Genomic DNA, 139214 nt, shown 5'->3' on the forward strand with positions numbered 1-139214 from the left:
AATTTTGTTTGCAACTCTTTTGCCCTTGTTTTATGATAAGGCCATCCAACCACACATCCAACACAAAATACTAGAGTGGACTGAATGGCCTCCCTCAGAAGGGAAACATCCCTTAATGGTTTGAAAAAGTAGAAGAATTCTACCTTCTTGAGTGGAACTTAACTTCTTGGCTGGATTTTGAAGATGGAAAGGAGTGGAAAAATCCAGGAATTAAGACTGAATGTAACTCCTAACTTCCTGCATTTTCTTCTTGATAAATTTATGATGGCTTTGATTTTTGGCAAGATTTAGAAAGTGATTTTTGTTACTAAAAAGAGTTTTTCACCGGAGAATGAGAGAGTAAGGGTGCAATCTTTCATGGTGCCCAAAATGTAGCATGAGACTGCTATTTATAGGGCAAGGGAAAACATTTTTGAATTTTGAAATTTAAAATGAAAATAAAATAAAATAAATATTTTGAGAGGGAAAAACAACATGATTTGGTCTTCTGAAATCTCTGATGGAGGTTACTGTATCAAGACCGAATATTTGAATAAACATGGCCATGTGCTACTGAAAAAGCTAGAAATTCAAAGTAAAATAGTTGACCCGAGCGCTCTGGTCAAAGCTCAATTAACACTAGAGACTTTAAAGGTATGAAAGATTTCATTGACTCATCATAACATGCTAATGCGAAAACAAATTTAACACCATGCGGTTAAAGGGAGACAGCGAACTAGTGACTGTAGCGTTATATATAACGAGAACTCAAGAAAACACTTAAAATACCGAGCGATTAAAGATAGACAGTGAAGCAGTGACTCTAGCATAAATATATCCTTCGAATTCAGTTGACTTAAAAGTGGCTTATAAATAACAAATCCCCAAGTGACTAAGCAGTAATTTTCTCATTAGGTATCAAATAGATTGCAGATGAACCTGAAAGACAAGCTAGAACGAACACCAAAGATATACACACAACCACAAAAAGAGCAAGGAGAACGGTTGACTCATACAGAAAAAGAAGTTGCAATTCAAGAACCCAAGGTCTATTATTCTTGACAGATACAACCACATTAACCAAGTGTACAGGCAACTTAACTGCAATTTAAATTAAAACTTTATAACAGTTTATAACCGACTAATGCATATCCAATTCACTAAAGAAACAATATTTCGAACAGGCCAACCTTAACAATACTCTATGTAGAACATGAACGTGCTGACAAAATAATAGCCTTCACTGGACCCTAAAACTCAGGTAAGCCCAATTACGGAAATTTTCATCAAAGCCATCAAGTACCAAATTAGCCACCGTCGTCGAATGCTAAGTTACTTTATGAGTGTGGACCCTTATGTTTGAATCATAGATGAGAACAGAAAGACTTGGTATAGAAACTTCAATGAAAAGGCATAAGCAACTATTCATTAAGCATCAAAACTTTTAATGGTGAAAAGCATTAGGCGAAGCAGCAAGGCATTTTACTCTCTGGATGTAATATGTATGCAATACAAAGAAAAGATAAGCCCCGGAATCTTTAAATTTCAGACAGATAGATAAACAAGAATGATTTCTTCGAAGAAGTACGGCTCTGATAGCCACCCTAATGTCATCTTACCAGAATGACAACAAGTACATCTTGTTTTTTAAAATTCATGAGAGGCGGCGTTTTAAGTATTAAGTATTAAGTATTAACATCATGATACATTTTGTCACTAAAATGTGATTAAGACTTAGGAGTTTAACCTTTAAAAAATTATTACAGTAATAACTAGCCTGAAGTTTGCAAAATGTTGCTCCAAACTCATGTTCAGACAATGTGACCATCAGGTTTTCATGTGAAGTTCGGCAATGCAAGAGACACAAACAATTGGTGGATTTAGGAAAATAAACATACGCACATGCATATCTTGAAACGGTGAAGGTGAATCTTAAGTGTGGAGCTGTCGTAACTAAAAAATTAAGATAAAGACCAAAGATGAAATAAATAACACCAGAAAGGAGGAAAAGTCAAAAGCATTTACAGGTTGAGCTTCCTCTTGTGGTGTCAAATGCCGAGTTGGACGGTATGTTTTGTTCAAACGCTTTGTCCATAGCCAGAAACGTTGAAATTGTACGGGTATGCCAAACTCTTTGGCAACTTCCTCCTGCATACAATCTAAATATTCGAATGCTATAACAAGAAAAGCAATACGTGGTAAACATACAAACAAAAACTAGCATTATTCATCCGTTAAGTTTGAAGCACTCTCTATTATAGGTACATCTATGACTTGAATCAAGAGTGTTGGCTTGGACAAACGTAAAAGCAGTCTCAAAGGCAGAACAACTAATACCGGTCTCTTTTCTCATGGAATATGTCATAAAACCTTGGCATACAGTTAAATCAATAAGGTAAACATATGGCCTCACAAGAGCTTCAATTGCCAAATCTCTCAATTAACAGTTTCAACTGTCATCAAATAACCGAAGGCCGATTCAGAAACTGAAAGTTCACTGCATTCCCTTCGCATAAAGAACTAAAACAATAAAGGCCACCGATAGGCAATATTTTCCTATCTACTTTTCCAGATACAAAGCTCCTCTAAATGTTAACGAGTGAACCTCAGCAAGTCCGGGTTTCTAACTAGCCTTGTAGACTGAGCTGACCTTTTTACATACTCTGGTGGGGACGCTTGCTCCTTCTATGCCTGTTTCCCTCTCGAATCAAGATGCAAATTTATAATAAGTTACACTTACATCTAAATCCACCAAAAATGGTACTCCAATAAATCAAACCTAATCAAACTAAAGTCATTCTGGTACGCACTTAAACGGTACAAGATTTAAGCAAACTCAAATCCCAGTAGAATGATAAAGAATACCTTAAAAAGGTTAAAATGCATCTGTCTCTCAATACGAAAGCTACGAACTTTGTTATGATCCACAAGGTCAAAAGACATATCCCTTCCAATCTGTTCCATAAGGTCCTCATCGCGAGCAACCTGACTCATTAAATAACTGATCAGCAAAGAATGATCCACAATTAATTTGCTAATGGAATCTCATCATCCATCCCGAAGTGATATGGGCGGTATATTCCCGTCATAACATGAAACTTCAGGGGGAAGTTAAGAAAGTTGTAGCCTTTACAGTAGTATATTGATGTGCTTTTGCCATTTCCGTTCTCTTTTGATACTTTCTTCTTGTGCTTTTGTCAACCTTATCTGCGATTTGAAGTCCGAAGTCCACAGAGTCGGTTAACAATTTGATTGACCAAAAAATCATGAATCCAAGGCGACACTCGATTTGAATTACTTTAGACAAAGTGGTCTGCTATGTTTTCTCCTTGTCAATTAAGCATACATATTACATAAACAAGTGCACGCATGCATTAGAGTATTTTGTAAACTTCAGTGGAGTTTCTGAACCCAATATTTGGTAGGCTAGCTGTGGTATATAAGCAAAGAACAGAAAAGAAAGTAGTTAAGTGAAGATTAAACAAACTGACAAACATTGGAAGTACAATTGTGAAGCTTTGACCTGGAAATTTTAGAAGGGTGATAGAATTATTTCTCTGACTAACAAATCCACATAGAAAACAGTCTGCAAATAAGAAACTGAAGAATAAATTAAATTCATTTATCATGAATAACTGATCACCATACCTATATTCATGAGCGCAGATATTGAATTAGATCTCTAGAGGCCTACCACTCTGATCCCTTCAAGCTTTGATTTTGGGGCATAGTTCCACAACATAATGTCCCTTGAATTCCTTGACTTTCGGGGGGGGGGGGGTGGGGGGCGGCGCATTAATTTAGTGGTAAAACTTTCTAAGAGCAGTTACTAACTATGTGCACATATTACCAAAGGTCTATTTCAAGTCCTCCTCCGATCATTGGGGATTATATAGGTACTGTTATTGCTGTTAACTTTCCACAATACCGTAAGGTCTAGGAATTGAAATAGCTCACAACTCGTGACAAAACTCATCCACCATAGGTTTCTCCAAAGAACTGTAGCAAACGACCTATGAATTGTGACCATGTGAAAAACTAATATTAAGGACTCTAGCTCGAATTAGAATGTCGGCACATCTAAATTGAAAACTTTTGGTCAAGGTTCAATATCCATTGAATGGATTGTCCTTCACTAAGCCAAGGATGGTTTCATTTCCAGCATAAATTAAGGAGTTATGACAGTGCAAGCCCAACCGCATGGTTGATCTTTTGGCTAAACTGAAACTTATAATTTGCACGTATTCGGGTGCCTAAGGAAGTTCCTCATAAATAAACAAATAAAAAAAGAAAAAGAAGAAAAAGAAAAAGACAATCCACACAAATTCCTGACGAAAACAAGAAATTAACATACCCACCATAAACATTTGTGCGCATTTGTTTGCCACGTAAAGTAGGTGGATTGAATAGTGAGTAACTTGTGGTCCGTTTGTGATATGCAACAGTTAGTTGCACACTTCGACAATGGGATAGTGTTGCGGACTTGCAGTATAGGACACCATAGCCACGAAGGTATAGGACACCATATACATCAAGATGGGATAACTTACCTCTACTGAAGAGGTTAGAGTGAGAGAAAAGACAAAAAAACAAAAAAAGGGCAAACTTCACTTATTAGACCCCATTTGGTATAGTTGATGTGCGGATGCACACCACCTCTCCTCTGTTTATGAGCAGGCAATTCCTTGTGCTTTGTGAACTGCGTGCACGTATAATTTTTCCACCCAATTTGAATAACATTACCAAGTCTACAATGCTAGCGGTCCAATCCAGTGCCGAGATGGGATAGGCTCATGTAAATTATACTTCATGATGTTTCTAATCGCATGGGATACACAAACAAACTTACACCAGCAATTGTTGTTGTGTTTCTTATGGCTTAGGTTCTACATTTTTAAACCCTTTTTTGTTTGTTGCCTCAGAAGCTATGTCAAAAACAACTTTAAAAATTTGAAAATATCAGTTATAAAATCTCCATAGTCTCTAGCCCCCATATCAAACAAGACATCGTAATATATACTAGGGTGTGTGCATCTAGAGGAAAAGGTTTTTAACACTGATAGAGCTTCCCAAAAAAAATCTAAAGAAAAAAACACTGCCGGAGGAAAAAACTTCTTGGAGGCCTTTCCTAGGATTAACCCTTCTCTGTAAACCCCAAAGGAGTTGGCCTGGTGATCAAGGCCGGAGACTTAGGGGTTTGCTTCTTCTTGAGGCCTCAAGTTTGAGCACTCTAAGGTGATATCAACTCCTTTAGAGCCTGTCCATACGGACTGTCCATGTGGAGCATTAAGTGGGCCCGCTAGTGGACGGTGAGTTTATGATCTCTAGAATTAAGTTTGAGCACTCTCAGGTGATATCAACTCCTTTAGAGCCTGTCCATACGGACTATCCATGTGGAGCATTAAGTGGGCTCGCTAGTGGACGGTGAGTTTATGATCTCTAGAATTAGTCGAGGTGCGTTTTAGCTAGCCCAGACACCTGCTTATAAAAAAAAGACTCTTCTTTGTAAGTTTTCCCGTTGTAGAAAACGATCACTACACTCACAACTGATGAAACGATATCCATGCGGACAAAAATAGATATATTAGAGCATCTCCGACCCATCTCCAAAACTCCAAAATGGAGAATGGATGTGCAATATCAAAGAGTTCCGATCATGATTTTTTACTTTTCTAATTTTCTCGTCGAGACAGACCAATAATCCACAACAATTTAACGCGAAACTAACAAATGCAAAAAAATAAACTGAATACCCTTGCCACCATTACGATTGGCATTAGGCCTTTGATTACTCACGAGATCAAGATCTATTTGCATTACTCCCACCCACACTAATCAAAGGATTAGAGGTCAGCGCAGAAGATTGCTTTTTGAAACCCATGAACACGTAGATAAAATAAATCGTATGAGAAACTATGAAAAAATCTTCTCATGAATTTCCAATCTTAAACAGAAATTATAAAAAAACCTATTCATCAATCTGTTAAGATATATTAACAGTGAAAAATAGCATCTTGAGACTGTTTCCATCTTACCAACCACCATCCAACGAGCAGTCGTTCGCAAGACGTTTAAAACGATAACCAATGCATGGCATCTCCCTTCAGAAGCTGGTACCATCTATTTGGACCCAGTGAGGTGGGGCACCGCGTAAAGAAACTCGGCCTTACTAACCTGATGCAGAATCCAGTTAATTACACGAAAGATGTAACAAGAGATTGCCAACCTATCTTGGACGCGCAAAGATTTGTGCGGTAAACAGAGTTGTAAATTTAGGACACTAAAGACCTAAACGATACCGTCACGAAAACGTTTCCATTTTTACACAACGTCCAGAAGTAGATAATCATTTACTGCTAGTGAGTTTGGTAAGTCCGTTGAACAATCCTCCAGTTCCGCCTTGGCCCTGACTAACCCTTCTTCGAGTTCACGAACCTTAGCTCTACCCACCTTCAGAGCAGTTTCGCACAAGTCCACATAGACAAGAGATTCCGCTTGTTTATTAGCCTTTTTTGCTTCCTCCAACCTCTTCTTCAACCACGACAACTCCAGCCCAACTTGCTCAAAGTCCTCGATTGAAAGGGTGGCCTGCTTCAGTACATCCTCTTGCACTTCATTGACCTTAGTCGTAGACATTGATTCAACGAACGAGGCGAACGACTCAAGTAGTACAGTCGGCAGTTTTTGACCTTTCATTGAGAATTTAGTGAAAGTGTCCTTGTAAGTGCTGTGGATCCTTTCAAGTAAAAGAGACGCCTCGGAAGAAACCCAATATGCCAAAAATCTGACTTTGCCATCTGAAATGTTGGCAGAGCGAGTCTGCAGGGTTGAACCACCAGAATCGGTGCCTTGGCCCCTTTCTATCGGTTTTGGCTCAGAACAAATTCGACACCTGGAAAAAAAAAAAAAAAAGTCAATATGTTGACAGCGTTAGCTTGGAATAAATATTTTCTCCAATATAAGCATGAACATACCAATATTTGCTGTGATGCTCAGGTTTGATCTGCTTGGATCATTCAAGGGAAAGGCAAATGCGAGAATTAGAGATCTCAACCAGGACTTGGAGAATACCCCAAACCAAATAAGGAAACTAAATTCCACAACTAAAAAATGGGCTAGAGTAGATAAGTAGCACATTTCAGGACAGAGGGATCGATTGGGAAAACACAAATAGCACAACTAGTATAAAGCATGAATACTCCGAAAGTAGTGGGCATGTGGTATCTGATTCCAGGACAGCCCAATACGCATCGGATACCAAAAACAAGTATCTGGTGTTAATTTAAATGTTTTCCATTTCAGATACGTTTTTGGATACGCGCGGGATACGACTGGAACTAAAACAAGATGTTCTGAAGTATTAAGTAACTTAGTAAGGGCCAAACTGTAAATGAAATATAAATATAGATGATTAGTCAACAGACAAGTAAGACTTAAAAAAACCCTAGCCTCTAGAGCAATTGATCAATACATCATTGTCTCTGTTCTGTTCTCTCTTCGCAGGTTTGTTCTCAGGCTCTTAGTTGCAGGAACCTTCAATGTGGGTGGCGAATCCACCTCGGAACCTCACTCCCACGCTCCGAAGTCAGGAACCTTGCTCCCATTGAGAAGGAACCCGCTCCCAACTAGGATAGAACCTCTTAGGCATATAAATCCCAAAAGAAACAAAAATAAAAAGATACCAAGCAAGATAAAAGACAAAGTAATGATAAGATATTAGAAAATTATTAACTTAAATTTGCTCAATTACATAATATAACCATAATATTACTTAGTTACTAAGATAATCTTTGCAATTGACATGAATGACGCATAATAATATTTACTTGCATTACATATTTTCATGTTCATGTATTATTCCTAAACGCTCCCCGTCCCGAAAGAGGAGCTCCTATAATTCTCCACCACTGATCCCACTCCCGCCCCCGCTTTGTGCAACTAAGATATGGAGAACAGCTGGAATCACATATTAAATCTATATATATTTTTATGTTTTGCATTTTAAGTGGTAGAATAATATTTTCTTTTTGACATCTACCTACATTAAAATGCATAAAAATAAATAATTTTTCCTAAACGCTCCCTACGGCGCTCCCACGCTTAGCTCAGGCTTCGAACATAGGGTACAAAGACTGAGCCACCGCAACACTTACCACCTTCTCCAAGGACACAACACATACACCCTACGGAGAAGGCATGTGTCATGTCAGACAATGACGCTCTTAGGACGCTTCTAAAATCGTGTCCGACTAAAAGCATGCCCGACATTTCTTCAGTTCATACACTTCACGGACACTTTCACAAAACTTCTTCAACCCTCCAAACGTGCCCTCCCGGAATGAAACTCATTAAGTAAATGTGGTGCATTCTGAAGACTGCCACTTATGCACTCTAAATACGTATTGAAACATGCGTAAGATGAATACCTCATCTGCTTTACAATGATGTGCAAATTTTCAAAACTATCCAGAATGCAAGCATTATGCGAACAATAAATGCCAACCTTACAAACGTGTTGAATGGCTACTGTTTTTCTACTTTGTATAAAAATCTTGGTGACCACAATTTCAAACACAAGTTAAAACTGAGAGACTCATGGAATATTCAAAGTGACTTCTGTGAAATATACCAGGGTCACACTGGGCTCATATATTACTACAAATCCAAAGTAAAGAAGAATAAAACAGAGATTACACCTGATGTCCCACAAAAGTCTCAAAAGAAGTCGAAATCACATTGCAAAGTCTCATTGAGTACCTGATGATGATGCACATATTTCAGAAATGAAGGAACATCAGGATGCCCACATTGTCCGCTACTTTCAACTTGAGGTGATTTCTGAAAGCAAACGATGTCACCATCTTGAAGCTGCAGAAGGAGAACAACATTTAACTTATCATATACAATCAGAGAACAACTTTTGCAATTGACATGCTTGTACCTGACTACCACGGAAAGTGACCATCTTGTCCACGGGTTCACACATGACACTTGGTTCAAATTTTATTTCCTGAACATGAAAATGATTTAAGATGAATGTGGACTAAATCCCGAGCTGCCAGACTACACAGGAACTACGAAGTTAATTTGCCCTATCGTTCACCATGCGCACTCCTTTCTTTGTCTTTACTTGTCTGAATTTACAATACTGCCCTTTTATGTGTGAAGAGGCGAATATTTATGCTGTAAATTCAGAGGAATAAAGGCAAGGAAAGGAGTGTCGATATTAAAGACATGAGTGCAAAAATCACTACCCAATGACAGGATATCTAACAATAGCCTTAGAAACAACCGATTTACTTCAAAGAGTTGAATATCTTCATCAGGAGCAAATCCAGCCAACCCATTAATCTTTGCCAAGATTTCCACTGGCATTCCACTGGCCTTGACATACAATCGCCCAACATAGCTGACAACATATAAAACAGCCTCAGAAACCAACCGAGGTGGAGAGGACAACCCAACTACATGCAACACCAACCCAAGGAAAGCAATGTTGAAGTACCTGAGCTCCTCTTTCAAAGGGTCATAAAGTTTGAAAAAAAGAAGAATATCGTCACTACAAACAGTTGGAGGAATCTTTGGCAGACCCTGCATGGTTGTGATCAAGGAGTTCAGGACCTAGAGCTCCATATGTATATGAGGAATATGACGATTTGACCCAAATAAATGTTATTTAAAAATTTTGAGCAATCGGAAAGATGAAATCAGATTAAATAGCCACTACCTGTCTACTACGTTCCACTTCCAAAAACAAATTCAACTCTGCATCATTTGCCTCGGGTGCTCTCAAACGTCCAACCTACAATGTGTTGAAGGAATACCAAAAGCCAGATCAATTTGATCAAAGCTCATTGAAAGATTTCATTGACTCATCATAAGTTCATAACATGCTAAAGAGAAGACACAAACACCAAGAAATTAGAGAGAGAGAGAGAGAGAGAGAGAGAGAGAGAGAGAGAGAGAGAGAGAGAGAGAACTAGTGACTATAGCATAAATATGTCCTCTGAATTCAATTGACTTAAAATTGAAATTGGGTTATACATGGAGACTTGGAATACTCAGTGCACCACAAACCCCCTAGTGACTCAGCAGAAATTTTCTCATTAGGTATCAAATAGACTGAATGCAGATGAACCTGAAAGACAAGCTAGAATGAACACCATAGATAAACACACAACCATAAACAGAGCATGGAGAACAATTAAATCATACAGACAAAGAAGATGTGCATTAAGAACCCAAATTATATAGTTCTTAAAAGAAACAGCCACATTAACCAAGTCCAGTAGTCCACAGGAAAGGCAACTTAACTGCATTATAAATTTGAAACTTCCAAGGTGGACTTAAAATTGCAAGTTATAACCGACTAATACATATCCAAGTTGTGGCTAAAGACACATTATATTGAACAGGCCAACCAAAAGAGTCCACTGGACCCTAACACTCAGGTAAGCTCATTACGAAAATTTGTATTAAAGCTGTCAAGTACCTAGTTAGCCAACGTCATCGAACGCTAAGTTACTTTATGAGTGCAGGAGCATATGTTTGAATCACAAATGAAAAAAGAAAGACTTGGTATAGAAACTACCACGAAACGGCACAAGCAACTATCCATTAAATATAAATATAGAAACTTCTAAAGGTGAAAAGCGTTAAGCAAAGCAGCGAGGCACTTTACTCTCCAGATAAAATGCGTAAGTATTAATAAAAAAGATAAGCCCATGGAATATCTAATTTTCATACAGATAGGTAAACTATAGTAATTTCTTTTAAGAAGCATGGCTTACAGCCACACTGAAGTCATCTTACCAGAATTATTACAAGTAGCTTGTTTCTTAAAATTCAAGGGAGGTGGAGTTTTAAGTATAACATCATGATAAATTTGTCAGGAAAAAATGAGTAGGGCTTTAAGTTTACTAAAGATAAATAATTTGCCTGAAATTTGCCAAAATTGAGCTCAAGCTTGTGTCCATACAATGTGACCATCAGGTTCTCATGTGAAGTTCAGCAATGCAAGACACAAATAGTTGGTGGATTAAATATATACACATAAGCTCACATATTCTCAAGTTGTGAAGGTAGATCTTAAGGCTGATTAAGGTAAAATGCTACACTAGGAGACTATATGATATGGAGCTGTCGTAACTTTAAAAAAAATTAATGAAAAACCGAAAAGAAAAATGTAACACCAGAAAAGATGAAAAGTCGAAGGCACTTACAGGTCGAGCTTCCAGTTGTGGTGTCACATGCCAATGTGGACGGTATGTATTGTTTTTGCGCTTTGCCCATAACCAGAAACGTTGAAATTGTACAGGTATGCCAAACTCTTTGGCAACTTCCTCCTGCATATAATTTCATTATTTGAATGCTATAACAGGACAAGCAATATGTGGTGTCATGAAAACAAAAACTACCATCATTCATCCATTAAGCTTGAAGTACTAAAAAATGATAGGCATATCTACAACTCGCATCAAAGCGTTGGTTTGCACAAAAGTAAAAAAACAGTCTCAAAAGCAGATCAACTATTACCGGTCTCTTTTCCCATGAAAATATGTTATAAAACCTCAGCAAATGGTCAAATTAATGCACTAAACATGAACCTCTCAAGACCTTCAATTGCCAAATTACACAATTAACAGACTAATTGAAACTGTCATCCCAGAACAGAAGGCAAGTTCAGAAAATAAAGTCCACTGCATTCCTTTTGCACAAAGATATGAAAAAGGTCACTGATAGACAACATTTTCCTGTTCAATTTTTCAGATACAAACCTCCCCGAAGTTAACGTGTGAACCTCAGCAAGTCTGGGTTTCAAACTAGCCTCCTACAATGAACCGACCTTTTTGTATACTCAGGTGGAAATGCTTACTCCTTCTATCCCAACTTCCCCCTTAAATCAAGATGCAAATTTTATGGTTCCCCCAAAACATGGTTCTCCAACAAATCAACACCTATTAAAAACTAAAGTCATTCTGTTATGTTATTAGCCACGCAAAATTTAAGCAAACTCAAATCCCAAAAGAATGATAAAGAGCACCTTAAAAAGGTTGAAAGGCGTCCATCTCTTAATACGGAAACTACGAACTTTGTTATGATCCACAAGGTCAAAATATCTATCCCTTCCAATCTGCTCCGTCAGGTCCTCATTGCGAGCAACCTGACGCATCAAATAACCGATTTAGCAAAGAATGATCCACAGTACATATATTTGCTAAAGGAATCTCATCATCCATCCTTAATGATTTGGAGTGGTATATTCATATCATAAAATGTAACTTCAGGGAGTGCAATTTTGTTCACCCTCCTTAAAAGAGGGTGAACATTACCCTCTCTCTTATTGGTTGAGATGGTGAGGACCCCATCAGAAAGTGATGACATGCTTACCATGCAATACATTTTTTGGTAAGCATGACATCACTTTCTGGTGAAGTCCACATCATTTCAACTAATAAGGAGGAGGGTAATGTTCACCCTCCACTTAGGAGGGTGAACAAAACTCAACTCAACTTCAGGGGGGGGGGGGGGGGAGGGGGGTTAAAAAGTTGTTACCTTTACAATGGTATAGAGATCTGCTTCTGCCATTTCCTTTATCTTTAGGTCCTATCTCCTTGTGCTTTCATCAACTTTGTCTGGAATTTGAAATCCACAGAGCCAAGAACAATTTGTTTGGCAAAAAATACGAGGAATCCAAGTGGACATTAAATTTGATTAACTTTACCTAAAGTGTTCTGCATGTCTTTTTTCCATTAATGTTGCCTATTAGGTTCTCCGAGTCAATTGAATGTACATGAACAAGTGCACACATGCATTAGAGTATTTTTGTAAGCTCCAATGGAGTTTCTAAACCCAAGGTTTGTTTGTGGTAGTTATGGCATATAACGAAACTACCAAAGTACAGAAAAGGAAGTAGTTAACGAAGGTGGGGGTGGGGTTGATTAAGTTATTTGCGGGAACCTAGTTAGTTGCACAGTTTGACAATGGGATAGTGTTGCAGTTGTAGGAAACCATATCCATGAAAGTGGGCTAACTTATCTCCATGGAAGAGGTTAGAGTGAGAAATGATCATGCTATGAATAAAATTACCAAATCTGCAAAAGTAGTGGTCCAAGCCATTAACAACATGGAATAGGATCCTGTAAATTATACTTCATGATATTCCTAATCCCATGGTATACACAACTTACACAGCGATCAGTCTGTTTATTATTGGTTAAGTAGTGACCAGGTGTTTCCTGCGGCTTTAACTCAGTTCAAAACTTCTCAGGTGCTATAAACACTTATGGGCCCAGCTTCTAAGGGACTTTTTCCCGGCTTTAATTGGACTACCGCTAATGGACAGTGGAATTGGTCCCCGTAAAAATAGTTGAGGTGCACGTATGCTTGTTCGGACAAATCTAAATTATCGAAAAAAGTACTGGAGCTGTAAACCTTTTTATTTCTTCCCTCAAAAGTTGTGTCAACCAATTTAGCGCTACTTCTATTTTTGGCAAATGGGCCAAAAACAACTTTAAACAGTTGAACGGGGTTGGTTTTAGAAACTCCATAGTATTTAACCCCACGCCCAAATGAGCAATGCCATAAACACACCTTTAAAACACAACTCTCGACGCAATCGTGTTCGGAATGGTTAGATGCACACAGATTCACATACACTTCCGGACTTAAAGGTGTGGTGTGTTCCTGGACCTTTTGTACCCCAAAATAAACGTAGTCTTTCATTTTATGGCGCCTTCATCACTGCATTCAGTGGAATAGGGTTTTAAAATACTGATAGAGGAAAAACCTACTTTCACAGCATTAAGCCCCGTTCCTCTTAGGTTTTTGGGCTTCCTTCTCGTTCCATCCTCATTTGAATTTGTTTCAACTTTTGTTGAGCTATTTTTGGATATTTCCAAAAATCTTTGTAAAAATTAAAAAAAAAATTACTTTTTCGACCGCTCTCACTCTCGTCAGAGAGGAATCACCTGACCCAAAAAAGGAAAAAACCCAAAAAAGCCAAGGAGAACAACACCTGACCCTTTTCTGGAAGTTTTTCTCGGTGTAGAAATGGGCTTCTTATGAATTACTGTTAACAACCAGAGGAAAGACGATGATGAAAGAAAAGGCACTCACAACTGAAGATGATACAACATACATGCATATCAAATACTATATTGCAAAATTCGGTGATGGAGGTTTTGTAATTACCAGGTACAACGTCAGCGGATGAATCCAAAGTTGTTTAAGCAATGTAGTTGTCCTCTCTCAATACTTCTGGTGCGGTAATGGTAAAGCTAGTAAAGCGACAGCTCTGTTTTTGGCTGTTTTCACGTTGGGAAAAGAGAAAAGAATCCAATTATTCTTTTCTTCGACCACAAGCAAGGGCGGAAGTAGCACAAGGTTAGGTTGGGAAACGATTCCAACAATGGCTCCGTTTGTTTCGGCGTAAAATGTTTTTCAGTAAAATATTTTACCTATTTTTTGGTGTTTAGTTGTGTAAAAAATGAGAAAAATATTTTATATGTAAAACTTTTTCTATTAATTGGATGAAAATGACTTACCATTAAATCTTTCGTAAGTTATTTTCTAAAATAAACCTACTGCTTTCTACTGCAATTCTCACTACTCAGTTTCATCTATTATTAATCCTAACTCACGTTCAATTCCAATATTCTCATATTTCTCCACCGTTTAATCCTCTCCTCTCTCTCTCTACATTTTTTTATCGATTTCTGAAAATATTTTTCAAGTGACAACCAAACACCGAAAAATAAAAGTTTGAAATTTGTTTTTTGAAAAAATATTTTACATAGAAAACATTTTACATTGTAAAACATTTTACATCGAAACAAACAGAGCCAAACTAAAAAAAAAAAAAATTATATGTAAATTTTTAGTCCAAATGAATTTAGTCCAACCTATCATCCGTTTGAATCGGTACAAAAATTTTAATTTTTTTTATCCTTTTATCCTAAAAGTCATAATTAATTTTTCTAGCTAGAGCTTTTATAATCAAGCATCTAGCATCTGCTCTTTATTTGGTATCCTATATTAATTATGATTCTTTAGAATAATATGATCAGAAAAATAAAATCTTCATACCAATTCAAACGGATTGAAAATTGAAGCACTTGAGATACTTGCCAAAATATTGTAGCGAAATGTATTTTACCTAACTGCTGTGGGTTTTCCCAATTTTTGATAGCTATAATAGCTAATATTCCATTTTTGCTACTCTACTATGCATGCTCTAATCGAATAACAAAATAAAAGTTGAGAAAACACTCTTTTGGCCTTGTTTGTTTGCTAGTTTTGGGTATTTTAGTGATAATGACTAGAGAGATAAATAAAGTAATGATTAGAGAGGGGGTAATAAGTAGAGAGAAAAATAAAAGTAATAATTGAAAAAATAAAGTAATAATTAGAAAGAGAAATAGAGTAATGATTAGAAAAAACAAAACTAAAACAAATTTAAAATTACAAAACGGACAAAGCCTTTGTCGTTGTTCAAACTCTTTTGTGCTTTTCTTTTGTTTATTTTTTAAAACTTAGATGTTCTTGTACGAGTTTGCCTCTTTTTGGTTCATATATATAGATTTTGGTTAGCCAGGGCGAAATAAATTCATGGTTCTGCCACACAAAACCTGCACTAACACGCTCACATTTACATGAGGACCCCAACACTTCCGGGCTCTAGTACGTGTGGGACTCACGAATAAATATGAATGTGTGTACAAAGTGTTTGTGGTTATAGAATTTTCCAAAAGATTTACCGGATTAGTTCGGTTGGTTGGTGGGTTTATAATAAAGTTTTGGCGTGAATGCAGAAAAAGAATTAATTGAGATATGCATAAACTGATCCGGATACTTACGGTAAACCCAAAAGGAAAAAAGAGACCCATACCATAGAGAAATTTTTCAATGCCGAGTGGGCATGGGCCACGTGGTGCCGAGCACGCATCTCGGCCGTCTAAACGTATTTTGGATGGCCTAGATCTATTTGGGTTTGAGGGGGTGTTTTGTTAATTTTATATTAAAAAATTACCTAAACAGATCTGAGCTGTCCAAAACACGTTTGAACGGCCGAGATTGTGCTCTGCACCACATGGCCCGTGCCCACCCAACACTGAAAAACTTCTCCATCCTACTAACCAACCACTATCGGAACACGACTGGAGTCACTGGGGATATCTATCACCAAGCGCATTACCCGTTCTTCGCGGCACTTAAAAAAATTGTGTTATGTTTGGCTCCGACTATGGTTTTTGTTTTTTTGTTTTTTTTTTTAACAAAATGTCTATAGTTATTACCATATTATTTCCAACCATATGCAACTAATAGATTCTATAATTATCAACATGATCAACTATCGAAGAGAGAGAGGGAGAAAAAAAAAAAACTATGTTAATAATGATTAATTATGAGATCTCTATATAGTAAGAAAATGAAAGTTGAAATTATCAACTTATTAATTATTAGAAGAACATTCACGAAATGAAAGATGGGAAGATGGAAATCAATCAATCAATCAATATTATATGCAAATGTAGTGAAGTGTTGATAACGCTTCAAAATGCAATTCCTAATTTCTTAGGATTTTGAATTTTTTTTAATCAACAAAAATTGGGAAAGAGGGAAACGGGAGAGAGAGGGAAACGTGGGGGCTGGGTGGAGAGAGAAAGGCGTCCCACATTCAAAAGAATCAAAACCACACCACCCATAAAACCCATGTTTGTCCCAGACTCGAACCCAAACACCATGCAATCCGGCCCGCCCATTGATGATTTCAACAATTCCACAATTTTACCCCATTGATGATTTCATGATCTACCTCCTCATGGCAATCATCTATGATTCCTTACAAATTTCTTAGTACTAAGTTTGGCTCCGTTTGTCAAGAGAATTTGCCCGAAACCTTGAGCACCAAAATTCGGCTTTGTCAGTTTTTTTTTACCAAGAATTCGTTCACTGATTTTTACTACCAAGCTCGGCTTTGCTACATTTGTTATGAGAATTTTTTCTTTGAGGTTTTTTTTCCTACGGAGTTCTATTACAAGAATTTGTTCACGGATTTTAACGGAAAGGTTAGTCCGTCTGTTACGATATATATATTTTTTTTGGGTATATCAAGATGACATTGATGGTGCAAAGATCCTATATTTTTGTTAGTACATTCAACTCCAGGAGAAAATTACTAGAACACATTAGAATCCCATTTCTGACCACTGATGTTCACATGCATCCACATGTGCTTCAAGCAAAGTGCAACGTTGAAGAATGGGCTTTTTTCGTTTGGCTATATATATTTTGCGTGTAGAATTATAGTCCACACGCTACCTATTATGCCATGTATTATATTGGGCGTGCATGTTAATCTTGCCCGTGCATATTAGTCTCGGTGCATGGGGATTAGAGGAGGGTAATCAATTTCAATAAAACATGGGTATACCATTTGGTGTACACCAAATATACACTGTGTTTGTGAGACCCATTTTGGAGTCCCACACAAATGATCAGAGCCGTCTACTTGTTTAAAACACTTTTTTAAGCATACCTTTAAAAAATCAGCTATATCAGATATTGGTAAATGCTTGATTGATTCTATGCCCAATGTTTGATTGATTATGCGCCCAATTTGTTGACAAAAAATTAGGTGTAAAATTGATCAAGCCTCTACCGATATCCGACGGAGCTGGCTTTTTACAACGATACTTATAACATTACATTTAAAAAATTAAACGACTCTGATCATTTTTGTGAGACGTCGAAGTAGGTTCCATGAAACGCGGTGTACATTTGGTGCACACCAAATGTGTACCCAGTAACCCATAGCAGGGCTCGGTAATTTTTGGTTTTCTTCCTAAAACAGGAAACATAATGCTGGGGGAGCTGATATTTACATACTATTGTCCCTTCAAAAACCCTGGTAACAGAATTGAGTATCATCTACATACGGTGAGACTTTACCTTCGGTCACACAGGTGTGATGGAGTCCCCTATAAATAGTGTGGTGTGGGGTGGTGTGACGGAGCTATACTTCCTAACAGAGGTTACGGATACTATACATGGATTTCCATTTTAAGCACCAAGAAAAGTACTAGGCCCAATTATTTGGGCTCCATTCTGGCTAGAGTGCATACATGCTTTATCTCCCGTTCGTCCCTCCAAGTAGGGCTATTAACAAGTTGAGCCGAGCCGAGCTAGTCATTTATTAAACGAGCCTCTTTAATTGAGCCGAGCCATCCTTAAAGAGCCGAGCTTTTGTTGAACGAGCTGCGGCTTGGCTTGTTTATTAAACGAGCCAAAAACTCTAGCTCGACCCTTATCGAGCCGAGTAGAGTCATTTACTAAACAAGCCTCTTTAATCGAGTTGAGCCACCCTTAACGAGCCGAACTTTTGTCGAACGAGCCGCAGCTCGAGCAGAAAACTCGAGCTCGAGCTCAGCTCGTTTACTAAACGAGTCAAGCCTTAACGAGCCGAGCCAGGCACACGAGCTACTCGGTTCGTTTAGAGCCCTACCTCCAAGCACATGGCTCCCTAAATTCAACAACAAAATCAGCAAAAAAAAATCCTCAAGAAACAAAGGTTTGGGGCTTATTAGGTTTGAGATTTTTGCATATTCCTGGAGAGAGATTAAAAAAAAAAGTGTAAGTAACTACCGTAGAGAAGTTCTTTCAATCCATCAAGTATCAACTCCTTTATTCTCATTTGAACATATGAGATCTGCGTAAGAAGGCATAAAACAATGCAATTGGAACCAGCCTTTTACATTTCCTGCGATCACTCATTAGTGGTTACCAAAGTACAATGAATAAAAAACCTGCAATTCGACGGGAACAAAACTAACCTGCAGTTCAGCCGTTTGGCTCGGGCTGTTGGAATCTTAAGTTGTCATATCTACGACTACTGAAAACCATGCTTACGTCGATTCAGAATGAAGATAATGCCACACCATGTTAAGCGAGTTTCGAGATCAGATGGCAGGGTGGTCTGAAGATTGCTGACATCGGGTGGTCTGCACAATCCAGAGGCAAGAGATGAAGAACGTGTGGACTGTGGATCACCGGACTACCTTGCACGGGAAATGGCGGAGAACAAACCACACACTTATATTCAGTTGATAATTGGACTTTGGGTGTCCTTTTGTATGAGTTCTTGTATGGTGTCCCTCCACTTGAGTCTGAGAGCCAAGCTGATACAATCGAAAGGTGAGGAACAGATTCGTTTTGTTCTCTTGTGTTTTGGGGATTCATGTGGTGTTTAGATATATCCTATCGCCAACGGGTTGAAAGGTGGATAATATAGTAACTTCGAATTGAATACAGGATTGTGAAGCTAAAAATCTCATTAGCTGTGTAAGCTTCTTTGTTCGCGTCCCATCATTTTAATTTTATGTTCATAAGTACGACTGCTATGAAAGGATTCGCCTTCAAACTTTGCAGCTGCTCTTGAAAGACTCGTCCAAGAGGCTCTTTCTTCAGAAGATCAGGAGAACGTACCCTTGGATAATTATGAATGCTGATAACATGGAAGATACTAATACAATTCTCTGTCCTGAACTATTCTCAATTTCTGCACATGCCACAGAAATTCATTTATCGACATGGAATCATGATGGTGTACATGTACGCAATCATAAAGCACTGTATTTATCAATTGAAAATTTGGAACTGATAAGCTCAGATAGATCGAACTTGTCAGGATGCGGCCATTGCTTGTCACTCCCCCGTATATGGCCATTGCTTCATTCCCTCAATGTTGGTTCTTTCATTAGTCGCGTAAGTCTACTTATTTGTGTCTCATCATTTTGAGTGTTAGCCTTATAAGTATGATTGCAATGAATGGATTCGCTGCTTTAACTTTGCAGCTACTCGTGAAGGACTCGTCTCAGCGGCTCTCTTTAGAAGATCATGGAGCACCCTTGGATAATTATGACCGATACCATGGACGATAATACCCATCTTAGCTCCCGGGTCCCAGGTCTCAAGCCTCAACACTACAGGTAAATACTGTTTGTCTATAAACTACTCCCAATTTCCGCAAAACTATTCTCAATTTCTGCCATGCCACTAATATTCGTTTATCAATATGGAATCATGATGGTATGTACGTACACAAGCAAAAACTGCTATATTTATTTCACCAATTGAAAATTTGGAACTGATTAGCCGATAGATCAAACTTGTCAAGATGTGACCATATGGATTTCTCTAATGAATCTCAACAATCAAGACACGCCCATATAAGAAAGTCACAACGAAGTACCTAAAAATTAGCGACACAAGAAACCCAACCGTAAGTAGCTGATAGACACAAACCCTCCACTACAATGACAGGAAAAAAAAATATGCTTTGCTTCTTCCTGACTACCAAAGACAAACCGTGGGGTCCCAGTGGATGAGGCACCTCCATACCAGCTGTGGTGCTTGGCTTCAATTTGGATAGCCTAATTCCTTCCTGAGGAAGGTTAAGAAAAAACACTCTCCTAACTACATCCCTAAACCCCTCTTCAAAAAAAGAAAGGAGAAAACTACACAAATGGCATTTGCTCCTTTGCTTGAAACTAGGCGTATGCCAATCAGATGCATGTACTCTTCTTCAATTGTAAGAAATAGCGTATCCTAAATGAAACTTCTGACCCCAAGGCCACTTTTGACTTCCTTGTATATGGCCACAGCTTGTTCCATCACCTTAGGTTCCTTCAGCTTCTTTGCTCTCTTACGCCAAGATGGATGACTTAAGAATAGACTAGCAAATAAACCACCTAAGGGTGGATATTGGTCATGCAAAGTACTCACAAAGTGGTGGTGCCAACTGTGGGTTATACCCAGCTGAGGCCATTAACATCAACCCGATGTAGTCTGCTTCCATTTCATGCCTAACCAATAACAAAATCAAAACAGAAATTACCTACCAAACATATTAAACAACGAAAACAAAATTTTAGGCATTGGATAGGGGATTAAATCAAAGATATACCGCCGGGAGATAAAGCTAAACACAAGGGCGAGCGGTACTTCAGAGTAGGGTATGAACATGAGCAGTGGCAGGGTACCGACAATATGTAGACACCTCGATAAATGTTCTAAGATATGCCGAGCTACCACATGCCCAACCTGAGCGAGGAAACAATGTTCAATCCTAACTTGTAATTATGTGGAACTGTTGTACCAAAACATAATGTGGAAAGTAGGAATTGTTTTCGTTTTCTTGTTTTTTCGAAGAAAAGAACCAAAGCGAATTTCATAGTATACATCAATATAGCTTGTGAAAATCCAGAAACGTATGTCTAGTGTTTCTTGAAGTATTTTGGTTATTTTCAGAAAAAATTACACAATAACAAATAGGGGTTCCAATGAATCAATCAAATGACACTGCTAGAAAATGTACCTCATGCCCAAGGCTGGCTGCTACCACTGCATCGGATTGGAGTTTTTCAAGAAGACTATTAGTCACCACAAGGGTACCATTAGTGAAACACCAGACATCATCAACTCCATCATCTTTTGTATCCACCACCATCACTTCCCATTTCATTCCATCCAAGTGCTCTGTATCGAATCTTGTACACCGTTTTCCGCTGTCAGGCAGCCTTAATCCGCTGTGCATTGCTTGAACTATCTCCTCCAATATCGACTTCACACAAACGGTTTGAGGGCTGTTTGGAGGGAGAATGAAACCTTTGTAGGACTCCTCCAAATCCTCTAACGTGGCACGTCCGAACGAACCAAACCGTGTAGGAAGCAAATGGTATCGGTTGGAATAAGGAATCCTCTTCAACTGAGTGTCAAAGAGGGTGGTACATAAACCACCGTAAAATAGTACAATTTTAGGTGCCCGGAGCAACTTCTTCCACATTAATAAATAGCATCCACACATATCAGAGTAATCATATTGGCCAAATAAGTGAAGCTTGACTTTGTGTAATGCTAATAACAAGGAATTTTTCAGTTTGGATTCCCGAATAGTAGTCTTTTGAATCCCCAATGCCCCTCCCTTCTCTCGCGACTCGCCGCCCAAACTCGACGTGAAGTTTTTCGAGCTCGTCATCAGCGCCACTTGCTCGGGACAATGCCGGTACCGCCGAGCAGGCGACATCGTCCGAGTCACCGAGTTCCGCCACTCGGCACGCCAGTAGTTCAAAATCGTACCGCCGTACTGTTGTTTGGCTATGGCGGAATCGTTTAACTCGGTGTGTATACGAGGCCGCCGAGCCGCGGATGAAGAGGCCTTCAATTGGGGATTAGGGTAGTGAAAAAGGGAACACTTTCGAGGGAGCTTTGATGATCTTCTTATCATGAAGTCGGAAAAAGCCATTGCTTGTGCCTGTGAAGTATGTTTTAAGCTTCGTCAATGGAGGCTTTCGTTTTAAGGTGGAATCATATTCATTAAATATACTATATCCCGAGTGACAGAAACGGTGGTGTTTGGGTGAGACAGGTCGGGGAAAAAGGTTAGACCATTGTTGTTCGAGACGCGAAAAAATTGGCTGATGAGAGGGATGAAGAGAGTATTTATTCGGTCAGTCAGCCGTGCTACCCTTGCCGCAGGATTTTTACTGATATCCGTTGTAGTTGATTTTTTTCAAAATCTCGTAAGAAAATATTTTAGAATTTATGGGTTTTACTGCATGGTTTGATTGCATCCAAGATTTCAAAAAAAAATACTCATAAATTTTAAAATATTAATTGTTCAATTTCGCTCCTACGAATTTAGAAAATATATGTACCGATATTGGTTGAAATTGAGGTGGGCCCCACGCGGGATGCGGTCAAACGTGCGGTAAGGTTAGACTTAATGTTATTCACCGGTCTTGGGTATTGCCACGTGGTGTATAACACCCTTATCCATCATAGTACATTTTTGTGGGGTTTATTTAGTATCTAGGGTTGCTCACGGTCCAGATCCAAATCCGCGCGTCATGATTTTTAAAAAATACAATCCGTGTTCGGAGCAAAAGTCCTGCGGTTCGGTTCCAATTCAATTCGTGAGTCATGGATCGACTACGATTTTATCCACATATTTATATATCATAAGAAAATAAGCAACCATCAAGAGGAAAAAAAAATTTAGCAATTTCTGAATTCTGCATTTCTGATTGACAGATTTAGTCTATATTTCCATCATTAGAAATCCATCATTGAAGGTTCAAGTGCAATAGTAATGCAGGTTAGGAATTAAGGTTTAAATTTTAGCCTTAGGACTATACGTATAACCTTTACGCCTAGGTTTTATATGAATATCCAGTCTATCACATTAATAAATAGTAGTACTAAAATAGTTTAAAATACTAGGACTGCTATAACTCGAATAATATAGACCAAGAAAAAATATGAAGGTAAACCACAATGAAATATAATAATGATCCAATTATTTATACATGCACACACATAATTATTTGAATATAATAAATATCTCACGGTCCAGTTCGGTTAATCCATGATTTTAAAATGAAAATCCATATCTGAACCGCGAGTCACGATTTTTTAAATTTTAAATCTATGTCCGGACCATTAATCCCCATTCCAATCAATAACGTATGGATCGGATCGGATTGTACCGATTTCACGGAAAGTTAGAAAGTTCCAAGAAATGGTGAAAGTGCCCCTTAATCTTACCGTGATCGGGAAGGAAACCACGCTTGTAATCTTGGCGTGGCGTTCCCAAAAGTGCGTAGCAGAGAGAGAGAGAGAATATCATCATCTCATCTACTGAAATACTAGCTTTGGATAGACCAGTTTGTTTTCCTCGAATTAGGCTGCAGTAGAAGATTCACTAGGACTTCACAATTCGATTCTATAAGAGCATCAACAATGTAATAATCAAAACTAAAAAGTTGCTAAAATTAGCAATATTTGCTTAAAAAAGTGCTCACATTGTAATAACCAAACTTAGCAACCTCTTAGCAACTCATTAAATTTTGACCTTTGAATAACCAAACTTAACAACTTTTACCAATAACCAAAACTCAATAACCAAACCCAATAACCAAATTCAAAACTAAAAAATTAAAAAACACCTCATATTAGAATTAATTTGATGTGGTCGGGTGCGTGATTGGAACTCGTTTGCAATTGGACATAGATGCATTGCGTATTGTGGGGGTTTTTTTTATAGAGATACAAAAATAACCAATATGGAGATCAAGTTTGTTAGGTTTGATTATGAACTAAATGGATAATCAAATGCTGACGTGACACATTTTGGTTATCGATTTTGATTATTCCCATTGCAGATGCTCTAATAGCCTCCGTCTTTCCCCATGCCTCAGCCGCCAAGGCCGATTATGCGACCTTCATTACTCGTAAAATCTGAAAAATGTTCTAGGTGCTACGACTTTTCTCTGTTTTGAATGTAGGTCACCTCAAATACTTGTTAAACAAATTCTCCAATTCTATCAATATTTAGTATTTTCAATCTTTCGTTCGTATTCCATTGTTCATGTCCTCCTGGTAATGAAGCTGATGCACAAAGAAAGAGACTGGAAACAGTCGTGGTTGAGCAATTTTCTACATTCTATTTGAGACGACTCGGAAACAGATCATTTGCCGATCGCCAGACCGATAGTCTGCATGGGTTGAAGCGTGAATAACGATAGAGGTGCGAAAGAAACTTGTGTTGCTTTCCCCAGAGGCAGTACTGGCTGTCCATCAACCCGGCCCGCCCGACAACCCGACCCGATCCAAAATACAGCTATCGGACGGTTCTGATCGGGTGGTCGGTTCGGGTTCGGGTCGAAATCTGAGAAAAAATGTGTGTGTCGGTCGGGTGTCGGATGTAGGGGATTATTTTCCATCCGACCCGAACCCGACCGATATTTCTATTATAAAAGCAAAAAAAAACCCTAATACCCACCTCAGTACCTCCCCTTTCCACTTTTCCGGTTCCTGAGTTCCGCCTCTCTCTCTCTCTACATAAACAGCAGTACAGTACACCCAGCCCCCACCCTAATCTCCCCTCCCCCTTCTCTCTCCCAAGTCCCAATCCAATCGACCCTCACCCTCTCGATCTCCACCTTGACTGAATCCAAGGGTTTTCAAATTCCCTCACCAAGATTCCTCCGTTCGCTTAAAAAATCGCAAGATCTGCGCATGGATTCCTGGGATTCGTTGGTCGCCATTCTCGTCTTCTTTGATCGACGGCGGCGGCACTCTGTTGACGACGATGGCGTTCTCAGTGCACTTGTTCGACCAGTTGTTTTTGAAGGTTGATGTTCTTGATTATTAGTGTATTTATGTTTTGAAATAGCAAGTGATGTTACTGATATTGATGGGTTCCTCGATCTGTATGCATATGGGTTCCTCGATCTCTTACTCCTGATTTCTGTATGAACTATGAAGTTTGTTTTTTTTTTTGGGTCCGACAACCCGACCGAACCCGACAGCTACAACCCGATCTCATTTCGGTCGGAGCCCGACCAGTGGTTCGGTCGGTTTCGGGTGCATATTTCATAATCCGACAAATAGTCAGGTCGGGCTCGACTCGACCCGAACCCGACCGATGGACAGCCCTAGGCAGTAGGTGTGTTTCTCCTGCGCTAGGTCAGGGGTGTCTAACTGACTTGTGAATTTCTCGCAAAAGATAAGACTGTTTCCCAACTCTACAGAAAACTCAAAACAAGTAGAAAACATGTTACCTACAGAAGAGGAAACAAACTCAAAGCATGTTGATAACCCCATGCATATAGCAGAAGCTGCCCAGAGTTGCTATCAAAACATTTGTCATCAAATCTCTTCATATAATGAAGCATTCCCATTACCCCATGTATTTAGGCACATTGAAAAGATGCATACCATGTATAGCTTATGCAAAAACGCAGAGGGAAAAAAGGAAACTGCAAATAAAACCTGGGGATCGAATATACCAAAAAATAAGCCATGCTTTATTTTCTAATGGCCATAATAAAACCATAGTAGTGCATTTAATTTAGGACAAATTTTTATCTTCAATAACTTGCTAGCAAGTTAAGAAACACAACTCATAGTCTAAAGCGAACAAATCCCGAAAGAAAAGTAAAATACCAAACTGACCTCAGACTAATACCGACCCACCAAAATAAAGTCATCGTCATCAAGAACCTGGACATCTCTTTTACCTACAAAATTCTCCCGCCCAATTTCCTTCACAAGCTTCACAAATTCCACCCTCTTTGCCAAGGGAAGCGGCACATAAGGTAGCCGGAAAACTGACCTCACAACCCCAAGCTGAGCCAATGCTGTGTTTAGGCCAATGGGATTAGGCTCTTGGAAAAGCCACTTCATTAAAGGCAAAACCATTGCATTTAGAGAAGGGTTCTTTCCCCCAAAGATAAGCTCATGCATCAAACCTGGAACCAAATTGCTGGTGACTGAAACAACTCCAACAGCACCATGGCTCCATCTAGAGTCATGGCATTCATCATCATTCCCACTCCACACCACAATTCCATTTTTCGTATAATTCTCCACCCGGTCGTTTCCAACACACTCTTTTACACCTGCCAAATTGGCACTCTTTGCCACACTGTGAATTACAAGCGGAGGGATATCTTGCCCAGTTCGTGAAGGCACGTTGTATATAATTGTGGGGCCCATAGGGAGTACGCTATTAAAATGAGAAACCAAACCCTCCAAGGAGGTTTTGCCATAGTAAGGGTTGATGTGGAGAGCGGCGTGCATTCCGACCGCAAAACCTTGCTCAGTTGCGTGGATTGCTTCCCTTGTAGAGTTGCTTCCCGTGTTTCCGATAACCTTGATTGATCCCCCAAAACAGTTCACTGTGTGACCAATAAGCATTATGTGCTCATCCCAGCTCATCAATTGACCTTCACCAGTTGTGCCGCCCACAATCACAGCTTCTGCCCCGTGTTCTATCTGCATGTTCACCAATGCATCGTAGGCTTCAAGATCGAATCTGCCATCTGGTAAATATGGAGTTTTGATTGCAGTAATTAATCTCAGAGCCTTGATGTCCTCTACAGATGTCCTGTGTACGTAAAAAAAAGAGCATATAACCATCTCTCGGACAAATCTTGTAACTTAATGCCAATTTTTCCTAGAATACAAATGTATGATAAGGAATGTGACATAAAATAAAGAATTTTCGAACACCCTGGTAAGATGATATAAAATTGTTGGTGTCACTACAGGTCATTTGGTGAATATCCAAGAAGAAATTTACCATAACATTTCAATTTACTTTCTTATGTACTTAGTCCTTTATGGAATGCAGATTTTACGAGAAAGGGCTGTAGATGTAACATCTTCGTGTAAAAATTGAAACAAAAGGAGTGGTTCAAAATGCTAATATCTCAATAGTTGAATAGGTTACCAGTTGGTGGATGCACAAGAGGAATGGAAATCGAAAGCCATTGTCCAGTCCTCATACGACATAAATGTAAAAAAGAAACAATCCCACCCTTCCATATCTTGCGGTAAGGAATAGGAGAAACCAGTCAGCTCACAGCCAGTATAGTCCTATTCCTACACCACACATGAACAAGCATATCATAGGAGGTTACCGGTTTTTCACTTCAAAGCTACGCATAGGAAGGTGAAAATTAGGGATTGCGGCAGCTCGTGGGGACCTCCATTTTGCATTCCTCCTGCGGAGAACCAAACGAAACTGCATTAGCATAGCACATTTTCTTGAAATAATTGCAGCAAGAGAATAACCAATTTTAGCTTCAGATTGCCAGTAGCTAATCTTTGAAGATAAATAGGCCTAAAACTTTTCTTCTGTCCAAAACAATGCACAACGAAAAAATGTTTCAAACTCAAAAATTAATTACCAGTTGAGAAAAGGTTCGTATTTTGTTTAAAGTCAAACCAACTAGGGTAAGTCCATTTATTTTTTCACAACTGAGGTCTAGGACTAAATGCAAGGGGTTTTGGCTAGTAAGGAGTTGTTTGTCGTATTGTACAGAGGAGTACCAAATAATTCAAACAGATATTTAAAAATGATAGATAATGGTTCGGATTTAACCTCGTGGGAGGTGGAAACTGGAGAGCAGAGTCCCTCAAGCACACACTGCTAGTAAAGCAGCTCTTGAACGCAGCCGCCACGGCAACCAACATATTCGATCCGATATATCAGATAATACAAACGCAGAGATCTAATCAGAGCGGATTATTCGATCGTTATTGTTTCAGCAAATTGTGATGGTAGCATACGTTGAAATAATAATGATAGTGAGAATCGACGAGGTCAGAGCGATGGTGGCGGAGGTGATGGTGGTGGTACGGCGGCCGGAACGGAGGAGGTCGAAGGAGGAGCTCAGGCGGCGCATGTCGGTTGTCGGCGGCGGCGGCGTGTTGATAAAGCTGGATTTTGTTGAAGTGTTTGTTCGTGTAGAATGGGGGTTGGCTGCGGTTTCCTCTGATTTTCCTAGGGTTTATGTGATACTCCGTCTGTTCCAAAATGTTTGTCCGGTCCGCAAAACAAAATCTTAAAAATAATACAATTTTTGCAAAGAAAAATTCAAAAATTTTTTAACTACGTACGAGATATCAATGAGTTCTTCTAATTTGTGAAAAAAATTTAAATTTTTTCTTTACAAAATTATATTATTTTTAAGTTATCGTTTTGCAGATTTGACAAATAATTTGGGACGGAGGGAGTAAATAAAAGGGTAAATTGCACTGATCTCTCCTGAGGTTTCTCATAGTGACAGTGACCTACTTTCAGGTTTTAAAAATTGACAAAAACTCTCCCTCTCCTTGACTTTTTGGTCTTTTTTTTTGTCGTTTTTTTTTTGAATTTTTTTTCCAACTTTTGTCTATATTATACTATACCAAATCCTCTAGTCGAGACGGAAAATGTGATGTAAAAATTTGACCCGAGTCTTGCAAATATTAACAAAAAGCAACCAAAAAGATCTTGCCAAAAATCTCCCGGAAAATTAGGCCGAACTCGTCTGCTTAACGAAATTGATCTCTCAAAGTGACAGAGACCTACCTTTAAGTTCCAAAATTTGACAAAAACCTCTCATCTGATTAACTATTCAGTTTCGATTCTCCCTTTACTCAATTAAGAATTATGAAAGAAAAAGAATTTGATGAACTTGCATCAAAATGAGTATACAATGCCCCATTTTTACTTTTCTCTGAGCCTTTGATGCCATCTATGTCAAGGATGAAAATACAAAACTACCCCCTTAGTCCTACCAAACACACTACCTATGCTAAGAAATTATGTTCATCGAATATATGGTGATATGATATTTTTTTGGAACGCGTTTATGTTAAAAAATAGTTTCAATCCGGTGTTTTAGTTTTATTTTCCACATTAATGAATTCCGAAAATATATCAATTATTGAATCATGATATATTCATCATACATCTTGGCCAACAAAAACATAATAAATTGTTCAGAAACATGATAATTTACTCAATCGACTAAACCATGGTCAATTTATTAAGAAAATGATCAATCTCAAAAACATGATAAATTTCGGTAATTCAATTTCAAACATGCAAAAAGAAACTTACGCACTTAAACTCCACCAAACAGGAGTTCGCTTCTTTTCTGATTAGCGTTTAACACAATGAAAGAAGAAGGGATGAGTTGTTGAGGTATAGGTTTACTGTCAAATGGAACCCGTGTATCTTGGGAAAGGGATTTGCATATTGGACTTTGGAAGAGGAGATGAAGAATTCGAGTTATTTAGAGAGTTTATCGGAGGTGCGAAATTGGAAATTTGTTCACATTCTGGACGTGGTAAATTAGGAATGTAGAACCATGGAAATTTGTGTTGAGGGTAGTTTTGGGTTTCACAAAATTCAAGACTGAAACCTAACACCTAACTTTTTATATCATCTAGGATGATTACCTAACAGAAAGTCCAAGGAACCCGACCAAAGGGATCCTGACGGCACGCCGAGTCCACTTTGGTTACCAAACGGCTGATCCGAATTGTCCAAAAATTCTAAAAAAAATACATACAAAAAAATGGTGTGTTTGGGTCGGCCACCTACATACATCGAATGCCGTTGATTCTCGCGCAGGCCCACTCGGTTTTTTTTTTTTAGAATTTTTGGACAGCTCGAATCAACCGTCCGGTGGCCGGAATGGGCCCGGCGCGGCGTCGGGATTCGGTCGGGAACTGTAGCACGGCTGATTACCTAAACCACACTAGAAAGATAGATTGACTAGTATAGTCTTACATAGAGTCAAGCTCATAAAAACCCACCCAACTACTCAACCACCAATCATAAAAAGCTCATCGTTTAGGCGACTCCTATAACTAAAAATCAAAAGTCTACCTGGAAAATAATTTTATTATTATTATTAGTATAAGTTAATCTAATGTTATACTAAGTACGTGAATAAATTTGAGTAAATATTTTTCTATTCTCTATCGACATGAAGCAATTATTTCTCTGATATCGCACCATTATTTCGTATCTTCTCTTTGCCATGTTGCTCTTATTTCTTTAGAAAATCATACATACAGGGATCAGTTTAGTTGGGAACACTTTTATTTTTATTTTTATATATAGTATTTTTCAATAGGACCGAAGTTCGTAGGAGGTTAATTCTCACTTGGCGCGAGAGTGAGACCCTGGGGTGAATTCGTCTGCGAGACTGCAACTAAGCAGTAACCTTTTCGATTACGTTGAGCATCCTTTTCAGTTTCTGATTATAGTCTAGCTCCCTGTGTGTGCATCTGGGCAAATTTAATTAAGAACACTCATCCTTCAAACATTCCTGTACCAGCAAAAATTATACAAACTTCAGCTACACCCTCGAAAGACGACTTACAAGCATTATATTACAAAAAGAGTGTTTCTTTTTACACAACATCCTTGCAGGGGAAAAAAAAAAAACAGAAACACATAAGTGAGTAAAGTAGAAGAGAGAGTTTGAGCAGTTACAAAACTATGCACTGGGGCTTCCTATCCTTGCAAATCGGCATACGAAACACCAGTTGAACACAAAGGAGCTCAGGAACATTTTCGACAAAAGTTTCCATTTAATAAAACACCCTCGAGTACAGGATCATTTACACCAAGTGATTTGGGTGATTCCCTCAACATAACCTCCACCAGTGATTCTGCCAGAAACTGAGGTGAATGAGGAAAGAGTTGCACCGATTAAGGTTAGAGTGCCTCAAATATCAAGAGCAAGTGGGTGTACACAAAGTCAGTACGATCTCAGAGAGAGATTAGCAACAAACATGCAAGAATCCCGATCACAACCAGTAGATAGAAAAAAGAAAAGAAAAGAGGCTGAAGAACAAACAGAGGTAGATAAAGAACACACACAAGCAGAACAAACACAACCAACAGGCTCTAACCGGTGCAATTTGCAGTCTATATGTAGAGTACTCAAGGATACCAAATTGAATGACCGACATATAGCATCCCTCAAGAAAACGCCATTTTGGTTATTGATTGAAGCTATTATGAATAAGAAGCTATTAAGTGATAATTGTAGAAAGTACGACGAAGTGGTTCTGAAAGTTATACAGTCATAAGAAGAATATAGCAGAAGTTTTATAGTGGGTGACAGGAAGTTGAAGCTAACAAAGAGCACGTGAAGGTTATTTTTGGTATTTCTTGTGGTTCTGTTGGGATGGTGGAAACAAATACAAAGAAAGAAAGCGTTGCATTAGCCAAGAGGCTTGAAATCAAAGAGGCAAGGTTATCAGCACCAGCCATGAAGCAAAAGATCAAGAAACTGAAAAGTAGTGAGAAGGAACAAGATGTGGATGATGTTGTGAGATTACTCTGTCTATACCTTTGTGTAACATTGTTTTTCTCCAACCAAGGAACTACAGTCAACTGGTCGTATGTACAACACATGAAATATCTCGAAAAAGTGAAGCAATATGACTGGACAGAAGCTATCGCAAAGTACCTGCTTATGTTAATTCACAACAATCACAAAGAACTACTAGTAATGAAAACATAACTCTACTCAAATTCTTTGATTTAAAATCAAGTTACTTGTGTTATTGATTTTTAATTTTTTTTTCTAGCAGTATTAGCTTTGCGAGCACACAAAACTCGTAGAAGTAAAAAATCCAAATGCAATTCCAAGAGTAGTCAAATGGAAAATTTCAGAAGCCTCAAGTTTTTCGAACAACTGAGTCAACTTCCCGCTGATAAAATAATAATGTCTCTTCTTCTCTTTATCACCAGAAAGTTGACTCAGTTGTTCGAAATCCTTGAGGCTTTTCTGAATGTCTGAAATTTTCCATTTGACCAATCTTGGAACTGCATTCGGATTTTTTACTTCTACGAGTTTTGTGTGCTCGCAAAGCCAATACGGTTAGAAAAAAATTTCAAAATCAATAACACAAGTAACGTGATTTTAAATCAAAGAATTTGAGTAGAGTTGTGTTTTCATTACCAGTAGTAGCATGGTAGATCCGTTAAGCTCTTTGTGATTGTTGTGAACTGACATAAACAGGTACTTTGTGATAGCTTCTGCCAAGTCATATTGGTTCACTTTTTCGAGATCTTTCATGTGTTGTACTTGTACATAGGACCAGTTGACTGTAGTTCCTTGGTTGGAGAAAAACAGCGTTACACAAAGGTATAGACAGAGTAATCTCACAACATCATCCACATCTTGTTCCTTCTCACTACTTTTCAGTTCCTTGATCTTTTGCTTCATGGCTGGTGCTGATAGCATTGCCTCTTTGATTTCAAGCCTCTTGGTTAATGCAACGCTTTCTTTCTTTATATTTGTTTCCACCACCTCAACAGAACCACAAGAAATACCAAAAATAAACTTCACGTGCTCCTTTGTTAGCTTCAACTTTCTATTACCCACTATAAAACTTCTGCTATCTTCTTCATATTTTCTTCATATTCTTCATATGACTGTAAAACTCTCAGAACCAATTCATCGTACTTTCTACAATTATCACTTAACAGTTTCTTATTCATAATAGCTTCAATCAATAACCAAAATGGCGTTTTCTCGAGGGATGCTATATGTCGGTCATTCAATTTGGCATCCTTGAGTACTCTACATATAGACTGCAAATTGCACCGGTTAGAGCCCGTTGGTTGTGTTTGTTCTGCTTGTGTGTGTTCTTTATCTACCTCTGCTTGTTCTTCAGGCTCTTTTCTACCCATTTTTCTTTTCTTTTTTTTATTTACTAGTTGTGATCGGGATTATTGCATGTTTGTTGCTAATCTCTCTCTAAGATCGTACTCTTGCTCTTGACATTTGAGGCACTCTAACCTTAATCGGTGCAACTCTTTCCTCATTCACCTCAGTTTCTGGCAGAATCACTGGTGTTGGGGTTTAACTCTCATTATTTGAGCTTTCCTAAAATCCGTGTTCGTGTCTTTTTGCCAGCGCTGCATAGTTTTAAAAGGACACACAAAAATTAGAAAAAACAAAATAGACATTCACACAATTGTAAAACCAATAAAGCAAAGTATTGAAACAAAGCAGACCCGGCTTCTTGGCACAAACAACTTCACAGATTGTGATGCATTGAAAAAAAATATTGACCTTTTTCATGCTAAATCACATATTAGGATCCTTAATCTTATTCTTCTTGATTTCATTGACATTGACTAGTGTCGTGTCGCTCCAGGGTCATACTAAGTTAGTTGTCTTTCATGTGCTCAACAAAGGAAACCATTGAAGCCGTAAACAAAGTTTGCAATTAGGATCCTGAAAACTGGCCCGGAGGTATGGTAAATTAAGGTTGTAGTTGGAAATATTGTTATACAATTAATAATGTGTCTCACTAGTTCTGACAAACACGGCTTGGATTCTGCATATAAAAAGTGACTGGAGCATGAAAAGTTCAGACTCTAGTCTTAGATTATTAAAACTTCTTCAAACATCTGGAGCTGAAGAATTATAAATTTAGTTCTATAATAAGGCAGCAAATGCAAAGAGTTTTTTTTGGGACAGCTGATGGAATCTGCAGTCTAGACACAAACTTTGCACTCTACACACAAACTTTGCAATCTAGACACAAACTTTGCACTCTCCACACAAACTTTGCAGTCTAGATATCAACTTTGCACTCTACACAAAAACTTTGCAGTCCAGACACAAACTTTGCAGTCTACACACATACTTTGCTGTTGCATAGTGTACATAATGATGAATGAAAACTGAATTTAAAACTGTTAATACGTACTTTTCTTCATCATTGTAACTGTCAGTGCAGCAGGGCTTGCAAAAGTTCGCACAATGTGGAATTTAGAGATGCTGCGATGAATTTTTCAGCTTCGAATCCACCAAAAGGTAAACTACATTGTTGACAATAGCAGTTGCTGAGTAAAACCCTAAGGAAGGGACTCAAAACCGTACAAGGCACTAAAAAACCCTAAAATGTGACCCCAAAAACCTAAAATGTACAAAGGCACTCAAAAACCTTAATCGTACGAGTTGCTGATGAGTTCACGGAGAAAGATCACGATTTTCAAAAACTAATTGTTATATGATACGTCTTGTCTCTATTTCTGAAGAAACTCGATTTCTGAAAAACAGTAGAGACAGAATGGCAGATACGGAGAAGTCAGAGTAGTCGGAGTAGTCGTGTCTTCTCCATTGAGCTTCTCCAATGTCAGTAGTCGGAGGAGTCGCGTCTTCTCTAATATCTGGTGAAGTGTCACTAATTTTTTTGAAAAGTGTTTTTTGCTCAAATCTAGAAAATGTTCACTAGTTTTCATAACAAAGTGCCACTTTTTGTAAAGTGTTTAGCGTCCAGATCCAGTGGATGTTCATAATAATTACTCTTACTCACAGAGGTTATATCTAGTGAAGTGTCACTAATTTTTTGAAACTTATTTCACTCAATCAGATCAACTAGTCCTCTTTTGCTATATTGGTTCTTCTGTAAGGAATTTCGACGAAAACATGGTGTGCAAAGTTTTCTATTAGGAATTTCGACAAACACATGGTGTGCAAAGTTGGAGACCCACTCTAAACTTTATGAAAGTTAGATAGATCAATGAACAAAGCTACAAAGCTATTTCGAACTACAGAACAAATCTAGTGAGCTGTCATTAAATATTTAAGAATGTTATACGTACTTTTCTTCCTCCCTGTGACGTGACTGTCGTACAGCACCGCGACGGATTTTTCCTCTTCAAGTCACCCAAAAGGTAATCTATATTGTTGACAATAGCAGTTGCTGAGTAAAACCCTAAACAAGGGAGTCAAAACCGTACGAATGCACTAAAAAACCTAAAATGTGATAGAACTTACCCCCAAAAACCTACGCCATACGAAGGCACACAAAAACCTTAACTGTACGAGTTGCCGATGAGTTGACGGAGAAAGAACTCGATTTTCAAAAACTGATTGTGACCTGATACGTCTTGTCTCTAGGTTTTGAAAAACTCGATTTCTAAAGAACAGTAGAGAGAGAATGGCCCATACAGAGACGTTTCCGTTCCAGGCGGAGATCAACCAGCTGTTGAGTTTCTCCGATGTGAGTAGTCATCTCTTCTCTAGCGTAGTCGTTTCTTCTCCGATGCGAACGGTCGATCGATTTTGGGAAAGTTACGGAGTGTATTCCTGTAAAAAAAAAAAAATTTCAGCCCCTTTTTTTTTACGAACACTTACATTCTTTCCTGATAATTATCAAGCCACCACACCAGCAACCTAATGTTGTCATTATCAAAGAAACTACTGGATTTGATTTTCCCAATTCCAACACAAACAAAATCAGCCAAGGAGTATCTCATTTTCTCAGCCAAGAAAAGCCAGAAGAAATCAGTGAACACCTACGGAGTATATGATTTCTTTCTTCCCTGTTACTCCACGTTATTAGCTACTAATTAACCAAAAACCACAAAAAGGAATGCTTTCTATTATGTGTGCATGTGTGGACTTATATCTCAGCTTCAGGCTTCCCTGTTACTCCATGTTATCAGCTACTAATTAACCAAAAACCACAACTAGTAAACTGGATTCATTTTCGATCACAGGCTCCAAACAATTAACTGAAATTAGTTACCAAATTTTTTTTTTAAACAGAAATCATGGATTGTCTACTCTAATCAATGTTATTGACCAAACAAAAAGCCCTAATTTCGCATTCAATCAAAAAAGCCCTAATTTTTTTTTCAAGATTCCTGGAATTCACAAACGGAGATATACCTTATTTGTCAAGAGTCTTTGTTGTCCTTCATTGTCATGGGTAATCGTCATCGTCGGTCGTGTGTGTTATCTTCTCTGGTTTCCAAACAAATCCCTAGGATTTTCAAAGAGAGAGTGAGAGTCAGCTCTGGAAATCAATCGAGAGAGTAATCGAGAGAGAGAGAAATAGAGCCAGAAATTGTTCAGATGATCAGCTCAGAGATACCTGATATGATCAGGACTATATATATCCCGGTAATTTTTTTTTTTTTTGGCCGATTTCTAGCTACTACCTTTAAAAAATCACGTTTTGAACATATTGAGTAGCGCGAATCATCGAAATTTGATCCGAAAAAAGGAGGTGCGGACGGTCCTGATTGTAAGAGGTGTGAATTTGATCGGGACTGTATATATGGTATTCTCTTCTCTCTTTTTTTCTTCACTTTTATTTGACTGTTAAATTCAGTTCACTAACAAGTTTATCCCTAAAATCTATGAATTAGTAGTACTTAGCAAATATAGCCCTCAATAACCTTATATTTGTCTCATACTTTATTTTTCTTTCATCTGTCTTGACATCACTTTTATTGCAGTCATTAAGGCTCTGCTTGGAAAAGCTTTTATTTTCAGTTTTTTGTTTTTGTTTTCAATATTTTTTGAAACAAGCACCATAAACATGTTTGTGTTAGTACTATTTTTGTTTACAAAATAGATAATCAATTCTACTAGTTTACGGAAATTCTAGAAACACAAAAATTGCGTTTTCATTTGTTTTGAAAACACTTTCGGTAGCCCAAAAATAAATAAACAAAGCTATTATGGTCACCAAACATGTTTTTTATTTTTATTTTTAATAACTAAACAAAAACTGGCAATTTTATCAAACAAAGCCTAACTAACTTTAATTTCTTAATGACCTTAGGAATCAAATTATCTCATAAAATCTATAGTTTTTTTCATGTACATCCCGAATTCATTTGTAGCGTGTTCATTTGTGCCTTAGATGAAAGAAAGTTTTGTGTAATCATGAAATCTTAACAAAAAAAAAATTAATCGATTAAATTTTGTAATTGAATGCCAAAAGAAATTGGGACTGCAAGAGTAATAATTTTGTAATTGAAAAAGAAATTGGGGTTAAAGAGATTCTTTTTTGAGTTCAAATAGTATACTCTTGATATAAAGATAAATAAAATAATTCACTCATAATAGAGCCCAAGCTAAGAAAAAATCATCCAATTAATCAATTATACCAATCCTAGAAGCTCCTCGTTTAGGCAATTCCGGCAATTAAGAATCAGAGTCAACTGCAAATGCTTTTTTATTCTCTTTTATTAATTATCAAATATAAGTCAATATTATGTTCATACTAAGTAAATGAATGACTTTGAGTAAATATTTTTCAATATTCTAGAAGTCGCTAGGCGCTTGTCAGGCTGAAAAGAGCCGCCTAGCGCCTAGGCACCAACTAGTCGGCCGCATAAGTGCCCAGGCAGGAACTAGGCACCGACTAATTTGCTGCCTTATCTAGGCGGAGAGTAATCGGCTTAGGCGGCTGACTGGTAGAACACCGATACTTTTCTAGTATCTTGTTGATATGAAGTAAATGTTTTTCTAGTATCACATTGTTACTTCGTTTTTTCTCTTAGCTCTTTGTTGCTCCTCTTATTTCTTTTGAAATTCATATGCTTCAAAGGTTCTGCCTTTAGTTGGAAACGTGCTCTTTTTTTCAATAGAAACGAAGTTCCTACAGGGTTAATTCTGACTCTAACGTGCGGGACGGAGATTCTGGGGTGAATTCGTCTGCTAGACTGCAAGTAAGCCTTAACTTTCCGACTACATTGAGGGGCATTCTTTCTAATTATAGTCTAGCTCGCTGTGTGCGCATCTAAGCAAATTTAATCAAGAACAATCATCCTTAAAACTTCAGCTACGTTCTCAAAAGACTTGAAAAATATTTTTGATGTAATGAGTAGAGAGAGAGAGAGGAAATTATTAAAAAATGTGCAACGAGAAAAATGGGTTTCTCAAAGATGGGAACCAAACAAAGGTAACTAATAATGTTTCTTTTTACACAGCATCCTAGCAGATAAAAGCAGCAACATATACAAGTCACTCAAGCAGCATAGAGGAATTGAGCCGTTACAAAACTATGCACTGGAGCTCCTATCCTCGCAAATCAGCATGCGAAGGCATCAATCAAACACAAAGGAGTTCGAAAACGTTTTTGACAAAAAGTTTGCATTTTACAAAACACCCTCGAGTACAGGATCATTTACACCAAGCGATTCGGGTGATTCCCTCGACATAAGTTCCACTTCTTCCTTAGCCCTGGCAAGCACTTCTTTGAGTTCATGAACCTTGGCTCGAGCCCATTTCAAACTAGTTTCGCACGATTCAACAAAGATACGCGAGTCTGAGAGCTTATTCACCAATTCCGCTTCCTCTAGCCTCCGCTTTAGCCATGATAAGTCCAGCCCCACTTGCTCAAACTCCTTGACCGAAATGAATGCCTGGCAGATCGCTTCTTCATTCACCTCATTCACCTTGGTTGTTAACATCGACTCAACGAACAAAGCAAACGACTCGAGTACCCCTGTTTGCATAAAGCGGCTAGTCACGGAGAATTTGACGAAAGTGTCCTTGTGAAGGCCGTGGATCTTTTCGAGTAACAGGGATGCCTCAGAAGAAACCCAGTATGATAAGAATCTGACTTTGCCTGCCGGAGGAGGAGTTGCGCTGTTTGAGTCCCGGTTTGAAGCATTGACGAATTGAGTGGGTTCAGAAGGGACATGCTTTGCTGCCTTAACAACATAAAGATTTTCTTTACATCACAAGTCACAACCATGTCAACATAATAGTAATCATTCACCAAATTACGTCACAGTCTGATAAACGCTAAGGCCCCGTTTGTTTGTATTGAATAAAGCATCAGATTGAACTATAAAATCAATGAGACCACATATCATGTATTAAATATCTTGTTGGATAGCAAATTCCACAAGACATGCAACATATACCATGGGGGATCTGGTATTATTGGTGCCCTCGGTATCACTCTCCTACTATCATGGAATTATTATCAATCCACTGTTAGTCCAGCCAAACAAACAGGGCCTAAGAGGCATGAGACGAAAAATTATGTACCTGATTTGCTGCATATGACTTCTTAGGAACATTCTGATAGAGCTGATTTCCTTCCTTCAACCTCTTAGGAACAGTGTCAGAGTGCTCCAACCCAAGGTACTGTTTCCACACCCCTACAACGTCCCTTTTCTGGAAAGAAAAAAAATGTCAAAAGTAGAAAAAGAGGGAAAATGCTAACCACCTCATCCAAGTATTGTATGCATGGGAATGAGCTAAGACGACACACTTAGATATGTGTCCAAAGTCCAAACTTTTATACTCCTAGTCAGACACCTTGGGGACACCCTAGGACATGTCGGGGACAGGCTGGGACATGATTTGAACACGTTAATGACATATAAGGATATCGTAATGCAATTATTATAAACTGCAAGAAAGCAATTTTTATAAGCTGCGAGAAGGCCAAAATTGCCGCAGATGATTAGTTGATGAATACTTATCTAGTTATTGCAGGTTTATATTTTTCCTAATGTTACCATTCTTCATGTTCCTTTATCAGATGTTACAAATTGAATTTATAGGATAAAACTACAACATATATATGTTCAACATGTCCCCAAAGTGTCAGTGTCTTTGGAAGAATGATGTGTCCACTTGTCCAAGTCAGTGTCTGTATCCGTATCAGCGCGTGCATGTGTCCATGTGTAAAAGAGAGAAGGATTTACAAGCACCTGAACACGATTACAAATGATGTCCGAGTCCAGAAGGTATTCACGACGCACCAAAGATAGTACTGCAAACTTCCACTGAGAAAAAGAGAATACATTAATTGCAGAAAGAACATTAAATGATGACAAAGCATAGATGGCATCTCCAAGTAAAGAGTTTGATGCGCCATAGAAAAATGTTAACTACTAAGAAGTAGTTGTACCTTTGAAAACTCCTCATCCGGCACCTGCAGTCTCTTTTGTATGCGTACCTTGACTTCAGCCAAGGTCTCACCGTCACGGACGACAAGGAAAAAAGGTTCCCCAAAATTCTGGACAGAGGTGCTACTTCTTGGTTCCCCTTGGTTCTGAGCTGCATCGACTTTAAAGTGATGAGCATGAATGAGACGGTCATGAGGACCAAGTTTCTTCTCCTCCTCTGGAATCTGTTATGAGGATTAATAAAGTCAAGAATGTTCTGACAAAAAGAGTAGATCAACTACAACATCACGAGAAAACTTGGCTTGCTGTATTAGTCAGGTGGACACATCCAAAGCAGCTTGCTGAGCCGCTGATAATGAACAGTCAATAGTTATTTCGGTCAAGGAAAAAGCCTCTCCAAACATGGGGGTAAGGTGGCACTAATCTTCCCTACAGAAACCCTGGTTTAGTGAGAACCTCACTCACACGGACACTGTCACCCTTTATCCATTTTGTAACTTTTGTTGAGTAAGGAAAATGAATATATATTTGTGTCATAGAGTCATTTCTGTATCAGTTACACATTGTTAAATGAAACAAAAATGTTTTACCCATATGAGACTGAAATTTTGCCTTGGGAAGAAACTTGGTTGAAAACTGGAAACTGGAGAGGAAGCTAATTAGTGAAGGCTTAGGTAATTTCCCATTCATCAATAACCGACACAAAAGCGCAAGCTAATTAGTGAAGGCTTGGGTAATTTCCCATTCATCAATTAGCCACACAAACGCACAAGCTAACTAGTGAAGGCTTGGGTAATTTCCCATTCATCAATAACCGACAGAGCTGTTTGTGAAAGAACGATTGTGTAAAGTTCAATAAAGATCAAAACATCCAGTCTGAAGTCTTGATCACACAAATCAAGAAAAATGAAGCACCTTTTAGAAGAATTAAAGTATCATTTTAAGCAGAAAACACACAAGAAAATATGGAGAAACTCAATGCCAAGTTGCCAACATGCATATTAGACCAGCAAATGAAGATTATATATTACCTCCTCTGCACGTAATGTCCAGAACTGATCATTGATATTCTCAATCTTTTCATCAATTGGGAAAATCTGCAAAATATACGGTGGCAGAACAACATATATTACAGGAAAGTTCTCAGTACAAATTAATGATTTTACTTTGGAGGCCGCCCTATCAATCACTATCTCCCAAGAACCTTTGTAATGTGATAATTTCTCAAAGTATATTAAGACTGCAAGATCTTGTCCCACATTGGTTAATTATTATCACCTCCAAAACTAGTACATAAGCCGGATGAGCCTCTCCAATTAAAGCCAATTGGTTTTGAGTTATATGCTTTAACACGGTACTAGAACTAAGCTTGCGGAGGCTTTCAGACAAGATTCCTTTAATTGTTTGCCCCCATGTTTGTGCCATAATACCTTACTTTGTTGTGAACCCTATAGCGCGGATCATTTTTTAACATGCGATTGGGGGATGCACGCGGGGGAAGTGTTCTAGCTTTCATCATATAGGTTAATTATCACCTCCAAAACCCATGTGGCACCGACACCGACACTCTAAATATGCAACACCTTATATACTTTAAATCTTATTTATCGCCACATCATCACAAAAGTATTCCAACACAAAGTGTTTCATCATCTACGTCATTAAAATCAATGAACTATTATATTTCACACAAGAAAGACTTTTCTAAGCTTCAACAAGAGTCTTAATTGCTTCGTTTAACACCCCGGACATGTCCTGTGAGTATCCCAAGAGTGTACAGAGCACTTTTTAGCTATGAAGCACCGACACCTTTAGAGGTCGAAGTATCGTAGTATTGGGACACGGGGACACATATGGGACACGCCACGTGGCATTTCCCATAATTTAATTTAAATTTTTTTTTAGGGACATGATTGGGGACACGGGGGGACACGGCAGGGGCCCAATTATATATTTTTTTTAAAAAAATTAGGGACCAAATTGTAATTTTAAAAAAATGGGGATCAAATTGTAATTTTTTAAAATTTTGAGACCAAATTGCAATTTTTTTGTGTCAAACTAAAATTATTTATTTATATAAATGAATAAATAAATAAATATATATATACACACACACACGCACGCACATGTGGCGTGTCCCCCACCATGTCCGTGCCCCTATTTTTTTAGAATTCTCGTGTCCCTGTGTCAGTGTTCGTATCCGTATCCGTGTCCGTGCATCATAGCTTTTTAGAGTGTCCCCGAAGTGAACAAACAAAGGATGATGAGAAATAATAGGACACTTCGGATTTTGACTGCTAGACACGTGTCTGGAGAGTGTCGGTGTCCGAAAATCCAAGAAATGTCTAACACCGCACATGGACTCCGACGATGTGCCCTTGCTACATTGTCCAAAATTAATATTGTGAGCCTTAGCAACCACTCACATACAACTCATTGCTTTTTAGTTGGATGCTTTAACAATGATACAATAACAATCCATCAAGATGCATTTACTTCGAGCTCTTCTCAAGTTTAGTCCACAAACTCATAGTAATAGCTTGAAACATCTTTACCTTGTTGATCTTGTGATAGAAAATTTCAAGCAACCTAAGTTCGACTTTTGGATGTGACAACTCAACCTGTGCCAACAAAATGCAACAGGTGAATTACATTCTTGTTAAAATCGCATGAGAAGATGAACTCAGACGAAAATGGAATATTCTCAAATAAATTCGCCAAATCAGAAATAGTAAGAAGTTTGGCACAGAAGTGAGTGAAAGAGAATGGCATTTCAAGCAAGACAGGCACACATTATCGGGAATAAAGTATGCGTCCTGACAGAAGACTTACCATTGTCTTAAGTTCATTAAGAACATCTCCGACAGTGCTCTGTTTTGGCAACCTGATAGTGTGATTTACTACCTGAAAATGGTTAAAACACGATTGAATAGGAGACTAGATCTAACACAAAAAAGAAAAATAAAACGACAGCTACAACTTGACACTCACTTCATCCTTGGAAGAAAGATGGAAAGCAACTTTTAGAGTTTTCAGGCCTTGAAGTTCTGGTAGAGGGATATCCAATATCTCATAGTAAAGAATGTCCGAAATCTGCCAACCAGAAAGAGAAGATATTCGAAGCTAAGAATATAAGAGAAGCCTAAATCAGGGTGACAATAATATGTTGGAAGAACCTGATTGTAGTGAACCAGCATGTCTGATAGATGTTCCACTCCTCGATAGTTGATTGGCTGGGGTTTAGGTTGCTGGGAGTAGCAGTTATGAGATGTAAGCCTTATTTTAGATGGATCATCCAAGCCAAGATGGTTGGCTACTCTTTCGACGACGTCATCATAATTGCGAACCTTTGATCTGAAAATTTAGACGAAGTAAACTTCTTTCTCAGACAAGTAAATCCATAAAGCACACTAAGCAAAGAAGAATAGAAACAAGTAAACAACTGATTAAATGCATTTTACCAGGAATAATTGTGGACAATAGCATAATTTGAAGAATTCGAAGAACTTACAACTTAAGAGAGAACTCATCCTCCTTAGGTTTCTCCAAAGAACGGAAGCGAACAACCTATGAAACATTATGTCACGCGAAACCATTACTTAGGAAGCTCCTCTAAACAAAACGTCAGCACATCAAAAGATAAAAGTTTTCAATCAACTTTTAACACCCACTGAATTGATTGTCCCTCTCCTTGAGTGAGGAAGTGTTTCCAATAGCATGCTACATTTACGACATCCGAAATCCAACCCGTATGGGTAGTCCAATGGCCAAGTGGTTAGACTCTGGGATGAACCATAAGATTGAACATCCCGGATTAGACTATCGAGGCTTGACTGGTACTTGTGATTTGCAGGTTATTGAAGTTATTCCCGGTTGTTTGTAAAATGCTTCCAAGTTTGTAAACCAATGAATGTGGGACTGACTAAAACTGCCTAAGAGTTGTTTTTCTTCCAAGGCGAAATACTTTACACATTAGGCACAAATAAGAAAAGGTGTATGGTATTACTATACACATACATCAAAAGCTTAGTACATAATCCATTGCAAGTATAATTTCCAATACTCTTCAAACAGTAAGAACAAGGCTGACTTTTCAATCCACCAAATAACAAATGTCCCTTTAAATTTTTATTGACGCTATTGCAAATACACAGAGGTCCATTTGCCAATCATTTGCCATATTTATGACTGGTCATGGAAAGGGTAAAACTTAAATGAACTACATAAAGATAAAACTTTTTAGGTAATTTTTCTTTTAGAAATGTACAGCTATACTTCTTTGTTTATGTATAAGTTTAAGTACATTTCTCGGTACTTTTTGACGTCATGGTTCAGATCCAGTGTGTTCACCCTTTTGACTATCTAATGGAGGAATTGAGTCGTGAATCTCGTTCTTGTTCCTGTTGATTCACCCAGTGGACCCGTGGTTGAACCAATGCCCCATCTGTTGGTCCCTTCTCACGTTCACTTCAGTGTCTAATTTCGAACCATTGCTTCAAGCCGAGCAGAAGTCGAAGTTCGTCTCACCCATCTCTGTGAGTGCATGTGCGCTCAGCAACTTGTTAGCTTGAAGCCATCTCTAGACTTGGACAGTATCTTCACCAACTCAACCATAGCGGACTTAGGCCCTAAGCCAAACCGCAGTACCAGACAAAGTATATGCTTTGGGCCCTAAATATTTCTCTTCAAAATACGGACCCAACATTTTGTGTAGTCTTATAATGCACCCAAAAATCTGTTCTACGAATCCATGAAAAACGGGAGCCTCGTTCAATCTTGCAGTGGTGTATACACACCCACACTCACAAAAGGGTGGAGCCCGCACACACTACACACCCAGTGTGTGTGGGCCCCACCTCAATTGTGAATATGGGTGTTGATTTGGGTGTGTGATTGGATGTGGTTTTAGAAAAATTGTTTCTTTTTTAGGAGGTGCTCAGAAACCTGACCCTGTTCGTTTTGGGATATTGGATTTTGATTTGTATGTAATGAGTGTAGAGAGAAATAGAGTAATTATTGAAAATAGGGGTAATGATTGGAGAGAAATAGAGAAAAAAAAATGAGAATAATGATCGAAAAGAAATAAGATAATGATTATAATCCAAAATCCAAAACCCTGAAACGAACATGGTTTAACTTTTATTTACTCTAGGCACTTAACTTTCACATTGCACATAGTATTACTAATTGGACCTTACAGAAATTTTTTTAATCTATTTTTTTCAGATTGATTCCACCTATTTGAATTTGAGTTCGAATATGTACGGAGCACCCAATATTGTGTGTTCTCTTTGTACCCAAAAATCCTCAGGCCTTCCCTGCATCCATATCCCAGTGAGAGTCTATATACCTTTATCATATCCAAGGACGGAACCAGAATTTTATCCTAGCAGTGGTGAAATGTATACTAAAAAATCTGGTGACGAGACTATATAAGTTGGGCATAATTTTATTTTTTTACATATAATAATTGTATTTTCTAAAATTCTTGTTGTGACGGTCGCTGTCACTAGACCCCCCTGGTCTTATCATTGATCATATCCCTTAATAGCATCTTACGTCTTAGCTTCTTCTTTTTCACTCATACCCAAATTTAAAGTAAAACCCCCATGAAATTCACTCTACTTTGCCTCAAAACACCCCATGAAATTCACTCTACTTTGCCTCAAACTATACCCAATTGAGTTTGTCAAGTTTTTAATTCAATCAAAAGCAGACTCACATCTTATTCAAATTTGAGAATGCCATCAAATATATAACTATGCAATTAATAAAGTTTTTACTCAAGTTTATGCTTAGATTTGAGTTTGACTGCTTCATATCACGTGAAGCTTTACTGAAATTTAAACTTGAATTTGAGTAAAAGCTTGAGTAGGTGCTACAGAAGGTCTTGTTGAGAAAATGGGCCAAGCCAACACGTACACAGGAGAACAATTAAAAACAGAAAACAAGAATGCAAGACACACAGATTTTTGTGTGGTTCTTCAATTGTGTATAGTTGAGTACATACACGGCTCACACCAATTCTACAATTTAATTCGAATGAAGATATACATCCACCTAGAGTTTGCATCACCGATTACCGTAATACCCCTAACTAGTTTTGGGGTCCCTGAATAGTGTGAGCGAGACGCGACCCAAATCGAATCAGACCCCAACAGGTCTAACCAAACGTACCACTATGTATGTATCAGTGTTTGTGCAACTAGTGAAATAGGATTTTATTTTATTTTTATTATTATTATTATTTTGAACTGCGAAAAGTTTATTTTAGTGAAATAGGAGTTTGCAAAATGGTACTACAAGCTTACTTGGAGGCGGTTCATGGCATCAACACTTTCCCCGTACCGTATATCCTTTCGGCCGAAGTTGTTTGCTGCTGGGCAGGCTTCTTAGGAATTTTAGTTCCAGTGGAAGACGATCATATCCTGAAAGAAATATCACACCCACAAAACTAAAAGAACAAAAAATTGTGATGGAAGATCTGCAGATGAGATTAGTATTATACTATCAAATAGTGCTGAGGTAGTATCAAATAATAGCAGTACTAGTTTAAGCAAATACTATATACTAGCATTTCTTGGGAAATGTTTTGATGGGATGATGACATAGTGGTGATGTCATAACCTTAACCTTGAAGTAGGCCAAAATCCTTAACCATGAAGCAGCATAAAGTCTATTGACACATACTTTTTATACATAGATCATGTACATACCATTATGTGGGGTTCATTATGGGTTTCACACGAATGATTCGAGCCGTTCATTAAATGTAAAATATTTTTTCAAGGGTCCCCGTAAAAAATCAGCTCAATCCAATATCTATAGGCTCTTGAAGTCTGCTGGCGGTGGAAAAATGGCCGAATCTTTTCGGTGCATTAATTGCACTATGCAACTTTTGTTGTTTTTGCTAAATAGGTCAAATGGCTTATTTTTTGTCTTTATTCAAATTTTTTTTGTATTTGTTAGTTTTTCGTTAATTTTTTGGAGATTATTGCTTCGTCATGACGAAAGAAATCTAAAAAATAAAAAATTACGATCGAAATTTAATTTTTTTTTTGAATAAAGATAAAAAAAAATTGGCTTATTGGCTTATTTTTGTCTGTATTCAAAAAAATTAGGTTTCGATCGTAATTTTTTACTTTTTAGATTTCTCTTGTCATGACAAAGCAATAATCCCCAAAAATTTGACGATAAACTAATAAATGCGAAAAAAATTGAATAAGGACAAAAAAAATGAGCCAAGTGGCTTTTTTAGAAGAACAGGCCCGAAAGGAAAATAAATACTTATTTTTTAAAAAGATAATTTTAAGCTCAAAAATTATATGCTTATGCAAATAATTTTTCTATCAATATAAATTTTGTTGAGATCTTTTATATGGTGTAAAAAAAATTGAAAAATTATTTTTTATTTACATTATTTTTAAGTTTGAAAATGTGAAATAAATACTATGGAGTATTTTTTAAGAAGGTGTTCTGGAACGGAGCCTTAGTCCCTCATGTTTTCTGTATTTCAAGTTTAGCCGCTAAGGTTTCATCTATAAATATACACCGGGAATTTTTTGTTATAATCTGAATCGTTCATCTTATAGGGCCTGCAGAATAGTATATTCATGCAAAAAATGAGATTGATTGGACATTAATAGATATATTAAAAATCGAATTTTGATTTAGGAAATGGACAGTCGTGGATGGTTTTAACTTCAAAATCTATGACCGTTCATTTTTTAGACCAAAATTCAAGTTTTGATATATCTATTAATATCCAATCAAGCTGATTTTTTTCATGGAAATACTATTCTACTTATCCTACAAAATGAACGGTTCAGATTATAACAAAACAGTTTTGTGGGACCCATAAGCGATGGACAAAACCATGGGATTTTCACCTTGGTGGATAGAATTTACTCTCTACTAGTTTTATTGATTCAGAAAAATCAGAGAGATACTATTGCAAAGGAGTGAAAGTAGGTTTTTGGGAAATCTATATTATAAAACAGAGCGATTTTTATGCACACATACAAACACGAGTACCTCTCCAGCCGTCAGATCAAATTTCCAATAGGTTATAGCCATCCAATCAACTTCTTTAATAAATTTATCCTATCCCTCCCTCCCTCTTTCCTTACTTCTTTGGCAATGTTGTCATATCTAGGGACAAACATATATTTTTTATTTATTTAACAAGGGTAGTGATTTTGCCACACCATTTTTTGATAATGTCACACCCTGCAAGTGTATTTTTTGGTGCAAAAATGCACTTGCAGGGTGTGGTATTATCAAAAAATGGTGTGACAAAATCATTTCCCTTTAACAATGAGCCTTTTATTATCAAAACGTTTTCTTTTCCCTATCATCAATCTTTAACTCTATTATTGGGATGTTGTGCATTGTCCACTCATCTATTAGAAAACTCTATTTAATTTCTTTCTTCCATCAACTGAGGTAACAATAGAAAAATATTATAAAAACTTTACTCATACAAAAGAATAAACTTAATTTTTTTTTTTTGGTAACAAGTTGTTTCACCTATTTCTTGGACGCATGATTGAAAGTAGTAGGGCTTGATAATTTGTCTCAGTTATAGGCCTGTAGCATTCCTTTGATTTTAAGGGGGAAAAAACTCAAGTCGTGGCATTCCGTTGCAAGAATTATTTTCAATGTAAAAAAAAAAACAACATTCATTAACTTACGGGAAGTGGAGTTTTAAAACTATTCATTTTTTTTTTTGGATTAGTTGTTGGTTGAACTATATTAGATACGGGTGTGATATAAGTATTGGTTGATCGTGATAGCTGTTAACAAATGGTTGTGCATAAGTTAATTACAAATTTCATTTGGGTATGTGCTCCTACTTTTCAACGAGTGTGGTATTATTTGTTGTGAAACTATTCTTAGAAGAAATTAGTTCAATTTATACCATTTGTCTATTTGAAGAGAATTTTAAAAAATAAATTATAACATTTTTCATTTGGGTTTTTTAAGATTACTAGAAGGGAAGGATAATTTTTTTTAATTTGTAATAAAAAAGTGTTGTGTCGTGTCTTTTTTTTTTTTATCGACGTATTGTGCCTAATCACTAGTACTTCAATAATATTCACCTCTCTCCCTTGATAGTTCCTGAAACAACTATCTTCTCATATATATTGTGTTCTCTAGTTTTTATTTATTTACTTTTTTAATAGCCCTCAATAACCTTATATTTGTCTCATCCTTATTTTTCTTCCATCTGTCTTGACATCACTTTTGCTGCAGTCATTTACTAACTTTGATTTCTTCTCCAAATGGCTTATTTTTTTGTTCGGCCTAATAAGTCAAATGACCTTTTTTTTTTGTCTTTATTCAAAAAAAAATCGCATTTGTTAGTTTTTCCTCAAATTTTTTAGAATTATTGCTTCATCACAACGAGAGAAATCTTAAAATAAAAAAATAACGATTGAAACTCAATTTTTTAATAAAGACAAAAATAAGCCAATTTTTTCATCTTTATTAAAAAAAATTGTGTTTCGAATGTAATCTTTTTACTTTTTAGATTCCTCTCGTCATGATAAATCAATAATCCACATAAAAATTTATGAAAAACCAAAAAATACAATTTTTTTTTGGGATAAGAAAAAAAAGAAGCCATTTAGCTTATAACGGCGAACAAACACATATCTCATAAAGTCTATAAATTAGCATAAATAAATCTCTATAGTTTTGTTCGTGTACATCCAGAATTTATCTGTAGCGTGTTTATTTTTGCCTTAGATGAAAGAAATTTTTGTTTAATCATGTAATCTTAACTAAAAAATTAATCGATTAAATTTTGTAATTGAATGCCTAAAGAAATTGGGACTGGGAGAGTAATAAATTTTGTAATTGAAAAAGAAATTGAGGTTAAAGAGATTCTTTTTGAGTTCAAATAGTACACTCTTGATATAAAGATAAATCGAATAATTTACTCATAATAGAGCCCAAGCTCAGAAAAATTCACCCAATTAATCAATCAATTTCCAATCTTAGAAGTTCCTCGTTTTGGCGATTCCTGCAATTAAGAATTAGAGTCAGCTGCAAATGCTTTTTTATTTACTTTTTTTAATTATCTACGATAAGTCAATCTTATGTTCATACTAAGTAGATGAATAACTTTGAGTAAATATTTTTCAATATTCTAGAAGTTGTTAGGCGCTAGTCGGGCCGAAAAGGGCCGCCTAACGCCTAGGCACCAACTAGTCGGCCGCTTAAGCGTCCAGGCAGGAACTAGGCACCAACTAATTGACTGCCTTATCTAGGCAGGGAGTAATCAGCCTAGGTGGCTGACTGTTAGAACACAGATATTTTTCTAGTATATTGTTGATATGTAGCAAATGTTTTTCCAGTATCACATTGTTACTTCGTTTTTTCTCTTAGCTTTGTTGCTCCTCTTATTTCTTTTGAAATTCATATGCTTCAAAGGTTCTGCCTTTAGTTGGAAACGCACTCTTTTTCTCGATAGGAGCGAAGTTCCTACAAGGTTAATTCTGACTCTAAAGCGCGGGACCGAGATTCTGGGGTGAATTCGTCTGCTAGACTGCAAGTAAGCCGTAACCTTTCCGAATACGTTGAGGGGCATTCTTTCTGATTATAGTCTAGCTCGCTGCTCACTTTGTGCGCATCTAAGCAAAATTTAATCAAGAACAGTCATCCTCAAAACATCAGCTACGTTCTCGAAATACTTGAAAAATATTTTTGATGTAATAAGTGGTAATGAGTGGAGAAAGATCGATAGAGAAAGTTATTGAAAAACGTGCAGACATAAAAATGGGTTTCTCGAAGATGGGAACCAAACAAAGGTAACTAAAATTGTTTCTTTTTACACAGCATCCTTGCAGATAAAAGCAGCAACATATACAAATCACTCAAGCAGCATAGAGGATTTAAGCAGTTACAAAACTATGCACTGGAGCTCCTATCCTCGCAAATCGGCGTGCAAAAGCATCAATCAAACACAAAGGAGTTCGAAAACGTTTTTGACAAAAAGTTTGCATTTTACAAAACACCCTCGAATACAGGATCATTTACACCAAGCGATTCGGGTGATTCCCTCGACATAAGTTCCACTTCTTCCTTAGCCCTGGCAAGCACTTCTTTGAGTTCACGAACCTTGGCTCGAGCCCATTTCAAACTAGTTTCGCACGATTCAACAAAGATACGCGAGTCTGAGAGCTTATTCACTAATTCCGCTTCCTCTAGCCTCCGCTTCAGCCACAATAAGTCCAGCCCCACTTGCTCAAACTCCTTGACTGAAATGAAAGCCTGGCTGAGCGCTTCTTCATTCACCTCGTTCACCTTGGTTGTTAACATCGACTCAACGAACAAAGCAAACGACTCGAGTACCCCTGTTTGCATAAAGCGACTAGTCACGGAGAATTTAACGAAAGTGTCCTTGTGAAGGCCGTGGATCTTTTCGAGTAACAGGGATGCCTCAGAAGAAACCCAGTATGATAAGAATCTGACTTTGCCAGCCGGAGGAGGAGTTGCGTCGTTTGAGTCCCGATTTGAAGCATTGCCGAAGTGAGTGGGTTCAGAAGGGACATGCTCTGCTGCCTTAACAACATAAAGATTTTCTTTACATCACAAGTCACAACCATGTCAACATAATAGTAATCATTCACCAAATGAAGTCACAGTCTGATAAACGCTAAGGCCCCGTTTGTTTGTATTGAATAAAGCATCAGATTGAACTATAAAATCAATGAGACCACATATCATGTATTAAATATCTCGTTGGATAGCAAATTCCACAAGACATGCAACATATACCATGGGGGATGTGGTATTATTTATGCCCTCGGTATCATCCTCCTACTATCACGGAATTATTATCAATCCACTGTTAGTCCAGCCAAACAAACAGGGCCTAAGAGGCATGAGACAAAAAATTACGTACCTGATTTGCTGCATATGACTTCTTAGGAACACTCTGATATAGCTGATTTCCTTCCTTCAACCTCTTAGGAACAGTGTCAGAGTGCTCCAACCCAAGGTACTGTTCCCACGCCCCTACAACGTCCCTTTTCTGGAAAGAAAAAAATGTCAAAAGTAGAAAAAGAGGGAAAATGCTAACCACCTCATCCAAGTATTGTATGCATGGGAATGAGCTAAGACGACACACTTAGATATGTGTCCAAAGTCCAAACTTTTATACTCCCAGTCAGACACCTTGGGGACACCCTAGGACATGTCGGGGACAGGCTGGGACATGATTTGAACACGTTAATGACATATAAGGATATCGTAATGCAATTATTATAAGCTGCAAGAAAGCAATTTTTATAAGCTGCGAGAAAGCCAAAATTGCCGCAGATGCTTAGTTGATGAATACTTATCTAGTTATTGCTGGTTTATATTTTTCCTAATGTTACCATTCTTCATGTTCCTTTATCGGATGTTACAAATTGAATTTATAGGATAAAACTACAACAACATAGATATGTTCAACATGTCCCCAAAGTGTCAGTGTCTTTGGAAGAATGATGTGTCTACTTGTCCAAGTCCGTGTCCGTATCCGTATCAGCGCGTGCACTTGTCCATGTGTAAAAGAGAGAAGGATTTACAAGCACCTGAACACGATTACAAACGATGTCCGAGTCCAAAAGGTATTCAGGACGCCCCAAAGATAGTATTGCAAACTTCCACTGAGAAAAAGAGAATACATTAATTGCAGGAAGAACATTAAATGATGACAAAGCATAGATGGCATCTCAAAGTAAAGAGTTTGATGCGCCATAGAATAATGTTAACTACTAAGAAGTAGTTGTACCTTTGAAAACTCCTCATCCGGCGCCTGCAGTCTCTTTTGTATGCGTACCTTGACTTCAGCCAAGGTCTCACCCTCATGGACAACAAGGAAAAAAGGTTCCCCAAAATTCTGGACGGAGGTGCTACTTCTTGGTTCCCCTTGGTTCTGAGCTGCATCGACTTTAAAGTGATGAACATGAATGAGACGGTCATGAGGACCAAGTTTCTTCTCCTCCTCTGGAATCTGTTAATGAGGATTAATAAAGTCAAGAATGTTCTGACAAAAAGAGTGGATCCACTACAACATCACGAGAAAACTCGGCTTGCTGTATTAGTCAGGTGAACACATCCAAAGCAGCTTGCTGAGCCGCTGATAATGAACAGTCAATAGTTATTTGGGTCAAGGAAAAAGCCTCTCCAAACATGGGGTAAGGCGGCACAAATCTTCCGTATGGAAACCCCGGTTTAGCGAGAACCTCACTCACACTGTCACCCTTTATCCGTTTTGTTGAGTTAGGAAAATGAATATATAGTTGTGTCATAGAGTCATCTATGTATCAGTTACACCTTGTTAAATGAAACAAAAATGTTTAACCATATGAGACTGAAATTTTGCCTAAGGAAGAAACTTGGTTGAAAACTGGAAACTGGAGAGGAATATGGGGAAAGAAAAAATGAAGAAAGAAAACCCAGGTCATTACCAAACCCCGAAGATGCAATATTTATGTAGCTTATATTAAATCGAAAGGGTTGTGACCGAATTTGACAAGAGTTAGTATGTTAATTCCTAGCACAGTTATCCTAGGGGTTCCCTTCAATCAAAAACCAAAGGCATGCACATAGTTGTTTTTTTGCACGAACCCAAACGTGGAAGCTAATCAGTGAAGGCTTGGGTAATTTCCCATTCATCGATAACCGACATAGCTGTTTGTGAAAGCATGATTGTGTAAAGTTCAATAAAGATCAAAACATCTAGTCTGAAGTCTTGATCACACAAATCAAGAAAAATAAAGTACCTTTTAGAAGAATTAAAGTATCATTTTAAGCAGAAAACACACAAGAAAATATGGAGAAACTCAATGCCAAGTTGCCAACATGCATATATATTAGACCAGCAAATAAAAATTATATATTACCTCCTCTGCACGTATTGTCCAGTACTGATCATTGATATTCTCAATCTCCTCATCAACAGGGAAAATCTGCAAAATGGCAGAACAACATATATTACAGGAAAGTTTTCGGTACAAATTATTGATTTTACTTTGGAGGCCGACCTATCAATCACTATCTCCCAAGAACCTTTGTAATGTGATCATTTCTCAAAGTATATTAAGACTGCAAGAGCTTGTCCCACATTGGTTAATTATTATCACCTCCAGAACTAGTACATAAGCCGGATGAGCCTCTCCAATTAAAGCCTTGAGTTATATGCTTTAACATGGTACCAGAACTAAGCTTGTGGAGGCTTTCAGACAAGACTCCTTCAATTGAATGCCCCCATGTTTGTGCCCTAATACCTTACTTTGTTGTGACCCCTATAGTGCGGATCATTTTTTTAACATGCGATTGGGGGTTGCACGTGGGTGAAGTGTTCTAGCTTCTATCATATAGGTTAATTATCACCCTTCAAAACCTATGTAGCACCGACACAAATACGAAATCAACACTCTGGAATGCAAATTTCAGAAAATTGATGGACAAGACACATTGGGTACCAATTTTTTAAATAATATGTACGTAATCAATTAGATGAATAAAGAAGGCTCTAATTCTAAATATGCAACACCTTAAATACTTTAATTCTTATTTATCGTCACATCATCACAAAAGTATTCCAACACAAAGTGTTTCATCATCTATGTCGTTATGATCGATAAACTATTATATTTCACATAGGAAAGACTTTTCTAAGCTTCAACATGAGTCTTAATTGTTTCATTTAACACCCCCGACGTGTCTTGCAAGTGTCCAGAGCACTTTTTAGAGTGTCCCGGAGTGAACAAACAAACGATGATGAAAAAAATAGGGCACTTAGGATTTGACAGTCAGGACACGTGTCAGGAGAGTGTTGGTGTCCAAGAAGTGTCTGACACCGCACATGGACTCCAACGTTGTGTCCTTGCTACATAGTCCAAAACTAATATTGTGAGCTTTAGCGACCACTCACATACAACTCATTGCTTTTTGGTTGGATGCTTTAACAAAGATACACTAACCAGCCATCAAGATGCATTTATTTCGAGCTCTTCTCAAGTTTAGTCCACAAACTAATAGTAATAGCTTGAAACATCTTTACCTTGTAGATCTTGTGATGGAAAATTTCAAGCAACCTAAGTTCCGCTTTTGGATGTGACAACTCGACCTGTTCCGACAAAATGCAACAGGTGAATTAGATTCTGAGAAGATGAACTCAGACGAAAATGAAAGATTCTCCAATAAATTCACCAAATCAGAAATATTAAGAAATTTGGCACAGAAGTGAGTGAAAGAGAATGGCATTTCAAGCAAGACAGCCACACATTATTGGGAATAAAGTAGGTGTCCTGATAGAAAGCACATGAAGTTAAGACTTACCTTTGTCTTAAGGTCATTAAGAATATCTCCAACAGTGCTCTGTTCTGGCAACCTAATAGTATGATTTACTACCTGAAAATGGTTAAAACACGATTGAATAGGAGACTAGATCTGACACACAAAAAAGAAACAACAGCTACAACTTGACACTCACTTCATCCTTGGAATAAAGATGGAAAGTAACTTTTAGTGTTTTCAGGCCTTGAAGTTCTGGTAGAGGGATATCCAATACCTCATAGTAAAGAATGTCCGCAGTCTGCCAAAAAGGTGGCAAAATGAGCCTATCGGAACAGAAGATCAAGGTAAGAATATTAGAGAAGCCTAAATCAGGGTGACATTAATATGTTGGAGAACCTGATCGTATTGAACCAGCATGTCTGATAGATGTTCCACTCCTCGATACTTGATTGGCTGGGGTTTAGGTTGCTGGAAGTAGCAGTTATGAGATGTAAGCCTTATTTTAGATGGATCATCCAAGCCAAGATGGCTGGCTACTCTTTCAACGACGTCATCATAATTGTGAACCTTTGATCTGAAAATTGAGAAAAGTAAAATTTCTTTCTCAGACGAGTAAATCCAAAAAGAAAACGACACAAAGAAGTATAGAAACAGTTGAGTGGACAGTAGCTAAGATTGAGGAATTCGAAGAACTTACAACTCAAGAGAGAACTCATCCTCCTTAGGTTTCTCCAAAGAACGGAAGCGAACAACCTAAGAAACATTAGATCATGCAAAAAACCATCACTGAGGAAGCTGCTCTAAGCAAAACGTCAGCACATCAAAAGATAAAAGTTTTCAATCAACTTTTAACACCCATTGGATTGATTGTCCCTCCTTGAGAGCGAGGGAGTAGTTTCATTTGCATGCTACCATAAGCTTGAACTCATTGATATCGAGTAAGTTTTCAATCTGCAAGGTTAGTCCCATGGTCAAGGGGTTAGACTCTGGGATGAACCATAAGCTTGAACATCCTGGATTACACTATCGTGGCTTGACTGGTACTTGTGATTTGCTTGAACATCCTGGATTACACTATCGTGGCTTGACTGGTACTTGTGATTTGCTTGAACATCCTGGATTACACTATCGTGACTTGACTGGTACTTGTGATTTGCAGGTTATTGGAGGTATTCGCGGCCAATGAATGTGGGACTGATTAAAACTGCCCAAGAGTTGTTTTTCTTTCAAGGTGAATACTTTACGCATTAGGCACAGATAAGAAATGGTTATGCTCTTACTGAACAGTGTACACGTATACTAAAAGCTAAAATATACACTCCATTGCAAGTATGAATTTCCAATATCGTTCAATCAGGAGGATACGGCTGACTTGTAAATCCCTCCAAATTTCAGTCTCATGAGTGGAACCTGAGCCAAAGCACACAAATTGTACGCTTTGGGCTCTAAAAATTTCTTTTCAAATACATCCCCAACTTTTTGTGTAGTCTTATAATGGACCCGAAAAAACTGTTCCATAAAAAACAGGAGCCTCCTCCAAGACAATCATGATGTCCCTAAGATAATTCTTTGTTTTTTCTCTTACAGTGGTGTTTTCTTTCTTTAGGAGGTGCTCAGAAACCTAATGATTTTTGTACTTTTTTAACCAGGACCAATTCACGTAACTTTCTATTTTTACTCTTGGCAAAAATATTTTTCACATTGTACCTACTATTTCTAATTGGATCTTCTCAAATGTTTTCAATTTACATTACAGATCAATACCGTCTATTTGAATTTGTGTTTGAAGATGTACGGAGCACCCCACATCGTATGTTCACTTTGTGCACCAAAAATCTTAGGCCTTCCCTGCATCCACTTATCCCGCTGAGAGTCTATTTCTCTTAATCATATCTGTAAGAGCATCTTTCGTCCTCAGCTTCTTCTTTTTTTCCACTCAAACCCAAAATCTTAACAAACCCCCTTGAAATTCACCCTACTCTTTGACTCAAATTTATACCCAATCAAGTTTTAGACATTTTTGAAACTCGGGTTCACGTTATTCGTCAGCACGGGCTTAGCTTACGATGTGTTTGGAAGCGTAGGAACAACAAGACTTCGGCAATACGAAACCATGTAAAATAAACCAAATTTGACAAATTCAGACCAATCTGGAGAATTTTTAGTTTACCCGCATTTCGCTCTAAGGGTGGAAAGGGAGATAACAAAGGTATATAAATTCGGTACTCAATTAACATTAAGAACTTTTCATACTCAAATTCAACAATTCCATTCAATCTATAACTATCCGATTAATGAAGCTTTTACTCAAGTTCATGTGTAGATTTGAGTTTGACCACATCATATCAAATGAAGCTTTACTTAAATTTGAACTTGAATTTGATCAAAAACTTGAGTAAACGTACCAATATGTGTACACTAGTGTGGGCATCTAGTGAAATAGTAGGAGTTTGAACTTTGAACAATGATAAGAGCTTACTTGGAGGCGCTTCATTGAATCAACACTATCCTTTTTTTTGCTCGGCATGGCATCAACTCTTTCCCCGTTCGTTTTCAGCAGCGGAATTTACCTTAAGTCAGTTCTAACTATCGGAATTAATCGGCGACAGGGCCTATCCGACTAGATCGGACTAATTGCTATGTGCCGAATAATCGCCGATTATTCAGCCTCAAAGCTCGAAGGTGGCTGACCGCCCGGCTAACGCCAGCGACTTTTAGAACATTGCCCGGAGAACTGAAGTTCTCAGGAATTAGTTCCAGTGGAAGAAGATCATGTGCTGAAAGAAATACCAAACCCCACAAAACTAAGAGAACAAAAATGCACTAAATATGAGCAATGTGCAAATTGGCCGGAAAACTTGTGATGGGGAATTAAGGTTTGTTTTACCAGGTAACCCACGTCTGATGAACACCCATTATTAGTCCAAATTAGTACAGGTTGGTGGAGCATCTCTCTCTCTCTCTCTCTCTCTCTCTCTCTCTCTGAATACAATAATGGTCATTTCAGTACTTGTCACGGGGTTTCGATACTGGGGAAGTAAATAACTTTAGATCATCAAAGGTTTGTTTTTTCGTATGTAACTCAACTGGACTAGTCCACTTCTTATTATATAAAATAAAAATAAGTACTACTCTATTAAAAGGTGTGGGTCTCTCCCGTAGGTGTCTCCTGAAGACTGAAGTCATCGGTGGATCCCATAAAAACATTATACCGATAAGATATCACCCTGTTGAAAGCATGTAAATTACGTAAGACTTACATAATGAAGCGTGCGTAAATATTTTGGAATTGATGAGGGGAGGCCTGCCTATAAGCACAAACTGCCAATACGAACAAGAACACTAACACCAGTCTTGGGACAAACTGCCAACCTCCCCATTTGCATTATGAGAACTATTGGACTCTTTGGGACAATTACCGAACATGATCTCAAATGTACACAATTAAAGAGTTACCCGACCCGACTTGTTTTCCTTCCAATTCTCCCTTTTTCAAATATAATTTCCCAATTTAGAACAATTTATATCGTTTCGTCATGGGTTGACTTATCGAGATAGAAATGGAGCCCCATGTCTTGGGCTTTTTCTCGTTGTTTAAAGATTGAGAAAAACTCATTTACGAAGGGTTTCTTAAATAAATTTAAAGGAGTAAACTCTTCTCCGGGAAAATTTGTTTAAAAGTTGCATCGTCTAAAACACTCTTAGACGGTCCAGATTCACCCCGCTGTAAATAGCTTATTATATCTCTTAAGGATTAGTTCTTACATAGGACATAGATAGCAAAATTTTGTATTCGCCATCCATGGTTTAATATCTCTCGTCCCTCTACATTTTCTCCTTTTGTGTAAGCCTATATTGTAGCAATAGTGTAGGTTTTTAATATCTCCCGTCCCTCTACATTTTCGACATTTTACGGATCAGCTCTAAATTCTCGCTCTCGACGATTTTATTAGTTTGAGACATTTTCATGCTCGCCCTTGAGCACAAGGCACCCACATTTTTATATTATATATATGACTTGGATCCAGCCTAAAAGCGAATCATTAGATGCTCAACTTGTGAAAATGTTGGTGATCTGTATAAGAAAGTCAGCTTCAACTTCACAAGTAGCCTTTTCGTTTTTTTTTGTTTGTTTTTTTTCATAGGAACTTCACAAGCAGCTTCCTGGGTGTAATTTTGGTCTCCGGACTTCCTTTTTAATTGGCTTGTTTTTGTCTTGCCTCAACCATTTAAATATCGTTTTGTCCAAAAACTACTCCCTCCATTTCTAATTCATCCTTGAAAGGGAATCTATTACAAAAAGATGTATACTCCCTCCGTCCCTTTTTTAGAATCCGGTATTTCATTTTGAACTGTCCCTTAATAAATATCCATTTTGTAAAGTTTGTGAGTAAAAATTGGTAAATTTTTCATTTTGCTCCTAAAAGTAAATTCTATTTTGAAAAGTTAGTGAGTAAAAATATAATGATAATATTTTCATAGAGGATAAAGAGAGAAATTGGAGGTAAAAGTTAATATGAAAAGTGTAATGATAATGTCTTCTTAATAAATTAAAATTATGAAACAGGACACTTAAAAATAAATGAAAGGAGTAGTATAATTTTCAAATAAAAAATACTTTAATGCATAATCTTTAAATTTCTTGACACCAAATTAAAGATTTCAAATAGGTCTTTAACTTGGTGTAAAAAAAAAATTTAAAAACTATGCACAAAAGTGCTTTATTTTTTATCCGAAAATTGTACGTCTTATCATAGTTGACTCCCTTTTACGAAAGAAGGTAGTGGTTTCCTAGTTCATCTCGATTCCGTGACAGCAACAAAATATATTTCATCTCAACGATAAATTTAAAAAAGTATAGAATTTAAATAAAAAACTTTAAAAAAAAAAAAAAAAACACTAAAGACAAGTAAGGTCAATCAATTTTTTTTACATTTTTGTTTTCAATATTCTCTTTAAAACTTGGTCAAGATTTTTTACTATCAAGAGAAAAATTGAATATAGGTATTAAAAAAGCACTGAAAGCAAACAAAAACTATAACTAAATTAAAACAACCCAAACTGTTGGGTCGTATCTTTTACACACAAGTGTATAGAAACGAGAAATGAGGAGAGAAGAAAGAAATATAGAGTCGCAATGTTGGGTACTACCGTACTTATTCGTAAATGCTTACTTTAAGGAGAAGTCTATTTTTTATTATCGACAAAAGAAATATTTTATTAAGAAAACTTGACAAATGATACATCAAGTTTAAGGAGTACACAACAATTTTCACGAAATGATGCATTGTTACCACTTTATTTTATTAGAAAATACCATCACACCAATAGCAAATGAAACAATGACAAATAAACATGTTGTGAACATTGTTGTACAAAACATTGTGTTAGTTGAAACCCTAGGTAACAGTTTAGCCAAAAAAAAAACCATATACTACTAACATTATGATCCACTAGCACAAAATCAATACTACTACTATTATAAAGTATCAATGATAACATTAAAATGAGAATAACGTTTCTTAGAGAGAGAGAGAGAGAGAGACCACTTGCTACAAAATCAATACTACAATTATAAAGTATCAATGATAACTTTAAAATGAGAATAATGTTTCTTAGAGAGAGAGAGAGAGAGAGAGAGAGAGAGAGAGAGAGAGAGACTAATGTTAGATAGTATTTCACAAATGTTTGATAATTTATATTCTGGAAAAAATAATGAAAGATGGTTGATATCTCAAGTGAAATGGGCGAGTTATTTAAAATATAAAGACACAGAATTGTTGTTCAAAATCTCCAAAATCCCAATATATTTATTGGGTTGGAAAGACTCAAAGACAGTACTTGCAGGCACACAAGTACTTGTATAGCCTAGAGTTGTAGTACTAATATAAAATCAGAATCTCAAATTGCAAAACCAAATTGGGGGTAAATTCATAATCACACAAATTTTGAACATCGCGCATCCGATCTAACAGGCTTCTTTGCATACAAAGGTAAAGTAGATAAAATCCCTATAATTGTGCTGCTGGTTCACCTTATATAATGCCATTCTAGGCACGAAATGATAACAGAAACTATTCTAGTGGTTTTCCCTATTTGTACCTACTTACATTGATCTTAAACAAAAGAAATTACAGCTCAAGTGATCGATAGCTTGAGTGCTTCGAAGTACACAAACTTTCAGCCTGGAAAAGTCACTAAATAATCTCCGATAAATAGATAATTCAGTAAACGAAAACAGAGGACCCATCATCAGAACCTAGCTTTAAGTCACCAAAAATGGTGGGGAATTCACTGATTGTTGAGGTTCATATCAAAAACACCATTAACCAAAATATCTAACCAGATATAAGGAAATCAGATGTAGTCCTTTGAACGTGATAATATTACGAAGAGAGATGAAGCATTACCTGTTTCCTCGCGTGCTCAGAGTTTAAGAAGCTATCACCGAGAATGGCCATCAGCTTTGCAGTCACCTTCCAGCATTCTGCATGAGCACCTAAATACACACTTTCGGGCAAATTGGAAAATGCAGGCATAACAAACCATCATTCAAACGCTAATTTAGTGTGAGGAGACAAACCAAGTAAAACCACGCACGACAGTAGAGAACATAATTATAATAACGTGCCCAGAACTTAGGCAACATTTGACCTCTCACAGTAGTCCCTGACCTGTTCGCACCTGAATCTTTTTGCTGCTGAAGGCAGTGAATAAGCCCATTCAAGCTCCAAGTCCACAACCTAGGTTAGTAATTTCTCTCGGAATCAAAGTTAAAAAGGGAAAGATGCAATACTTTTATATCTAAACTTTCAAAGTAGGAAATAAGTGGCTATAATCAATGTACAAATACAAATACTTTAAATAAAGTTAAACCTCTGCAACACACATCCAATGACATGAACATTACAAAACTGTAACAGCCTGGGCTGGAAATATTGTCCTTAGTTCTTGAAACAAGATTTACCAAAATCATATGCCAACATTTCAATGCTTCTCCAGCTGCAAACCTAAAGATCCAAAAAAGGAAAGTTTGGATCACATCCAACGATAGCAATACTAGAAAGCTGAACTCTCTGCACAGGAAATAGTGTCCTTAGTTCTTGGAAGAAGATTTACCAAACACATAGGCAAAGATAATTTCACTGTTGATGTTTATTCCTTTTGCGGGCCTAAAAACAAGGGAGAGAACAAGTTTAGATCACATTCAACAACAATAAAAGAGAGAGAGAGAGAGAGAGAGAGAGAGAGAGAGAGAGAGAACAAGGAAATTGTAGAATCAAAGGTAAGAATAACGACTGAATTATTAAAACGAAGAGAAAATACTACTGTCAACATCTTTTATATCAAAGGAAGCAAGTAGAGACAACATTGAAGGCTTAGAGAATGGTTGCCTTGCGCCAAACGAAAAGGACATTTTTTTGGGACTGAAAGGTCAAGGACTTTTTTTGGTGCAGATTACTCATTGAAAATCAGCAGGATAAAGGTATTAAGATAATGGTTATGCTATTGATAGCCCACTAGGTTGTCAATAAAGCAATAAGAATATAAAAAATAAAAAATAAAAACACAGTTTCCATCGTAGTTTTAACACGTTAAGGCTCTTTGACACATAGATAACTCTGAGTTTTTTGTGTCTCCTTTTCCTGCCTTACTGACAGCTCATCGGGCTGTTATCAGCATTTTCCTTGGGACCATCCCAAAATAGCTTCCCTTTTCCATAATCTCACAAGTCACAAGTACTAATCTAACTCATGCTAAGAGGGCTGACACTTGAATTCGGAAAAGTTCAATAAAGAGCTCTTATCTTAGGTTTGGTTTACAAATTCTGTGAGAACTGTATCTTTCAATGTCATGTTTGCCACTCCCAGTGTTCGGCCATATTTGGCAAGAAAAAAAACTAAGGGTTATAAACATTCAGAATACCAATATATTGGCATTAAAAAGCAAGTATCTCTTCCGTATCCCTACCTTACATGATATTCTTTCATAGAAGTCTACATATGATGGTAAGACAACATAATTGTTTCTTTTCTTTTCTCAGTCACATCTCAACCAGTTTGCCAAATAGGCAGTTCAACTTCTAAATAGAAATACAAGCCCAAAATATATACTGAAACCAAAGCCGACAAATATAGAAAGCAAATGATTAGCCACTAGTCATGAAACAACTAACCTGAGTATAACATGGCATGATAACATAATCCAGCATCCAGAGAATCCAAGCCCGGTTTCACAATACCGAATACCTGCCTGGCTGTGCTGAACCTGGAAGTGAAACTGCTTGGGTGGTGATGTCCTCCAACACACGTTTCAGTTCCGATTTTGCCCTTTTGACAGATTGTTCGGTAGGGCCCTCTATGAACAAATAGAGCTTGCGATCCCCAGGTCCTGGAACCTTGCCAGGAGGGAAAAACTGTCCCCTAGTTGTAATTGCTGCTCCAGTCCATTCAGAAATTGGACCCAAAGTTTCTTTGTGGGTCACCTTCCAGCGGGCATTTTGGGGAAATTCATTTATCTCCAATTCCGCTTCATAATGTTCAGGCAAAGCATCCGCTTGAATCTTTGCCAAGTTATGCTGCAGGTTCATGGCAGCCGCCAATGCTGCTGCCCTAGCTGCACCATCACCAGGGTTGATTGGCCCAACTGCTGGACCAAGGACACTTGGCAGAGAAAGAGGTAATCCACCATTTTGAAGCAACTGAGGAGCTGAGAGAGGTGCAGACATGCTAGCCATGCCTACTTTAGATGCAGCAGCAGCAGCTAGGGCCTGAGCAAGTACAGCTTGTTGAGATAAATCGCCACCTGCCTTGCGGACCCCGCCATCTTCATCATCCGAATCTGACTTGTCTTCTTCAAATCCATACTCTTTCGCTTGTGCTTTCTTTGCCGCTCTCCTCACTTCATCCTCCTCTTCATTAAATTTAAACCCACTCCCACCATAACCAGTCCCATGGGCTTGCTCAAGCCCTTGATTCACCTTCGCCATGAAACCATCCGCAAGAGCTTTCAAGTCATCAGGAACAACTTGCTCAGATAATTCCAACGCTTTTACAAGATCTGGGGCATATCGCTCGTCTTCCTCAGAAATAAACGTGATAGCACAGCCTTTTCTGCCTGCTCGACCTGTCCGACCAACGCGGTGAACATAATCTTCGTAATGGTTTGGAGCATCAAAGTTGATTACCAATTCAAGCTCTTTTACATCTAAACCCCTGGCGGCAATACTTGTCGCAACCAACAAATTGCAAACGTTAGTTTTGAAATCTGAAATGGTGGATTCACGATCAGTCTGATCTTTGGCACCATGAAGGGAGAGGCAAGGGTAACCATGCTTAAGCAAATCCCTGAATAGGGAGTCACATTTGTCTTGCGTGTGTACAAATATCAGAATCTTTCCTTTCTCACACCATTCACCAAGTAGTTCCAGCAGTCTAAAGAACCGGTCGCTTTCTGGTCTCACCTCAACTAACTGGGTAATATCCTTGTTCACCACACTCCTACCACCAACTTGCATTTCCACGGGTTTGTTCAGAACTTTTCGCGCCAACATTTCAACCTGACGGGGGAAAGTAGCAGAGAAGAGTACAGTTTGACGATCTGGTCGAGTGTTTTGTACAATTCTAGTAATCTGAGGTTCAAAACCCATATCAAACATCCGATCAGCTTCGTCCATAACCAAATAAGTTACTCTACGCAGGTTTGTAATTTTACCACCACTAGTACATAGTATATCAATCATCCTACCAGGAGTACAAACCACAATCTCAGCTCCTCTTTTCAATTCGCTAATTTGTTGAGCAACCCCAGAACCTCCATACACTGGTACACAGGTGAGGCCCATTACCTTGGAAAACTTCTTGATATCACTATGGATCTGCTGCACAAGCTCCCTTGTGGGTGCCATTATCAAACCAATGGGCCCGTCTCCGGACACCACAGGTGGCTGGTCCTTTATATGCCTCAACATTGGTAGCACAAATGCTAGTGTTTTACCAGAACCAGTCTTTGCAATACCAATGCAGTCGCGACCACTCATAATTACAGGAAGTGCTTGTGACTGGATTGGCATGGGCTTTTCATAATTAAGCTTCTTTATGGTGTCGAGGATTTTGGTTGATAATCCAATCTGGTACCAGGTTTTAATTGGCTTGGGCACGTCTTTTCCGTGTAGTTTCAATTCCAGTTGTTTCCTGTATGCAGCAACCTCTTCAGAAGTCATCCTTGAGATTTCCTTCACTTCGATGTAAAAATTCTTCCTGAAGGGAGGATACTCGATCTTTGAATGATCAACTATTGCTAGTTTCTCTACTTTTGTCTTTTTCACCCTTTTCATGAATTCATCGTCATCCTCATCTTCACTAGGATTGTCGTCATCAGCACTGTCCCCATAATCTGAATCGGAATCTTCACCCGGGATAATTCTACCCATTGGTTTATTTCCATTTCTTCGCTGTTCTCCTTTACTTTTATCTTTCTTCAAGTCAGTATTCGTATTCTCAGGGGCAGAAGGAACAGTAGCATTATCCAACTTCTCAACTTCCGGCAACACCATAGAATTCATGAAAGCATCCAACGGATCAATTTCCTCATCCTCCATGTCACCATCACCCCGATTTTGCGTTTCAGGTTCGGCGGCTCCATTTCCATTTTCAGAATCAATTACCATGCCATCTGCAACTTCATCTGCAGGCTTGGCATCTCCATCCAAGTTCATATCCATTTCAGAATCCTCCTCAACAGCTGCTGCTTCTTCGTCATCGGATTCTCCTTCTAAAGTCCACGTCTTCCCAAACTTGGGTTCATCGACATTCTCCGTCACCCCAAGCTTCTCTCTCTCGGATTCCTCTTTCTTTCTTTTCAGTTCTTGCCATTCCTGAACTCTCCTCCTCCGCTTTTCCATCTCCTCATCTAACTTCCGCTGTTCCTCTTCCAGATCCTCCTCTCGGGTTCTCACCTCTTTCTTGTCGGACAAGTCTTCTTCACTCCTTTTCCTGGTACCACTATCGTCGCTGCCATCCCTATGCCTCCTTGACCGGCTGCTCCGTTCACGCTCCCTGTCCCTGCTATCATCCTCTCTCCTCCGCCTCTTTCTATCACGCTCTTTTACATCCTCATCATCATCACTGCTAACATGTCGACGCTTCTCCCTTTCCCGAATCCTCTCCTTCTCCTCCCTCTCACGCTCCCTCTTATCTCTTTCTCTCTCCTCCCTTTCCCTCTCGCGGTCTCTCTTCTCCCTTTCCCTTTCCCTCTCCTTCTGCCTCTCTCTTTCCTTCTCCCTCTCCCTTTCTTTCTCCCTTTCCCTCTCTTTCTCTCTCTCCCTCTCTCTAGCCCTCTCCCGTTCCCTATCCCTATCCCTCTTCTCCTTCTCCTTCTCCCTCTCCCTCTCCCTCTCCCTCTCCCTCTCCCTCTCCCTCTCCTTCTCCCTCTCTCTATCCTCCCTTTCTTTATCTTTCTCTCTCTCTCTCTCAGCCTCTATTCGGTCTTCCCTATCCTGGTCTTTCTCTTTCAATCTATCTTTATCCCTGGATCTTTCATCATCCCGGCTCTTCGTTTTACCCTTGTCCCTCTCCCTCTCCTTGTCCTTGTCTCTCTCTCTATGCCTATCCTTGTGTTTCTCCCTTTCATCATCCGCACTCTTCTCCCGCTCAGACCGCCTACTCTCCCTGTCTTTCTTCTTATCGGATGAGTCCCGATGGCGGTCCCTGTCCCTATCCTTATCCCTGTCCCTGTGCCTCTCACCATTCCTCTCCCTACTGTCACGATCTTCCCTCTCCTTTCTATGACTCTTCCTTGACTCCTCCTTTGTTTCCGACTCTTCCTTCCGAGATGATTTGTGCTTCGACTCTTCCATCAATTCTACAACAAGCTGACCTCAACAACAGCAATTGAACCCTTAATAACTGTACACTGTATTCGATGCGGCCAGCCTGAGCAGAAAACTAGAAGAAACCCACTTCAAATCACTAAGGAAGAACGAGAAAACAAATAAATTAACTCGGGTTCAATGCTTCTTTCGAGTACACCCTGCACAAAGACAACACAAATGTCGGATTAGGGTTTGACAAAACGTAACCTTCAGAAATTCGTAATCTAAAAAGTAAGAACATGATTCAGTGTGCAAAACTAGAGTAGTAGCCTAGACAAAACCCACTTCAAATCGCTCAGGAAGAACAGAAAAAATAAATTGGTTAAGGTAAGGAACTCGGGTTATAGATGCTTCTTCCGAGTATGTCCCTGCATAAATAAACACAAATATCACTTACAATTTTCTCTCACACACACAGAGTACATTAGGGTTTCAACAAAACGTAGCTATGAGAAACTCGTAATTCTAAGAAGTAGAGTATGTATAAGCATCTAATCTGATTACGCATCAAAATACCACACACACACCTACAGAGAGAGAGAGAGAGAGAGAGAGAGAGAGAGGTACGTGTTGTTGTCGTCGTCGCCGGAGCTATGTTCGATTCAAAGTTACAACACCCTCCATCGATTTGTAATTTAGGGCTGGCAAAATATATTATGGGGACACTTGCATACGAAGACCTAGAATTTGATCCGTGTCAGAAGTTAAACCTTGTACTTTTAAGATTTTCATTTGACACCCTAATCTTTTAATTTATCAACAATGGAACCCTCCCTATATTCTACTACTTCCTTTTGCCCCTAAACTTTTCTGCGTTTTCTTTTTACCTATTCTTTTGGTTGGTTTCTCTTAAATCTTTATTAGATTTGGGTTAAAAAAATTTGGGTTAGTAATTTGACTCGACGATAGAGGTCGGAAAGTATAGACTAAACTTGAAAAAATTTGGGTTAAAGAAATTTGGGTTAGTAATTTGTTTTTTTGCCGTCTTTTATATAACCCTCTACAATAACTTTTTGTTTAAAAAAACTTTATTATATAACCCTCTACAATGACTTTTTATTTTAAAAAAACTTTATTTTAGATCATTTCACGTAGAGTATTAGAGGGTGTTGATTGCAAAAGCTCTTAATCAACCTAACTATATTCAAGGGCGGAGTTATGTTTCTCTCGAGCGTTCGAGTTTTAAAATTTTTATTTTGTATATACTTAAATTTGAATATTATTCGTAATTATTCGCATATAGCCATTTTTAAATTTAATAATTTTGGTTTTATTTGATAAAAAATTGATTATTTTACATTATTATTTCTCAATTTCTTTCACAAATAAAAATAAGCACGTGACGGTTGAAAATAGCCTAAAGAAAAAAATAAAATGATTGGTATGCTTTAACATCATTAGGCTAGAAGCATTTCAGTATAGAAATGTAATGTATTGGAAAGCAAAAATCTTATGATATAATAAGTTCTAATAAAAAATATATATCTCCTAATCCTGTCTCCGTCACTGAACTATATTAATATTATTTCCATGTACGGTCAATGTTTAACCCAAGACAATCTATAAAACAAGACCCATGCGAAGTTGGGGGCATGGCCTTTGGGGACCAGATTGTTCAGGTTTTGGCCATTTTCAATCCACCTCGGTGGTTGAAAACATTCTTGATTAGCAAACTTGACCCTAGCCTGATGACATATCCTTCAGTGGACCAGTCCAACCTACCCTTCTGCCTGCCTTTAGCAGCCACGTTCGTACGCCTATCCTTTTTTGGAAGGGAATGAGATGAAAAGCAATCATCCCCTTTTAGTGCCTCGCACAGTTTCCGCTAAGCGTACATCGAATATCGCCAATAAAAGTTCAATCAGCAAGACCAGTTGCATGTACAGTCCACTGTTAATTGAACTAAAACATCATTGCAGATTAGATTGTGAATCGTTCTCAGCCCAGAGAAAGTAAGATTTGTCCACAAGAGCCAGTATAATGATCTCTTTAAAGCATTTGACAAGTAGTTTTCTTTGATGCAAAGAAAAGAATAAACATTCCCATTACAACGTGTTTTCATCAATCACTAGCCTTTCTTCCCTTGCTAAAATGGATCACAACTCCCACCGGTGTACCACCTGTTCATATTCTAAAGGCACCTAACTACCTATATGCACCAATAATCCATTCAATAAGAATGTAGATCCTTAAAACATGATGCCACTGGGAGAGACCAACGAACAGTATCCAGGATCATGGTACTACTCTCGTAATTATACCAATCCTTGCAAGGCCTCATTTCTTTGCCTTAGCAAACCTGAGGCATCGATACTTTTCTCCACTAACTGTGATTTCAAGAGCTCCATCTTGGTTATCTTGATTTGATGCAGTTCCCATGAGCACACTTTTCTCTTTCTCAAGGTTTTCTCGCTCCATCTTCAGCCTTGCTTCTTGTCGAGCAATCTCTGCCTGAAACACGACACCGTGTTTGGTGATTGAGTTATGTTGATACGAGGAAGGAGAATTTCAGATAAAGGGAAATCTGGCAAAGATTGAATGACCTATCTATCTCATTATTCTGCTAAATAAACTTGTGCAAGTACCTTTTGTATTTGGCTCCTGCTATTCATGCTCCCATTAGTAAATGGTATGTACAGCCATATAACGTAGCAAGTGTAGCCATATAATACAGTAACTTAGTAAGTGTAACCATATAATATATAGTAAGTCTAGCCATATAGTGTGGTCATACAATATGATAAGTGCAGCCATATATCATAGTATGTGTTGCCTTAGTATATGATATGTATAATGGTAAGTATTAGTAATACGATTCTTTTCCGGGAAAATCACAAGACCACCTTGTTTTTAGCATTTCACCTTACTTTTTATGGGTAGTTTTGATCTAATGAATGTGATTTACCTATTTTTCAATCTGAGTGTCTATCTTTAATGGAATCATCATGTTCCCATACCACTTGGGACTTGGGAGCATGGTAGAAGTTTTGTATTCACATGAATCTTTACGTCAATTATACACCATATCTCATTAAAAACAGCTGTTCAACACCAATTCTTATGGCTGCACGCGGATGTTAAAATGAGTCCCTTGTTTCTCAATCATGGCACCTAAAAAACCCACATCTAACAGATTTAGGAGCAATTGAACAAACATGAGAAAACCCAGGTTCAACAGGCAAGTTGGGCTTAGATTCCGCTCAGACCAAGTTTAATAGGGGATGTTGAACAATTCAGTGAGCAATTGATCTATTACCCAGGATACCATAGTTCAATGAGTTGCTTTTGACAAAAATATACAACTCTGTATGAAACAAAAACATTTTCACTGTATATCACGACAAGAAATAGTACATGGGAATGTCACGACACTTTTAAAGCAACAGAAGACTTGCAGCAAACAGGATATTCACAATCCTTTTAGCTCAAAACTTTTAATATTGCCCTAAACAACATAAGAACATTCATAAAAAAAAGGCGCTGTATAGATCAAACGTAACAGTATATTCACAAGTAATGGTCAAACAAGAAGAAAGAGACGAGCAATGAAACATACTTCCTATTCAAGGATTGTTTAAAAGTAGATGGTCAGTCTCACATAAAGAGCGCAAAGCAAAATGTAAGACGCCAAAGGTGGATAGAAGGTTGAGACAGAGGAAAAGACAAACCAATTTCTATTATGCAAGGACTAGCAATCATCGGGGAGCACAAAAAATCCTGCGTAACAAAGGACAATAGATTCTATAAAAGCAATGTTTGTTTGTTGGTTTGTACTTTTGCGTTCCTTTGGTTGGTGACACAATGTAAATGGAGTTCTATTCAATGCTCAATTACAGTCACAAACAAAAAAACATTATTGAGTTTGAAATGTCTTTAAGAATTACATGCCAATAAATGTGATGATAGTCTTCATGCATGTTGCCATTTGCGTTGAAAGAGAAGAAACTAAATAAAATCTGCAAGGGCCCCGAGAGATTACAAGACACCACGTTTAACTATAACATGGCACTACCAACAGCACCGCTAGATTTCCTTTCCTACTTACACTACCCCAGCCAATTCATTAGACAGCAAAACTCATATCTCCAGGCTATCATAAAAACAAATCAACTATAAGACAAATACAGGATCAACTAATGAAACTGCAATTCCAGCATCTGTGATCAGTAATTCAAACCCTAATCAGCTAATCACCATCAAAAGATTGCATCATTGAAACACCATTTAGCGCACACACACATACAGAGTCTCAATGTCATTATGAAAACAAAAACCCAAATTCCAAAAAATGTGATTGGAATTGGCAGGGGCAATAAACTACTACTACCAATTTACCTCACGACGAGAAAGCTCGGCCTTCCAGGCAGACTCACGCTCAGCGACCTCGCGCTCGCGCTCCTCGATGTAGCTCTGCATCTCCCTCTCCTTCATCATCCTGTCCTGTATGTCAGCATCCAACGCCTCCTTCAGCTCTTGCACGAACTTGTCCACCACTGCCTTTATTCTCAGTGACATCCTCCCCTCTACTTCTCCCTTCTTCTGCAACCCTAGCCCCCGAGACCACCACCAAAAACAACAACAACGCCTGTATTTGAGTTCCGATGTCGATTACTAAGCATGTGACAGTAGCAGTAGGAGCAGGGGGGATGTTTGCGGAAAGCCTCAGACGATCGTAATCTCCTTCACCCACAATAAATTCTCTTCATTTTGGGATGTCAGTTGGTGAAGTGGACTTCCTCCTCCTTCTTTTTCCCTTCAGCAAATTTTAGGTTTTATTCATCCAGATCTTTGTCTCATCATGTGCGACAAGGGAATACTGAATATACACAATAAATATAAATATCAAGTAAGTGCCATTGAATCCACACAAAGTTAATTATACTCCTTAATTTTATTCCCGGTTGGCCCTTCTAAATGCATAGGAACTTTCTAATCACACTAGTTTTGTACACAATGCTATTCGGTGAGAATTTGTGGGAGAACAAAATAAGCAACTGGACTCACCCTTAATAAGGCAAACTACCGAGCGGAGTGAGATATTTGCAGCAAATTCTTCACTGTCAGGTGTCTTTCTACTATTGTTTGAATATTTGAACATGTTTGTGTGGTTAGGACAGAGATTTTGTCAAACTATGATATAATTTATTGATATCTACTATTTCAATGCATAGTTAATTTGACCTACAATTACACTTGTCTTTACAAAATTTGAACTAGGATTGACGATTCATCAAGTTTTCCCATTATCCAATAAATTGTTGTGAAAAGAGAAACAGAGCACGTACGTGATACAAATTGTTAATCGGCTCAACTACTTCAACTATTTCAAAACTCTACAAATACCCTAATGCGTAAACTAAGCATAAATTTTGCCATTTCTCTTGCAATACAAACGAGTTGTTAACACCCCCAGATAACGCGATAATACAAATCTAAACGGACTCCAAGTAATTCATTGATAACCCTGGCCAGCTTACGCCCACCTTGAGGAATGACAGAGACCAATCCCCCCATCCACTGGCAGGAATCCCAATTAAAAGTCAGAGCAAGAGGTCCGCACGGACTCGAACTAATTAGGAGGAAATTCGAAATCCAACTTCAACTCTTGGTTTCTTCCTCATAGATAACATCCCAATCAATTTTAAACAACTAGTTGGACAGAGAACACTATAAAATCCAACCATACAAATCTACCAGAACCACACAAAAAACCCGATAAATTGACGAAACCCTACCCTTGGAGAGAGAGCGAGCGAGCGAGAGAGAGAGAGAGAGGACCTTGGGTGGAGAGGAGGAGAAGGAGAGAGATTGTAGGTGAGGAGGAGATGGAGAGAGAAGAGTCCACACAATGGATATTCTGATGCCGTCGTCGGAAAGATTTGCTTGGGCCGGATTTGAAATCAAATATTTGTTGCATTCTAGTAAACTTTATAGGGAAATGCTACGGTGTCCGCTCGTCATTTTAGGACACCGTAATTTTTGGCATAACTGACCATTACAAGCATAACTAAGACAGACCAGTGTTGTGTATAACCAAGGTCTTACTTACAAAGGCATAACCCCCAAAATCCCTAAAACGGTATCCCAAAATAACCGGGAATATCATAGCATCATCTAACTTTATACTGTATTGATTTCTTCCTCGTTTTATTTTGTGTTTTATTTGTCTTATGAATTTTTATAGATTAGCATTATATTTTTGGGATTACTGTATTGATTTCTTCCTCGTTTTATTTGTCTTTTGAATTTTTATAGATTAGCATTATATTTTTGAGATTAACTATTGACTTCAATGAGACCTAGATGAGGAGAGTCTAAAAAATATAAAATTATGACGAAAAATTTAAAAAAAGTTTATTAAAGACAAAAAAAAGTATCAAACAGTTGTGAGTATTTAAATTTTTTCCATTTCGGTCCATAATTTTATACTTTTTTAATTCGTCTTGTCGAAACAAATAATTAATCCAAAAATTACGATAAAAAACTAAACAAAAAGTTACTTAAACTAAAAAATATTGAAATAAATTTCAAACTTACAAGTTTACAAATTTGGGCTGATCTGCTCTGATTTTACATCCCAGTAAACAGCCCAGTGGACTTAAGAGTTGGACTAGATTTCGAATCACTTCTCCAAACGGAGCCTTATTTAGTGGGTCTTGGGTAGTTTTCGGGGTCCAGATTTATCGTGTTGCGGAGTGAAAAAGAGAGGATTTTTTTTTGGAAATGATAATGCCAAGACTGTTTTTTTTTATGCCAAAATTTTAGTGTGTAAAAGCCTTATACCTTGACATGGTACAAAGATTTTATGCATTACAGTTTTGACAAAAACAAAAACAGTTTTGGCATTAGCAACACCATTTTTTCCTCACTACAAAAATAGGAATACAAGTATGGTACATCTTCACCGCGTGAGAGAAAAAGTGAAGATTGGAGATGGAGATATATCCGTTGTTTAGCTTACATCTGATAGATGTATGCAAGTGGAGATAACAACTTCTTTCAAATTAGTTTTGATTCCAAGGCCCATTTGAGAGCCTAATTATTTTTGCATTTTGCATTTTGCATTTTAGATTGTGAGTTATTTGGATTGTGGCCAGAATTGATTATGAACATGGTAGAGTGTTTGAGAGGTATGTGCAGAAAATAAATTTTGCAACGGAGTAGTGTTTATGAGAATAATGCTCAAAATAGATTATGAACGAGGGAAATGACAACACCAAAATTATTTTTGTTAGTGCCAAAACTCTAGTGCACAAAAGGCTTGTACCATATATAGTGTAGAAGACATTTATGTACTGGAGTTTTGGTACCAACAAAAACAGTTTTGACATTATCACCACTTTTTTTTAGAATAATGCTCAAAATAGATGTATTTGGAAAGAAAATGGAAAAACTCCTCCAGAGCTAATTCTCTAATTGTGCCTCTAAGGTGTAAAATTTTGAGGATGCAATGTGAGATAATGCATTCTCAAATTTTGGATCCCAACCTAGACAAACCAGAAAATGCAAAATGACAATTCATAATCCAGCTCCCAAACAACCCCTAAAGCGGAGGTACAAGCTCTTTCATGATGACTACCAGTGTTTACCCGTGCCTACGGCACTACCTACTCCGGTCCGTGCCTACAGCACTACTCACATCGATTGGAATTGAAATTACTATTTGAGAAAGAGCGAGAGAGCATTATTTCAATTTTTAGATAGCTATAAAAAATTTAGAAAAGATAAAGGAAAATAGAGAAAAAGATAGCCAAAACCAAAAAAGTATTACGTATCAGAGAAAGAGCGAGAGAGCATGTTATCGAGGACAGTGAATTCTGGGTTCCGAGTGACTCACTAGCAAAGGCGATGACTGTTTGTGGCTAGACAATGAGAGAGAGAGAGAGAGAGAGAGAGAGAGAGAGAGAGAGAGAGAGAGAGAGAGAGAGAGAGAGAGAGAGAGAGAGAGAGAGAGAGAGATGGTGACTACTGGGTTTTTTTTTTAATCAACAAAACATAAGCTGATTGGTAGGGAAAAAAAAAACAAATTGCTGGCATTTTTATAATATATTTGTAAGAGTGAATGCTTTCTTAAGAGAATTAGATAGCACTCATGAACCCTTGAATTAAATGAATCTTAGTCATTCTAATAATTTGTCCTCACACCCTTTTGTTTTATAATAGAGATGATCAAACCTTTCCAATAGAGAAACTCAACCCACGTCTCATAAGGACCGCAAGTGCCTTAATTTGGAGTTTTCACGTTTCTTTTTATCTTTTTTGATCAGCAATTTTTTAAAATAAATCTTTCAAAAAGATTTAACAGATTACGGGCACACCGGCGAAACGCCACCCGAGAATCAAACCCAAAAGAAGGCAATGAGCCTCCGTTCAGTTGCCAGGAAAGTACAAGAAATGATGGAAAAATCAACTTTCCCATGATTTTTGTAGTGTTCAGTTGGCAGGAAAGTAATGGGAAACATGTTTTTAAGTTTTCCTGCAGGAATTACTTTCCTGCAAAAGTGATCCTGCAAAAAGCACAGGATTTTGAGTCGCGGGAAAAGAAAAATGAGTGAACACTCACAAAATTTTCCCGAAAGTTTCTTTTTCCTGACAAATGAACAACTAAACCTTAATTATTCTTGCAAAATTCTTTTGTCAAATGAACACTTACAGGAAAATAATTTTCTTTTTCCTTTACTTCACTTTACTTGACTTTTCCTGAGAATAACTTTCCCGTACAATATTCCTGATAACTGAACGGAGCCAAAACCTCTTAAACAAAAGGTCCCCACATTGCTGTTGTGCAAGACCGTTACCTAGCCGGCAAGCATTGGCTTCTTTCATTCATTCTTCATTTACAGGGAGCAGCCAAGAGTTTGATTCAGATGGTACCCATATGGATGCACATTTCATATCATCTCACGCTATCGTTTTCCCGGACACGGGCCACCCGCTGTCCATTATGCATTGCAGGAACTACGATGTGTAATTGCACCAGAACTCTTCTCCAGCCCGCCACTCCTCTGATTGGCTCCTGATGGCCTTCTGGTTTGTTGCCTAAGGCGCCACAGATGCTCACACAAACAGATTGATCCTAAGTTCTAAGCCAACAGCTGCTGCTTCTCTGCTGAGACTTGAACCAGCTCCTCAGTAATCTCTCAGAAATCTGTCTTCCGCGAAATTTGTGTCCAAGCTAAATTTGTCTCCAGAATGACGTACTTTCCTATCACAGCAGTTCTCGACGTGCTTAAAGCACAACAGGCCCCCAAGAGGCTTTCATCAACCTGCAACGGAAGAGAAGGGATTTCATAACTACATGCAAACACTGTCAAATGTGCAACAAAACTTCGAACGATGACCGGATATTGCAAAACCAGCTTTTACCCTGTTTCATTTAGTTCTGGACTGAAACACAGATCTTGCCACAAATGCTTTTCCACACAAACACACACACACAGAGAGAGAGAGAGAGAGAGAGAGAGAGAGAGAGAGAGAGAGAGAGAATAACAAAATATTAGGCACAGCGACAGAGTTCCATCCCCTGAATTCTATACAAAAAATACAGGAGAAAGAAACAAAGAACAAAGAACAAAGAAAAGGAAACAAAAACTAAAATGACTTCTTCCGCTGAACGTCAAAATTGCATGTGAATGTAACGAGCCTTCCAAGACCTGTTTCATTAACTTCTATTCTCTATTGATCTGTTTCTACCGGCACATATACTCCTAATATCAAAGGTTTTAATGTGTCCAAAGAATCTGTATCCCGAGTCATTGCAAACTCCGTAATGTAACAAGCACGAAAGGATAAAGTAAAGCTGCAAAAACAATCTGTAGAAACACTTACCTTTGGAGTTGACACTAGCTCATAGCACATTGAACTCCAATTAAGCACTTCCATGTGAATTAGTTTACATAATTTAGAGAACAGAAGCAGCTCTGGAAACCCACTGGCCACTGCTTTGGCTATTAGACAGTAGTGGCGAGCAACAAAATAAATGACTGCTAAGGAATTGTCTGCTCTTGTCAGTATGATCATGGGCAGGTTATTTTATCTGCATCTGCTATTAGATTTTCCATTTCAATAACATAGAAATAGAACACAAAATAGTGTGGACTGAAGCTTCGGTAAACTGCATTTGGTTAGTCTGGGAAATCATGTTCAAGAAACCGGGAAATCGGACCAAGTTTGATCTGTTTGGCATAGTTCTGTCATCTCTGTTTCTTTATTCGTGCTTTCGTAAACAACAACAACAACAACAACAGAACCCATGTAGTCCCCAATCATTGGAGGTATGGGCGGGGAGGATTGGAGACAGACCTAACCTTTGATAATATGCATAAAGTGGCTACTCTCAAAATACCACTCAAACAGTGGCCCCCCTATACCTGTTTTGCTGCGGAAAGAAAGAAAAAAGTACTCATCGTTTATATATCCTTTTCAGTATTCAGACAGCTGAACAATTACATTTTACAGACCCCATTGAAAACTACAAATTCCTGGATTACGCTTAACCATCTGTGAAAAATCCCTAAAATGATGAAAGCAGAGGACGGAAGGAGCTTCTGATTGAAAGTAAATGGCTATCAAGCTGCATTCTTAACTAACAAAGTTATTTATTATAATAAAACAGAATTGACTGCAACTTAATCATGCTTCCCAACCCCTTAGTAGTGTAGCCCGAGCAACACGGTTCACTCCCAGTTTGAAGGCACCCATCCGGAGGGACCCCTAAATTTGCGGGGCAGAAACCTATTTAAATAAAATAAGGCCATTAAATATGACGACTCAAACTAGGTTAAATATGAGGACTTAAACCGAATTCATTAGACTGTTTTGTAAACTGTTGTCGGATGTGTAGGCAGGCAGCTGTAGGACGATAATGTCTGCAACTGTGGTTGTAATTTACTTCGTTGTCCCAACAGTTTGTTCATGCCACATTAAAACTAATTGTAAAAACTTTTGTTTTTCTTGGACCAAAGTGAAAATCAACTTTTGCGAAGACAGCGTAACAAAAGTGTTCACACCGAAATGGGTAGTCCCTTTCTTATATTAGAATGGATGGAGCGAACTTGGACCCTCGTTGGAGTATCTGTAATGTTTCAGCAAGTGATTTTGTTAGGAACCAAATAAACCATACAATATGGACCAAGGTATGGCCATGCGAGTCTCCTGAAACCCCAAAACAAAAAAACGCCACTCGAATAAATAAGAAGAAAATCAAAATCAAAATACAGCAGCGGCATGAACTACAAAAGAACCTGATACCTCTGTATCTTCCAAAGACCAGCCAACATCAGGATGTAAACCTGTCCACCAAGGCCAACACAACACACGGGGTTCAGCTGTCATTCCCAAGGACCCTTCGAGTCAAATTCCTCTTTATAAAAGCTTATTCTCAGTTGTTTTCTTAAAGCATGAAAAACCTGTAAAATCAACCTTCAATATTGACCAAACAGTATCACTGTTACTTGAAAACTGCCTATCCACGCTTTCTCATCTTCGAAACCCATCCTCATTATAAGTTCGCAAAATTTTCACCACGCAATGTTATTAGAAAAATCAGAAATCATACAACACGCAACACAAAAGAGAAGCATAACAGAGGCAAGGACACTCAGTTTAAATTGTACAATCATAAAAGCTCAAAACTTTAATGGATTCCATAGTACAAAAGTATAAATGAAGCAAGTGGATAAGAGGTGTAAGTTTCTTTTCCGGCGTAAAATAAGCCATTTTGAACCTTTAGAAGAGCTTAAATAGAACTTGAAATAGCAGATGGAACAAACGAAACTTCAATAGAGTTACCATGTTACACGATCTCCAATATTTAGCACAACATACTCATGTCCATTATATGACAACAGTTAGGGTATAGGACACAGGTGAAGAAAAATAAGCCAACATTTGATTCAAAAGGAAAAGGTAAAACATCTCACATGAATGAGGGATGGGAAATTGCTTCTTCCAAGTTCCAATCAATTCAGGTGAATTTCTAGTTTTTGTGAAGCTCTATGATTACATGGACACTCATATGGATACCAGGTACACTTGTGTATAAGTATCGGCCCTCCTTAAATCCCTAGGCTTTAAGATATGGGATATGTAGTTAGCTACAGTACGCAGTGACTTTGAGAACATTTAAATACCTTACTTACATCAGTTACATGAGAAGGTTTTCTGACAGAAAGATGAAATATAAAACACGGTCTTTTTTCAAGTGTTGCTGCAGATTTGCATCAACCTAATTTCTTGCAGATTTTTCCTTGAGTCTTACAATATCAATGGTTTAGATCAGGAAAACAATATCCAAAACTTAGTTCAATTCCCACAAGAAAAAGTTCGTACGCCGTGGAAGAGAGATCCAGTTTACCGTGCGGCTATGCATTCTAAGGGGGGCAGTTGGTGCCATCAGTTCAGGCCAAAATATATACACCGCAAACCTAAATTCCATGCTTCTTGCTTGATATACTATAAGCATTCTGATATAATCATAACAAAAAAGGAGCTCAATTTTGGATCAGAATCTGGACATTGAAGCATGAAATTAGATTAAATTGTTCAAACAACCATAAAAAAGAAGAAGAAAAAAGAAGAGAGAGACCAATTTAGATGCAAAACAACATAAGCTAAGCCTAAAAGGGAACACTACTCAGAAAACAAAGATTTTTTCCATCTTTTTCCGGCATCTCTTTCTGCTACCCCCAAAACTCCACAATGCAGCCCGCAACTCCGCACAAACCCTGTCCTCCATCATACGGTCGCACCGAAGGTTGATTTCCACCTTGCTAGGGATGGCAATCGTACCCGCCCCGAACGGGGCGGGTTTTCCACCCCATTTTAGGGTATCTGGTCAGGGTGGGGGTAAAAATTTCCAAACCTGCCCGGGGTTCGGAGCGCCCCTAAACCTCCCCGAAATACCCACCCCGACGTATTTATATATATTTTTATTTATATATGTATATATACTTATATACACATCCTTTCATTTTTTTAGTATTAATCCAAAAAACAATGTCTCTTCACGAACAATGTCTCTTCACGGTCAAGTAGCCTAATTAAATTTAAAAAAGAAATAAAAATTGATATTTATTGGTGTTTAGTGGATTTTTTAAAAAGTTTTCTTAAAATATTTATAATAAATTCTACACATAAAGAAATGGAATGAAGTATCTAAAATATTGATTGCAATTAAAAGTTTAGATAAAACCGCGATACCAAAAGACACAAAAATAATTTCAAAAGTTTTATTTTTTGGATAATTTTTATTCTTATTTAGCATTTTTTTTACTTATACTTTAATTTTTTTAATTTTTATGGGGTGGGGCGGGGCAGGTAAACCCGTTCCCCGATCAGGGCGGGAACGGGGTACCCCAAAAAAACCCGGTCGGGGTCGGGGCGGGCCGGGGTCGGGAAATGATTTTTGGGTCGGGGTATGCAAAAACCCGCCCCGTTGCCATTTTTTGCGCTAGACGCAGGTAATTATCGTAGTGCTCAGGCATGATTTGTATATTCTTGCAATCATTAAAAACAGGCTTCCACCGTGAAGTGCAACCCCACTCTGCAGTTGTTCATTTTCAATGTGTGCTTTCACCCGAATCAATTTTCCGGAGTCAAGAGGGGAATGCTTGCTTGGCGGGCATGGGCAGCAGAGCTCTCGTGACTAAGCAACAACCCCTAGCATAGCATACTTTCGTCGATGAAGCAGAACAAGTTCCATGAACAGTCTTAGGATCACTTTCAATTAGATGCCCAGATGATTCGCGTGAAAGCACACATTGAAAATGAACAAGTGCAGAGTGGAGTTGCACTTCACAGCAGACGCTTGTCTTTGATGATTGCGAGAATATACTGATCGTGCCTAGAACACTATGATAATTACTTGCGTCTAATGCAAAAGGTCGACAAGGTGGAAATCAACCTTTGATGCGACTGTATGATGGAAGATGGAGTTTGCGCGGAGCTGCGTGCTGCATTGTGAAGTTTTGGGGGCAGCAGAAGAGGTGCCTGGAAAAAGATGGAACAAAACTATTTTTTTTGTGCACAGTGTTCCCTTTTAGGCTTAGCTTAGCTTATGTTGTTTTGTATCTAAATTGGTCTCTTTAAATGTTTTTTCTTTTTTCTTTTTCATAGTTGTTTGAACAATTTAATCTAATCCAATGCTTCGATGTCCAGATTCTGATTATGATTCAAAATTGAAGGTCTGCTAGGGTTTGACCAAACTACAGAGCTCCGACACAACATCCATCACTTGACAAGTGCATCGAAACAAAAGAGGGCATCGACGAGAGGAGAGACGAGGAATTGAGGGTGGAAGCAGAGGAGGAAAGGCAGGTGGGAGAGGGCATAGGAGAGGTGGAGGGGTGGGAGAGTTAGGGTTAGAGTACAGTTTTGTAATATATTTACCTATTACTATACTATATACACAATATACCTATTAGGACAAAAAAGAGAACTCACGTCCCGATTTTATATGGGTAGAAATGGAGGAAGAAAAATTGAAAAAATTTCGAAACAAAAGTACAACTACAACCACAGAAAACAATAAAAACAACCAAAAATCAGTTTGCTCATCCATTTTTGTGAAACAAAGGCCATAAATCTGACACGAAAAAAAGGATTATTTCACTCATTTTATACATCTCCTATGCCTTCCCCGGAATCAGAAAGCCAAATAGAAGAAAAAAAATCACAACTCCCCAATAAGCGACAACAAAGAAAACATACACTCAAAGGCGTGAGCCACGTGAGAACAAAGATTCCAATAATGTACACATGAGGTAATTTCGTGGAAGTATACACAAGTCATATAGTGGCTCATGATGAAGTACACAAAACACATTGCTGGCACCATGAACAAACAATAGAAGTGTTGGATCACATACATCAAAGAACACACTAAGGACCAAAGAATAATACCGCTTTTTCAGCATCACAATTGTAGCTTGGAAGCAACGTGTTAACTAGTTTGTAGTTTCCAACTTTCCACACTATCGTCTGTGACCCTGGATGAAACCCTCTAACTCTCTCCGGCCAAATGTCCTTCCAAGAGAATTAGCATCCTTGGATCTCACAGAAAAGTAAAATATCAACCAAGCCACCATGAAAAAAACCTCCATTATAGATTGAAAAGCCGTTGTAAACATCTTCCCGAAATATTGAGCCAAAGTCCATCTCAATAATGATCCACAAAGCATATACTCCAAACATTTGATAACGACAGCCTGCTTAAACATTGTTAATAACAAATAACAGCCTTCCTTGACAATTTCTCTCCCACTCCTCCTCGAGTCCACAATTGCAACCCACGGATCCACAGAGAAAACAAACTCCACAATCGTGTCCAACAAAAGCCAAGCAAACAAAAACCCGGCAGTCTCCTTTTCGAATCCCCGAATCCAAGGAGACATAATCGAGAAAGGAACCAATTTTAACCTTACAAAAATCCTGAAAAATGAATACTGATCTTCGATTTCCCTGAAGTACCACAGACCCAAGAGCTGCGTAAGTGCATCCCTTACCGCCCATCTCATGAGAATAAAGCCAGAAAGCCTTTTGAGACCCAAATACGAACCATCCCATATGATCAAGTACCACGAACGAAACATCCTCCCTAAAAAATGATTCACAACCACAACAAACACTATTCCAATAACCCAAGAATAAGTAACCACAAACCCTAGAATTACATATCCATATGCAGCAGACAACAAACACCCAAGAAAGAACAAAGCAGATGCCTCGTGCTGCCAGAGTGCCAAATCCTTGAGCAAGAACTGAAAAATCACAACCCTTTCGGTCTCATCTGCATATTTTTCTTCCTTCAACTCATCCTTGCTATCGTATTTTTCTTTGGATTCTCCAGATTGCAATGTTTTCTCGTGGAGTTTAAAGGACAAGCCAGAGCAAATTACCCTAGCAATACATGTAATTCGACTTATAAAAATATGTACACCGCAAGTCTTTGGGCATAAAAGGAGAGTTCCTAAACCTCTGTTTGGAACTTGGGGAAGGAAGGAAAAAGGAATAGAAAATAACAAAGAGGAAAATTAGAAGGAAAGTTAAGGAGAAATTGGAGAGAAAATTGAACTTGTTTTTTAAACTTCCCCTTCTCTTTCTCTAGCAACCAAACAATGGAAGGAAATGTTTTAAAACTTCCTATTCTCTTCCACACTCTTATCGATTTCCAGAAGTCATGCTTTCTTTGGGGCACCTAATCTTCTGTATTTGTATTTAATTAGTACAAGGATTGCTCTCTTCCTTCAGGAACTTTCCAAACTCAAATTGGTTGCACCATACTAGCCAAAGCCCAAAAAAAATGGCTAAAACCTTCAAGAAGAGTTCATCAATAGTTTGCAGACCACGATCCAAAAAATTAGCCATTGTTTCTTCAGCAAAATTCATTTCATGCCACACAAAGCTAGTTTTCTTTTCTTGGCCTTTTTTCAGAAATAAATGGAGCATTTTTAATTAGTTTTTGTTCCATTTTGTTTTACCATCTCTAGCCCTTAAGTTTCAACCAAAACCTGACCAAAAATCTCCTAAAACTCGCTTCATTGATTGACTCAAACCCATGTCGAAGTGAGTTTTACTCAAAACTCAAATCTACTGATACTCAAACTTTTAAGGCTGCATGAAGTTTTTACTCGAATTTTATGCTTAGATTTGAACTCGTACATCATACAAAATAAGTTTCTTCTCAAAATTTGAGAAACAGAATTAAGAAAGGGCTGAAGATGGTCCCTCCCTCCCTCCCCTTTTTTTGTCTAGACTAGAAAAGATTAGACAATTTCCTAAAATAAATCCCGCCTTTCTTTTGTTTTGCTCTTCACAAGTTACGACTATGCCATCAGTAAAGCTTCTACTCAAATTTATGTAGCAGTGTAAACGAGCCGAGCCGAGCTTCACGTGTTCGAGCTCGGCTCGTTTACTAAACGAGCCTAAAACTTGAACTCTAGCTTGGCTTGTTTGTAAATGAGCCGAGTCCTTAACGAAATGAGCCTATAGCTTTTGCAAGCCAAGTCGGCCGAGCTTTTGAATGTCTAGCTCAGCTCGTTTGGTAAATGAGCCCAAAACTCGAGCTCAAGCTCGGCTCGATTACTGAAATTTGTGCTTACATTTGGGTTTTTCCTTGGAGCATTCCATACCAAATGAAATGTTTGCTCTATTACTACTCAACTCAATTTTGAATAGAAGGTAAAACAATTGAGTAAGGACTGGAGATGCTTCTGATCAAAAAAAAAAAAAAAAAGGGCTGGAGATGCTCAGATAAATTGAAGCCGCAATTCAAAATCCCTAACCTGGTGTCGAAGTTGCCGAGAATCACAGAACTGCCATTGGACTCGCTCCTGGCGCGAAACTCACCGTCCTCGCCGCCGGAGAAAAAATCCTCTTCCTCGTCGTCGAGCGTGCCGCCAAGGGTGAGATGGAGAAATCGCCGCCGGTACTGGCGGCGGCGCTGGTTCGCGACGGCGGAGGAGTCGTGGAGGTGGTGGTGGTTGTTTTTCAGAGAGACGTTGAGGCGAGAGATTAGGGCTCGGAGGGAGGGGTCGCGGTCGATGAAGTCGGTGAGGACGTGGGAGCCGTTCTCGACGTTGGAGCGGAAGGTGAGGAGGAGGAAGGACAGGGCGAGGAATTTGAGGAGGTGGGAGCGGAAGATCGAGCAGGTGTGTTGGAGGATTTGCGTAGCGGTGTGCAGGTCGAGGATGGTACTAGGCGGCGGCGGGGGCCGGTGGTGGCGATTGTTCATGGCGGTGTTTGGTGGGCTTTTTACGCTGTGTTTGGGAGTTAGGGAAAGAAAGAAAAGGAAAGAAAATAACGAGGGAGAAAATGGAAGAGAAATTGAGGAAAGTTAAGTTAAAATTTAAAATTTTTTCTCACCTTTTTTAAGAACCATAAGGGGGGGAAAATTTTACTAAATTTTTTCGTTTCTTTCCACATCTTTCCACAACTTGGAAAAGAAGAGAAAGGAAGGAAAAATAATTAAGAGAAAATAGAAGGAAAGTTGGAGAGCAAATAAGAGAAAAGTTTTATTGATTTTGTTGTTTTCCCTTCTCTTTTCATAGGGATCCAAATAAGGGAGGAGGGAAATTTTTAATTTTCCCTTCCTTTCCCTTTCTCTTCCGCAACTTCCAATCAAGGGAAAATGGCAGAAATGAAAAGGAAAGAAAATGAGACGAAAAGTTAATTGTTTCCAAATGTTGGGTTAAATTGTGGTGGGTGGAGTTTCAAAATTTTAAATCTCATTTCACTAAGGTTCTTATTTTTTTAAGTACTTATTTTCGTTTTATGAGACAAGTTGATCTTTCAATAGGTCTGATAAAGAAGAAAACACCGAAGAACCATGCGTCCTAAGATCTCTCCGAATATATCACCTTTAGCGGAATGAGGGCTCTCGGTTGGGATATTTCCGAAACAAAACCAAACTGAATATTTTAATGTTTGGTTTGATTCGGTTTGAATAGGTTTATTCCGATTTTCCAGCCTGAAGTGGAAACACACAAGTGATTTCAAGCAAAAAACATAAGACTACTTACTAAACAACAATTTTGAAGTCAAAAGAGTAGACTATACTGCTAACAGTGAGCAAAATACTTCACTGAAGGTTATAGATTATTAATACAACAAAAAACGATACGGCACGATAAATACTGCTCCATCCGTCTTACTTTAAATGTCCACTACGAAAATCCGTGTATTTTTAAACCCAAAAAATATATATTCTTATATATTTTTTAAATATTTTTTGGAATTTAAAAATGCACAAATTTCTATATGATACAAAGTACGACGGAGGGAGCAGCTGCCCAATTCTGTTTCTTGATTGAAGTTCTTTTTTCTTCATAAACTTAGGGAAAAGATTGTCAATCTTGTTTAAATACAATATACCCTTCAAATGCTCTTACACACCAGACTACGGCTTCACACAACAAGAAGGAAAGGGGTTTAGAATCAGCAGACAATCATTTAAGCTTTCACTTGGAAATGAAACCATTTAGAGCCAAAAACATGATTCCACCATAAGGGAATTTTCTCCTCTCACACCAGATGGAACTGCGGTGATACAACGGTATGATTAATTCTTCAGCTATATCTCACTAAAATTACCATCCAAAAAATCATCAATCTGGTAAGGAGTTCCGTGATCCAGATCCAATAGGATGAAAAACAGAGAGATACAAGAGAACATTAGTCATTGGGGTAGTAGTTTAATTTGGGATCAAAAATCCAAAATTTGTACATGGCTTCTTTTTCCAGGAAAGGTTTTTTCTTTTTCCTTGGCTCATCCCCTCATCACATGACATGGATCCGTAAACCCCAGCAATCTTCCAATCAGTTCCAAAAATACCTTCCACTATAGGTTTAAGGAATCCATACAGGTCTAACGGCAATGGACACAACTCCATCACAAAATTCTCGATCAGCTAGTGCCCCTAAAATATGGACCGGTAACAATACGAATGGTGTATACCTGTTCTAGGTTTTGCAAATTATTCAATTCTCAACCACTATATCTGCCGAACAACAAGACATAAAACCAAATCTCAACCACTGTTGTCATCAGAACATGGACCACTAAAGTATGAGGAATAAATCGAGCGCAATATATGAAACACTAAAGCATGAGGAATAAATCGCGCGCAATATATGAAACACGGGAAAGGGAAACAAATTCCCTTACCAAATAACTGGTTTGCAAGGGCTGTTCCTTTGCAGCAATAAAAAGCAGCAAGGAATCAACAAATATCCATGAAATAAAAACGCCAGTAGTGGCTTACTCAACAACAAAATTAGAACATATAGGAGTAGGAATCATGACACAGAAGACTGCCTTAATGAAAGTCGGGCTTCTCTGGGTATGAGCAGCCAGACCTTTGGATGATAACATTTGCTGCATAACAACCAGCTCTCACACAATCTTCAATGGGTTTCTCCTGAACCAACTGAGACAGAAATCCTCCAACAAATGCATCACCTATGAGAACAGAATATAACATCAAATCAAATACAAGCATTTCAGAGCTCCTAAGTTCCATAAATGTGTTGGTTAGAGCGATAAGGACGCAAATATCACAGGGGCAACGAACAACGCAGGTTGTAACAGTCCAAGACTAGGCACACCCCCAAATGAATGACATGTAACAAATAGGGCAGGGCACACATTAAGTGAATGACATGTAACTGGCCATATCACCGGCCAAGATAAGGCACAACATAGCATAGAGACTGGCACAATATGGAATGTCAACGGTCAAGATAAGGCACGCAATGGCAAGCAGGGGCAGACACAAGGGGGTGCCCAGGCTCCTGCACAACTCCAAATTCAATGGGATTGCCCTTTGCAAGTCCCTTGGGTGAAAAAAATTTCTTAAAATCACTGTGTGGAAAAGTCCCCAAAATTTCACGTTATCAATCATTTTTCCATCGCGTGTATGAAATTAAAGGCAGCTACGCACATACATACAATCCCGTCTCTTCCTTGGACTGTGTAAGTAGCAATATTTACTTATGCAATATATTTGGGTATCAATATAGAAATACATGTGATTAGGGCCCCTTCTAGGAAAAAATCCTACGTCCGCCATTGATGGCAAGGCAAGGCACAAAATGTGAACAGGCATGGCATGGAAAGGCATGCCATGTCGCATCACCAACCAGGACAAAGCACAAGAACTTAAGGATGTGTATATAAACCTTTTCTTCACATGTTCGGGCATCATGGATTTACTTCAAACTTAATAATGAATGCCCTTGAATTAAAAGGGATCCTAAATATGCAAATCTTAAATTGCTATGCCCCTACAAAATTAAATGCTTTTAAAAAAAAAATCAACTATTGAAACTTACATACATTTAAATGGCTTTTATTTTTTGCACAAATGACATGCATTTGGGAGGTACACTTGCATTATCTGGAGTGACCCAATAAAAGCAACAAAAGAACACATACCTGCCGCATTGGTATCAACAAGTTTCTCTTTAGGTAACAATATCACTGGGAAAAGCTTGACCTTGCCATCATCAGCAACCACAACTGGATCTGCACCCTGAGTAATGACTGTAATCCTCTTGTGTGTTCCAGATGCCTTTGGCAATTGAGATATTTTCAAAGCTATCTCCTCAACATTCTCAGTCTGAAATTTTTTATATATCCCAATCAGGTAAAACAAATTAAAGCGATGCATGACATTGTAGCTAAAACCACCATTACCTCCCAGCCATGAACCTTTGAAAAGGTTCTTGCTTCAGTCTCATTTCCGAACACAAAGTCCATGTACCTAGAATGAGAAAGGATGGCACACATTGATATTCTTCTTTCCCAATAAAATTAAAATCACAAAAGAAGAGGACATTAAACTTACGGTAACACTTTCTCTTGCGCATCCTTGAAGAACTCACAGATAAATGGAGCAGAAAGGTTCATCATAAATACCTGCACAGAAGAAAATCTCAAAGATGTTTCATTTAGAAGGTACTGCAAACCAACATGCAAGTAAGATTTCCAATTATATCTCACATAGTCACATGTTATACCTTGTTATTTGCAGCTGCATGTTCAGCAACTAGCAGAATGGACTCCGGGGAAACGGTAAGGAAAAAACCAGCAATATAGTAGTACTTGGCCTTCTCAACTGTCCAATATCAAGTTAGTCAAATAAGCTATGGCCAATAAAGAGAGAAAATCTATAAACGACACAGGGCAAAAGAATACCCAATGCCCAATTTTCTGGTCTCTTCAAATGTTCAGATTTGTAGCAATTTGCAGCTGACAAGTTGGCAACAAGTGATCTGCAAATATGTAAGGCACGTGTTAGTCCAGGTACATGATATATCTCAAAGCCTGTTTCAGAATCTTAAAAAACATTCCAGGACATCCCGCACTCCATGTATCATTAACTTCCACAAACAGAACCAAAACAAGATTGCAGATTTGGATTTCATTTCTACAGTACGCCATACAGTGTGATACGAAATTCTAATCCATACTCTCCAAAAGTGAAGGGATAGAAGAGCAAGATTACGAGCTACATTCAAAGCTGGCCAGACTTAGTTTTGCAAAATGGATACTTTTTAAAGAATAGTACGAGTGTCAACATCCATTTGCAAGTAACATTATTTGAATATGTAGATGACGCTTTGATACGACATCAAGTTTGATCTAGTCAAATTTTCTGGTTGAATGGGAGTAGTTACAATATGAATGCAGCAAGGACGTCATCCAAGAGGAATCTATGCTCATAGCCCTACTAACAGTAAAAGAGTAAGCACAAAAGACTCGTTAGAATCACAGAGTGCCATTATATACTTAATGATCCTATAAATTAGAAAAGAAAAGAAAAGAAAAATGCGAGGTGCTTAAATATACCAAAAGGCAACATTAATAAAGCCTTGCAGGAGAAATATACACCAACTCACAACACTCTGGCCTGGATATCATGAGGTCGAAGCAATCATTTGGCCTACAATTGCAGAATGACTAAGCAAGAACTTCAAGCAGTTGGAGAAGTTTTGCCTTGCACAAACAAGGTCATAATGATGACTGGAATCAATGAAAAAAGGATTCCCTGTTTCTAAAGGAGGACTGTCTAGATTGTTGAGTTAACTAAAACAATTTCCTTACCAGCTCTTGCAACCAAAAATTAATGCCAGTTATGCATTAGTGCCGTAAGAGTCATAGTTTTCTGCACTGAATGCCTACGATTCGCTTTTTGAAGACAGATGTCAGAAAATAGAAGTGTAATGGCTAATTTCAAATTTGAATTAGCAATGGGGTAAAACATACATATGATCTGTCGCAGTGCCTCATTTAAACAGTGTGAAAGATCACTCAGTTACTGGTGTTAAAAGTAGAAGATTCACATTAGTTATACGGACGTCATTTAACCATGTAAACTGACCTTTCTCCTCCTACTATGCAAACACCACAGGTACCTGTTGCTGCAGCCTCATCCTCATAATAGTGAACCTAAGTGCCATCACAGGAAAGAAAATTGATAAATCACTTTCTCACATCTCACTTGAAACATGCAAATTCATAACAGAGTAGAACGAGGAATAACACTGAGCCTACGTTAACACCAGCAAGTTTTGCATTCTTCTTCATCTCCTCCCCAAACTTGTCCTTTCCAATGCAACCCATATAACTGGTTGCACCAGGAACTTGTAGCATCCACTGAAAATGGCATAAATACAATTCATTCAGGTGCTCAGTCAGAAAATGCTGCTGGATTGATGAACATAATCACAAAATTTACAGTTATACCTGAGCTACTCTGATTGAGTTTTGAGTAGCACCTGTACATGATAAAATTGAGTAAAACTCGTCACGCCATAGTAAGAATATCTAAAAAAATTGCGAAAGAGGCTATTTCTCTGAAAAAAACAGTCTACACAATATCACCACTTTACCTCCAGCAATATACTCAACACTGTATTTGGATGCAATTTCCTCATACCTGAGAAACGCATCAGAATAATATTATCTCAATAGACAAGGCAGAGGCAATTTTTTAAGACAAATGCACTGTGCTATGCACTTCCCTTGTGATTATATATTATCACTATGTAATCTCCTCCATTCAAGCAACAATTCGATTTTCTAACATCTACAACACAGCCACATAAAGAATTCACATCATCCTGAGATGTTTCTCGATCAATCTGTATTTCCTCTATTTGGTAACTTCCTTATTTATGGGCTCTCCCTAAGCATAAGCCACCAGAGCTATGGATTAAGTTTCATACAATAAGGACATGCAGCTGAGACTGCATATACCAGAGTACAGTAAAGAAACTCTCTTCTCTAATACTCAAATCACATATTGAAACTGACTGGATATGATTTAGAAACTTCCACTCTGACAAACCAAAATCAATACCACGTTGTCCCTTTTGTGAATTTTCAACTACTATTCCAAAACCACAAGCAAGGAAATTTTTAAAAAAAAATGCATCCGCATAGAAGTCACAAGACTAAGGCCACAAATCTCAAAATAATAACAATAATGATGATGATGAAAACGAGGAAAGTAATCATTATTATTAGGATCTGAAAAGTTACTTACATAGGCAAGTGCTTTTCCTCTGCAAGAATTGCATTATTCAACTTAATGTCATATCTGTCATGCCAAAAATATATCATAAGAGATCATAAACTAAAAAAATGCTTGCGTACCCCATACAAATGTTACAAATTCCAAACGTAACAAATACTGGCATAACCTAACACCACTGATGAACATTATGACTTTCCAGTTCAACATAAAGATTAATGAAAAGCAAACTGGAAGTGAGAGTTCCCATAATCATGATAGAAGTCAGAGTGGAAAACAGACAAAGACTTACCAATATCGGCCAAAAAACAATTTACAAATAAAACACATTAAGTTCATGTTCTTTATTTGACATAATCAACAAAACTCATCCATAAAATCAGATGCAACAAGAAGTTGACCATAGAATATAAACTTCAATGGCATATGCAAAGTGAACCCAAGAAGCATCAATACTCTACTACCAATTGGGGCTCCAGCAATGGTGTCAGTAGAAATTTATTTCAGTGGGGGTAGATATTAAGTACAACCTCAGTAACATTTTAATCCGCATTGGATAGCTATAAGATAGTACAACTTTTTTACACTGGATATTAATATGCTCGTCAATAAATGAATATTTCAACAATGTACCCCATTGAGTTTCCGTGTTTCAAAATTTTGCATGTCATTAGCGATGGTATCAAATTTGTTTCTCTTGCTAAATTATCCTCCATATGTCCACATGAAAGGGTGTCAAAGTAGGTAAAAACTTCAAGGGAGGAACTTCTAAAGTCTTTTTTCAAGACGTAAATAAAAACCGTAAGGTCTAAAGTAATTCTGGGGCAGATATTAAATTTTTAGAAGGTATAAACTAGAATACCTTTCAAACTTAAGATCAAATCAATTTTGTTAAATTACATTAGGGTCAGCTTCCCCCAGTGGGCTAAAGCTGCCTCCGCCACTGAGCTCCAGTTCTGAAAGTATAATGTTGAGGCCCAACCACAAACTGTACCCTACTGTCCGCTTTGAGCTGCACGTGGAACAGCCTTAAAACGTGTTGTCCTATGTAGGTTCCAGATCAAAGTTACATTAACAGCTGAACCTTTGCAATGTGTGATAGGTTTATCGTTTACGGGCCTAGTTACCTTCACCTCACCTGGTCCTTCTTGGCCTCGAGCCTTAGTAAGTCTAGGCTTTTAAATCCAGGTAACCACAAATAAGATCCAAGTCCTATTAGAATAAGAAACAAACATCCTATATATGTGCGCAATGTGCACATATATAAATACACAACACACACATGTATTATCGTATATCAAGGGAACACCCCTTTCGGTGTGAGAGTCAGTTTTGAGGCTGGCTCACATTTTAGTTTCCCAAGCTACCCCTTTAACTATCTACAGAAATTACCGAGGAAAAAAAAAAAAAATACTACCACTGCAATTTTCTTGTTCCCTCTTTTTTACCTTCAAATCCGAGATTTCATTCCATCTTTTGCATAACAAGATTTGCAAACATATCGCGTGATGCCAAGCTTCTTTTGTGTGAGTGTGTATAGAGTCTATAGACAGACAAACACATCTATGTATTCTAATATATAAAGGGAAAGCACAAGTTGGTGTCTCCCTTTTTTGAAGCCCCGTCACAAAAATGATTTCCAATATTGTCCTAATCAAAACCCAATTTTACATCCAATTTTACTATAACATGAATTAACATTAGAGTGAAATAGTAAAATCATTCAAACTCCACCACCCACCCACCCCACACCCAAAAAAAAAACTACCCACCCTCACTCCCGCTCCCCAAATATTTTCACGAGAGATAGACAAGTTGTATAACTCTGTAATGAACTTGGAGTTAACACTGGGCAGATAAACAAATCCAAAGAGAATGCAGTACTTGCAGTCTTGCACTGATTGAGTGATTACGCAGTAAGCAGAATTGAAGTGTAAACAATGAGATTTAGCTCTTCGTAGGCGTAAGGATCCTCGTTTACACTCAGATCCACAACCTTCCAATACGAGCGTGTGGTTACATGTCGATAAATTACACACAATTCCAGAAAAAAGAAATGAACGAATCAAGCAAGATTGTAAAAATGGAGTCACTAAAACTAAGATCTGAACAAGATAGCTCAACCCACATCCACACGGTACTCAAAAGCATTCACGCACATCTATTGTTCAAACCCAACGAATACAACGCCCAACATTAGCTTCAAATCCACTTCTAATGATTCAAAAACCGTGGGACATACAACAAACATGTAGCGTGCACATCGACCACGAACCCATTAATAGATCAACGGCCAGATCTGAGCCGCAAAAACACTCATAGGAAATGAGAGAGAGAGAGAGAGAGAGAGAGAGAGATAGAGTACTTGTCCAGGAAATCCTGGTCGACGACGGAAGAGATATCCAGGAGAGGGTTGCCCATGCCCAAGAGGATTCCATCGCAATCCATGGCAGCTACACTACTTTGCAGCGTTGAAAATCTGAGAGGCAAGGCAGAAGATACGTACGTATAGCAGGTGAAAAGAACAAATCTGATGCCTGTATAGATATGGGCTGTTGAAGCTATGTGAGTGTGGAGTGTGTGTATGCGCGCAGAAATAGTGAGCGAGTGGGTGGGTGGGTAGGGGAGGACGAGAAGCAGGAAGCGGATCTCGGGAGAAACGAGTTTAATAAGGCACGAGAGAGCACATGGGGTGCGTTTAAAGCCTTCCGTCTGTTGATTTTAGGTCTCCAGAAATGCTATCAACACAGACTGTATGTGTAAAGATCGTGCACATATAACTCCGTGGGGTCTATTAAGGGGTCCTAAAAACAATTCAAGCCATCAATTAGTTTTAAAATAATTTTCTAAGTCATCGTGTAAGAATTCAGTTCAATCTGATACATCTGAGTGCTTGTTTCAATCGTCTAAATGTTTCTTCAGATTTCAAAATCCTAAAGTTAAGTGCAAATTTGAATGATTACATTGAGCATTTAAAAGTATCGGATTGATCTGATTTTTTATTTGATGACCTAGGAAATCATTTTATAGCCAATGGACGGCTTGGATCATTTGTAGAAACTCCGTAGCAGACCCCACGATACGATATGTGCATGATATGTTCATATACTATCTGTGTGGATAACATTTCTGGTAGGTCTCTATCCCACCAACCCCCACTTATTTTTTCCTTTGGAAAACCAACCCCCACATTTTGTGGTATGGTGAGAAGATTTTCAGTGCTGAGCAGGTACCACGTAGTGTCCGCTCGGCACATTCGGACAGTCCATTTTCAATTTGGATGGCTCGGATTTGGAGAGAGAAAGAAAGAGGAGGGAGAGTATTGGGGTGAGAGCAGGGAGAGTGATTCAATCTGGACTGTCCAAAAAGTGTATTGGACGGTTCGGATGTGTTGCTCGGGTACTGCGTTGGCCGGGTGACATAGTACCCACTCGGTACCCGAAAATTTCTTGTGGTATGGAACCAAAGTCGGGTGTGCACGAGTGCAAGTATGAAAACAATTTTCGAAGACCCTCCTCTCTCAATGGAGACAGGAGTTTGAGCCTCGCAACGGGCGAGGGTGAGGTGCAAGATTATAGATAGCCTTTGGATTCCTGTAAACTAACATACTAAACTCTCTCATACTCCGCTGATTTATAAATTATGACAAAAAAAAAGAAAGGTACTAGAATTCACAAGAGCGAGTATTGAAAACGTAAGGGCAGAGCTAGGATTTAGCGTGGGAGCAGAGGATGTTCTCGAGAATTATGTGACAATGGAACTCTCAGGGTGATCCCTCATCCCTCCCGTGAGACCCTTGTGTCGTGTAAAAAATAGGACTTACCCTGCACAATTTTTACTCGATGACGTGAGCCATTTATTGTGTATGTCTCGATGTGTTGGTAACACTTGCCAGAAATCAAATTGATCGAATATAAGTATACATCTGGACGAAGCACAAAAGTCATAACAGAAGAAATAGACAATCATTGATTCATTATTTGACGGTTCATTTCTCTTATGAGTAGCGCACTTCGAATAAGCTATTACAGACATCCGATTAACATGATTTTTAGCATGGATGACAAAGATATCGAAGTCTACAAAATAGATGAGTCAGATCATCAACCAGAACTGTGGTGGGTTCAATTAACTTCATGTGAAGGTCACATGAGGGGGTCTCCGGCCTCATCGGTGGCTTGGAATTGCAAGAAGGCCAGATATGGGAAGGCTTTTGCAGAATGATACCGAAAGAGTTCAGAGCCATTAGCAAACTCCTTAGCAAAACCAATGCTAAACTCTTCCGACGTCTTGAATCTTTTGACAGCCTTCTCACCGGTGGCCGGAAACTCCTCACTATGTTTGAAGTCCTTCACAATCTTAGCAGCAACTCCATTGATATCAGCCTCAAGCCTGAGCACTTTTCTACTGGTACTCCTCGACTAGTTTGTGAGCAGTAGCTTCGGCAACCTTCATGTCCTCTAGCTCCCCCCTCGCTGATTGGGTTCTCCGGCCACTTTCTAGGCCTCTGTCCCCCTGGCTTTTCACCATGTTTAGTGGCATGGTCACCTTATTGCCATCTCGAGTCCTAGCTAGCATCTCTACACCATCACGATCACCTCCAAAATCTCTCAACCCGTTCAGCGTGCTTGACACGAGAGCCCGAACTATCGTCAACTCCTCTAATCGCCCGTCAAGACAGGCCGGCCTCCACAAACGCTGGCACATCATTCTTTGAGGTCCCTGAGGCAGCGACCTCCAATCTAGCTTGACAGTGATGACAAGGTGCACTTTTCCATTGCATTCTTCAAGTATACTTGGCGAAGAACCTCACAGACTTTGTTCTTACCTACATAATGAAAAGGTCACAAACAAATGAGAATAAATTAAGGCCTCGTTCCAGAAATCTTCTTAAAAAATAAACAGCTTATTTCACATTTTCAAACTCAAAAATAATATAAATGAAAAATAATTTTTTAATTTTTTTTGCACCATATTAAAGATCTTGATGAGATCTATTAAACAAGATCCATATTGGTAGGAAAATTATTTGTGTAAACACATTATTTTTGAGCTTGAAATTGTTTTCTTAAAAAATAAGTACTTCTTTTACGTTCTGGAACGGGACCTAAGACCATCTTTAAGACCCAACTTTTTTGTTCGACAGCCCATCACGTTATTTAGACGCTATCTTATTTACAGCCCATCACACTTTTAGGGGGGGGGGGGGGGGGGGGGGGGGGGGGGGCGTGTCGTACGCTATCTGAGCCGTCGGTTTGGTAATCCAACAATTCAGATTTCATCTCGGCAATGAACGATTCGGATGGTGGAGATGAGATGTGAAGCATTGAATTGCCGAACGGACGGGTCGGAACGTGCACAACACGGTACTGTGCACCATCCGCACAACACTATCCCCGATTCGCTTGATCGAAGATTGGTTGTAAAGTTAATTTTTTTTGCAAGATTTAATATTAATAATATTGTGGGTTCCAAAAAACTTGAATATTTATGTGCTAATTAACAATATGTGGTAGGTATCACTAAAATTATAAATTTGTTGCGATGGATCCCCCGGATCCTGCCTCATTTAATGAGGTAAAGGGCATAAAAACAGTGCGGGTCCCACAAGTGTTCAATATTAGTACATTATAACTAAATGAGGTGGATTTCACCATTATTGTGCACATTTAATTTTAAATTACTCTATATGTCCGGAATTAATAGTCACTCATTCAATTCTAACTAAATAAAAAATGAGTTATATATTTAAATTGATAATGAATTTTATATTCAATATGGATTTTGTTTGATAGATCTCAATTAATTCTATAAGACAATACGGAGTATTTTTTTTAAATTATATAAAACATTATAAATTACAAGATATAATCGATTGAAAAATGACATAAACTTTAAAAAAAAACTATTAAATCTGAACGGACGGAATATAAATTCTGTTGATATGGGGTCCCAAAAGAAAAAAAAGATTTAACGATGTTAAAATCGATTTGGGATTCCGCAAACAACGATATCGCGTTCGCGCTTTCATTAATGGGTTAATAGCGACTTACGAGACATGTTGTATAGCTCTGAAAAAGCAATAAATGTCATTTCCATTTGTAGCGAAATTAAATACAGTTGTATACTGTAGCTTTGAAAAAGCAACCAAAATTGATACTCACTATATATGTAAAACTGATGGGGAAATTTCAGAAAAAAGAAATTAATTTTGCACTTCTCTTTTATCCACATACACTACTTTTTTTTTCCGTTATTATTCAGATGAAACTACAATATCGCCCTTCATAAGTGCCGAGCTCGATTATAGTGTAAAGATAATTTTGTAATTTCACATGAGAAAATACGGAAAAAAACAGATATATAGAAGTAGTAAACAAAACGTGGAAATTGATTTCCACACCCTCCTTTTGTACAAGTGCATTTTATTTTTTGTCTTTATCTATGTAAAATTATAAAATTGCCCTTTACACATTTTTTCTTTCATGCATGAAAAAAAGGTGATCATGTAATTTCACGTCAATACAAACAAAAAAAAAAGTGCATCTAGATAAAAGGAAAGTGGGAAAATCAATGAGAAGTGATTTTGCTACTCTTATTCTCTCTAATGACACTCCCTTCTGTGTCTCTATTAAGTGGTGATTTGTTTTGTACCAGGATGGAGAGTGCCATTAGGAAAAAAAAAAAGAAGCTATAAAAATCACTTCCCAAAAAATGTATCCCATCCTCTCTGTATCGAAGGTGCATGGCGGTTTCTCTTAGCTGCCAGTGGAGCGAAAAATGTACGAACACAAGCCTGACGTGCAGAACGCGTCCCACTGCTCCATTCCTATATACAGGCCAACAAATATCACTTTCGCCAGATTTCGTGCTCCCCTTTTGCAGAGCAATAAAAACAATAAAAACTCTACTCCTAGTCTCCTACTTATGTTGCTCTTGTGGGTTGTTTGGTTCCCCAGAAAATTTCTGGGTGTGCATATACTTTGCAAGTGCTAGTAACCATTTCATGCAAGAAAACTGGAAGGTAATGGTTTTTTTTTTTGCTCGGTAAAACAAAATTTTATTGATCTTTGCAAAGGATTGCTACATGAAGGTAATGTTGGGTTCCAAGTGTTGTTGATTTTTCATGGACGCATTTCAGCTTTTTATTATGGGGGTTTTGGTTTGGTCTCTGTGTCAGAGCAAGCCCGTTTGGTTGCCGAGAAAATCTGAAGGAAAGGCAAGGAAAATGGGGGGAGTTTCGTTTTTCTACTTGTGGGTTTACCGGCCTTCATTTGTTCTGACCAAACATGAATCATAATAGCGATTCACAAACTTTTTGATATTGTGCCTAATTTTTATTTATCAACTGGTAAATAACGGCTGTGGTTGTTTTTAATCAAACAGTAAGGTTCTTCTTTGTCCTAGTCCCACTTTTTTTTTTTTGATTGATGACTTTATTTAGTTTTTTTCTTTTTTTGGGCTCTCTTCAGAAACAGGGTCTGTTGTGGCGGTGCTTATTATTTTGTTTTGTTATTACGTATTTATAGGTGTGTGTGTGTGTATATGTATATGTATATGTATTTATGTATAAACAGATGTGGTCTGCCTCTCATCCCTCCAAACCCAAATCCCTAATTTCTCAGACTTTTACTTTTCATCAAATTGCTAAGATCTTAAGTGGAGACGTTTTTGGCCTTTTAGATTTTCCTAGGTAATTGGCTATGGGTGTGGTTAACCGTAACAAAAATCACCAGCAGTTATCAACTAAACAAACCTCTCATTCCCGAAGCCAGAAGGTTTCACTAGCAAACATTCCGGGGTTGTTTGGTAAAGGTTTCGAGAGAGTTTTTTTTTTTGGCAATAAGTGGAAAGAGATTGAAAGAGATGAGAGTAATAGTGAAAGAAAACTTATTGAAAACCGTGTTTAGAGAGAGAGAGAGAGAGAGAGGGAGTTGGGGTTTTGGGAACCCAAGTTGGTGAGTGATATGTTCGTGAGTAATATAGGTGAGGGATATGTTGTGTTGTATGTATTTGTCTTGCCTGTGCACCGAACGGGTATAATGCTAGTGTATTCGTGTATAGATGTTGCTGTGTTAGGATTATGGAGTTGTAGACGAATTTACGGAGGAGAAATGAAATATAAGGGATTTGCCTTCAGAATTTTTTTTGGTTCTTCTTCTTTTTTTTTTTCTTTTTCCCGTCCATATATATTCTCAACAGATCCTTACTCTAAATAGAAGCTCCGATTCAAATAAAAGAAGTTGGGGCCTCCTGGTTATGTATGACCAGTATTTTGATGCAGAGACATGAACTTGGACTGAGATGTGGATAGCCTCTGTCCATTGCTATTTCCCCCCCCCCATTTTTGTAGATGAACCAGAATGACCAAAACCTAACCCAATTTGGGGCAATGTGTGTAACAGGTTTTGCATCACTATTTTATCATTTCTCCTACAGTCCTTTTTTCTTTTATAACCGGACGTGGCCGGCTTGGTCGACTAAGATGTTCAAAATGGTGAGATGAAACTCGAATGGCATTTGGATTTACTACCTTGTTCTGGTGAATATACGCACGACTTGCATTTGAGGAATTTCCTTAGGTTGTGTTTGGATCAAGGATATGGGACGCAATTTGTGAAGAGCTAGCAGAGGGAACAGAAAACGAGAATTCAATGTCTTCGAAAATTCAATGTGTATTTCTATCTTTTCTTTGCACTTGACAAATTGCTTCACAAATCCTTGAACCAGATATGACCTTAGTGATATTGAAAGGAAACAGGAACCACTGTTATCAAGTGATGTGCAGTGATCTTCGGATATATGGTGATTCCTATTTGAGTTCCTTATTTAATTGTTCTGAACAACCTTATTTTGTTTTTAGTTTTCTATTTCTCTGGTAATTTGATAAATGTACACTTGCTGGAGAATTAAACTGTGAGTAAGTTGGTGCAGCTGTATGTTTCTTTGGATTGCTGGTTTTGTGAATTAGCTGAAACAGACTGATTTACTTTTTATTGACATGGCATGAAATTATCTTACCAGTTCTGGTTGGCTGTAATAGTGATCCGCAGTGAATTTTATAGTTACGTTGGCATTTATGGCTGATTGCCAAGGTAACTTGGCCTTCCTATTCTCATGGCTTCATTGCACAATCCATGCAGGACGTTTCTGTTACTAGGTGGATGTAGGTTTTCTGAATACTATTACATGTTTTCAGTGCACAATGTGTGTTGGTTTTGTGCTGTTCTTGCAGGAAGATATTTTTTAGGCATTGAATAAGCTTTTCTGCAGTGAACATATAGCTTTATCATTTGAAATTCTGCCCAATTTTAGATTTTATACGATCTCATGATGGCCAATGGGTAGTGGAAAGAAAGTAAAATATAGCTTGAATCTTCTCTTGATACCATGGTGTTGGAATTTCTTTTTAACACTTTAATTCTGTTAAAGCATAGCAAGTTTTTGATTATCTGCAGTTTAAAATATGGAAAATAGACACTGTTGCAAAAATGATGACAATGGCTTGAAAATTGAGGATGTTGGCGGCCAAGTTCCCACCACTTTGGAATCTGCAACAACTAATTTATATGGCTCAAGAAGAGCAACAGGAGAAACACCTTCAGAAACTCTGCTCATCTCGAGTCCTTCCTGTGGAAAGGGAAAACATAAGGAGAAGCAAATGCAAACTCTGGCCAGGAGGACTCTGGAAAGAGTTGGGACAAGGTAAATGTGGTGTTCAGTTGAAATTTCCTTGGCAAGCATTTCATTCTTATAGAACCCCCAGTAAGGTTTTTGTTTACTTTCTCTTTTGGATCGCTAAGGGAGAATATTGAGACGGCGAAGAGTGGGAAGCATTCAAGACTTGATACCAGAGAATTGTTCAAATGCAAGAAGCAGGGCCTGAAGCCTGTGTCTAAAAGTTTTGGAAAGAACAGATTGGATGCCCATTCATATAAACAACTTCTCAGATCAAGGGCACTGAGGGGTAAGGTGACGGGTACTGTTTCTTCTTTCTACTCTGACTTTGTTTTTTATTTTTATTTTTTTTATGCTTTATCTTATTTTTTAGTTTGAGTGCATTCTAGGGGGTGGACACATGTGATTTTTGGTGTTTTGTTTGTTAAAATGGCTACAAATTTCTGCGTGCCGTGTACAAATTCAATATTACAACCAGGTTATCTAATTTGCTTGTTTGTTATTTCTGCCACTTCCCTCTATTTGGTAGAGCTTTTGCTTCAAAGGAGAGATAAAATGTCTGGAGAAGGTGGTGAGTTTATTGTAACTAATGGTTCCCCTGAAGTTGATAAGGGGGTGGCTGAGACCCGTCCTTCAAATTTGAAAATGCAAAGGTATTCACTTTCTCGAGCTCCCAAGTTCACTCTCGCTTTTGGTCATTCAAAATGTGAGATCAAATATGTGTTTCTAAACTTGAGGTTTACACAACCTATGAAGATATGCTATCAAACTGTGAAGGTGGTTTATTTCGTATTCATTCACTTTTATAAATGTCCTTATTATCATAGATTGAAGTTTGAAGTGCACCTGTTGAAGTGTTCTGGGATCAAAAAAGTCTTATGTGTTAGTACTAAAAAGGATATTAAATTCATGTCTCCCTTTTTTGTAAGTGTCTTACCGCGAGGATTATGACTTAAATCTGTATTTTCCAGGTTAACTGTGAAACCAGGCCGTGATTTTAGTACTGTCACTCTTTCAAAGGTATGTTTTCCTTTCTCTTTCACGATTTTGTCCATTGGGTATGTTGCATGGACTCTGGTATGTGTGTTGTTCGTGGCTGTTTGTCTATGTTCCAGATTCATCTGATTTTTGCATTCAAGGTTTAAAGAAACTAGCATAGAGAATTACAATTTAAAGAACTACTCTTTTTTAAGGCTTTCCAGTTTTATTCCTTTTGTTATCTTCCTTTTGGAAGGCCTTCTTTATGTGATACTGACGAGGCTTAAGCAAACTAGCATAGAGAATTACCCTTTAAAGAACTACTGTACTTTTGAACAATTTCCATTTTTATTCCTTCTATTTTCTTCGTTTGGAAGACCTTCTTTATGTCAAAGTGACGATTTACATTTCTAGCTGGCGCATTAACTTTTGGTTGATTTCGCTCTGTTATCCTTGGAAGATTTTGTGTACATAACTATGAAAATGGGTGGCGGATCAACAAAAAAAAAAAAACTATGAAAATGGGTGCTCAAAAGGAGTCAATGGCTGTCAGTTACTTGGAAGAAAATGAAACATACAGAAGATTATAGTCTTGATATGTATATGCTGTTTTCGGATGCTTGATATATGTAGTTCTTGTGCTCATAGTGTTGCAGTCTACAACTTTTGTGTAGTAAGGGAGCAAAATTCGATTTTATATTGCACTAGTACATTCGGTTTTCTCTTATATTTTATTTCGTTTTTGGTACTTTTATAAACTTGGTTGCTCTCCAAAGCCACTTCTATTTTTCAACCCTCTGAAACTTAGTGGATTCCAGTCCCTCCGAGGTTACAATTTTTGTAAACTTTTCGATAAACCTATATTGAAACCATAGTATCTGCTCACTACATTCTCACCTTTTGCTTTGCGGTTAATCTATTCCTGTTTGATAGGTCAGATGAAGTGAAAATGATGAAACCTGAATTTGCACTTAAACTATTATGCATTTTGCTAGGATGGAATGGGCTTTGAGGCTGGGCTCAGCTTGGAATGTAGGGAAGAAAAGAATGGTGATGTCCAATCAACAGAGTCTCAACCTGAAATTGATAGATGTATTATCTGCATGCTTGGTGGAAAGCTACTGTGAGTACCTCATCTCATTAGTTTCTTCTTGATACTATTGCATCTTAAACTAAGAGCCCGCTTGTTTGACATGACTAGTAATGCTGAAGGAATATAAATTCTATAGGATATACAATTCCATCGGCTGATAGATGATGAGATTAATAATACCACATCTCCCAAGGTATTATACTTCCTGCGAGTTCATATCCGCCAGTTATTCCTGGCCATAAAATTCCTAGGATATCTATGTCAACCCCCTGGTTTATAGTCCAATCCGATGTTCAATGACGGTCAAAAAAGCCCTCTAATGGTTCTCCCCTAGATTGGATTCTTCTTAGTTTGTTCATCAATCGTCTCCTCCTTTACGTTGCTATCTGTTTGCTGCTGTTTTCGAAATGGCTTTGCATTTTTGCCTTTCCTTCTCTTCTACGGGACATGTTTCTATGTATTTGTCAGAATTCAAATATAATATACTCTTGAATTAACTCCCAGGTGCTGTGATGGACGCGAGTGCAAAAAGAGCTTCCATCTCTCTTGTCTTGATCCTCCTTTCACCCATGCCCCTCCTGGAGTTTGGCATTGCAGTTGGTGTGTTCAAAAGAAGTTACAATCCGGTGTGCATGCTGTGTCTGAAGGAGTAGAGTCCGTAGTGGAAGATAGAGAGGTGGAGTCAGATCATGAAAGTAAGGCTCATGTGCAGTTTCTCCTTTTTCTCTGTAATCAATATCAATTATTCCCTCGCAGTTTATTTTCTGCTATTTACCTTGTTAGGATACCATGGTGGAAAATAACCACTAGTCCTCTGTTGCTAGCAGTGCAGAGGCAGAAGGAATTCTTGGTTAAGTACAAAGGTCTTGCTCATGTGCACAACCGTTGGATACCAGAAGAAAAGATAAAAGTGGAAAATCCAGAGCTTCTTGCAAAATATAGTCTTGCAAAATATAAGAGATACCAGGTTTAAGCTTTTGCGTCCGAGTGTTTGTCCTGATAAACTGCACATGTTCCAAAAGCAGCAGTTACATTTTTTCTAACAAAACACTTTTTCCAGAGATGGAAAACTGAGTGGACGTTACCAGATCGTTTACTACAGAAAAGGTGGTTGTGTTTACCTAAACAATGCAACAAGGATTGGGAGGACCTTACCAGTTCGTTTACTACAGAGTGGCTCGTGAAATGGACTGGTCTTGGTTATGATCATGCAACGTGGGAGTTAGAGAATAGTTCCTTTATGAAGTCACCTGAAGCTGTGAAGCTCATTGGAGAATTTGAAGGTCGGCATAAGGGTGAAAAGAGAATCTCGTGTCCTTTTGAAGGAGATAAGGTGCTTCGTGATTACTTGACTTCTCCAATGTTGTTTGCTTATAGAATTTCATATTCCACAAAGTTCTTGTTATTACTTCATCTCTCTGCGTATCCCGAGGATAGCAAGATCTTATGTTTTCATCTCTGAAATTCGTCTGCTAATTCTTTTACCCTGTCCAAGGGTAACTAAAGAAATAGTTTGTTCTATTTTCAGTAGGGACACCAATCTGGATAGTTTTTTGCTCGTAATAAGATGTGACAGCTATTTGTGTTTTGGGCCAACAACCTACGGTAATTCTCCTTATTCTACCTTTTAGGTAATGGTTTTTTAGAGGGGCTACGTAGTGCAGCTTGGCTTAAGGCACAGCCAAGTCCAGTCATCCATCTCTATATACACTATATCACAACGACTTCTATTGTTGAATTATTCAAACAAAACCTGTCTTTCGTCGGAGCTGAAAATCAATCCCTGCCACGTAAGGGGAAACATATGAGATAAGCGGCCAGAGAAACTATGTGGAATACAGTCAAAGTTGTTGTAAATGGGTCAAGCTAAAACTGATGAACCTGTTAACTCGAATTGAGGAATTTCGGGTGATAGCATAGCATAGGTCATTGCGTAAGCATTCTTGACTTGAACTTATTTCATGGGTTGGCTCAGGCAGGGGTGGAGCTAGGATTTTTTTTTTTTTGTCGTAGGGCTGGATACATGAAACCAAGAGTCATTGACAGAAACTTTCTAATCTGCCGGGTATCAATGGCAAGGTTGCTTATCAAAAAAAAAAAATCAATGGCAGGGTCAATCAGCGTAGTCATTCCCAAGTCCCAAGAGTCCGATTGAAGGTAAAGATGGGATAATTTGTATTTGAAGTTTCATAAACTTCGGCAGGCCAAATGTATCAAAACCGACTGTACAATGTGAAGCATTATAGGAGGGCGTTCTGAGTCAGTGGGTCAGCTGACCCCACTTGCCACCATGAAAGGATCCATCTACTTCTAGTTCTTACTTGATTGTAGATCTATAGTTACGGCCTGTTTTGAGCTCATATTTACTGACGTGAACCTAGCAAGTGATCCCCAAATTTGTGAACTGTATAAAATCTTGTGTGAATACACATATCAAGATACTTACAGGAAAAAAATTCTAAAGCTGATGCGCACGAGCTCAGACAATAATAGAAGTTAGCCTTTGGCACTTCTATTGATCCCCTTGAAATCAAGAGAAACTTATTTCTTTGTCTTGGTGATGTCTATAGTCTCTGGCTTATACTTCTTTTCATACTTGTAAGATGTATGGTTATGAATTATGACTTACAGGTTATTTGTCTGCTGGTTTTGCAGGGAGGGGAAGTTACATTATCTGGAGGCTCACCAGGGGTACAACATGAACCTAGTAGTAACATCAACAAGCTTCGTGAATTTTGGCTAAGAGGGCGGAATGCTCTTGTATACGATGATCAGGTACATGCTAGTCACTGCGATACATAATTCCTGAAATCGCAGACGTATAAGGGGTGTATTTGGATCGAACTTTGGGTAAGGAAGAGGAAAATAGAAAGTTAAAAGGCCTAACAGCTCACAATGGTTAGATCCTAGAACTTTATTTGCATTTCCTTAGCAAAATCTGTGATTCAAATACAACCTTAAGATGTTGCTTTGAGCGCTTCATTTCAAGCTGCTATTTTGCTAGGCTTGGCCGCTTAGTAGCTTTTATCAAGCTTAATGTTATCATGTCATCCAAATTAAAAGTAGGCTAGTTGCTAATTCTCAAGTTGAAGTTCCATATTCTCCTTGCTTATTAATCACAATGAATAATTTTGCTAGTAAAGCTAAATAATGTTCAATGTCTTCAAAATTTTCTTGTGCAATGATCACCTACTGATGTGTAGTTTTCTCCCGCATATCCCCTCTCAAAAACTATCTACCTAAATTTTAAGTCTTATGAGATGTATTCTACCTATCTAACGAACAAATGATCTAAAAACTGTTTACAGTTGCTTTATATATGTTAAACACTTGACTGAAACTGACTGGTTTGGTGACTGGATTTTGCAGGAGCGCATTGTAAATGTGATCTTGTTCATCTTATCCTTGCAGGATAATACTCTGCCTTTTCTAATCATCACCACATCCTCTTCTCTTTCCACATGGGAAGCTGAGTTCTCACAGCACAAATCAGATATTAATTTTGTTGTCTATAAAGGGAACAAAGATGTACGAGCTAGTATCAGGTCTCTGGAGTTCTACAATGAAGATGGTTGCCTAATGTTTCAAGTACTATTATCACCTATTGATGCTGTTCTTGAGGTACATCTCCTAAACCAAGTAATTTATGTTCACCGATGACCTATTTACGTATAGAATGGTTATAGTCATCCGATAACATATTTATTGCCTGCCAGGGTGAGTTTTTTTGGGTAAATTTGCCCGGGTGAGTTGTTCTGCATGTTTTTGTTTTTTGAGTTATTCTGCCTATTTTTTTATTATTTATAACTGGATTCTTAGGGGGGGGGGGGGGGGGTTGTAAATTTTTTACCATTGGTTTGTGACTTTGTAGTGTTTACACAATTTTATCAATACACTCTTATCCAACTTGGAGAAACAGATAGGTTTCATTCCATGATAAATTTAAGGGAAGAAGTTAAACTCACTCTGTGCATCTCCTTTTATTTACTCTTTTTCAGCAGGATTCAAGGATATTAGATGGCATTAAATGGGGGGCACTCATTGTAGATGAGTACCAACGAAGTTGTATGTCTAGCCATCATGAACGAATAAAGGAACTAAATGCACATATGAAGCTACTTCTTGTCAACAATAGAATCAAGGTAAAAACAGTCCATATGTTGGATTTGAGCCTTTATTTCGTTTCATTTCGTCTCATTTTGGTTTTTTTTTTTTTTTTGTCCCTGGTGCTTTGGAAAGTTTGAGCCTCTGTTTCCTCAACTTAAATTTCTGAGCCTCATCATAGTTTGGTTCTGTATGGGTTTGGTGTTTCCTCAACTTCGTTCATCTTCTGCTTGGCCTTTCAGAATATGAGATATGAGTACCTTCATCTGCTTTCCATCCTTGATTCGGGACGGGATGGGGTTGAAGAAAAAGCTTCTGAGAATGACTCTAAGAATGATATTTGCAAGCTGAAAGCGAAATTGGCTTCTTTTGTTGCGTTTGAAAGCAAGCCTCGTACTTCAAGGTTTGTTGAATATTGGGTTCCCGTCCAGCTTTCAAATGTACAACTTGAGCAGTATTGTGCTACATTGCTGTCAAGTGCAACGCTGCTTTGCTCGCATTTGAGGAATGATTTGGTCGATTCCCTTCGCAAAATTCTTATTATGACAAGAAAGGTTTGGCCTTCAATTTGACTAAAGATGTTTTGTTCCAGGCTTTTTCAATCCTTGTAAGGATTTTTGTTTTTTAGCTTAACCGGTTATGTCTTTACAGTGCTGTGACCACCCCTATCTTGTGGATACGGAGCGTTCTTTGCGAGCATCTATTATCAGAGATTTTCCCGTGAGTGAGCATTTAGGTGCTGAGATAGAAATGAGTGGAAAACTGCAACTTCTTGACAAGTTCCTTTTCAAGATTAAAGAACGAGGTTTAAGGGTGCTGATTCTTTTTCAGGTAGCCAAGTAATTTTGGTAGCATTCCAGCTTTTTCTTTGTTATTGTCCACATTGCACTGTTGGTACTTTGATGGATTGCTTGATAGGGCAAAGGTGGGTATACTAAGCATGCCTATGCAGGGGGCATACCTTCAACTCTATGTCATTGTGTGGCGATAAATTGATCATTAGGGAGGGTATCCACAAACTTGCAATATATCTACTCAATAATCAACAGAGTTTTTTGGTTCAGAGTATTGCCTAAAATTAACACACTTAAACACACGCACACCCCAATCTGCAATAGAAATCTCAAAATTAAAAGTCCAGCTAGGATTTTTGGTGAACCTCACTTCAGCATTATTTTATGTGGTCTAGCTTTTGATATATGATATTTGCTGCGATGCCTGTTCTGGTAAAAGTGCTGGTAGTTTTATGTCATTTCTTTGAGAGTTAAACTTTTAGACTGTACTACCCCTTGATGTTTTGGACATTTACAGTCGATTGGTGGTTCTGGAGTGATATCTACTGGAGACATTTTGGATGACTTTGTTCATGAAAGATTTGGCAAAGATTCTTATGCACACATTGATAGTGGAAAAATCGCCCATTCGAAGAAGCAAGCCACCCTGGATTGTTTCAACAATAAAGAGAGCAACAAGTTTGTGTTTTTAATAGAAAGTCGGGCTTGTCTTCACAGCATTAAGCTTTCTTCTATAGATCTAGTTGTCCTATTTAACAGTGATTGGGACCCACTGAATGATCTAAGAGCCCTCGAGAAGATCACTATTGAGTCGCAGTTTGAGGAGTTGAAAGTATTCCGTTTGTATTCGTCTCATACTGTGGAGGAGAAAGTACTCATTCTTGCCAAGGAAGGTCTCCCTCTTGATAGCAAAATTGAGAATATAATCCGGAGTACTTGTCACATGTTGCTAACTTGGGGTGCTCTACATCTATTTAATAAGCTTGATGACTTCCATGGTGGCCATAGCTCCTTAGTTTCACATTTGAATCTCACTTTTGAAGAGTTTTTGACAACCGATGTGGTCACTGAGTTTTCAGCTTTGTTACCCAATGACGGTGAGAAGAGGAATCCTAATAACTCGATCATTTTAGAGGTGAATCGGACTGAAGGAGCTTATCCCAGAAATATTTCATTACCTGGAGAACTGGATTTGGAAACTCAGTCAGTGGACAATATTTCAACGATACAGCGATTGTTGCACAACGAACCAACCCACGTCTTTTGGGAAAATTTACTTGATGGAAGGAATCCCAGGTGGAAATTTTTGTCTGGTTCATCTCCAAAGATCAGTCGACGAACCCAGGACTTGGTTGGCTCGCCAGAAGAACCTACATGTATGGAAGATGGTGGAGGAAGGAAACGTAGGACGGTGGTCCATAACACTTTTGAGCTTATGTGTTCAAGTTCATCTCCAAAGATCGGTCAACGAACCCAGAACTTGGTTGGCTCGCCGGAAGAACCTACATGTATGGAAGATGGTGTAGGAAGGAAACGTAGGACGGTGGTCCATAACACGTTTGAGCTTATGTGTTCAAAACCAAGGACGAAGAGGAACAGGAAACTGCATTCTTGGGGCAAAGACATCAACCTGGCTAGTATTGTCAAACTTCTCTTCTACTTTTTTGGTTTCTTTGGCTGCACATAAATAGTTTTACTTCACGTCCTGTTTACTTTTGCTTTGCTACCTTCTTGTTTCAGCAGCGGGACACTCTACTTGTCAAGGAACAAAACTTAGTTTCTTTTCGTTTCCACAAAAATGGCCAAATCATTCCTGTTTCCGAGTAAACCAAAACGGACCACCAGTGGAGTCCCAATGGGCAATGGTTCCACCAATATGTACGAGATACACGAAAACTTGTTGAAACACCACGAAATATACTGAAACATAAGTTGTTTCGGCACCTGTTACAATGACATTTTCATACAACGAATATTCTTTGGACATTTCAATTTTGTTTCGGCAATGTTTACAAAATGTTTCAGAAAAATTTCGTTGATGTTTCTGAAACCTTTCTGTATCCTAGCTGACCGGAATAACATACTAGGAACTTGATCCTTGTTGCCAGTAGGAAATCTATATACTTTTCTTATCCATCTGATAGTATGTATAATCCCAATTGCAATTATGTATTCTTCTTCATTTCTCCTACAGCTCAATGTGTCTCAAGAGGAAGTAATGGAACAAATGCCTTAACCTTAGACCAAGAAGCCAGGCAGCGGTATAGAGAAGTTAATTCCATCATTGGAGAGGCGCCTACTTTGGAATTTAGGAAACAACCTCAGGTATGTGACAGTTCGTTGCTGCGTTTTCTACGAACCTCCATGAATGTTGTGTAAGAATTAGAGTAGTGACTTCTTATCCAAGTCGAAAGAATCTCCTCGGTCATAGGCTTCCTGATGGGTTAGATTTGTCTTTCGTGTTCTATTCAATTTTTCCTACACTTTTTCTCGCTAAATAAGGTGTTATGCTCATTGAACTTCCCATATCTTACCTTAGCTATTACATTAGCAGGCACAGAAATCCTGCTGCATAGATAGAATGAAATTCAACCATTATGGTGGTTCTTCTTATAAGTATGAATGTAAGACAAGTTGTCCTGAGGAAAGTCAACTCGAAAGTATCCGGAACTTGATACCACCGATGTGCTTTATTGTACATGGTCATTTCAAATTACCCGTCCTGTAATTTCTTCTTATACCCTCATTCCCATTGAGCTATCCGAAGGCTCACTTTTGCTAGCATCAACTAGACGCAGGAAAGTTATTTGTTGGAAAAGTGAAATGAGACAAAGGAAAATGAAATCTAATTTCGTGTGTGTATTCATTTTACAAGGGAACTTCATTATAAAGTTTAAGAAAAAGGCAGTTGAATTTGAATGGATGTCAGAAATAAGAATCCTCCAAAATCTTGCAATTTATGCAAGATAAGTTCTGAGCAAAAACTAATCCCAGGAAAGTTGAGGATAATGTTCTGAAAACTTTCCTCCCAAGTCACCATTGGAAAAAAGCAAGAATCGTAGATTTTTCCATACTTCCCTTAACTTTTCCGACAACTGAAGGAGTCGTAAACTCTGTCATCGGGTCACTTCCAAGTTCCAGTGTACCATACTGCTCTGCCATTCTAATTTTGAAGCTTCATTTGCATTTCACTGTTGTGGCAGCTACATGTCTCTACTGATGTTCCATCGGATGAATGTGGCATAACTATAACCAATGTGACTGCTTCCATCTTGGTTCAAAACCATCGGAGCCGTCAATGTCATCCCTCAGCACGACAGGCACAAGCACCAATACCTCCAGCAAGAGTGGATTCAACAGGATTGCCAAATTCATTTCTTTGGCAACCTTTCACAGTTGGGTCTTTACAGCCGTCCATAGGAGCAATTGAAACAGGTGAGTCGATTCAAAGCATGGCCACTGTTCCAAATGGAAACAACTCTCTGCAAGCTTCCCATGTGCCTCAGCCAGATCTGCTCCAAATGGAAATTGAAAGGATACAGAAGGCTGAGGAGCAAGCTCTGAAGATCCATGAAGACACGGTTTGTCTAAGTAACTTTGACTTCTTTTGCAAAAAAGAAAAAGAAGAATTTGATGACCGATGATCAATCTTTCAATTGGGTGCCTTCAGTCCTTCCCATTTTTGTTAATAATATTCTTCTTCATGTAGAAATTGCAGCTCAAAGTGGAATGTGAAAAGGAGATAGATGAGATACGTAAGAAGTATGACAGGTTGCTTCAGCATGATGTGATGGTTTTGTTGCAAAAGAAAAAGGATTTTGAGACCCATTACAACAAAATTTATGTGAATAAGTTACTGGCCGAGACTTACGCACTAACCTATGAGGGTGACAAGGCTGGGTTGCTCGGAACAGAACAAGGTATTTAACTCTTTGAGACCAGATATTTCATTGTGTTTATGAACCCTTTTTATTCAGATTTCCTGTGATCTCATGGTGATAACTTTCAATTAAAAAAGACAAGTCCTGCATTCAACCTCGCACACTTGCAGATGCTATGTTTTCAAGCCTATTGCTTACTCATTTCACTTGGAAAAATTCTACTTCGTATTTCGTAAGGAAAGATTCTCTAAAGTTATTTACACTTGCACCAATCAAATTCTTAGTTTTGGTTATCCTGGATGGTTGGTACCGGCAATAGAGAAACGGAATATGCGAAGTTGTCGTACTTAGTGTGTACACTTGAAGTTTGAACTACCAGCATTTGTGACTACGTACTCCAGTCATTATTAGATGTGCAAAGCAGCCCCCAAGTTTACATTCTCATATAATTTTGATCAGATAGAAAACATGAATGAGAGCTCTCTTGGTGCATGTTTTAAGCATTCTAATGGGCATGCATAATCATATGCCGCATGATTAATACTTAAGAGCTTTTCCATGCATGCTTCTTAGACTTCCTTACACATACACATTGTTGTTTATAACATGTCGCTTAAATCTTTAACAAAATTAGTTTTCTTTTAGCACCAAAAATCTTTGCTTCACTTTGTAAGGCTGTTAATGGATCAAGAACTTGAGAAAGAAAAGGAAATGCGGAAATAGCTGGATTTAACCTTTGTTAGATCGTTTTAACTTTCCTGTTTTCTTTCCCTCGCCCAATTCCTTGATCCAAGGACATCCAAGCGGAATGAATTTTTTCCTCTTAGGACCAGATGGCGTTTGATACTTTTCTTCTTGCAGCAAATGTACCTGAGTTCATGGATGCGATATCTGAATTCTATCTTCAGCAATCTGCTGTGAGGAATAGTACGACAACTCTCGAAAAATCTTCCAGCCCTTTGATCCATCGGAGGGGGAGCTATGGTGGTGGATGTGAACTTCGAGCCCCAGCTCCACACCTACAGCACTTGAGACCACCTTCCACAGAAGTGGGGCTGCCCCACCGCCTCCCATCCCATGCTCCCACAAAGTTGCCGATTCACCGAGCTCCCAGTAATTTGTCTGTACCGTCTTGTGGACTGGCTCAAGTAACTGAACCCGTCAAAAGCCAATGGCGGAGTAGTGGGATTAATCAACCAGACATCATTACAGGGTTACCGGTTATTGATGGTTTTCTGCCCATGGGCACCGAACTTCTGAGACAGTTCATAACTCCTCTCAAATTTACTTCTGCTTGAGTTACCATCAAACTCAATTATTCTTTCCTGTCCCAAGGACTTGATCAGGGAAAAGTCGGGTTTCTTCCGGGTGATTATGTGGAGAGATGAACGCGGTTGGGGTGTTTAAAAGTTTGAAGACAGTTTTGTTCCATTAGTCGTAGGGGACTCTCAGTTCTTCTGTAGAGGTTGAGCAAAGGAAATGTACAGCCATAGATAGACAGATAGCACACATGTTCGAGGCATCATCTTCAGTTAGTTATCACAGAAAATGGTACAGCCGTTGTCACAAAATAGGAAAAATTCTCTCTTGTACTTCCATCTGATTTCGTGCACAAATTACGGAGTATTGCATATTATACAGATATTTCAAGCAATCAAATTTTACATGTTCTTGCACTGCTCCTTTGAAGTTTTCACGTTCGTTACGAGTCAAATTTGCAAGGGCCAAGGTTTTGATTGCATAAATTCTTGCATAACAAAAAATAAAAACCTAATCACCAATCCGAATACAACGAGAGAAACTACATTTCCGAGGATTTATAAGCACAAAACAATAACACAAACCCTAGTAGTTCATAAGCTCCATGCCAATTAAGGCACCACTGAAGCAAAAGATCCTTTGCCAGCAGCCAGAAAACATCAATTTTATGCACCTTCTTTGGCAAACATAGTGCTGCAAAACTTATCTTTCTAGAGGAAACTAATTTGTACAGAGCAGAAATATTAACCATGCCCTCTGCAAACAGTTAAGAGGCAATCCCCAAGAGTTAATATAGACAAAGTAACGAGTAAAAATAAAATATGATACTTTTATTCCATCCGACAAAATAAGAATACGAAAGCATATAAGGTACTTTATACGAGGAACAAAGTTTTCTTCTCCGCCGTTGAGCTATTCATGCCGGTTTATCTTCTTAAAAATCATCACGGTGATGTAGTCATATCCCCTCACAACTACAAAAAAAAATTAAAAGCACATATCACAAGGAACTACTTGCAGTCCACTCGTCCAGCCCTTGCCAAAATGTATATAAACCTATAAAGAAGCACCTTTAGAGATGATCAATAATTGCTTTCGTAAAATCAGTGGTCGATGAAGAGCCACCTAGGTCAGCAGTTCGGTACTTCCCCTCGGAAATGGTGTTAAGAATAGCATCCTGGATCCGGTCAGCTTTATCATGCAGCTCAAGATGGCGAAGCATTGTGACCGAACTCAGTAGTAGAGCTGTCGGGTTTGCCAAATTCTGCACAGATTGGAACCAAAGTGCAAGTTACTGATTAGGAACTTGACTCCTTAAAAATGAAACTTGCACCAAAGAGTGAGTTGAGTACGATGAAAGAGAGAAAACATCGCACAGCACCATAACAGGAAAAAGAGCAACTCAAACAGAAGTACAGAACAGGGTAATCCTATATATGAGGGTTTACTCCACTCATCTTCCCACTACCCCCACACAAAAGAAAGAAAGATGAAGCAAGAGCATAAACAACCAATAGTCAGACCTTTAATCTGTGGTCAGAAGTACAGAGAAGCAATGAGGTGTGTAATCAGATTCCCATGAAGGATCCCAGCACTTAACTTATCTAAAGTAGCCTCCAACTAAATGACGACACGTCCACAATACTAGCATCTGAATCGATCAATCATTCAGATAAATAGTTGGATTCTCTCCTTTTCGATTTGACTACATCTGCCCACTTCTATTACACAGGGCACAAAAATATACTAACTCACTGACCTTTCCAGCAATATCAGGTGCTGAACCATGTACAGCCTCAGCAAGAGCAATGCCTCCCTCACCAATATTGCAGCTGCACAGGAGGTCAAATGAAGTGAGCTGGAGTGTATTTATCAAATTTTATTCCATTTTGAAGACGAATGAGAATATAAATACATATACTTATGCGTTCGATAGAAAAGTACCATAAAGAAACTTGTATAAAGTAGTATCCATAACAAAACAAAGATACCTTGGTGTTAGGCCCAATCCCCCAATCAACCCGGCACAAAGATCACTAATAATGTCACCATACAGGTTAGGCATCACCAGAACATCGAACAGAGCTGGATTCTTCACAAGCTGTATAAAGGAATGCAACTACTTAGCGTTGTTCATTAACTCCCATTTTGAGTGAAGATTTCCATTCACTTATATTCAGACGGAAAAACACACAAACGCCGTTTACAATGACATCATTTGGAAATGCAACTTGTAATGAAGGGGACACAGTGATCCGTTGGACACATACTTAAAACCACTAGGGTACTGTTGCTATTCATGTAACGCAAGCATTAATAATGAGAGACTTGTTTATACCATCATACAGCAGTTGTCAATGACCACTTCCTCATATTTTATATCAGGATACTTCTCAGCGACCTCGCGACAACACTGCACAAGAACCAATCAAACTCAAGTATTGTGCCATAGATTCAAATAATCATAATATTAAGGGATTAAGTATTTCCAACAGTCAAGACCTTAAGAAAAAGACCATCTGTTTTTTGCATGATGTTGGCTTTGTGGATTGCGGACACTCTGTCTCTCCCATGGGCCTTGGCATAGTGAAAGGCATATTCAGCCACCCTAAGACTTGCTTGACGGGTAATAATCTTCAGACTTTCAACCACACCTCTCACCACCTAACATCATATAAACGGACTCCATCAAATCAACATGTGATGTATGTTTTTCTGCAAGCATTTGTCAAATAAACTTACTTGATGCTCAAGACCACTATACTCCCCTTCTGTGTTCTCACGGATGGTGATGAGATCTACATCATCATAGCGAGTCTTGTAGCCGGGGAGACTGTAGCAAGGTCTAACATTGGCATACAAATTGAGTTCTTTCCTTAAAGTAAGGTTCAAGGACCTATGACCCTTTCCAATTGGCGTGGCCATCGGCCCTTTCAAGCCAACCTTATTTCTCCGCACTGATTCCAAACTTTCCCACGTGAGAAAACTCTGGGTTCTGGGATCAACTTCCTGCCCAACATAGTGTTCCTCCCATTCAATTGGCACTTCAGCTGCTCTGAATACCTGCATTAGACAAGATCATAACATTGTACGCTTACAAACCAATAGGGAAGCATAGCTAATGACTCCCTACAAAAAAAAAATATAGCAACATGATTATTCATCAGAGTTACTTTAAGATCATCTAACAAGCCCTCTTAGTTCATGATTGATGTCTCTCCAACTTTTTCCACACTTTAAAACAGCGATTTGTACTAATTACATCGCACTGACTCACAAAGCAGCCATCAATACTCCGTTTCAAGACAGAGTAAAAGTGGTGAGAGGAGATAATTTGAATTATAAAGCTCAAGATTTCCATATTAAGGAAGTTGCAGAAGGGAAAAAGGCATCCACTTCACCATGCACTACGCATGGCTTAATCAAAGGGAGGCCTCAGGTCTGCTATTGAATATAATAACAGACATGACAGCTTCTTCATAATTTACCCCATTTTTCAGCAAGAAAACAATGCGAATAGTCACTGAGGCCATGTCCAGCCCCTTGCCCAAATCTTGAGTCAAACGTAAACTTTTTTAACCTCCCACATCCTTCTCAACTTAACAAATCAAGGGAGACACTTTATTTTCGCCCAAATCTTATGAAGCCTAGTTTGTGGTTCCCAATTTATCCATGCATGACGCTTTGCGGAGGTTAATTTGTGGATTTCAATTTTATCCGCAAGGAAGCTTTTTATCAAATTTATGTTTGAATTTGCATTTGCACATTTGGAATGTTTCATATGAATCATATTGAATGAAGGTTTGGAATTGTCTGAATACAATTTGTAACACTACATAAACCACAAACTGCATCTTTGATGTATAGTTGCACATTCAATTTCAATGTATCTGATTATTTAGGAATGGAGAAAAAAAGACCGATGCAAGATTTCGAAGTTGGGTGGGCGAATACTAATTTTGCCAATACAGTTTGTAAACTACCACGAAACATCATCTTTTATATTTTCGATCAGCATATTGTACTACTAGATATCGTAACATATACTTATAACTGCATACAATCTTGCACACCTCCATTTGTTTTAGAAAGCAAAATCGTATGAGTATTACAAAAGATAAAGTAGTTTCAAAAGCAACTCTATCTTTCGCAAAACTTTTAGTTGGGTGGGTGATGGATTGTTAAAAATAATGTTGCGGCCAGCAAAGTTATGCAATTTTAAAGACTTCGAGAAAAATCTACTATAAATCGACGGAAAATTTGAAGCGTGGGTAGGGCGGTCGCTGGGCACAGCCGCCGCTTGTTCCGTCCTTGCGGCAACAAGGGACTGGAAAACAGCCAAGACGCCGGTATTAGGAGCCACTCAAGTGCCAGGAGAATTGTAACGACCCGACCCGGCTGACCATGGATCCCCTTTCCGCCATAACACTTGGCCTAAAGGTATACCTAAGAAGGTGACACGTAGCCCTACGTGGGTGTTAAATATACCAATTGAAATTCTAGCTCCCAACCAATGTGGCACTAAGTAGTCACTTGAGTTCAGGTGTTCAACTCATTTTCCAAGGTGCTAATCTAACTATTCTAACAACACTTTTGCTGATAAAGAAAAAAAACAAAACAAAGACTGCAAGTAAAAAAGAGCAAAATTTCTTGTGCATGTAACACAAAGTTTAAATTGAGAAGAAGGAAAAAAAAACGATTCAAGAACTAAATTCAGACAATTATGAATACTAGGATATGGATATGTGTGGGTATAACAGAAAGAGGGACCTGTTTGACGGAGTTGGCGATTTCGGGGCCGATTCCGTCGCCAGGAAAGAGAGTGGCTCGGATGAGATTGGAGTCGGCGGAGGAGGAAGAGAGGCTCCGATCGAAAACCCAAGAAGCCGCAGGTGAATAAGTAGTAGGGGATTGATTCGAGAGGATCTCTCTCGCAGCACGGCTACGAAGGACGCGTCTCACGATTTGGGAAGCCATCACCGAAACAAACCTACGATGTGCTCCTGACCAACACAATCGAACACGGCCTAATCACAGAGAGAGAGAGAGAGAGAGAGAGATTCTGCTAGAGAGAGACAGAAACAGCGTCAGTGAGAACCAAAAAAAAAAAAAAAAGGAAAAATATTTGGTTGTTAATTAAAATTTTAAAAATTCCACAAAATGCAAAAAGAAATTAAAAAAACAACTGTATGTCTGTTTTGACTCCATCCTGCTACACACATATTTTTGCACACAAATTGTGCACAGATTACAATATGGGGACCTATTATGGATTTCACACAAATGATCCAAACCGTTCATTAAATGTAAAATACTTTTTCAAGGGCCTTTTCAAAAAATCAGTTCATTCCGATACCTATAGATACTCAATCCAATCATTCAAATTTCCGTTAAGATTTTCAAATAATGAAAAGTTAGATGATTGGATCGAGTACTAGGTATTAGATTTAGTTAATTTTTAGTGGAGGCCTTTAAAAAAATATTTTGCATTTAATTAACGGATTGGATTATTTATGTGAAACCCATAGTGGGCCCAACACCGTGATCTGTGTACAATTTGTGTGAAAAAAATCTGTGGGTAGACTTACTGTTTTGACTCCTTTGTCTTTTAAGATTTCTGTTTAAGAGTCCTGCTACCCGTACAGATTTTTGTGCACAGATTGTGCACAGATTTTATTGTGGGGCCCACCACGGGTCCCACACAAATCATCCAAGCCGTTCATTAAATGTAAAACATTTTTTCAAGGGTCCTCATAAAAAATAAGCTCAATCCAATACCTATAGGTGCTTCATCCAACCATCTAACTTTTCATTCAGATTTTTGGATAATGAAAAGTTATACGATTGGATCGAGCATCTATAGGTATCGGATTGAGATTATTTTTTACGGGGACCCTTGAAAAAATATTTTACATTTAATGAACGGCTCGGATGATTTGTGTGGGACCCGTGGTGGGTCCCACAACAAAATCTGTGCACAATCTGTGCACAGATTGTATGTGTGTGTAGCATTTCTGTTTAAGATTATGTTAAACAGTAACAGTTTTTTTCTACACAGATTGCACACGGATCATAGTGTGGGGTCCACTTAGGGTTCCACACTAACAATTCAATTCGTTCATTTAATGTAAACAGTTTTTTGAAGACTCTTACAAACTATCAGTTCAATCCAATACCTATTAACGCTTGATCCAATAATTTAAAATTTTTATTATCCTGAAATCTGAATGAAAAGTTAGATGATTGGATCGAACATCTTTAAGTATCGGATTGAGGTGATTTTTCACGGGAGCTTTTGAAATAAGTATTTTACATTTAATGAACTGATCGTATCATTTGTGTGGGATCTGGAGTAAACCTCACACAGTGACCTGTGTCCTCACATATTCCATTCTTTTCTTCTCCCATTCATGAGGGTCTTTTTTACATGACAATTTTTTTTATTATAAACTCGACATATGGTACATTGAGAAAGCAAAACAGCAAATGACTTCTCTAAGGCATCAAATGTGAGTTTCACATGACAACACTTCCACTCTGTTTTTCCATGTTCTTCCCCTATTAAACTTTCCATTCCCAATTTTATTTAAAGGTGGGGTTACGTTTTAGGGTTTTACTCTTTTACAGATGGGTGCAAACGAATTGGGAGGAAGAGAGATTTGAATGGAAAGGGTAATATTGAGATCGGTTAGAAAATGTAAGGATAAAATTGAAATCAAAAATTTTGTGAGGACGAAATTGAAACTGAGCCTATTTTGTAAAGATCAAAAAAGTAGATAAGTCTATTTTATAATTTTCCTTTTATAATTAGTAATTGAAAGTGTCCGAATCAACTTACACGGACTTCCATTAATCCCTAAGGGCTCAATCCCAACCTCCGCTAATGAGAATTCCGATTAAAGCCAATGCCAAAAACCTAAACCTCATATGGATTACAGTTGATAACATTTAGAAGGTTTCGAACCTAAGACCTTAAAAAGAAGCAAACTCCTATAAGTTCCAAGCCTTATGAGTTTGCATGCGTAAAAATTTCTAGCACGCAATATCTAACAAGGGTTTCAAACAATGTTTCTTTTTATGGATAGAGTGAGAAAAATAAAATATCATTTAAATATGTTTGCGTCAAATTGAGAGATACGGAAAAAAAAAAAAAAAAACCCCGCTAAGAAAATTCAAGAAATTAAAAATTCTCAGGCCATTACGCAAGGATTCAAACACCAAAATACAATGCTATCATCAAACCATATGGACAGAGACTACCATGTCACACCTTTATTTCAATTGGATGCAAATATTTTGTATCATGGTTTGTACAACCACCACAAATTCATTTCACAGGGCCATGAGATTGAGGAGCACAGGGAGCTGGAGGTCCATAGTACTGGGGAGCTCTCGCGGCTTGGGTCTTGGCCTGCGCCCTACCGAAAATGTAGCATGCTAGAGCTATGATCAAGAGCAACAGAATCACCGGCAGCGATATCGCAATGGGACCCATAGAGTTTGCTTGAATTAAATCTTTTGCGGCCGAACCTACATCAGAGTGGAGATCGGCAAGTTGAAATGGGACCCATTCGTTGTTTCACGGATACGAAATATAACGTGCAGGAGGGAAAAAAAAATCCAAAAAACTGTAAATGTTTTCATGTGAATACAAGAGAAATGATCAACAGCAAACAAAGGGTCGAGCAAGTCACTTCCCATGTAAAAGTTCCAGAAGCCCAATCCGGATCGTCTGTGCTCGGCAATGGTCGGCTCAGATTTCATTCGACCGAGCGGAATGAAATCTGAGCTGTCCATTGCTGAGCATGAATACCCGAATTGGGCCAACACCCATGCTGTCTGGAGGGGACAGCAAGTTCCACTCTAAAGGTTGCATATCAATACCTTTTTTTCTTCTTTTGATCCAAAAGCAATTCATTTTATACACACGAAGACTAAGCAAGAGATGTTATTTGTGTTCATTGGTCCTACTTCTAAACCCAAAGCCTATGCGATCTTACAAATTCAACGTGTAAGGGATTTCCATATTGTCTAAACGGGCTAAAGTCCACAAAATCCGGATTTCGGCGCAGTTCATTCACCTCACATACATCAAGTAAATGGTTCATTTAGCTGAAATAACTTGTCTATAGCCATTAGTCTAAAAACAAACTTTTTAACTGAAACTCACTCGTAAACCCTATTGTCACGGGTAGAGTCCTTATGAAGTTCCTCCATTATCCATGGTACTGAAAACAAAGAGGCCCAGATGAATCACCATAATTTTCATTTTCTAGGTTGTTGAGTTGAATATGAATGTCTTCATCAGAAAAAAGAAAAAAAAGGGGATAACAAACCTAGAAAAATCAAATTGTGATTAGCTCCCAGGGAATGGTGATAACTGATAAGATTATCTCACATGCAAATAGTTGTGATTCATATATCTTCTTTAAGACTAGCTGTCCGGTTCAGTTTACGCGCACCTCGACTAATCATGGAAACCATAAACGCACCGTCCACTAGTGGAGGCCCCACTTAAAGCCCGAGCAAATGCTCCGTACGGACTGGCCCCAAAAGAATTGATAGCATTTAAAAGATTTCGAACTTGAAACTTTAGGAAACTTTAGGAGGGAGTACAGTCCTAAGTTTCAGGCCTTGACCACCAGACCAATCCGTTACAATCCGCTGTGATTCATATTGAAACCCCCCATATATTTTCGATGTGAGGCATACTTTTCACATTGAAAGCCAGATTGGGAAAATTACAACCTGTTTGGAGGAAATTGTTTTGAAAGAGAAAGAAGGGAAAAGAAACTAATTAAGAGGGTAAGTGTGAAATATAAGAAATTTTTTACTGTGCTTAATCAGTATTTGATTTTGTTATTTTCTCCTCAAAGCAAACAAGAGTAAGATTTTTATTTTTCTCTTCTCTTCCCTTCCTTTAACCAAGTTCCAAAGAAAACCCTTTGCTTGATCTTAAAACAAGGAACTCTGGTCTCAATTAAATACTCCATGGACTAATTGATAGTTAAAAAGAAACAAAGAAATCATCCAAGAAACTAAGAAGGCAAGAGCCCAGAAGTACCTGAATCAACCGAGGGAGAGAAACCCAGAATTCGCCACTGCAAATATGTGTGTTACAAGTCCTATATATAATTTTTTTTTACTATCAGAAGTCCGGGCCAATTTGCGCACACTTGGCTAATTTTGGACCGAGAAGTTAACACCCGGGAAAATTTCCGGTGGCTCCGAGGTTTAGAATGGCTGGCCGGCATTCGAACTTGCGATATCTTGGGAGACAATTCCTTTAGTTGATTTTTTGTAACCACTTGGCCAAACCGCTTGGATCGGGTATTTTATAATTAGCGCTAACTGACGAATGACCTTAATAATTGAAAGATTGCCATCATGTTTTCTACTCCTGGCTGGCTCCCATCACGTAACTTAAAAATTGAAAGATTGCCATCACCTTTTCTACACCAAGCGGTCTCCCATCACGTTTTCTACACCAGTACAGAGCTTGTGCTCGACTCATTAAAAGCTTATTCGAGTTTGATTTTTCCAAGATGTGTGTTTGATAAATGGCCTAACACGAGCTTAAAAGTTTGATCCGAACTTTACAGTTGTTGAGTTCAGTAAGTGTAGTATTTGGGGGGTTGTCGATCTAGATTAGGTCACCTCTCCTGAGCCTCTGGTCCGGTTGCTGGGTTCGTCTAGCCCTTCGCCTGACCTACACAGGGAACACACGACTAAAGGTCAATCCGACCAACCACCAAAATGATCCTTCGACGAGCAAGTTAGAAAATGTACCGTACAATGGTTTGGTTTGGTTTGGTTTAGAGAAAATTATTAGCAAGAAGTCTTTTAATCTAAAACAAAACAAAACAAAAAAACCATTCCATTGCTAAGAAAATTCAAATAACTTGTACAATTAAAATTATCAGCTCATTACACAAGGATTCCATTCAAACACCTTTATTTCAACTGGAGAGATGCAAATATTTTGTACAACCACATGCTTTGTACCACAAATTCATTTCACAGGGCCATGAGAATTGAGATTGAGGAGGTCCCAGTGGGGGAGCTGGAGGTTCATAGGACTGGGGAGCTCTCGCGGCTTTGGTCCGTCCGGCCCGTCCGGGCCTGCGCCCTACCGAAAATGTAGCATGCTAGAGCTATGATCAAGAACAACAGAATCACCGGCAACCATATCACAATAACGTACCCCATAGTTTGCTTGAATTGAATCTTTCACGGCCAAACCTACATCACAGTGGAGATCAGCAAGTTGAAATGGGATCCATTCTTTGTTTCACCAATACAAAATATAATGCGCAGGAAAAGTCAGCTCAATCCGATACTTATAAATGCTCGATTCAATCATTCAACTTTCCATTAAGATTTTCGGATAATGAAAAGTTAGATAATTGGATCGCATACTTCTGGGTATTGAATTCAACTGATTTTTTGTGGGAGCCTTTGAAAAAATATTTTGCATTTAATTAACGGATCAGATTATTTGTGTGAGGACCGTAGTGGGCCCAACATCGTGATCTGTGCACAATTTGTATGAAAAAATCTGTGTGTAGACTTACAGTTTTGACTCCTTTGTCTTTTAAGATTATGTTAAACAGTAAGTCTGTTTACACATATTTTTTCTACATAGCTGCGCATAGATCATCGTATGGGGCCTACTTAGGGGTCCCACACTAACAATCCAATTCGTTCATTTAAAGTAAAATATTTTTTCAAAGACTCCCATTAAGAATCAGCTCAATCCAACACATGTAGATGCTTGATCCAATAATCTAAATTTTTATTATCCTAAAATCTGAATGAAAAATTAGATGATTGGATCGAGTATCTTTAACTATCGGATTGAGGTGATTTTTCATGGGAGTTTTTGAAAAAATATTTTACATTTAATGAATTGATCGGATCGTTTGTGTGGGATCTAAAATGAACCCCACGCAATAATCTGTGCGCAATCTATGTGTAAAAGTCTATATGTGTAGCACTGTACGTCTGTCAATCCAGGCCCTAAACAAAAGATGTTTGGTCTTAATTATTGGAAAGAGCAGGGGACAAGAACCGAAAGATGGTCCGACATTTTTCGGAATCACATATTCCATTCTTTTCTTGTCAAAATTTTTTTCAGTGCCGAGCGGGTACCATCTGGTGTCTGCTCGCACATCTGAGTTGTTCATTGCGTGTTTGAACGACTCAGATTTGGAGAGAGAAAAAAGAGAGAGAGTGTGTTGGCGTGAGAGGAAAGAGAGGGTTTCAATCCGAACTGTCCAAAAGTGTATCAGACAGTTGAGATGCGCCGAACGAGTACTACATGAGATATACCCGCTCGGTACTGAAAAATCCCTCTTTCTTCTCCCAATGCTGCTTTTGCCATCAGGTTTTTTTTTTTTGAAACGACAAATTTTTTTATTATAAATTCGACAAAATGATGCATTGAGGAAGCAAAACAGCATTCTTTTCTTCTCCCATTCGAAATGCTGCTTTTGCCATAAGTTTGTTTTGAAACTACAAATTTTTTTATTATAAACTTGACAAATGATACATTGAAGGAGCAAAAGAGCAGATGACTTCTCTAAGGCATCAAATGTGAGTTTCACATGACAACAATTCCACTCTGTTTTTCCATGTTCTTCCCTATTAAACTTTCCATTCCCAATTTTATTTAAAGGTGGGGTTACGTTTTAGGGTTTTACAGATGGGTGGAAACGAATTGGGGGGAAGAGAGATTTGGATGGAAAGGTAATATTGAGATCGGTCAGAAAATGTAAGGATAAAATTGAAACGGAAAATTTTGTGAAGACGAACTTGAAACCGAGCCTATTTTGTAAAGATCAAAAAAGTAGATAAGTCTATTTATAATTAGTAATTGAAAGTGTCCGAATCAGCTTATACAGACTTCCATTAATCTCTAAGGGCTAAATCCCACCCTCCGTTAATGAGAATTCTGATTAAAGCCAATGCCAAACCTCATGTGAACTACAGTTGATAACACTTAGAAGGTTTCGAACCTAGGATCTTGAGAAGAAGCAAACCCCTGTAAGTTCCAAGCCTTTTGAATTTGCATGCGTAAAAGTTTCTAGCATGCAATATCTAACAAGGGTTTCAAATAATGTTTCTTTTATGGATAGAGTGAGAAAAATAAAATATCATTTAAATATGTTTGTATCAAATTGAGAGATACATACGGAAAAAAAAAATAAAAACCCCATTTCCACTGCTAAGAAAATTCAAGAAATTAAAAATTCTCAGCCCTTTACACAAGGATTCAAACACCAAAATACAATGCTATCATCAAACCATATGGACAGAGACTACCATGTCACACCTTTATTTCAATTGGATGCAATGTGGACAGAGACTACCATGTCACACCTTTATTTCAATTGGATGCAAATATTTTGTATCATTGTATGTACAACCACCACAAATTCATTTCACAGAGCCATGAAATTGAGGAGCTCCCAGTGGGGGTGCCGGAGGTCCGTAGTACTGGGGCACTCCCGTCGCTTGGGCCCGGGCCTGTGCCCTACCGAAAATGTAGCATGCTAGAGCTATGATCAAGAACAACAGAATCACCGGCAACGATATCACAAAAATGTACCCCATAGTTTGCTTGAATTAAATCTTTCGCAGCCAAACCTACATCACAGTGGAGATCAACAAGTTGAAATGGGACCCATTCATCATTTCACAAGTATGAAATATAACGTGCAGGAGGAAAAAAATTCAAAAAGCTGTAAATGTTTTTCTGTGAATACAGGAGAAATGATCAACGCCGAACAAAAGGGTCAAGAGCAAGTCACTTCCCATGTAAAGTTCCAGAAGCCCAACTTGAAAGGAGTCTTAAGGAATTAAAGCAAGTTGATGACCAAATTGATATGGATGCCTCATTAACCTTCCCTGTGCTGCCAAATTTTACAGTCTTCTCTCAATGTTACTTCCACTCTAAAGGTTGCATAGCAATGCCTTATTTTCTTCTTTTGATCCAAAAGCAATTCTTTTTATACACACAAAGACTAAAAACCGTATGACAACCAGTACAGGTTTTCTGGACTTTGACCATATTCGTAACAATATTGCGGGATATTGCAAGGGAATAGTAATACTTGGGCGTACATGTACTATGTTCGAGTGAGTGGATTAAATCAGACAATTTAAGAAGTTTCAGAGGAGATTAGTGGAGGGTATAAAGCAGGAGGCAAGCATTGGATTACCGACAACGACCTGATGGCTAATCCTTCCTTTTGGGATGTTTATAGCCGTTTTGTACTACTGATCCGGAGCATATTTGTAAACCAAACAGGCAAACACCATGGTAGCTCTTGCAATTGTGCGATTAGGTTCTGTTTTGGTTCTGCTGCCACTGCAACCAGGTTCAGCTTCGCTACATAGTTGGTTCTGCTACTGTGATGACCGAGTTTGTTGTCAATCTATAGACCATTAAGGAATCTATATTGTTATCGGCTTTAAGTTTGAAATGTACCAAGGTGTTTTCGAACTCGGGTTTTGTATCCTTTTTGACGATTGAATTGGCACCTTGTCAACTCATTTTTCCTTTTTCCTGGTGATTGGGAGCTAGATGATATGGTCAGGGTGGTGGCGCCACCATAGTTAGGGTAGACCTCTTCCTAACAATGATGCCATACTGGCCTTTCTCCTTTTAATCCCCTCCTGTACTGAGCTTGAGACTAATAATATTTTCTGTTTTTGCTGTTCTAAGAAAAAATTTAGTTGACTCTAAAAAACCATGTGGGTCTCAACTGGATTATTGAGCGGGCGGCAACCGACAATCTCCTGTCTATGGCGGCCATCACACGGGGCCAAAACCTATTACTAATAACCACTAAAACTCGAGCTAAGCAAGAGATGTTATTTGTGTTCATTGGTCCTACTTCTAAACCCAAAGCCTATGCAATCTTACAAATTCAACGTTTAGGGTTTCCATATTGTCTAAACAGGCTAAAGTCCACAAAATACGGATTTCGGCGCAGTTCATTCACCTCACATACATCAAGTAAAAGGTCCATTTAACGGAAATAACTTGTCTATTGCCATTAGTTTGAAAACAAACTTTTTAACGGAAACTCACTTATAAACCCTATCGGCACGGGTAGAGTCTTTATGAAGTTCCTCCATTATCCATAGTACTGAAAAAAAGATCCAGATGAATCACCATAATTTTCATTTCTAGGTTGTTGAATTGAATATGAATGTCTTCATCAGAAAAAGACAAAAAAGGGAAAACAAACCTAGAAAAATCAAATTGCGATTAGCTCACACGCAAATACAGGGAAGAGGTCGGTATGATTGGGATTCATATATCTTCTTTATGACTAGGTGTCCGGTTCAGTTTACGCGCACCTCGACTAATCACGGGGATCATAAACTCACCGACCATTAGTGGGGGCCCCACTTAAAGCCCGAGCAAATGCTCCATACAGATTGACCTCAAAGGAGTCGATAGCACCTGAAAGATATCGAACTTGAAATTTTAGGAGGGAGCAAACTCCTAAGTTTCAAACCTTGACTACTAGACTAATCCCGTTGTGATTCATATTGAAACCCCCATATGTTTTCAATTGGAGGCATACTTTCACATGGAAAGCCAGATTGGGATAATTACAGTCTGTTTGGAACTTGTTGAAAGAGAAAAAAGGGAAAAGAAACTATAAGAATTTTTTTTACTGTGCTTAATTCTCTTCTCTTCTCTTCCCTTCCTTTAAAATCAAGTTCCAAAGAAAACCCTAGAAGATTGCAAGATTTTTAACTCAAATTCAATCCGTTTTTGAGAGTTGAACAAGTTTAGGATTGATTCTTAATTGTAATTCTGGGTCACCCTTTAATCATCGTAAAGTTTACGGCACGCAGCTTCTCTAATGCAACTGTCTAATCAAAAGAAACTCAAACAAACCCTTTGCTTGATCTTAAAACAAGAAAATCTGGTCTCAATTAAATACTCCATGGACTAATTGATAGTAAAAAATAAATCATCCAAGAAACTAAGAAGGCAAGAACCCGGAAGTACCTGAGTCAACTGAGGGAGAGAAACCCAGAATTCGCAACTGCAAATATGCGTGTTACAAGTATTTTGATGGGCAAGTTTGGGTGTTTTATGAATTTTTTTACTATCAGAAATCCGGGTCAACTTGCGCACACGTAGCTAATTCTCAACACTGAAATTAATGACCGGAAAAACTTCTGATGGCCCCGAAGTTTAAAATGGTTGGCCGAAATTTAAACTTGGGATCTCTTGAAAGAAAATCCCTTTAGTTGATTTCTTGTAACCACTTTGCCAAATCACTTGGATAGGGTATTTCATGGAATAATTTACACTGACTGACGAATAGCTTAATAATTGAAAGATTGGAAAATCACGTTTTCTACACCTGGCTGGCTTCCATGACGTAACTTAAAAATTGAAAGATTGCCATCACGTTTTCTACACCAGGCTGTCTGACTGTCTCCCATCACGTTTCTACACCAGTACAGAGCTGTGCTTGACTCGTTAAAAGCATATTCGAGTTTGATTTTTGTAGGATGTGTGTTTGATAAATGACCTATTACGAGCTCAAAAGTTTGATCCAAATTGTACAGTTGTTGAGTTCAGTAAGTGTAGTATTTGGGGGTTTGTCGATCGAGATTAGATCACCTCTCCTGTGCCGGGTTCGTCTAGCCTTTCACCTGACCTACACAACAAACGCATGACTTAAGGTCAATCCGACCAACCACCAAAATGATTCTTGGACGAGCAAGTAAAAAAATGTATGAAGAGAAGTAAAGTGGTAGGGTTTGAGTGGAGAAGAGTCTTTGGCCCCGTTTGATAAAGCTCTTATGAGATGGGATTGGATTACTAAGCCGAAAGTATTAATAATACTGCGTTTGGTTTCCAAAATTGGTTCGGATTCGTAGTCCATTGGAATGAGGAAGCCGGACTTTAGGGGGTATTAGCAATACCCCGTGGGACTTGATATTCATATTCCGAACCCAACCCCTTCTCATTACCAATTTCTTCTATCAATCCAATCCCATCTCAAACAAACATGATATTAATAATTTCATCATCTAATCTCATTCCAAACAAACATACTCATTATCAATCCATTCTCATTACCAATCTCTTCTCATTACGAATCTCAATCCTAATCACATCTTCTTACGAATCCTATTCATCTATTACTGTTATCAAACGAGGCCTTTGCATACCTTGAGGTGATTACCGCTAGAAATTCCCACGACTCAAGAAACCACAATTTTTTTTTTTTTTACCACAAAGTTAGGTGCCAAGCTCCCAATTCCCAAAACATTTGGAATTTGAATACCCAACACTCCAACTGTTCTGGACGGTCATGATTGTTTACATTAAACATTTGTTTACAGCACCTCCGTAAATAAGTATTTCTCTCATAGCACACTTTGTTTCTACAAGTTGACATCAATAGTTTTCAGTGCCCGGCTTAATTAGCCATTTTGTTTCTTCCTTTTCTTTTCTTTTTGTCTGTATTCAATTTTTTTCGCCTTTCAATGTTTGTCAAATTTTAGCGGATTACTTATTCGGCACCATGAGATAAATCAGAAAAGTAAAAAAATTATGATCCAAACTCTATTTTTTTTTAATAATGTCCAAAACAAACCAAAAAAAAATTGTCTTTTAGCTTTTTATATTATTCAAGAAAATTGAGTTTGGGTAATAATTTTTTGCTTTTTCAGTTCATCTCATCGAGACAAATCAATGATCCACAAAAATTGGCACAAAACAAAAAAGGCAATTTTTTTTGAATAAAGACTAGAAATAAGACAAATAGTAAACCAAAAATTTGGGGTGGTCATGTGACCATCTAGGTCAAGCTGTAGGGGCTGTAGGGCCGCCAGTGCTCCACCCACCTCCATGAGCGGACTACTAGGTCCGATATCAGAACTGATTGACTTTTCATGTATGTTGTTTTGTTTTCGCTTTTATTATATATATGGGATAATCTGCCGTCGAGTTGACAACCAAAAAAAATATAATTAGCGCTTTGCAGTAGCTTGGGGTGATTACAACTAGAAATTCCCAAGACTCAAGAAACCTCAATCTACTGTTCAAAAAGAAACCTCAATCTTTTTTACCACAAAGTTAGGTGCCATGCTCCCAATAAATTCCAAAAACATTGGAATTTGCATACTCAACTCTCCAACTATTCTGTCAACGGTTATGGATTGAGTAATCCATAAGAGTAATCCATAGGATGAATGGAATTGTAAACACCCAACCTATGTTTGGAACTGATTGGCCTTGGATTTTGGTGGATTACTGTTTTGTTTTCACAAGATAAATCGGAAAAGTAAAATTTATAATCCAAACTCAATTTTTTTTTAATAAAAAGATGAAAATAAGCCAAAAAATCTATCTTTTAGCTTTTTAATTTTATTCAAAAAAAATTGAGTTTGAATCACAAATTTTTACTTTCATAATTCCTCTCGTCAAAACGAACCATTGATCCACAAAATTTGGCGCAAAACTAGCAAAGGTGATTTTTTTTTTTCCTAATAAAGACAGAAAAAAAGCCTAGTGGCTTTGTATGCCAAATCAGGTGAATTTCGGAGAATGGAACCCGTTTGAACTGCAGAACTCAAAATAGAACCAAGTTACAGAAGGAAGGAAAACATAGCAAGGTATGCCATGAAGAGCACAAAATTGACATTAGCAAAAGAACTGGATCATGTCTTTGCTTGCACCTGGAAATTCTCAAAATTGACTTTAAGGTAGATTTGATCTCAAAAAATAGAAAAGAAAAAGAACATTAGGGTACAATGATTTGGTTTGGTACAGAAAAAATTTATTAGCGATTAGAAGCGTTATGGCCGGAAACACACAAAAGAAAAGAAAAGAAAAGAAAAGAAAAAACCATTCCATTTGTAAGAAAATTCAAAAAATTGTATAATTAATGTTAAGATTATCTATCAGCTCATTACACTTTTTAACCAATAAGACCAAAACTAAAGAAAACTCAAACAATACCGCAACATACCAGTATAAGCTCACATACGAATCTAAATGTCAAAAGTAGGAGTCCCATTTTTATTTTTTTTTGGTCAAACGAAAATTTCGGAGTCTTATCTTGTTCACCCTCACACTCACCTTAATTGGTTCCTTATAATATGTAGGCCCCTTGAGCTTAAACCACGGTTAACATCAAAAGCCACCAAACATGGAAATGATACAAGATCTAATTTTTAGACATTATCCCCGCCCCAACAACGCAATGAGTCCAAAACCCACGGGCTCACTCTCCTCTGAAACAGATTTTCCTTGCTGATATTGCTTCGGTGAAGAAGGCATTTTTGTGCATTATATGGCGCCACATAAGACGAGAGAAGCATTATTAGTTTAGTGTCTTCTCTTTTTTGTTCATTTTAAAACATATCTTGAAACATCAAGTTTAATTAGCCACCGTGATTATGAAATTTGGACACTATGACCTTCTGATTAATGTTCCAAAATCTGTTTAATTTTCACTGATGGTTGAAGTTATTAGACCCTATATCATCAGAGCAAAATCTGTTTATGGCCGATCAAAATTAATAATTAGATCTGTTTTGGATATGAGAACAAAATCTGTTTATGGCCAAAATCAGAAAATCTGTTTGTATTTCACTAAGGATTTTTTCTTGGCCACAGCCTTGGAAGAAGTTTCAGTGCCGCCTCCTGTGCTCCTGCGGCCATACATGCCTCCTCTAAGTCATCAGTCTCTCCACTGTACTAATCACTATAATAGTCCTCAAAAGTTGCAGAAGCTTTGGCCAAGAAAACCGTGATTGGGAAAGCTTTGGTGGAGAAAAAAGATGTCGGAGTGACTCAAACACCACCCAAGAGGAAGTTGGTCAAGAAGATGATGTGGGATTCTACAGTTCAGGCAATTGAGATGGATGCCTTATTAACCTTCTCTGTGCCTCCAAAATTTACAGTCATCTCTCAATGTTACTTCCACTCTAAAGGTTGGTACAGGTTTTCGTGACTTCGACCATATTTGATCGTAACACTATTGCAGGATATTGCAAGGGAATAGTAATACTTGGGCGTGCTTGTACTACGTTCCATTGGAATATTACCGACAACGACCTGATGGCTAATCCTTCCTTTTGGGATGTTTATAGACGTTTTGTACTACTGATCCGGGGCATATTTGCCAACCAAACACCATGGTAGCCCTTGCAACTGTGCGACTAGGTTCTGTTTTTGTTCTGCTGCCACTGCGATCAGGTTCGGCTTCGCTAGCCTACGAAGTTGGTTCTGCTACTGCATGTGATGACCGAGTTTGTTGTCAATCTATAGACCATTTAGGAATCTATATTGTTGTCAGCTTTAAATTAATTTGAAATGTACCGAGGTGTTTTCGTACTCGGGTTTTGTATCCTTTTGACGATTGAATGGGCAGCTTGTCAACTCATTTTTCCTTTTTCCTGGTGATTAATTGGGAGCTAGCTAGATGATATGGTTAGGGTGGTGGTGCCAACATAGTTAGGATAGACCTCTTTCTAACAATGATGCTATACCGGCCTTTCTCGCTGTTCTAAGAAAAATGTTAGCTCACTCTAAAAAAAATAACTTTAAGTGATGCAGTTGGCCAAGCATGCCATTTTTCTCTCGAGAAGGCCAACTGACCATTTCTTTTCTTGGGTACAATAAGGGCTCGATTGGATGTGGTATGAGTTTTGGGTGTATTATTTATGAAGGAGAATAAGGCTTCATTTCAGAACATCTTCTTAAAAAATAAATATTTATTTCATATTTTCAAACTTAAAAATAATGTAAATGAAAAATAATTTTTCAAAATTTTTTGCACCGTATTAAAAATCTTAATGAGATCTATCAAATAAGATCCATATTGATAGAAAAATAATTTGCGTAAGTACATAATTTTTGAGCTTGAAATTGCCTTCTTAAAAAATAAGTACTTATTTTATTTTCTGGAACGGAGCCCATATTGATGTGATATTTATAGAGAGTGTATTAAAAAGTAGATGATTTGGATGATGTATTAGAAAAATGGGATAAATTAATACTTGGTTTGGATGGAGAATAAATTGGGGTATAGGGAAGGATGTATAATGTAAAAAGCTATCAAATGACTTATTTGTCCTTGTGTAGTGTTAGATTATTCATTTGATTAACTATATAATGACTTGGCCTCCAACTTTGATTAATTTTGTTCACAAATAATCAATAATAATTTAGTTAATTAATAAAATAATTAAATATATTATTTAATATATAAAAAATCATTTTTTAAGTGCTTTATTATAGGAGTATTTTTTTCTATTTTGTTTATTATGAAATGTAAAATGTTAAGTTTATTTATACCGTACCTTATTTTTTCTTTTGCTCTTGTGTAGTGTTAAATTAGATTATTGATTAGATTAAATATATAATTACAAAATCCAATACAATTAAATATTTTTTCCACTATTAACCAATAATAAATTCCTTAACTAATATATTAATTAATTTGATAATTAAAAAAAAAAAAATTTAGGTGCAAAGCACCGGATAATTTTTTCACAATCAATATTGGACCGTTGGATTGCCTTGATTTCCTAGGTGCAAAGCACCAGATAATTTTCCCATTGTTATCATGGACAACAATCCATCTCGATCTCTTTTTCTACTTCAGATCTGTGAGCCATATCGGAGTTCCTCGCTGGAGTCTCCCTCTCGCACGGTCTCTCTCCCTCTCGCTCGCCCATCACTGACAACTCTGCCACTCTCCCCAGATCAATTAAACCCCTCTGTTGCGTCATCCGTCCGACGACGAAGAACCCGACGACTCCTACTCTCTCCGGTGATGTAATCTCCGACGACGGTCTGCTCTCTTTTTGGCGCTCGGCTCTCTCTCACTGTAATTCTCTCTCTCTCTCTCTCTCTCTCTCTCTCTCTCTCTCTCTCTCTCTCTGCGCGTGTGTGTCTCTGTAATTTCATTTGATGTTATGTGCGACATATGCAGTTGTAATGCTGCATTTTTCAATTAGGTTTACGAGGAACAAGAATCAAACAATTCTTTTTTAAATGCTGAATTCGGACCTTAGATTTGCGGAGGAAGAAAAAGAAAAGGAAATAAAGTGGGAGAGGAATATGAGGACGAATAATAATTGTTTTCCTATAACTTGTCTGGAACATGAGATTAGTACAATAAAAGCGGACACTTCCGAGTTTAGTTTATAATGCAACTTGAAGTCTTGAACTAGTGCAAATTTACTACGGAGTACATTGAAAGCAGCAATGACTTTACTACGTAATCCACCGAATGGTGAATGGAAAGTACAGAGAGAATGGAAAAATTATTGAATGCTCTTGGAGTAAATTCACTTTATGCTTTAAGAGGGAGAATGTTGGAGCATAAACTTGATTTAGTATTTGGGCCCAAGAAAATAAAGTCCAAATCAAGAAGATATTTAGGAAGGGGATATAAACGTACTAGTACTAGTTTCTAGTAGAGTTCTAGAATATCTAGATTTTAGATGATGTCTAGAAAAGCCTTAAGAAATATTCTAAATAATTATTGTAAGTATTTTTCACATGTGTAAAATCTAGAACCTACCTAGATATTATCTTGTAAAATTTGTGTTCAAGTGTATTATAAAGTGCTTACTTCCCCAGTCACTCTAGTCTCAAGCTCTTTCCTCTTCCGAAAATGTAGTTCACTCAAAATACATGACACGATTTTAAGCAGGTCGGGTTAGTGTCAATATTTTGACATGTTTATACTTTGTGTTTTATCTTAGATATTTTTAAATATATTTGGGTGGAAGTAAAAAAAAAAAAAGTTTTCAAATTCCTCTTGTCGATCGAGACAAATCAATAATATACAAAAATTTGGTGCACAAATACATCAGAAGGCAAATGCAACACCTACACAAATGATAGATCCAAATGCATTTGCCTTCTGATGCATTCCTCGGAGAGGGTCTCAAGTGTGCCACACCCGATGTGTCGCTAGCACCTCTCTTGCTCGAAATGAAACTGCTTCGATAACATATCACCCCGCCGTCCAAGCTGTCATCGAACCAGTGACCCCGTCTCTCTCTTTCTCGATCGAGACTCAACTCAACCAATTAGTGGAAACCCAGTTGTTAGAATTGGGTATTTCTGACTCGATTCGTCATGAAGGGGCCATTTGGGGAGTTTTGGGGTTTATGTTAGGGTTACCGGTACAACCAGCCGATTGAATTCTTCTCTTTTTATGGTGAGTTTTCTTTGCTCTAGTTTCTGTTTTCATACTTCGTGATAAAGCTTCATACACACTGATGTAAATTTTTACATAATTTTCTAGTTCTTTGATTGGTACTAATTTTTACATAATTTTCTAGTTCTTTGATTGGTACTTAAAGAAGTATGCATGCCAATTTTCCGTACCCAAAACTGAGATAAGAGTCGCTAGTCCAGGACATGCAGACGGCCAGAGCCTGATATATGTTGATTACGTGTTGAAAAGTTTAAGTTATTTGGTGGAGAAATCCAATTTCCTCCCAATGCGTTAATTCTTTGTCTCAAAAGAGTAAGGAAATGATGTTTGCACACACTATAGGCTAAAATATTAAACGAAAATGTCGGTTATCTATTGTCGAATGATCAGGTCAGGAAGGAAATAGAAGTTTTGGGCTTTGGATACTGTAAGTGTAAGATTAGAAACCTAAAGGAGGAGAGATTTATATGAACAATGTCACATTGGTTGGATTTAAATTTTAATCAAATTTCACTGGTTTATTTGTTATAACTCGCGAGGTGTTTCGAGTATCTCTAACAATTGACATGTGATTCTGTCAAGTATCCGAAGTGCGGGTTCTCATTTTTCCAAAGTAAGAGAAACATGAAATGTCTAGACGAGTTTCAAGAGCTGTCCGACTTGAGTGTATCCCTTTCTGACACGGGACGTTTTACAGTTGTCATTGGTTCTTAAGCGTACATCATTCTTGAAGTTGTTGCCATAATATGTAGATTGGGATGCTTTTTGGTTTTCTCATGCTAATCTACTCATTAAATAGTCTAGGGAAGATAAATATACCGTGTCAATAAATCTATATAAGATGTTCTTTAATGCCTCGTTTGGCCAAGAGCTTAGAGTGGAGCTAGTATTTACTCAATTTGTGACTCCATCTAGTTATTTTCGTGTTATCACTGCTTTCTGAGTCACTCTTAATTTGATATTGAATTTGTCTCCCTAGTCGTAGAGGGTGGTCCTCTCCTTGTCTCTTGTTTCTCTCTTGGCTCAATAAATTTCTGATTCATGTAATTATACTATACTTCCCAGTTATAATTCTTAAGGGAGGTGATGCATGGAAAGAAGGAAAAAACTGGAGAACCAGGAAGTTTTAATGTAGCAAACCTAGGGCAAGATGAAATCATGATTTTGTGATTATGTTTCTTTTTCAATTCATGTTTTTATGAGTTGATGGATTGCTATCATGAATTCTAATTTACTAGGTAAGTGTTATTGGTGTTATTGTAATTTCCTGAACATAGCTTTTTCTTGTTTAATTTAGACGAAGTTATGATTTCGTGTCAAATATGTGGTTTTTGGTAGGTCTAGATTGCTGGGATCCATAATATTCTCCTCTAGCCTCAGAACACCCACACCGGTACTGTTCAAAAGTGGTTAATAATGACATTTTGGGACTGTATATCTGTGAACATGAGTGAAGCACTGCTGTCCTCTTCGGCTTTTTTGTTCTTTCTTTTTTACGAGGGAATCAGTCAAATGACTCAAATACTAGCTCAAAAAACTCGAACAATCACTTTGCAGACCCAAAATGTGCGCAATCAACACAAATTAACACTACCCCTTTTCCTACCTATTGGCCATCTATTTTAAGTGCCATAATTCAAGTTACTCCTAGTGTAGACCGTAAATTACCTTTCTTTTGAAATCCAGCAAGCTCTAATAAATCAAATCTTGTACAATTTTTCATGTCCATTTTGTTCCCAGGAGAAAGCCTTAACTGACTTTTTGATTTTTATTCTTGACGAACTCCTCTAATTATGAATAAATGTCAATGCTACGTCATTTGCACAATCTTTAACTAATTGGGTTAAAGCTTATCGATTCAAGCTGTTTAGTTTACTCTCAGTCTCAGGTACAGAAGTAGTTATGACAGGAAAGCTGCTTTATAATTTCAGTGTACAATAAGAAAAAGTCAACAATTAGCTCAGTGGACTCAATTATACTTAATGTTGAGATTTGTCGTTAAAATGGAACTTGCTTGTTTGACAACTGGCATGCATTCAGATATGTTTTTGGTCAATATGTGGTTTTGATTCCAACTCACACTTTCAACAAAATTAGCAAGACAGGAAGGGAGTAAATACGACATGTGCCATCTTTTCACTTGAAGCTTCACTATGCTAAACTGTGTTGCAGACTTTAAGTACCATTTTTGCTAGATATGTGATCTGGCTTCTGTCCAGTATTCATGGAATCAGTTTCTATGTTCTAATCCTTTGCATGGCCTTTCTGAAACGAAATTCAAATATTTTGCTCTTCCCTTCTTCCATCTACTATAGAGAAGGGGTTTTTGGGATAACTACTGTGCTGCTGTTACAATCAGGGTAGCAAATTAAATTGCATAGCCTGGTAGCCATTTTACTTCGAAACTTCAAAGCACTGTCTGTTTCAGGCTTTGATTTGAAATTAACATTTTGTAGCATTTCCAGCATTCTCATTTGAGTCCCACTCCCTTTAGACCTCAGCTATATTAATGGTGTTTGTCATTTCTGGGAGGAGTTATAAATAGATTTTAATATTTAATTGTTTCGGTGCAACTTACCACAATTTGTTATATTCCCGATTTTGTTTGTATGTCAAATTAAGCAGTTGAATTAAACACCACTTGTTCTCTTTGCAGATTTAGATAACTGAAATTTTCAAAAAAAAAAAAAAAAATTTGTTTCAAGTTTTTAACTTTATTGTCTTATCCTGCTTTTTGCAACCCTCTCACTTTCAAATCTGGTTACTTTCCATTGTGAAAGAGAGCATTCTAGGTCCATAACATGACGGTTCTGAAGAGGTACGTGCTAAGATTATTCATATCGCTAAAGTACATCACAGCAAATGTTGTAGACAGAAACAACGGACAGATTGTCACGTCAGCGTCCACAGTGGAACAGTCCCTGAAGAGCACATTGGAGTGTGGTAGGTCTTGCAATGCAAAGGCAGCGACAGTTGTGGGAGATGTGTTGGCAATGCGGCTCAAGGTGGAGGGTCTAGAGCATGGACATGGGAGAGGTATCCATGTCGATGTTAACAAAGAGGTTGAGAAAAAAGGTTTCAAGAACAGGACTAAGATTTGGGCCATCGTAAATTCTCTCAAGAACAATGGAGTCAAACTCATTCTTGATGATGATGACAACCACGGTACTTCACGGCCCTATCTTTGATTATGTATCTAGAAGATTCTTCTTTGTCTTTCTGTTGATGATAGAGATAGAAAGCCTGGACAAATAAGGGACCGTTGATGTCGTGCTTTGTTTTTTGAAGTTATTGTAAGTTTCTGTATGGAGCATACATTTGAGCTGAAATTACACTACTGTCAATGTAGATTTAGTTTTCTGGAACATATGTAGATTGACATTTGCAAAAGAATTGGATCGTGTCTTTGCACCTTGAAAATTCTCAAAGTTGATTTCGAGGAAGATTTGATCTCAAAAACTGGAAAAGAAAAAGAACATTAGGGTACAATGATTTTGTTTGGTTTAGGGAAAATTATTAGCAAAGAGAAGTCTTTTATAATCAAATAAAACAACAAAAAAAAAACCATTCCATTGCTAAGAAAATTCAAATAACTTGTACGATTAAAATTATCAGCTTATTACACAAGGATTCCATTCAACTGGAGATGCAAATATTTTGTACCACCACGTGCTTTGTACCGCAAATTCATTTCATAGGGCCACGAAATTGAGGAGGTCCCTGTGGGGGAGCTGGATACTGGGGAACTCTCGCCACTTGGGCCCGGGCCCGGGGCCCGCTCCCTAAAGAAAATGTAGAATGCTAGAGCTATGATCAAGATCACCGGCACCGGCATCACAACAAAGTACCTCATAATTTGCTTGAGTTAAATCTTCCGCGGCCAAGCCTACATCACAGTGGAGATCAGCAAGTTGAAATGGGACCCATTCGTTGTTTCACCAATACGAAATATAACCTGCGGGAGGAAAA

General features: G+C 38.1%; 13 protein-coding genes and 3 long non-coding RNA genes across 47 annotated transcripts; 2 read left to right on the forward strand and 14 right to left on the reverse strand.

Moving 5' to 3' along the window:
* Positions 1-593: 593 nt before the first annotated feature.
* Positions 594-5306, reverse strand: LOC131326287 (ubiquitin C-terminal hydrolase 12-like). 4 transcript variants are annotated; one of them, XM_058359024.1, is made up of 4 exons: positions 4338-5306; positions 3107-3186; positions 2845-2964; positions 594-2127 (listed from the first exon to the last, which is right to left on the reverse strand). In XM_058359024.1, the coding sequence occupies exons 1-4, from the start codon at positions 4354-4356 to the stop codon at positions 1933-1935; spliced, it is 414 nt and encodes a 137-aa protein (XP_058215007.1). In that variant the 5' UTR covers positions 4357-5306; the 3' UTR covers positions 594-1932. The 4 variants fall into 4 exon arrangements, with proteins under 4 accessions (XP_058215007.1, XP_058215008.1, XP_058215009.1 ...); XM_058359025.1 differs by having other exon boundaries at positions 4334-5306; XM_058359026.1 differs by lacking the exon at positions 4338-5306 and adding an exon at positions 3628-3769.
* A 536-nt stretch (positions 5307-5842) lies between these two features.
* Positions 5843-14309, reverse strand: LOC131326284 (ubiquitin C-terminal hydrolase 12-like). Of its 8 annotated transcripts, XM_058359015.1 has the most exons (12): positions 14173-14254; positions 13997-14050; positions 12535-12614; positions 12023-12142; positions 11202-11324; positions 9707-9781; positions 9485-9570; positions 9280-9388; positions 8921-8989; positions 8737-8847; positions 6906-6982; positions 5843-6871 (listed from the first exon to the last, which is right to left on the reverse strand). In XM_058359015.1, the coding sequence occupies exons 3-12, from the start codon at positions 12565-12567 to the stop codon at positions 6301-6303; spliced, it is 1374 nt and encodes a 457-aa protein (XP_058214998.1). In that variant the 5' UTR covers positions 12568-12614; positions 13997-14050; positions 14173-14254; the 3' UTR covers positions 5843-6300. The 8 variants fall into 8 exon arrangements, with proteins under 8 accessions (XP_058214998.1, XP_058214996.1, XP_058215002.1 ...); XM_058359013.1 differs by lacking the exon at positions 13997-14050 and having other exon boundaries at positions 14173-14309; XM_058359019.1 differs by lacking the exon at positions 13997-14050 and having other exon boundaries at positions 6954-6982; positions 14173-14308.
* Positions 14310-19922: 5613 nt separating this feature from the next.
* On the reverse strand, positions 19923-22427 carry LOC131326620 (mitochondrial metalloendopeptidase OMA1-like). Its single transcript, XM_058359465.1, has 3 exons — positions 21356-22427; positions 20945-21081; positions 19923-20843 (listed from the first exon to the last, which is right to left on the reverse strand). The coding sequence occupies exons 1-3, from the start codon at positions 22280-22282 to the stop codon at positions 20747-20749; spliced, it is 1161 nt and encodes a 386-aa protein (XP_058215448.1). The 5' UTR covers positions 22283-22427; the 3' UTR covers positions 19923-20746.
* Positions 22428-25826: 3399 nt separating this feature from the next.
* On the reverse strand, positions 25827-28347 carry LOC131326491 (4-hydroxy-tetrahydrodipicolinate synthase, chloroplastic-like). Its single transcript, XM_058359286.1, has 3 exons — positions 27929-28347; positions 27465-27548; positions 25827-26929 (listed from the first exon to the last, which is right to left on the reverse strand). Exons 1-3 carry the CDS (start codon positions 28018-28020, stop codon positions 26002-26004), a joined length of 1104 nt encoding a protein of 367 aa, XP_058215269.1. The 5' UTR covers positions 28021-28347; the 3' UTR covers positions 25827-26001.
* A 4564-nt stretch (positions 28348-32911) lies between these two features.
* LOC131326492 (uncharacterized) lies at positions 32912-36229 on the reverse strand. The gene is made up of 5 exons (XR_009200007.1): positions 36033-36229; positions 35136-35447; positions 34961-35037; positions 34063-34174; positions 32912-33262 (listed from the first exon to the last, which is right to left on the reverse strand). It is a non-coding gene; the product is annotated as an uncharacterized LOC131326492 (long non-coding RNA).
* Positions 36230-38013: 1784 nt separating this feature from the next.
* LOC131327016 (ubiquitin C-terminal hydrolase 13-like) lies at positions 38014-46552 on the reverse strand. 3 transcript variants are annotated; one of them, XM_058359975.1, is made up of 11 exons: positions 46336-46552; positions 43536-43591; positions 43201-43378; positions 43016-43117; positions 42857-42928; positions 42580-42645; positions 41056-41121; positions 40027-40248; positions 39827-39901; positions 39156-39284; positions 38014-38812 (listed from the first exon to the last, which is right to left on the reverse strand). In XM_058359975.1, the coding sequence occupies exons 1-11, from the start codon at positions 46348-46350 to the stop codon at positions 38255-38257; spliced, it is 1539 nt and encodes a 512-aa protein (XP_058215958.1). In that variant the 5' UTR covers positions 46351-46552; the 3' UTR covers positions 38014-38254. The 3 variants fall into 3 exon arrangements, with proteins under 3 accessions (XP_058215958.1, XP_058215959.1, XP_058215957.1); XM_058359976.1 differs by having other exon boundaries at positions 39156-39254; positions 42857-42924; positions 43012-43117; positions 46336-46541; XM_058359974.1 differs by having other exon boundaries at positions 42857-42924; positions 43012-43117; positions 46336-46541.
* Positions 46553-50824: 4272 nt separating this feature from the next.
* On the reverse strand, positions 50825-58790 carry LOC131327199 (ubiquitin C-terminal hydrolase 13-like). Of its 5 annotated transcripts, none has more exons than XM_058360245.1 (12): positions 58582-58790; positions 57801-58098; positions 56019-56074; positions 55718-55895; positions 55518-55619; positions 55364-55435; positions 55086-55151; positions 53923-53988; positions 52809-53030; positions 52609-52683; positions 51936-52034; positions 50825-51592 (listed from the first exon to the last, which is right to left on the reverse strand). In XM_058360245.1, exons 2-12 carry the CDS (start codon positions 57846-57848, stop codon positions 51035-51037), a joined length of 1542 nt encoding a protein of 513 aa, XP_058216228.1. In that variant the 5' UTR covers positions 57849-58098; positions 58582-58790; the 3' UTR covers positions 50825-51034. The 5 variants fall into 5 exon arrangements, with proteins under 5 accessions (XP_058216228.1, XP_058216224.1, XP_058216227.1 ...); XM_058360241.1 differs by having other exon boundaries at positions 51936-52064; positions 58582-58783; XM_058360244.1 differs by lacking the exon at positions 58582-58790 and adding an exon at positions 58209-58346 and having other exon boundaries at positions 51936-52064.
* Positions 58791-62094: 3304 nt separating this feature from the next.
* LOC131327198 (DEAD-box ATP-dependent RNA helicase 42) lies at positions 62095-67863 on the reverse strand. 4 transcript variants are annotated; one of them, XM_058360238.1, is made up of 4 exons: positions 67761-67829; positions 67479-67561; positions 63498-67351; positions 62095-62493 (listed from the first exon to the last, which is right to left on the reverse strand). In XM_058360238.1, exon 3 carries the CDS (start codon positions 67176-67178, stop codon positions 63555-63557), a length of 3624 nt encoding a protein of 1207 aa, XP_058216221.1. In that variant the 5' UTR covers positions 67179-67351; positions 67479-67561; positions 67761-67829; the 3' UTR covers positions 62095-62493; positions 63498-63554. The 4 variants fall into 4 exon arrangements, with proteins under 4 accessions (XP_058216221.1, XP_058216222.1, XP_058216220.1 ...); XM_058360239.1 differs by having other exon boundaries at positions 62095-62331; positions 62441-62493; positions 63498-67561; positions 67761-67816; XM_058360237.1 differs by lacking the exon at positions 67479-67561 and having other exon boundaries at positions 67761-67863.
* Positions 67864-69190: 1327 nt separating this feature from the next.
* LOC131327093 (uncharacterized) lies at positions 69191-71708 on the reverse strand. The gene is made up of 2 exons (XM_058360091.1): positions 71529-71708; positions 69191-69644 (listed from the first exon to the last, which is right to left on the reverse strand). Exons 1-2 carry the CDS (start codon positions 71706-71708, stop codon positions 69471-69473), a joined length of 354 nt encoding a protein of 117 aa, XP_058216074.1. The 3' UTR covers positions 69191-69470.
* Positions 71709-75810: 4102 nt separating this feature from the next.
* LOC131327090 (uncharacterized) lies at positions 75811-85063 on the reverse strand. 7 transcript variants are annotated; one of them, XR_009200170.1, is made up of 4 exons: positions 84476-85063; positions 82095-83090; positions 78444-78484; positions 75811-76459 (listed from the first exon to the last, which is right to left on the reverse strand). XR_009200170.1 is itself a non-coding variant. In XM_058360089.1 (2 exons), the coding sequence occupies exons 1-2, from the start codon at positions 84922-84924 to the stop codon at positions 82166-82168; spliced, it is 1374 nt and encodes a 457-aa protein (XP_058216072.1). In that variant the 5' UTR covers positions 84925-85062; the 3' UTR covers positions 81924-82165. The 7 variants fall into 7 exon arrangements, 1 of the variants encoding a protein (XP_058216072.1); XR_009200173.1 differs by having other exon boundaries at positions 75951-77176; XR_009200175.1 differs by having other exon boundaries at positions 75951-76459; positions 78444-78601.
* A 1735-nt stretch (positions 85064-86798) lies between these two features.
* Positions 86799-93976, reverse strand: LOC131327092 (adenosine kinase 2). Its single transcript, XM_058360090.1, has 12 exons — positions 93594-93976; positions 91241-91294; positions 90585-90631; positions 90439-90470; positions 90247-90348; positions 90074-90141; positions 88888-88964; positions 88710-88807; positions 88538-88608; positions 88387-88453; positions 88126-88309; positions 86799-87150 (listed from the first exon to the last, which is right to left on the reverse strand). Exons 1-12 carry the CDS (start codon positions 93674-93676, stop codon positions 87008-87010), a joined length of 1026 nt encoding a protein of 341 aa, XP_058216073.1. The 5' UTR covers positions 93677-93976; the 3' UTR covers positions 86799-87007.
* A 4026-nt stretch (positions 93977-98002) lies between these two features.
* LOC131325750 (uncharacterized) lies at positions 98003-114282 on the forward strand. 5 transcript variants are annotated; one of them, XM_058358172.1, is made up of 19 exons: positions 98003-98252; positions 100687-100933; positions 101032-101207; positions 101436-101559; positions 101878-101926; positions 102880-103007; positions 103482-103672; positions 103805-103944; positions 104038-104310; positions 105633-105752; positions 106347-106598; positions 106976-107119; positions 107324-107635; positions 107733-107912; positions 108393-109512; positions 110070-110200; positions 111079-111456; positions 111585-111795; positions 112618-114282. In XM_058358172.1, exons 2-19 carry the CDS (start codon positions 100695-100697, stop codon positions 113052-113054), a joined length of 4605 nt encoding a protein of 1534 aa, XP_058214155.1. In that variant the 5' UTR covers positions 98003-98252; positions 100687-100694; the 3' UTR covers positions 113055-114282. The 5 variants fall into 5 exon arrangements, with proteins under 5 accessions (XP_058214155.1, XP_058214157.1, XP_058214160.1 ...); XM_058358174.1 differs by lacking the exon at positions 98003-98252 and adding an exon at positions 98786-100323; XM_058358177.1 differs by lacking the exon at positions 98003-98252 and having other exon boundaries at positions 98786-100933; positions 106389-106598.
* LOC131325751 (3-isopropylmalate dehydrogenase, chloroplastic-like) lies at positions 113826-118151 on the reverse strand. Its single transcript, XM_058358178.1, has 7 exons — positions 117787-118151; positions 115759-116079; positions 115519-115680; positions 115355-115429; positions 115008-115117; positions 114776-114848; positions 113826-114280 (listed from the first exon to the last, which is right to left on the reverse strand). Exons 1-7 carry the CDS (start codon positions 117991-117993, stop codon positions 114089-114091), a joined length of 1140 nt encoding a protein of 379 aa, XP_058214161.1. The 5' UTR covers positions 117994-118151; the 3' UTR covers positions 113826-114088.
* A 2028-nt stretch (positions 118152-120179) lies between these two features.
* LOC131327298 (uncharacterized) lies at positions 120180-122748 on the reverse strand. The gene is made up of 2 exons (XR_009200258.1): positions 122081-122748; positions 120180-120546 (listed from the first exon to the last, which is right to left on the reverse strand). It is a non-coding gene; the product is annotated as an uncharacterized LOC131327298 (long non-coding RNA).
* Positions 122749-125155: 2407 nt separating this feature from the next.
* Positions 125156-128090, reverse strand: LOC131327301 (uncharacterized). The gene is made up of 3 exons (XR_009200259.1): positions 128051-128090; positions 125398-125664; positions 125156-125350 (listed from the first exon to the last, which is right to left on the reverse strand). It is a non-coding gene; the product is annotated as an uncharacterized LOC131327301 (long non-coding RNA).
* Positions 128091-133667: 5577 nt separating this feature from the next.
* Positions 133668-138612, forward strand: LOC131327300 (uncharacterized). Of its 3 annotated transcripts, XM_058360400.1 has the most exons (3): positions 134895-135245; positions 136584-136638; positions 138026-138612. In XM_058360400.1, the coding sequence occupies exon 3, from the start codon at positions 138047-138049 to the stop codon at positions 138431-138433; it is 387 nt and encodes a 128-aa protein (XP_058216383.1). In that variant the 5' UTR covers positions 134895-135245; positions 136584-136638; positions 138026-138046; the 3' UTR covers positions 138434-138612. The 3 variants fall into 3 exon arrangements, with proteins under 3 accessions (XP_058216382.1, XP_058216383.1, XP_058216381.1); XM_058360399.1 differs by lacking the exons at positions 134895-135245; positions 136584-136638 and adding an exon at positions 133668-133901; XM_058360398.1 differs by lacking the exon at positions 136584-136638 and having other exon boundaries at positions 134982-135245.
* The last annotated feature ends 602 nt before the right edge of the window (positions 138613-139214 follow it).

The sequence above is a fragment of the Rhododendron vialii genome, chromosome 5a, assembly GCF_030253575.1.
Source record: "Rhododendron vialii isolate Sample 1 chromosome 5a, ASM3025357v1".
Lineage (NCBI taxonomy): Eukaryota > Viridiplantae > Streptophyta > Magnoliopsida > Ericales > Ericaceae > Rhododendron > Rhododendron vialii.

Bases quoted from the DNA above. Each gene is read 5' to 3' on its own strand.
- LOC131327093 (XM_058360091.1), bottom strand. From the start codon at position 71,708: ATGTCACTGAGAATAAAGGCAGTGGTGGACAAGTTCGTGCAAGAGCTG. The intron at 69,645-71,528 runs GTAAATTGGTAG...GTCGTGTTTCAG, and splicing joins CCGAGCTTTCTCGTCGTGAG to GCAGAGATTGCTCGACAAGA.
- LOC131327090 (XM_058360089.1), bottom strand. From the start codon at position 84,924: ATGAACAATCGCCACCACCGGCCCCCGCCGCCGCCTAGTACCATCCTC. The intron at 83,091-84,475 runs GTTAGGGATTTT...ATGTATTGCTAG, and splicing joins CTCGGCAACTTCGACACCAG to GGTAATTTGCTCTGGCTTGT.
- LOC131327016 (XM_058359975.1), bottom strand. The intron at 42,646-42,856 runs GTAAGTCTTCTG...TTGTTGGCACAG, and splicing joins TTAATGAACTTAAGACAATG to GTTGAGTTGTCACATCCAAA. The intron at 41,122-42,579 runs GTAAAGATGTTT...TATATTTTGCAG, and splicing joins TCTATCACAAGATCAACAAG to ATTTTCCCAATTGATGAAAA.
- LOC131325750 (XM_058358172.1), top strand. From the start codon at position 100,695: ATGGAAAATAGACACTGTTGCAAAAATGATGACAATGGCTTGAAAATT. The intron at 101,560-101,877 runs GTATTCACTTTC...TGTATTTTCCAG, and splicing joins TCAAATTTGAAAATGCAAAG to GTTAACTGTGAAACCAGGCC. The intron at 103,673-103,804 runs GTAAGGCTCATG...TGTTGCTAGCAG, and splicing joins GGTGGAGTCAGATCATGAAA to TGCAGAGGCAGAAGGAATTC.
- LOC131327199 (XM_058360241.1), bottom strand. From the start codon at position 57,848: ATGCCGAGCAAAAAAAAGGATAGTGTTGATTCAATGAAGCGCCTCCAA. The intron at 56,075-57,800 runs GTAAGCTCTTAT...AATGTTTCTTAG, and splicing joins ATTCAATGAAGCGCCTCCAA to GTTGTTCGCTTCCGTTCTTT. The intron at 52,065-52,608 runs GTGCTTGTAAAT...TTTTCTTTCCAG, and splicing joins TCGTTTGTAATCGTGTTCAG to AAAAGGGACGTTGTAGGGGC.
- LOC131326620 (XM_058359465.1), bottom strand. From the start codon at position 22,282: ATGGCTTTTTCCGACTTCATGATAAGAAGATCATCAAAGCTCCCTCGA. The intron at 21,082-21,355 runs GTACATTTTCTA...TTCCTCGCTCAG, and splicing joins CAGCCAGCCTTGGGCATGAG to GTTGGGCATGTGGTAGCTCG. The intron at 20,844-20,944 runs GTATATCTTTGA...GTTATTGGTTAG, and splicing joins TTTAGCTTTATCTCCCGGCG to GCATGAAATGGAAGCAGACT.
- LOC131327198 (XM_058360237.1), bottom strand. From the start codon at position 67,178: ATGGAAGAGTCGAAGCACAAATCATCTCGGAAGGAAGAGTCGGAAACA.
- LOC131326287 (XM_058359023.1), bottom strand. From the start codon at position 3,247: ATGATTTTTTGGTCAATCAAATTGTTAACCGACTCTGTGGACTTCGGA. The intron at 2,965-3,106 runs GCTACAACTTTC...TTAATGAGTCAG, and splicing joins ATCAATATACTACTGTAAAG to GTTGCTCGCGATGAGGACCT. The intron at 2,128-2,844 runs GTATTCTTTATC...GATTGTATGCAG, and splicing joins TGCATTTTAACCTTTTTAAG to GAGGAAGTTGCCAAAGAGTT.
- LOC131327300 (XM_058360399.1), top strand. From the start codon at position 138,047: ATGACGGTTCTGAAGAGGTACGTGCTAAGATTATTCATATCGCTAAAG.
- LOC131326284 (XM_058359013.1), bottom strand. From the start codon at position 12,567: ATGGCAGAAGCAGATCTCTATACCATTGTAAAG. The intron at 8,990-9,279 runs GTAAATCGGTTG...TTTCATGTTCAG, and splicing joins AAGATATTCAACTCTTTGAA to GAAATAAAATTTGAACCAAG. The intron at 8,848-8,920 runs GTACAAGCATGT...CTCCTTCTGCAG, and splicing joins TCACTTTCCGTGGTAGTCAG to CTTCAAGATGGTGACATCGT.
- LOC131325751 (XM_058358178.1), bottom strand. From the start codon at position 117,993: ATGGCTTCCCAAATCGTGAGACGCGTCCTTCGTAGCCGTGCTGCGAGA. The intron at 115,681-115,758 runs GTAAGTTTATTT...ATATGATGTTAG, and splicing joins ATAGTGGTCTTGAGCATCAA to GTGGTGAGAGGTGTGGTTGA. The intron at 114,849-115,007 runs GTATCTTTGTTT...CCTCCTGTGCAG, and splicing joins GGATTGGGCCTAACACCAAG to CTGCAATATTGGTGAGGGAG.
- LOC131327092 (XM_058360090.1), bottom strand. From the start codon at position 93,676: ATGGATTGCGATGGAATCCTCTTGGGCATGGGCAACCCTCTCCTGGAT. The intron at 91,295-93,593 runs GTACTCTATCTC...TTGGCATGACAG, and splicing joins GACCAGGATTTCCTGGACAA to ATATGACATTAAGTTGAATA. The intron at 90,142-90,246 runs GTAGGCTCAGTG...GATGGCACTTAG, and splicing joins CAAAACTTGCTGGTGTTAAC to GTTCACTATTATGAGGATGA.
- LOC131326491 (XM_058359286.1), bottom strand. From the start codon at position 28,020: ATGTTGGTTGCCGTGGCGGCTGCGTTCAAGAGCTGCTTTACTAGCAGT. The intron at 27,549-27,928 runs GTTAAATCCGAA...GGTTCTCCGCAG, and splicing joins CAGTTTCCACCTCCCACGAG to GAGGAATGCAAAATGGAGGT. The intron at 26,930-27,464 runs GTAACCTCCTAT...TTACGTACACAG, and splicing joins AGCTTTGAAGTGAAAAACCG to GACATCTGTAGAGGACATCA.